The sequence below is a fragment of the Cnephaeus nilssonii genome (genome assembly GCF_951640355.1).
Source record: "Cnephaeus nilssonii genome assembly, chromosome: 9".
Taxonomy (NCBI): domain Eukaryota; kingdom Metazoa; phylum Chordata; class Mammalia; order Chiroptera; family Vespertilionidae; genus Cnephaeus; species Cnephaeus nilssonii.
In genome coordinates this window covers 93,946,651-94,050,535 of record NC_137080.1, presented here as the reverse complement: position 1 = coordinate 94,050,535, position 103,885 = coordinate 93,946,651, and the positions used below count along the sequence as shown (strand labels likewise).

Below are 103,885 nucleotides of genomic sequence, written 5' to 3'. Positions count from 1 at the left end.
AAAAGTGCACACACACAGCACCTAGATAGTTTTAGAGATGTGTTCCGCCAACTCTTAAAGAAACTTTATTTATATAAACTGTCCCAGACGCTGAAAGAAGAGGGCCAATCACACTTATAGGACTAATAATCCTAAATAAAATATTAGCAAACCGAATCCAGTGGAGTTTATGCAACTGAGTCTATATGTGTGTGTGTGTGTACATGTATATGTGTGACAAAGAAGGGTTTATTCCAGAAATGCAAGGATGGGCTACTTTAAAAATTCATTAATGAGCCCGCTGTTTGTGGCTCAGCGGTTGAGTGTAGACCTATGAACCAGGAGGTCACGGTTGGATTCCCGGTCAGAGCACATGCCCAGGTTCAGGCTCAATCCCCAGTGGGGGCGTGCAGGAGGCAGCCGATCAATAATTCTATCTCATCGTTGATGTTTCTATCTCTCTCTCCCTCTCCCTTCCTCTCTAAAATCAAATTTTTAAATATATTTTATTGATTTTTTTTACAGAGAGGAAGGGAGAGGGAGAGAGTTAGAAACATTGATGAGAGAGAAACATCGATCAGCTGCCTCCTGCACGCCCCCTACTGGGGATGTGCCCGCAACTGAGGTACATGCCCTTGACCAGAATCGAACCTGGGACCTTTGAGTCCACAGGCTGACGCTCTATCCACTGAGCCAAACCGATTACGGCTGAAATCAATTTTTAAAAATTAAATAAATAAAGTAAAGAAAGAAAGAAAAGAAAAGAAAAGGCAGGAGAAAATTAGCAAAAGCTATGCCAGGCAAGACACCAAAGAGGGCTAGGAATAGCAAACAGCTTCTGATGTCAATAGAAGGGTACACGTTTTTACTGTTTCTAGTCACCAAACGGCCAATAAACATTGAAAAGATTCTCAACATCACCGGGAATGTAGAAATGCATATAAAAACTACGAGATACTGCTTTACACAAATTGAATCAGCAACATAAGAATCACTCTGACGATGCCCTGGCTGGTTTGGCTCAATGGATAGAGCGTCGGCCTGCGGACTGAAGGGTCCCAGGTTCGATTCCGGTCAGGAGCATGTACCTTGGTTGCGGGCACATCCCCAGTGGGGGGTGTGCAGGAGGCAGCTGATCGATGTTTCTCTCTCATCAATGTTTCTAGCTCTCTATCCCTCTCCCTTCCACTCTGTAAAAAATCAATAAAATATATTTTAAAAAAAAAAGAATCACTCTGACGACACCAACAGGAACTTACAAGCTGTGTGGAGACAGGAACAGCTCTAGCGAATGAGAGTCGTTCAACGAGGCCCGAAGATGCAGGGCGCAAACCTACCACCCGGAGCCCTGCCTGCAGGGTTCCTCCGAGGGGGAGGCAGGGGAGAATGGAAACCAGCTCATCGGCCTTTAGATACAGGAACGGGTCAAGCATGGTGTCTTCTTCCGATGGGTGCTGCCGGCAGTTAAAGTAAATGGGTGACAGCGTATTTATCAATACAGTGAGTAAAAGAGTTTGCAAAAATGGATGTTGCATGATATCATTTATGTAAGGTTTTTTTTTTGGGGGGGGGGGCGGTTAATCCTCACCCGAGGATATTTGTCCATTGGTTTTATAGAGAGTGGAGGGAGGGAGGGGAGAGGGGGGCAGGGGAGAGAGAAACATCCATTCAAACCAAACCTGAACCAAACCTGCAACCAAGGTTTGTGTCCTGACCGGGAATTGAACCCACGACCCTTTGGTGCATGGGCCAATGCTCTACTCGCTGAGCCACACTGGCCAGGCATCATTCATGTTTCAAAACACACAAAGCAATGATACATGTTTAGGAAAACGAACATTTGTTCAAAGTACAAAATGTGCGCGAGGGTGGTCCCCCACACTTCAGAGTGGCAGCTGCCGCCGGGAGGAGCGCTGGGCGGGCTTTCGCCACTACGCAGTGCGTTGTTTTATTTCTAAAGAAAAAGACACAAAGCAAAGGAGGTGACTCAAAAGTGAGGGCTTGCTCCGTTGGGTTGCTGTGATGACTTCTCGGGCTGAGAGATCTGACGTCCCTACCTACTGCCGCCTCTCCGTGGAACCTCACTGTCCCGGGAGCACCTGTTCACCCCACTGTGCTCCTCTGTAAAAGGCATATATTAAACGTGCCTGGCCCTGGCCAGGTATCTCAGTGGTTAGAGCACCGGCACCTGGGACCAAAGGGTCACAGGTTCAATTCCCGGTCAAGGGCACGGACCTCGGTTGCAGGCCCAATCCCCAGCCCTGTCAGGGAGGCAACCAATCGATGTGTCTCTCTCACATTGAAATTTCTCCCTCTCTCCTGCCTTCATCCTCCCCTGCTCGCTCCCTAAAAAATCAATGGAAAACGTATCCCCACCCGAGGATAAGTGCCTCCCCTCACAGCATCGCCCGAGAGCTAAATCAGCGCCCCTGGGGGCCGCTGCTGTTGAGGGTGACGGTGCTCTCGTTCCGGTCGCAGGCATGGCTTCCAGCTGCGTGTACATTCTTTCCCACCTCAACTGTAAGCTCTCCTAGGAAAGCGCCAGTGACCGAGGGGACCCGACTGCCTTCAAGGACCTGCACCAAGGCTTCCCCAGAAGGCAGTACCCGCCGGCACGCTCCCCACCCGGAGGGGCAGCTCCTGGTCGGGACAGGAACTATCAATCTCTCCCTGTGTGAGTGTTGCAATTAATGAAGAAGAATAATGAAAGCACATTGTGAACCAAATGAAGTACTTGAGTGGGTGCCAGCTTTCGAGCCCTAAGATGGAGGCTGGCCCAGAGACAGACGCAAGAGCAGGTCTTGACAAGGGGCATCATGAGAGCGATAACACGGCGAGAACAGCAGGGGCGTGTGCTGGACTGAAGATGACAGCCAGTTCTCGGCCACTCCTCCCACCAAGGTGCACACTGTCGCCCTCCCCTTGTTCTGGCTGGCCCTGACCCGTTTTGAACAGAACTGGGCATGCGTGATTGTGTGACTGCCGAGGTTGGGGCGTATGAGATCTGCAGCTTCCACTTTTGCCACTTGGAACATGCCTCTTTGAACCCCAGCTGCCATGCTGTGAGGAAGCTCAGGCAGCCACGGGGAGACCTACACGGCGCAGAAGTGAGCCATGGACGACAGCAGTGCCCGGCTCCAGCCGGAAGCCGATATCGGCTGCTTGTCAGTGAGTGAGGCCATCTGGGAAGAGCCAGCCCCACAGAGCCCCAGCCAACAGTACATGAAGACCTGCGGGTCCACCTGCAGAACTGTCAGGAACCATCACTTCCTTGTGTTTTTTATTTTATTTTTTTAATATATTTTCTTGATTTTTTTACAGAGAGGAAGGGAGAGGGAGAGAGAGTTAGAAACATTGATGAGAGAGAAACACCGATCAGCTGCCTCCTGCACACCTCCTACTGAGGATGTGCCCGCAACCAAGGTACATGCCCTTGACCGGAATCGAACCCGGGACCTTTCAGTCCGCAGGCCGATGCTCTATCCACTGAGCCAAACCAGTTAGGGCTTCCTTGTGTTTTTTAAATATATTTTTTATTGATTTCAGAGAGGAAGGGAGAGGAAGAGAGAGAGAGAGAGAAACATCAATGATGAGAGAGAATCATGGATCGGCCTCCTCCTGCATGCCCCCTACAGGGGATTGAGCCCACAATCCGGTCATGTGCCCTTGGCTGGAATCAAACCGCGACCTTCTAGTTCATAGGTCGACACTCAACCACTGAGCAACTCTGGCCAGGCAATAACTTCTGTTTTAAGATACCAGATACTAGGGTGGCTTGTTGAGCAGCAATAGATAAAAAACAAGCAGCATTAGAAAAAAAGAGGCCTTACTCTACCCAGAAGATTTGAGATATCAACTAATTCTTTTTAAAGGTATATGTTGGCTGTGTGTTTTTTATTGATGTTTTTACAGAGAGAGGAAGGGAGATGGAGAGAAGGAGAGAGAAATATTAATGTGAGAGCACAACATGGATTGGCTGCCTCCTGCACGCCCGCTACCAGGGATCCAGCCACAACCGGGGCATGTGCCCTGACCAGGAATCAAACTGGCAACCTTTCAGTGCAGGGGACGAAGCCCAACCAATTGAGCCACACCGGCCAGGGCAAAGGCATATATGGGCTTTAAATTATTATTTTTTTTTTATGGAGGTGGGAGTGGATGGTGAGTAGTTAACTTCCAAATGGAGAGGAAAGCATGTGCACAGCATGGGTGATGAAAAGTATGCAATTGAGGGTCCCCAGGTAAGTCTGTTTTGCCAACTGGGGCCTAAAGCACCAAAATGGAAGGATGGGAGATAACCTCTCTGACTGTGTGCCAGGCATATGATAGATGCTTCACAGAATCATATAAATTCTCAGTCCTCACAACATTGCTCTCGTTAGTGCATGAGAAAGGTGTGGTCCAGAGAGGTTGGGTTACTGGCCAAATATCACACAGCCAACAAATGGCAGAGCTGCGATTTGAAGCTGCTCTATGAGCCTTTGCTGCTTCCACGACATCATGGAGGCGCTGCAGCCTGCCGTACGGAGGCAGCTCCTGCCGGGCTGTGAGCCAGGCCGGGACAGGAACTGGCCTGGAGGGGACAGCAGCCACCACGGAGCTGCGAGCGGGCAGGGAGGTGCTGGTTTTCACTTGGAAGCATCTCTCTGGCCGTTGCCAGAACCAGAAGCTGAAGTCAAGTAAGGAGGCGTTTCCGAAGGTCCAGGTGGGGGCCTGAGCCGCGCTGCACCCCCCTTCGTGGGGAATGGCCCAGGCCACCTGTGGCCGGCCACGTGGCTGAGACGGGGAGTCAGCTTCAGAGCAGAACCAAGATAAAGGTCCTTTCTGAGGCAAAATGAGCACTGAACGCTGTGTCCCCACCTGGCAGGGAAAACGGGGTTCGAAGCCTAAGTCCAAAGGTCCAGAGATGAGACTTAGGTTGGGGTCAGAGGGCCGAGAGGTAGGAGCTGGAAAGAGGCCAGATGGGGGAGCAGGCCAAGAAGCAGGAGAGGTCCCCCGAGCAAGGCCGCGGACTCCAGGGAGTGCTGTGAGTCACCTGTGAGGCGGGGAAAGGCCAGAGGCAGCCTGAGCTGGCCTAGAATCCAACGCTGGTCAGAGGCCCCGGGGGGAGCGAGGGTGGGGCCTGGGTCCCTTCCAGGCTTGGGCCGCTGGGTGGCTGGTGACTCGACTGAAGCCAAGAACAAAGGAAAAGGAGCCGGTTTGGGAGAACAGATGAATTCAAGTTTGGGAATATTCAATGCTGCTTGATACAGTTAGACTGAGACATTGAGCCCCTGTGAACGTGAGCCGGAGCGAGGCAGGAGGCACTCTCTGGCAGCGCAGGCCCAGAGGAAACCCGGCCAGAAACAGGCCTTGGGAGTCACCAGCACAGCAGTGGCCAAGAGAGTAGCCAAGACAAGGGTGCAGACAGGAGAGAACTAAATCTCCTGCAGCAAATGAAGCCTCGGAAAGTAGCCTGAGAAAATCAGCCAGGGCAGCAGGAGGAATGAAGGAAAACAGAGTATTTTCGCAAAAATGAACAAAGCACGCCAAAGGCCAGTCGGTAGGGTCGATGCCCCCGAGGAGAAAAGCAGATGAAGACGAAGAAGCCCCTTGGTTTGGTCATGAGACGTCCACTGAGGCCGCCGGAGCAGCAGGTGCAGCTGACAGACATGAGCTGAGGCGGTGCCGGCCTTACCCGCCCGCCGTGTGTCACACCGCCCCTCACCGCTCACGGCAGCAACACGCAGGCATAGCTCCCACGGGCGCCGAGGGTTAGTGTTTGGGGGGCACTCTGGGACCTCTTGTCTCTGTGCACAGTGTTGGGAGCTGAGCTGGAAGTGACTTGGTGACTGGGAGCTGGACCCTGGCTGAGGCCGTGGGCTGCTACCCCGAGTTCCCAGCGGGCCAGCCTCCGGAGGGGAAGAGAGAGCCCTGACATTGGAGGGGCCCCGACAAGAGGACAAATACCGATTACGAAGTGACAGGATTTACTCTGCCTGCTCGGGTTGTAGATTTGCTAAAACAAGACGGAAATGTATTACGTTCTACAACTTGAACAGGTCCGATAAAATCCATACAATTTCATATTCTTTAACAGACTTAATTACTGATCAAACAATGTGGCTCCCATTTGTACTCTTTTCCAGGTTTTTTAAACTTTAAGTAAATTACTTCCTTGAAGATATTCTATTTCTTTTTTTCAGCTTCATTTCTTTGAATTCCACATTCATAGTTTCTGCTTCTTTTTTTTTAAATATATTTTTATTGAGTTCAGAGAGGGAGAGAGAGATAGAAACATCAATGATAAGAGAGAACCATTGATCAGCTGTCTCTTTCTGGGGATTGAGCCTGCAACCCGGGCATGTGCCCTTGACCGGAATCGATCCCAAGACCCTTTAGTCCGCAGGCTGACGCTCTACCCACTGAACAGCACTGGCTAGGCCATAGCTCCTGTTTCTATCATGATTTCCATGTGTACTCATTCTCAACAATCAAGGACTAAAGAATAAAATATAATTGTAGCCAAAGTTTACAAAATTCAACTGTATTTCCACCAAAATATGTACATGTAAATGTAAAAACACAAAATTATTTAAATATGTTTACCAAGGTTATTTTCCTCTAACATATTCAAAGCTATCTGTTGAAAAATGCAAAATACAAATTATAATAGATAAATATTTATATTTAAAATCAAATGAAGTTAATAAAGCTGGGTATTTTGTTAACTTTAAAAGAAGTTTTACAAAATAGCTTTATGGAAATCAAACTGTTCATAATCTAACATTCAATGTCCATCCACTTGCCCATATAGAACTATCAACATCGTACTTCACAAAATGGATGTCTAGGCCTACATGCATACAAATTTAACAGTAGTTACAATTATTTAATGTTACAAAATGGCTGTCCTGTGCAACTACGTGGCCGTAGCACAACGTAAAGTGATACCCCAAAGCACAAAGAGAAGCGGGAAACGTGGACCCTCGGCATATGGGGACGTGATGCTTTATCATGCTGTTGGAGAGGTGATATTGACAAAAGCCGTTCGCTCCGTTGCATTTTCTCTTACCTAAGTGCTTCCGCTGCTTAAACCCTCCACACACTCCAAACAGCGTGTGCCTCGGAACCTGCGGACACAGGCCCGCTTTCCCAGGGCCTGGCTGCAGCCTTCCTCTGTCCCCAGGACGCGGCAAGAGACTGCAGAAGAATCTCTCCGGGCCGGAACGGTGGTAAAGCCAGAGCAGATGTTCGGGTTCAGGCTGTGCGTGCAGCGGGTCCCAGTGACAGGGGTGCCCAGGTGTCCTTTCACAAAGGTGGTGAGTGCGAGGTGGGGCCCCTCCAGGCTGTGGCCAGGGCAGGGCCCCTGTGCGCCAGGTCTGAGGATGATACTGTTTGTGGGGGGAGATCATGATCCAGTTTCCAACAGGCCTGGTTTGTGGTACATCTGAGACATTCAAGTAGGGACGCCAGGTAGGCAGTCAGATACACAAGGCTGGGGGCAGAGGAAAGACAGACACTTCAGAGAGACCGGCTGGTAGCCCTGAAGCCGTGGGTGAGGTGTAATCCCCGGGACAGGGAGGCAGGAGAAGGAGAGGAATTCCAGGGGGCTGGGCGGAGCAGGAGGAGCCCGGAGCAGCCGGGGGAAGAGGAAGAAACCCAGGAAGTGCTCAGTCCTGGAAGCGAGGAAACGAATTGGTCAACAACGTGGAAAACTGGTGGGAGTTCGAGCAGAGAACCCTAAAAAAGATGGATTTAATGACATGAAGGTTATTGCAAAGGCATGGAGCCCGGCCGGTGTGGCTCAGTGGTTGAGCGTCAACCCATGAACCAGAGTCGAGGTTGGATTCCCAGTCAGGGCACATGCCCGGGTTGCGGGCTCGAACCCCGTAGGGGACATGCAGGAGGCAGCCAATCAATGATTCTCTCTCATCGTTGATGTTTCTATCTCTCTCTCCCTTCCTCTCTGAAATCAATAAAAAAATATATTAAACACACACACACACACACACACACACACACACACACACACACACACAGGCATAGGAGAGGCGGACTCCAGCCTGAAGGAGGTGCGGAGTGAGTGGAAGTAAGGGAATAGAGAATTTTTCCCCAACTTTTTTTCTTTTCCCATTGATTTAGCTTCCCTCCCCCTCCCCTCCCCCAAAATGTCTTCTGTTGTCAGGATTCTATCTTGGACATTAGCGCACCAGCGTTTAAAGGACTGGAGAGATGCCTGAAACCCGACCCTACATGGAGAGTTCCCACTGCCCTCCTACATGATTCTTGGCCTGTGACTGCGCCCCAGCCACTCAGCAATGCCCTGGGCAGCGGCTGGAGCTGGGGCAGCCTCTGCCCGGCTGCGGAGGGGGAGCTGAGGCACACTGGCTGCGTGGCAGTGGAGAATGGCGAGTTGGTGGGAACACAGTGGTTCACAAAGATTCTGTTCCAAAATGACACATCTCTTCCACTCGGATCTCATTGGCCAAAGCCCTTCACGGGCAGGAAGCGTACTCTTCCAGCAGCATTGGATCCCCAGCGGCCCTCACGCGAAAGCAGCTACCAACTCCTCTCCCGGGCCTCCTAGGACAGCTTCCCTGGGTCTGAGCTCAATTCTCCATCTCCCTGCATCCAAGCTTGCCAACTTTTTATTATAAAAAGTTTCAAAAGTACAGAAAAGTTGAAACTATAGTACGATTATCATTTGTATATCCACCACTTTGCTTAGATTTAACAATGATTATTTATATATACACTAGAGGCCCGGTGCACAAATTCGTGCACCAGTGGGGTACCTTGGCCTGCCCTGGGGGATCAGGTCGAAACCAGCTCTCTGACATCCCCTGAGGGGTCCCGGATTGTGAGAGGGTGCATGCCAGGCCAAAGGACCCCACTGGTGCACAATCGAGGCCAGGGAGGGATGCGGGAGGTTGGCCAGCTGGGGAGGGACCAAGGGAGGGTTCCAGGATGTGTCCAGCCCATCTCGCTCAGTCCTGATCAGCCGTACTCCAGCAGCTAGCTAACCTACCAATTGGAGCATCTGCCCCCTGGTGGTCAGTGCATGTCATAGCGACTGGTCAACTGTCTGCCCCCTGGTGGTCAGTGCACGTCATAGCGAGCGGTTGAGCAGCCTTAGCATATCATTAGCATTTTACGCTTTGATTGGTTGAACACCTGACAGGACAAATGGGCACTTAGCATATTAGGCTTTTATTATATAGGCTACAAATATTTACATATTTATGCAGAGCTCTTTTTTTAAACAAATATTTTTAATTGATTTTAGAGAGAGAGGAAGGGAGAAGGAGAGAGAAACATGGATCTATTTCCTGCATGTCCCCAACTAGGGATTGAGCCAGCAACTGGGGGGTAGGGGGTGCCCTGACTGGGAATCTAACCAGCAACCAGTGCATGGGAGGATGCCAAACCAACTGAGCCGCACGGGCCAGGACTAGAGTTCTTGAACTAGGTGGAAATTTGGAAATCGTGCTGCTTCACATTTTAACATTTCAACATACATCTCCTAAACGTCAGGGCTCCTCCTACATGACCGCAGGGAAATAGCTAGTCCCAAATATTATCCACCTGCAGAACATACTCAGATCCCCCTGTTGACCCCCAATGTGTTATATGTCTTTTCAAAGGACCCCACACCAGGCTCATGTATGAGTATGTGAGAGAGAGGCTGGATGAGGCTCCTGACAGGTACAGGCAGCAGTCAGAGGGAGGAATGAGGCGGAGGAAGGGAGGTTTGGGGTTTGGTTTGTTTTGAGAGGAAGCAGTTACAGATTCAGGAGGGAAAATGAGTAATTGAGGAAATGGGGTGCAGAACACAGCTAGAGAGACTAGCCTTGGGCAGGAGGAGGGCAGCTCTTCTATTCCAGGGGTTCTCCAAGGGGGACCCCAGGCCAGCAGCATCAAGCACCTTTCCCCACCTCGACCTACTGAATCACAAGCATGGGTGCTTTTGTCTGTTTGTTTGTTTATTGATGTCAGAGAGGAAGGGAGAGGGAGAGATAGAAACATCAATGATGAGAGAATCTTTGATCAGCTGTCTCCTGCACGCCCCCTACTGGGGATCGAGCCTGCAGCCCAGGCATGTGCCCTTGACCTGAATGGAACCTGGGGCCCTTCAGTCCGAAGGCCGATGATCTATCCCCCGAGCCAAACCGGCCAGGGCTCACGCGCATGTTTTACACACCCTCCAGGCAGCTCTGAGGCACACATAATGGAGAGCCATCGCTCTACCCTAACCTGAGGGCAGGCACTGGGGCACAGTGCAGTGTGGATTTGACAACAGGTGGGTGAGGGAGCTCGCCTCTGGTGGCTTCCGTTTTCTCTGTGACATAAGGCGGAGACCATCAACTGAGTGTGAGGTGAGAGACAGCGAGGGCCGCACAGGGCCCGGGTCAGGGAGTTAAAGTAGCCGATGACCACATGGTGTGGTTGGGTCACTAAGCAAGGCGGGCTGATGACCCGGAATGAAGAGCGGTCCTGGCTGTGTGACTTCCTCCAACGCTTGTCGGCTCTCAGCGTGAAATCCTGAAGACAAACCTCTGGGCCCTCGGGCTGAGGATTAGGCCGACAGGTGCCCGGGAGGAAGATGGAGGGGGCCTGGAGTTTGCTTACTGTCAGGAGAGTTGTTGTGATGAAGGGATAAGGAGGGGCTACCGGGTTGGAGGAAGGGAGATAGCTTGGGTCTGGAAGCCACAGGAGACTGAACGTTTGTGAGAGAGTGGACAGACGGACGGGTGGGAGGATAGGAGAGGGGCCTAGGCAGGCTGCTTGAATGAGATCCCCGTGGAGCGCCTCAGATGACAAGCCGCCGGCGAGAACGGTGGCTGGTTTGGAGTGGAAAAGGTCCAGGGGATGCAGCCACCAAGTTGTTGAGAGGTCGGGGGGGGGGGGGGGGGGGCGTGTCCTCCAGTGGACACTGCGATGGGGAGAGGCAGACAGTCTGCAGGGCCCGTGTCCCTGAGGGAGGCGGGGGGGGGGGGGGGGGGGGAGGGGGCAGACAGTCTGCAGGGCCCGTGTCCCTGAGGGAGGGGGGGGGGAGGGGGCAGACAGTCTGCAGGGCCCTTGTCCCTGAGGGGGGTGGGAGGGGGCAGGTGGCAGGCAGCACCAAAGGGAAGGACAGGGCGGTGGAGCCCTGGCTGCGCCCGGGGCAGGGGTTATTCCAAACCAGACGGTGGGGGTGGAGGAGGCAGGCGGAGGCCGCCCTGGAGCCGGGGAGGCACCCTCTCCGCTAAGAAAAGAAACAGCTCTCCCCTCAGCAGCCGCACAGACAGGGGGACTTCCATTTCAGCTGAGGCGGGAGGAGGGGGGAGGCGGCACGGAGACCGGGATGTGAGGGGGTTTGCCTTCTACTCCAGGGCGTGGGGTCGCTTAGGGAGGGGCCCGCGGAGGGCGGCTCACCCCCAGGAGCCCAGCCGCCGGAGCGGGGAAGGCCCGTGGGGACTGAGCTGCAGGCGGGGCGGCCCGGAAGCTGTGCAGAGCGCGGTTAACCGTGTGGCCTCCAGAGCGGTCCGGCCTGGGTTCACATCCCAGCCCCGCCGCCTGCCAGCCTCTGTAACCTTGGCAAGGCGGTGGGTCTCCCGCTCTCCCCTGTGGAAGAGCCGATGGCACCTACCCACAGGGCTGCTCTGGTCACTCAGTGACGCAGTGTGTTCATGTTCACACAGAATCTGGGCTGTGGCTCAGCCAGGCTGGCTGTGGTGGCTCCCAGGCCCCGGCCCTGTGCCAGGTCGGAAACAGTGGCAACCACTGGGACGGGAAAGACGAGTTTGATGAGCAGTTGCAAATGCAAGAATTTTATGGAAACACCAAGGATGGCAAAGAAGGTCCCGGTGGAAAGTGGGTACTTTCAGGCAGCAGGCAGCCAACACCCCTCCATGTGGGATCTGGAGAAGGCGTGGATCCCCAAGACCATGGCCGTTTTCGTGGCCACACATCAGACCACTTATGGCTCCGCTAATGCTGGCATGTCTAGCTCTACAGCAAACGTACACGACGTCAACGCTGGGGTGCAGAGAACAACCCAAACCCGCGATCCCGAAAAGAGGGGAGGCAAAATAAAGGTGCATCGAGATGGTTTCACGCTGGAAAAGACAGGAGTACAGATGTGTTACACTTCTGATTTGCCGCCAGACATTCCAGTGGATGAATTTATTCAAATGTTGCATTATCGTGAGAGAGCCTCAGAAGAATTAAGTCAAGCTTTACAAAGAGATCTTAAAGGAGATGGGCTTTGTTGTTATTTGAAGAGGAAGTCTGTGGATCTTGCACTAACATTTTTATTTATTATTTATTTGTTATTCTTTTTCTTTATTAATTTTTTATTGCACTAACATTTTGTTATTTATTTGCTTATTTATATGCACTAACGTTTTTAGACTAAAATGAAATTAGAAGCTACAAATTACATGTCAAGGCGGCAAAGTTTGAATGGAAGGAGAAATACATGCCTCAAAAAAGAAGTGCAGGGACTCTTTCCCCCTCCCCACGTGGGAGTCTGTGCTGTGAGAGTCTTCCCCAGGCCCTGGTGGGAATCTGTACTTGTTCTTCAATAAATTTCCACCTTTGCTATAAAAGAAGAAGAAGAAGGAGAAGGAGAAGGAGGAGGAGGAGGAGGAGGAGGAGGAGGAGGAGGAGGAGGAGGAGGAGGAGGAGGAAGAGGAAGAGGAAGAAGAAGAGGGGCAAAGACTACAAGAAGTTGTCTGCACCAAAAGCAGACAGTGACCAAAAGCAGTTGGACCGGAGGCCCGAGAGGAGAGCTGGGCCACCGGAACGCACGCGAGTGAGTGCTCATGAGCAAAACCAGGCTCCGTCCTGTGGGTGCTGCGGCGGAGCCACAGGTGCTGAGCCGGCGGGGAGGCCTCTGGGTGGAGTGTCCACGTTCCGCACACCAGGCAGCTCCTCTGAGAGCTCGCAGCAGGTGTGGCTCTGTCCTTGAGGAAGGCAGAGGAGGCGGAGTTTTGTATTCAAATCCCCCGCTGAAACCCGGCGTCTTCCCCAGCCCTCCCTTCAGACCACTCTCCCAAGTCACAGCCGCTCCTCACATGCCGAGTCCAATGGCTGGGCTCATTGGCACCAACTCAGGCAGAGAACTGGAGTGGGGGTGTGGGCAGGGCCCGTTGGAGGCGTGCAGCAGCCTCACATCCTGTAGGTGGGGGTGTGGGGCCCTTGGAATAACTGCCCTGGTTGGTCACTACCTGTCCTCGCCCAGTTAGCCCATCAGATTTCAGTGTGGGTGCTGCTAGGAAGGGATTTCGCAGATATAACTGAGGTCTCAAATCAGTTCATCTTGAGTCAATCAAAAGGGAAGCTGTCCCCCCCAACATTGCAGGGGCCTGAATCCTAGCTCCTTCTGAGGGAGGTCTCCTGCCCCCATGGCTGCTTCGTGCTTCCCATGCCCAGCTCAGATCAGGACCCAGGTGACCGACAGAGACTTGGCCGACAGCAGCTGCCCTCTCACTGCAACAAGAATTGTTTGAGTTGTCTTGTACCCATGGTGTGGGGAAGTGGGTTTACGATATCTAAAGCCAGCCTACCACCAGGAATGCTCAGGACCTACTCAAGAAGGCAAATAATCCCTTCTACCAATATTTACAGGGTAAAATAAGATTATTGTTAGAGTAATAAATTTGACAGTAAAATAGTAGTCAAGTTTTCAGGCAAATTTAAATTGGCTAGTTGAAACAAGCGAATATTCTAGAAAAATTAATTGTACTGGACAAAAAGGTGTTCCTAAAGTGTCAAATTTTTACCAAAATTTTTATTGGTACTTCATCTCATGATAAAATTGTGCACCATATAATGAACCTAAAACAGTAATATTATAGTGCAAAAAATTAAAATTTAAAAGCCATCAAGACTACATTATAAAATTTTCAAAAGCCTCCTAACATTTGAATCAAAAAAGGAGGGGATAGTAGAGGAATATCATGTAAGGAAAAATATCCTGTAAGTAAATTACATCTAGAAAATTAATACTTTAGAAAATTAATTGTAAGGCTAAAAGCAAGACACCCATGAAAAACACACAAGGTGACAAAACAAGCCAGAGGAAAATCATTTGGGCAAAAAATGAAAAAGGATCCCCAGTCAAATTTATAGAAAATATTCCTTTATTAACTTTTGGTCGAGAATATGTTTGTATATTTTCAGAAAACAACTCCGAGACCATGTGGATTCCAGCAACAGAGAGGAATCGACAGGACTACTCCACTCATGAAGACAGAAGAGAAGCAGTCCAGAGATGGAAGACGCTGACGTGGCCTTCCCATACTAGCAGTTAGCAGCTGTGCATCACTGCAGGTTGCCCAGGACCAAACCAGACAGAGTCGGACCTGCATTACCACCATTTGTCCACCATCCAGAACTGAAATGTCAGTGCTGACATGTACACATAAGGAACTGTTCGACATTGAAATTGGGTCTCAAAAGAACTGTTGGCCCAGAAAGAAACTCACTACACACTGATTCATTTGCCTGTCACCATAACCATTATTGCTTGTCTCATTTTCGGTTCTTATAAGTGTATTTCTAATAGCACATGATCTCACTCATCTAGGGGAAATAATGAACAACATAGACTGATGAACAAGAACAGACCCAGAAACAAGGAGGCATGGATCAGACTGTCGGGCCTCAGGGGGAGGGTAGGGAAGGGTGGGGGTAGAGGGGGAGATCAACCAAAGGACTTGTGTGCAAGCATATGAGCCTAACCAGCGGTTAAGGACAACAGGGGGGTGGGGGCATGTGTCAGGAGGGGTGTGGGATGGGAATGGGGGGACAAGGAAAAATATGTGATACCTTAATCAATAAAGAAATTTTTTAAAAAAGGGAAGCTGTGTGGGATGGGGCCGACTCAGTCCCATCCATGCTTTTGACAGTGGCTGGAAATGAGAAGACATATCTCCACGCCCTGGGAGTTCCTTCTGCACCTCAGTCTTGCAGCTCAGCCAGCTGTCAGCTCTCTGCAGGCCCTGGATTAGGCCTGGTGGCTGCAGACCACACTCAGGATTAACAATGGAGACAGTGACACTTGCAGGTAAAACTATTGGAAGTCTTCAGAAAGTAGAGGATAAAGAAGTGGGGGCCAGAGGAAACTTTAGGCCGGTTAATTCAATCGTGGAGAGACCCGGAAATCCAGAGTTTTCTTGAAGAAGAGGGTGCAGCTGGAGTGAGGAACTGGAATCACGAGCTGTCAAAAGCAAAGCCAATGCCCAGGGCCCAAGCCCCAGGGCGTGAGGAAGAGCTGGCGACCATGCCTGCAGATGCTGTTGGTGGGACTTTTCAGGACTAGGAATGAGCCAACCAGAGGTCCAGGAGCAAGCCCTGGCCCTGTCCTTACAGGGAAGCCCCACAGGGGATCCTGAGATATAGATGGGAGGACACTGTCTTTCAGGCTTCCCTGTGCCAACTGGGGGACTGCACCTCCTGACTTCTAGCTCTCGGCCTGGCCTATCCGTGTCCCATCAAGGAGCTGCTGTCCCCCCCTCTCCCACACGTGGTCTATACTGAGGATCCGCAGCACAGCGGGTGAAGCCCTGGACCCTGAGCGCTTAGTCATCTCCATGGCTGTGTCCTGGGCTTCTCCCACCAGAGCCGCCTCCCCCCCATGCCCCCCCGCCCCCCATGGTGCTGACCTCCCCTGACTCTGATCCACATCTTGAACTAAAGGTACATTGAACCCTGATCCCAATTCCATTTGGGAGACAATAGGATATCGCAGTTCCATCATGACTCCTTCCCTTCCCCAAACCAAGGTAATATATAGCCAGAAACATACGTTAAAATATACAAAACAGCCCCAGCCGGTTTGGCTCAGTGGATAGAGCGTCAGCCTGCGACTGAAGGGTCCCGGGTTCGATTCCAGTCAAGGGCACATGCCCGGGTTGCAGGCTCGATCCCCAGTAGGGGGCGTACAGAAGGCAGCCAATCAATGCTTCTCTCTCATCATTGATGTTTCTCTCTCTCCCTCTCCCTTCCTCTCTGAAATCAATAAAAACATATTTAAAAATATATATACAAAACAATTTGACAAAATTAAATAAAAATAATTTAACAATCCACACTCATAGTGGAAGAGTTTTACATACCTTTTTCAACAACCAATAGAAAAACACACACACAAGGAAAGACCTCTAAGGTCACAGAACATCTGAGGAACACAGTTAACAGCATGGCCTATAGCAAAGGTAGAACATTTCCCCCCAAAGCAAAAGAAGCCACATATTTTGTATATCAAACTTTATGTACCCAGATTACTCCATGCCATGTTGCAGAGCAGGCTTCAAAACATCATCAAAGGATTAAACCATTCAGTGTATGTCTTTGGGAAGGCATAAATCAATAATAAAATAAGAAAGTATTAAACTGCTTAGATATCAAGTAATATATTTCTAAATATTCCTTGGATAAAGGAAAATACAGTAGAAATTGGAAAATCCTTTGAACTGAATAATGATAGAGATAAAACATATAAACACTTGTTAGATATAACTAACCAGTGTTCAGAGGGAAATTTATATAATGAAATCCTTATGTAGAAAAGAAAACAGAGCTAACACCCAGTGATTTGAGAGTCATCTTGAGACACTAGAAAACTCACACGGAGAATAGAAGTAAAAAAGAGATGACACCAATAAAATAGAAAAAGAAATGTTCAACGAAGAAATCCCGCTGAGGGACAAAAGGCAGCTCCCGGGAGGAGAAAGCAGCCACATGTGGCGCTTACCTGTCACTCCAGCAGGGTGGGCCCGGGCTCCTGTCACTCCAGCAGGGTGGGCCCGGGCTCACGGAGGGCGGGCGTAGCTCACCCTGCAGCAGGCCCCGCCCTGAGTGCAGGGAGCTGACTGGCGTGGGGGGTTGAGGAGGGGGAGAGAAGTCTCTAGGCTTCATGGGTGTCATGTGTGAACGGGACGTGGCTAAACTCCCGTGTGCCATGGCATAACAAGCTGGGTGGGGTGGGGGGGAGGAATATTGTGTTTAACATTATTGTAGAATTGCTGGTACATGGTAACAATAAAAAGTTGGGTTTAGTATTAATATAAAATTCCCTACAGACAACACACCCTCTTATTGCCTGTCGCAGGACTCCCTCCCTGCCCCCCCCCCCCCAAAGCTGCAGCGGGCGGGGCTATGAGCACAGCCCCACTCCTCTCCCAGCTGGGAGCCCCAGGGGAGCCCATGGCAACCGAGGATTGTTTTGAACCTGGTGGCATAGTTTTGTGCAGCAATGTTTCATACAAGAAAGGTGTTTCCTAAATACTGTATATGATGAGCGAATGAATAATTGAGTAATAATGGAGGCAAGAAAATACAGGCAGAAATTACATAAGCAGGCATTTAGTTCAAACATTAAGGAAACCTTCCCAATTACCATGGTTGTAAAAAAAATGCTAAACAGGAAACTACTGCCCTGGCCGATTTGCTAACTGGTTAGAGCATTCACCAGTGGATCACAGGGTTGCAGGTTCAATTCCCGGTCAGGTCGCATTCTTCAGGAGGCAACCAATGTGTCTCTCTCGAATCAATGTTTCTCTCTCTCTCCCCCCTTCCTCCCCACTTCCACTCTCTCTCTAAGATCAATGGGGAAAAAATATCCTTAGGTGAGGATTAAAAACAAACAAACAGGAAACTACCATTTCATCAGAGATCTAGGGGCTCTTACCCTTTTACACTTTGGACCCCTTTGGCAGTCTGGTGAAGTCTCAGAATATGTTTTCAACTATGAAATAAAATACACAGGATTACAAAAGAAAGCAATTATATTGAGGTGCAGTTATCAAATAAAAAACCAGCGTGTCGCCGAAACCGGTTTGGCTCAGTGGATAGAGAGTCGGCCTGCGGACTGAAAGGTCCCGGGTTCGATTCCGGTCAAGGGCATGTACCTTGGTTGCGGGCACATCCCCAGTAGGGGGTGTGCAAGAGGCAGCTGATCGATGTTTCTCTATCATCGATGTTTCTAACTCTCTATCCCTCTCTCTTCCTCTCTGTGAAAAAATCAATAAAATATATTTTAAAAAAAACCAGCACGTGATGACAAGATCTAGTGATGGTGCTAACCATAACCACAACTACAAAGCAATCATGAGCAATATGGCCTCCTTTCTGCAAGTGAAAGGTGACGTAAAGGCTGTGATTGCTCCTGGTGAGTCACAGGTACTGCTCATACTGCTGTGTTTTGTTGCCTCCATTTATCACGGAAGGAAATGCTGAATTTCGGTTTGAGGTTAGTGGAAGCAAAATGTGCCTTTCCGCAGCCACATGCCAGATCCTTTGGGGCCTGGGGAGCCGGTGAGAATGCTGCTTCCTGCCCATGAGCCTCTGACCCTTAGTCCCTGCTGTCTACATCTTGGAAGTGTCCTGGCTTCTGTCCTTTTCCAAAGCTTGCCTGTTCAGCTTTTCCTTCCGTCTGGAGTCGTGCCAGAAAGGGTGAATGTGGCACAGAAGGTCCAAGCCAGAGTGGCTGTGGGGTGTAGGGCTCACTACGACATAGCTCCTTACAGGGCCAGTGTGTGAATCGGTCAGATGAAGTATCTGCTCTCGAGATCAGAGGCCCCAGAACACAGAAAAGGGGACCCATCAATGTCTCGGTTTAATGAATACTGTGTCTGAGAACACTTTGTAAACTCTAAAATGCAACATGAATTGCTGCATCCATTATTCCCAGATGGAGAGCTGAGCTCTATTCTTCCCCTCAAAGTTTTGTCTTGGTCTTGCTTTCTCCTTCTTTCCTCCAACCTTTGCCCTAAATCTGTGTTGCAACCCAGTCAATTTGCCTGCTTCCCTGAAACCAGAAAAGCCACCCCTGTGAGTGGAGGGCGGGTGGGTCCATGTGCATAGGCCGGAAGAAGGATGTCCCTCCTTTGCTCTGTCCTTGGAGGACACCCACATTCAATAGCTATGAAATTGCCCCCGAGTCGGGCACCCTCATATTCCGCAGAAACGGAGCTGCCGAACTCCGAGGAAACGTTTCCCAGAGAGCCCAGTTAAAAATAATTCCGGGCACAGTCTTGGACAAAGGACCGAGATCCCAGAGAGTGTGGGGTTGCTGTTACAACCCATAAGGACCCCTCCTAGTCCTTCCTCTGACACTAGGCAAGAACAGGGCGCTCCTGCAGAAGCGCGGCTCTCAGTTTAGCAACGGGAAGGGGGACCCTGCGCAGCCTGTGGGGAGTGCTGCCCAGCACTTTGGGGTCCGAGGCCAGTGCGTCTGTCAGGAGCAAAAGGAAAGAAGTGGGGGAGAAAGTCGAGGGGCAGTGATGTTCGCCAGAAGTCACGAGTTTCAGCCTGCGGATCACAGGTCCAGCTCCGCCTCAGGACTGAGGGTCTCCGGCTGCAGGCAGAGTCCGCGGTGCTTTGGCTTCGGGAAGGGCCTGGGAGAAGCCCGCAGCCTTGCAGAGAAAGGCGGGCCGAGAACTCCATCCCCTGGTCGGTGCTGCCCCCTGGGCGTCGGCAGAGGCATCGCGGCTCCCTTTCACGCTATCCGTCTCCTTTCCTCCCACCAGAGGGATCCCCGGAGACTTCACTGTTCCCCAAACTGAGCTGCAGTAGAACTCGAATGCCTCCTGGTTTCAGAACCACAAGCCCCTCACACTCTAGCACCGCCCCTCAGGGAAGCCTACAAAACACCTCGCTTGTCAGTCAAGTCGGAACATTTGGGTTCGGGAGGGTCAGTAACTGCGGGAATCCAAGGTGCCCGCCCGCACCGGCCTTGGCCGTCTCCCATCCAGCCTCGCTGGCTTCCGGGGAGGCCGCCCGTCTCCCCCGCAGGGTGTCCGTGACCCTTCCTCTGGGAACCCGCTTTGGTCAAACAGTGCCCTCCCCCGTCCAAGTCCCACCCCTGGGCCCTCGGTGCTCCTCGCGCTGGGCTGGAGTCGGGGCAAATGTGAGGCCATCCGGATCCCCCAAGGTTGAAACCTCCAAGTGGGGGACGGGTGTTGGTGGGCGAGGAACGAGAAGCGGGGAGGTGGAGGGACCGAGACTGCGGGGCCGCCGACGGCACGAGCCCAGAACACACCGCCGAGCTGGGGGCAGGCCTGGGCGGAACCGCGCAGGGCACCCTGGAAGCCGTGGAGGAGGGAAAGCGGGGTAGCGCCCGGTGAGGTCAGTTAAGGACGCAGCCCTCACCCCGCCCTCGGCCTTGGGCGCCTCCCAGACGCTCCCAGCCGCGGGGCCGACGCTCGGAGTCCTGGTTTCCACAGCCGGCGGAGCGCGGCTCTCGGAGGTGGGGCGGAGCCCGGAAAAGGCGGGAGCGGAGAGGGCAGCTCTCCGCCACGCCCCTCCCCGCGGCAGCCAATCGAGAGAGCTCGCCAGCCACGACAGCCAATCGGGAGCCCGCCAACCGCGACCGCTCGAGCCCCGCCTCGGAACGCGCCAGCCTTCCCTCAGCTGCCAGCGGGAACACTCTCGCACACGGCGCTCAGACAGCTCCCCCGGCGCCCCACCCCCCACCCCTCCCCGCAAGCTGCGGCTTTCCTTGGCCCTGGGAGGGAATGACTGGGCCTTAGGGGAAGAGGAATCAAAGGAAACATCGCCAAATTTCCATTTTACCGACTGCCCTCACCTTCCCCACAGGGACTTAAAGGCGCCTCCTGTCTCTCCAGTCCAGAGTCTAATTCAAATCAGGTGTATAGGCGGAGGCAGCAGGAGACTCCAAGTCAAACACAGAAATGGTGAGGACACCCTGCAAACCCGGCTTACCCGTCCCAACAGTGTGGGTGCTACAGCCCTCTGCAGGGGGCCTAGGGCCGCAGCCAGAGCAGCCAGGGAGCTGACAAAGGAATGGCAATCCCATGGCCAGCTCAAGGGCGGATCCAAGGTAGCCTTGGGACAGTGCCTGAGGTTGCACAGCCTTGTGCCCAGCCCTTGCATCTGCCATTTTAACCAGGAGCCACTTCCTCCACCAGGTAGGTTACTCATGAAATAATCCCCATACTAAAACCAATGCAGCTGCTTTGGCCTAGAGGTTACAGGATACTGTGTGTCCCTACTTTTTCAACACCCACCAAAAGGGAGGTAAGCCCAACACCCATTCAGAGATGGAGGTAACCCTGGAGCACAGATGGGGCTACTTGAAGGCCCCAGGAGGGAGAAAGGACATGGGAGAAGAGTGTTATGTCATATTAAATATTTATTGTTCCCTGCAGACTGACCTTGAAGTACTTCTCAAGCCAGGAGGGGGACTGGTTAGTGTTCAAGTTGCTAGGATCTTAGGTCAAAAAGCTACAGAAATCACTTTGCATGAAAAAAAAAAAATCAATGACTTAGAGGCAGTCTCCCCTTGCCATCAATTCCAAGAGGTGAGGCTTCACACCTCAGGACATGGTGACAAGAGTTGAATGAACCAGAAATGGAGGCAAGTGAAGGTTTTACTAGAGGAAGAGAAAAGAGCCTTGGCTTTAGGTGTGTTTTTCAGGGGCGGGGGGGTTGTGACAAAGTTGGGAGAATGATAAAATCGTTTTGGAAGCCCAGGGAAAGGTGGTCCTGGGAAACCTGAGACACTGGGAGATTCAGAAAGCCAAGGGAATCCAGCTTACCCTGATGAGGCAGGGCCCTGGGGATGAAGGCAGGGTGAGGCAGGTCACAGACCTGGGAGGCAAGGAGGAACTGAAGGGGCAGGAAGGTGAAGAAAGGTACGGGGTGGGCTGTAGGAGTCCATGGAGAGGGCTGGTGAATCCCAGGATCCAGCACATCAGAAGTTAGGCTTGTGCTTCTTGAGCTCCACCATAAGGTGGTGAATGTTGATGAGCTCAGCCCGGGCAGGAAGAGCTCGGAGCTGGGGCTGAGACAACACCCGGTGGAAGCGATGATAGAGCTGGATTAGCTGGGTCAATGCTCCCTGGTCAGAGAAAGTCAAGGAGGGTAAGACTGTGAGATGATGATTAAGAATCAGGTTGGGGCTTATCCAGAACTTTGGGCACAGCTGGTAGTTGAAGATCAAGGATCACTTGGATGATGCTGAGCCCAAGGAAAAGAGGGGGGAACTTAGTGATGGGGTAGTGTGGGAGTGGGAGCTGGGAGTTGAAGGTCACCTGGATGATGCTAGTTCCATTTCTGAAGTTGGTGAAACTCCGCATTACATCCTGACTCAGAGACTCCACCGATGATTTCCAGGAACTACCAAAGCCACGGATCAGCTGAGTAACACGGGCTGATGGCAGGAGGAAAAAGACAGTATCAGATAGAGACTAGGCTACATGATCTTTGATCCCACTAAGTCCTCCCCAAAGCACAGCCATCCTCATCATCCAACCCCTCTCTTCTGGTGTTCTCCCAACCCATTCTTTCCTGATCCACCCACTCCCCATATAATCCACATCCTCTCATTTTTCATTTCTAGTCACCTTACCACTGACCCCTTTTCTACCACACCATCCTTATACCTTCTTCCCCTCGAAGTCGCTCAGCCTGTCCACGCTCAATCAGAGCCTCAGCCTCCTTCACAAATGCCACCAGACCCCCAAAAGGGGGAGAGAGCAACTCTTCAATGAATTCCTGGAGAAACACAGACACATACATACACATACAATTGAGTGTCCTGGTGTCAGCAGATTTTTTCCAATTCTGGCATCATGACCGACTAGATCCTTAGAACATTCCCATAGCAAAGGTCATACACTTTAAGAAACTGATGGTCTCACAAGAGGTAGGGGAAATCTTCAAGGCTTCCCCCTCCTTAAAACAACAACAACAAAAACCCCAGAAACTAAACTTAAATGGGAGCAGAGCAACAAGAAATTGGGGTTAGGGCTGGAAACAGGAGCAAGGCTACCAGAAGGTAAATAGCCATGGCAACTCTACTATCTGGAAACTGAGCCTGACGCCAGCCCCGAGTGGGAAAGCTGAGCCTCTCATGAGAGCTACAAAGAGAGACTCATAAGCAGCAAGAAAAAAGCAGTTAGTTATCTACAGGGGAGCTCCCATAAGTCTGTTAGCTGATTTCTCAATACAAACTTTGCAGGCCAAATGAAATTGGCATTGAATATAAAGTGATGAAAAGCAAGGACCTATAACCAAGATTATGCTACCCAGCAAAGATTTAGAATAGAAAGTCAGATAAAGAGCTTCCCAGATAAGAAAAAGTTAAAGGAGTTCATCACCACCAAACCAGTATTACAAGAAGTGATAAAGCATCTTCTTTAAGAAGATAAAAAAATCTATATATTAAAGGCTAAGTGTTGGTCCGACCGGTAGCTATGACATACACTGACCACCAGGGGGCAGACCCTCAACGCAGTAGCTGCCATGACACACACTGGCCATTTAAAGATAAACGGCACTAAGGACCTGGCACTGACAAACCAACACTCAGCTTCCCCCAAGTGGGAGATAAGCCCCACCACAGTGACAAATTGCAGCCAAGGCTGCCAAGACTCCACGGCACAAAATGCAGCCCACAGCCCAGCCCAGCTCTGAAACAGTAGCTGTGGGCACTGGGTAATGATGTCACATAGCAACATCCAGCTTCCTCTCCCTAGCAACTAGCCTCCTTGGAGTTTCTTCAGCCCAGGAACACAACTTGCTTTATAGCCAGGTGCAAACATTTTACACTTTAACCAAATGTGAAGCATTTTCACATGCCTCATCTTATTTGATCCTCACAGAAGTCCTGGAGTAGGTAGATAGGAGACTTGGTAGAATCGTATTTTCTTTTCATTAGCAGGAAAACGGAGATTTAGAAAGTTTAGAAACTTGACTCGACTGAAAAGAAGAAATAGTGGAACTTGAAAATGACTTCAGGTTTTCTCACTGCGCAGAATATAGTCAAACACTGCTGCGGTTAAATATATTACCCTTTGTTCTCCCTGTGAGATCTACAATAATAATCTGCTTCGTGTTGATATTTACTGCTGTGTTGCTGACAATTACCTGAAAGAGAAGTTGGGGTGCTTCACTGGGCTAGAAAAAGTTTAGCTAAATCAGAAAGCAGGTCTAATTAAGCAAGTTTATTCTATATTTATAAAAGGCTAAGTTGACTCGCACATGTGCAATACATATAAAGCTCTCGCTGGTGTCAATCACATGCATGTGTTTCAATCTGAATTGTCTATTGTGAATTTGGTTGACACTTCTATTATAGAGAAAGGGCAAATAGCAATATTAAAATATTTCTTCTAATTAATTTCCTCTCAATGTGCACGAATCCGTGTACAGGGACACTAGTATGAATAATAAAATGGCAACAAATACATATCTATCAATAATTACTTTAAATTAAAATTGATTAAATGCTTCAATCAAAAGACATATGGAGGCTGAGTGAATAACAAAACAAGACCCTCACATATCAGATTGAGAGACTGAAAGTAAAGGGATGGAAAAAGATATTTCATGAAAATGGAAACAAACAAACAAAAGCTGAGGTAGCAATACTTTACCAGACAAAATAAGACTTTAAAACAAAGGCTATATAACAAGAGACAAAGAAGGACCCAGTAATTACAGTTCTGGACATTTATCCAAAGAAACCCAAAACAATAATTCTAAAAACTACATGCATTCATATGTTCACTGCAGCATTATTTATAATAACTAAGAGATGGAAGAAATCTAAGTGTCTATCAATAGATGAATGGATAAAGATGTGCGGCATATATATAATGGAATATGACTCAGCCGTAAAAAAAAGTATGAAATCTTGCCATCTGCAACAACATGGATGGATGGACCTAAGGGGTATTGTGCTGAGTGAAATAAGTTAGAGAAAGATAAATGTCAAATGATTTCACTCATGTGTGGAATTTAAAAAACAAAATAAGAGAAGAACCAAGATGGTGGTATAGGTAAACACTGGTACTCGCTGCCTCCCACAATCACATCAAAATTACAACTAAAATACAGAACTACCATCATTCAGAACCACCTGAAATCTGACTGAATGGAAGTCCTATAACTAGAGAAGTAAAGAAGAAAGCACATTGAAACTGGTAGGAGGGGTGGAGGCACAGAACGGGGTTGATCTGACACCCATGTGTGGCATTTTGTTAATTGGGAGGGATATCTTGGCTGAGAAGGCCTCCCATGAGGAATAAGGGCTCCCAGTCTCACACCAGCCCCCCAGCCCAGGTTGCAGAGCTAGGAAGAGAAGTCCCTGTAACTTCAGGTTGTAAAAACCAGCGAGGATTGCGGCTGAGTGACATGGAGGCTGCTGGAGTCCCAGGCAATTCCTTTTAAAGGGCCGGTGCAATGACTTCCATGGATTTGTTCCCTCTGAGCTCCAGTACTGGGGTAGCAGCCTGGGGTGTATCCAGGGACTGCCTAGCATGGGGCAAAAACTTGGGGACAGCTTTCTCTAAGATAGGGGTACTCATGGGGTTCATTGTTCCTATGCTGGGACTTCCCCCATCGCAGAGCTGACTAGTAGCCACATCTGAGTCTCCATTAATCTGGCTCACACTGTTTGCTCCTCCCTGGTGATTCCCTGAGACCCAGCCCCATCCAAGCTGTTTGCAGTAGCTTTTCCATATGAATGGCCTGTCCTGGCTCAGGCTTCAGGCTTTCCTAAAATCTCTCAAACAAGCAGCAGGTGGCATCAGTGTGTCCCAAACCTATCAATAAGAGGCCCAAGACAAGGCATAAAATCAGCCTGCCTTGCTTCATAGCTTGGTCTTGCTTGGGCACTTCCAAGACCAACACAAGTAGCAGCCATCTGCAGATACACCCTGTAGCTTCTGCCAGGTGGCCCCAGGCAGAGGCCCTAGAGCCAGTGCACCTGATGGACAACTTCAGACCACATCAGATCACAACTCTACACATTTATAAGCAACACACTCAAGGAGCAGACTCATCGAGCACCAAAGCCCCACTGAAGCAAGTCCTGCTCCACAGGGGTGTCTCCTGCACAGCAAACTCTGCCACTGTAGTCACAGCTGTTCCTCACAGCCAGTTGGACTGGAGGTTAATTCCTCCCAGTGACTCCAACAGCAATCAAGACTCAACTACAACAAGACTGTACACATAACCCACACAGGGGTCCACGTAGAGTGCCCAGCTCAGATGACTGGAGAGGCTGAGCCACTGAGCCCTACAGGACACCTACTACACAAGGCCACTTTACCAATTTCAGGAGACATAGCAGCTCTACCTAATATATAGAAACAAACCAAGGGAAGCAGCCAAAATACAGACACAAAGAAATATGTCACAAATGAAAGAACAGAAGAAATCTCCAGAAAAAGAACTAAATGAAATGGAAGCAAACAAACTACTAGATACAGAGTTCAAAACAATGGTTATAAGGATGCTCAAGAATCTTGAGATCTTCAAGGGACTTAGTGAGAATTTCCAGGATCTTAGTGAGATTTTCCAAGACATGAAAAAGGACCAATCAGATATTAAGCATAAACTAACTGAAATAAAGAATAATTCGCAGGGATTCAACAGTAGAGTACAGGATGCCGAGAATCAAATCAGAGATTTGGAATATGAGGAAGCAAAAAACATCCAATCAGAAGTGCAAAAAGAATCCAAAAATATGAAGACAGTGTAAGAAGTGTCTGGGAGAACTTCAAACGTACCAACATTCACATAATGGGGGTGCCAGAAGGAGAAGACAAAGAGCAGGATATTGAAAACCTATTTGAAGAAATAATGACAAGAAAACTTTCTCTACCCAGTGAAAGAAGTAGACTTACAAGTCCAGGAAGTGCAGAGTTCCAAACAAGAGGAATCCCCATACCAAGACACATCATAATTAAAATGTCAAGGGTTAAAGACAAAGAGAATCTTAAAAGCAGCAAGAGAAAAGCAGTTAGTTACCTACAAGGGAGCATCCACACAACTGTCAGCTGATTTCTCAACAGAAACATTGCAGGCCAGGAGTGGCAAGAAATATTCAAAGTGATGAATAGCAAGGACCTAACCAAGATCAATCCACCCAGCAAAGCTATCATTTAGAACTGAAGGTCTAATAAAGAAGCTATCATTTAGAACTGAAGGTCTAATAAAGAGCTTCACAGACAAGAAAAAGCTAAAGGAGTTCATCACCACCAAACCAGTATTACATGAAATGTTGAAGGATGTTCTTTAAGAAGAGGAAGAAAGAGAGGAAGGAGGAGGAGGAGGAGGAGAAGAAAGAGAAGGATAAAAAGATTAAAAATATGAACAATAAAATGGCAATAAATACATATCAACAATTTAATCCTATATAATAAAAGGGTAATATGCAAATTGACCTTAATGGCAGAACGACCAGGAATGACCGGTTGCTATGATGCGCACTGACCACCAGGGGGCAGATGCTCAACACAGGATCTGCCCCCTGGTGGTCAGTGAGCTTCCACAGGGGGAGCCCCACTCAGCCAGAATCTGGCTCATGGCTGGCCAGCGCAGCGGCGGTGGCGGGAGCCTCTCCTGCCTCCACAGCAGCACTAAAGATGTCCGACTAACGGCTTAGGCCTGTTCCCCCAGGGAAGCGGGCCTAAGCCATTAGTTGGACATCCTCCGAGGGCTCTCAGGCTGCCAGAGGGATGTCTGACTGCCAGCTTTGGCCCAATACCCCCAGGAGCGGGCCTAAGCCGGCAGGTAGACACCCCCGAGGGCTCCGGGGCTGCCAGAGGGATGTCTGACTGACAGCTTAGGCCTGATCCCCCAGGGAGCGGGCCTACGCCAGCAGGTGGAAATCCCCCAAGGGGTTTCAGACGCAGGCCAGGCTGAGGGACCGCCCCCCCCCATGAGTGCACGAATTTTCGTGCACCGGGTCTCTAGTCTAAAAATAAAAATAAACAAACAAGAAATCTAATGAACAAAATAAACTGATGAATTAAATAGAACCAGAGGCATGGAAACATAGAACAGACTGATGAATCTCAGAGGGAAGGGTGGAGGGTGAGGGGGGAGTGGGAAGAGATTAACCAAACCATTTACTAGTATATGCATATATGCATTACCTATGGACACAGACAATATGGTGGTGAAGGCCTAGGGCCAGAGTGGGAACTGGGTGGAGGAGGGAAATGGGAAAAAGGAGAACATCTATAATATTCTCAGCAATAAAGGTGTTTTTTTTTTAAAAAAGAGATAAAATACATATGGAAAGTATCTGCAATCTATATAACCAACAAAAGATCAGTATGTAAAATATATAAAGAGCTCTTTTTAAAAAAAATGTTTTTATTGATTTTGAGATAAAATTTACCTACATAAAAAACTTATCTACATCTATGTCATCTATGTGCACTAAAAGACATAAGTGTTCAAAGTAAACAAACAAAATTGGAACAGACTCATAGATGCACAGAGCAAACTGGTGGCTGATAGAGGGAAGGGGGCTTGGGGCTGGGTGAAAAAGGTGAAGGGATTAATAAGTACAAACTGATAGTTATAGAAGTCATGGAGATGTAAACTACAGTATAGGGAATATACTCATTAATATTGTCAAAGGACTTATATGCATACTAGAGGCCTGGTGCACGAATTCATACACTGGTGGGGTCCTTTGGCCAGGCCTACGATTGGGGTCGATCAGGGCTGTCTCGCCCAGTCCTGATCGGGGCCGTCAGGGCTGGCCAGCCGGGAAGGGACCAAAGGAGGTTGGCCGGCTGGGGAGGGACCAAGGGAGGGCTCCAGGACACGTCCAGCCCTCTGGTCCAGTCCCGATCAGCCGGACACCAGTAGCAAGCTAACTTACCCAGTTGGAGCGTCTGGCCCCTGGTGGTCATTGCACGTCATAGCGACTGGTTGGTCAACCAATGGGTCGGACACTTAGCATATTACACTTTTATTAGATAGGATATGTATAGCCCATAGACACAGACAACAGTGCAGTGAAGGCCTGGGTGTGGGCAAAGGAGGGAAAATGGGGGACATCTATAATATTCTCAACAATAAAAGTAAATTAAAAATATAATAATAGTATTGTAATAACTATGCATGTTATCAATTCAGTACTGGAAATATTGGGGGTAACATTTTGTAAAATATCTGATTGTCTAACCACCATGCTGTTCACCTCAAACTAATGCAAAATAATACTGAAAGTAAACTGTAATTGAAAAAGTAAAATGGAAAAAAAAGACATAATAGTTCATAAAACAATGCTCACAGTAGCAAAAAACTGGAAGTAATCTAAATGTCCTCTTACAGGAACACATGTTATATTCACATAAGTAACATGATCCAACAGTGAAAAAGAGTGAACTACAGCCATGTGTAATAATGTGTGATCATATTAGAAAAATTATGCTTGAAAAAATCCTGTGATTCTGTTTTTATAACACTAAAAATATCTATAATAATAAAAGCCTATGCGGGCCTGACTGGTTTGGCTCGGTGGATGGAGCGTCGGCCTGCGGACTGAGGGGTCCCGGGTTCGATTCCGGTCAAGGGCATATACCTTGGTTGCGGGCACATCCCCAGTGGGGAGTGCGCAGGAGGCAGCTGATTGATGTTTCTCTCTCATCAATGTTTCTAACTCTCTCCCTCTCCCTTCCTCTCTGTAAAAAATCAATAAAATATATATTTTTTTAAAAAGCCTATGCGGTTCTGACACCCTCACGCAGTGACACCCTCACGCCGTAACGATCACCAGGAGGTTGCATGTGCAGCGGGCGCATGTGGGTGGGCGGGGCTGCATGCACAGCAAGGTGTGCGCGGCAAGGCATGCGTGGGTGGGCAGGGGCTTGATGCTGCACGTGTGATGCAGAGGCGGGTCCTGCGGCTACAGCCTACTTCTTTGGGGCAATCCATCGCAGGGCTCCCACACTGTAAGAGGGCACAGGCCAGGCCTCTAGTATATAAATTGTTTTGACATAGCTATATTTTTAATTGATTTTTTAGAGGGCAGAAGAGAGAAACAGTGATCTATTGTTCCACTTATATATTCATCGGTTGATTCTTTTTAAAAATATATATATTTTTTTATTGATTTCAGAGAGGAAGGGAGAGGGAGAGATAGAAACATCAATGATGAGAGAGAATCATTGATCGGCTGCCTCCTGCACACCTCACAATGGGGATCGAGCCTGCCACCTGGGGATGTGCTCTGACTAGGAATTTAACTGTGATCTCCTGGTTCATAGGTTGACACTCAACCACTGAGCCCCACTGACCCAGCCATTGGTTAATCCTCGTATGTGCCCTGACCAGGGATCGAACCTACAACTTTGGCATATCAGGATGATGTTCTAACCAACTGAGCTATCCAGCCACGGCTTAGCTATAGCTAAATTTTTAAAAGCAAGAGTATGATAAACACAGCAGGTAGGTCACCAGGTGCTTCTAATGTGAAAGGCAGGGAGATGGGATGAAGAGGAATTCACACTCTGAGATTCGTTATTGTTAAGGTGTATTGTAGGCTCACGGGTGTTTATAGCATTAAAAAAATACAAAATACCGGGCCTGCGAGACTCAGTGATTGAGCGTTGACCTATGAACCAGGATGTCATGGTTCCATTCCCGGTCAGGGCACGTACCCAGGTTGCGAGCTCGGTCACCAGTGTGGGGTGTGCAGGAGGCAGCCGATCCGGTGATTCTCTCTCATCATGGATGTTTCTCTCTCTCTTTCCCTCTCCCTTCCTCTCTGAAATCAAATATATTTTTTTAAAAATAGACCAATAATGACATGTTGTGAACCAGGAATTATTCCAATTCTGTGTAGATGGAGTCCAGTAACTGCCACTACACACACACACACACACACACACACACACACACACGGCTGTGCCTTTCCTTTTCCCCACATCCCTACCTGTGTCCGAGCATTGAGCAGCTGCTGGAAACCCTCGACCTCTTTGCTGTCATCCGCAGCCCGCTCCTAAGGGAAGACAAAGGGAAATATCAAGTTCAGGAGAGGCAGCCCTCACTGCAGGATATCCCCTTCCTCCCACATTTACTGCACTGGCCAGACTCCAGAATAAACCATGAACCAACAAAAACAAGCCCTCAGAGCTAGCACAACAATGGGGCACCCAATGCCCTGGGCGGGGAAGCGGGAAGCAGGGCGCCTACCATCAGCACGCCCAGCATCATGTCGTAGTTGTTGATCAGAAAGACAAGCTGCTCCTTCCTTGAGGAGAACTCCGCTGCCACTCGGAGGACGAAATTCTCCACTTCCACCTGGAGAAGCCCGGAGGAGACGGGAGGTGAGGGCACAGGCCCTCCTCACCCGCCACGGCTTCGGCTGGAGCTGCCCCTCACCTGGAGCTGCCCCAGCAGCTGCATCGTCCGCTCGTTGGGGATTGTCTGGTTGATGCTGACAAGGGCAGAGGAGAACTCTGCGTATCGCCGTGTGATCTGGGAGAAAGAAGGTGGGAAGAAAAATCACCCCAACCTCCTGACTCAGCCACAACCACCTCTCACTCCCCTGAGCTGGCCAACCCGTGTGTGACTCCCACCTCCAATCCTACCACCGGTGCCCAACCGCCCTGAATGTAACGCTCCTGGACTGCCCCTCACGCCGGTTAGCTACACATCCCGCCAGGCACAAAAGAAACGTGTAGCCAACCCCCCAAACTGAAGTTTAGCGCCCTGCCTTTCAGGAACCTCTGCTACCCTTGCCCTCCCTCACATAGTGGGGCCGAGTATCCAGTCCCCCAAGGCGCTGAGGGTCAGTGCTTCGGACACTCTGGACATTCATCTCCAGTATCAGCTCAAACCGTGGCCACAGCAAGGCAAGCACCTGTTCCCAGTACCTGTGGGCTTAACCAGAATCAGCGATCAGCTGGCCAGGAATGTCAGCGTCAGGTGGGGGTGGGCGAATGGTCGGGGAGGAGTGGTGTTTGTGTGAGGGTGAGGAAAGCCCATCCCATTCTGGGGCATCTTGCAGGTTAAGAGCTGGGGGCCGGTGCTGGTAGGACTGGGTATGAAACGTGAGTCAGACCAGCAGTGCTGCCTCCTGGCAGGTGAATGGGGTTAGGGTCACTGGTATCGAGTCAGTAGGAGCCTAAGGGAAGGGTTCTGTAAGGCCAAGAGCTCAAGGCCAGCAGGGCTTCAAGGACCAGAACTCAGTGACCTGTCCAGGGCGGGAACATCCCTCTTTGTTGCAATGTTGCGGAATCGGAGGACGATGTGGATACAGAGAAAAACAGCAATGGCATCATAGCAGTCAGCGAGATAGGACTCCAGGTGCTTCTGTGATTTAAGAACAGGCAGAGGACGGGAAGAGCGCGTTACTTTGTCCTTCCCAGTGGCCAGAGACAAATGCACGTGCGCCTATGGGGATGCAGCCCGGAGAGGGAGGAAGGGAGGGAGGGAAATGCCCCTTGCCCTGCTCTGTCCGCTGCCTTGCTCACAGGGTCTATGACCACGAGCCTAGTACAGAATTCAGGGCTGAGCACTGAGGTTTACGGGCCCCTAAACTACTGCCTGGGTGTGGGTCAGCAGTAGGGGTAGCCTTGGGGACCCCAAGCTTTAAGGGTTTTGTAGGGAGTCACGCTGTGAGTACAAGGCTTAGATGTTTCATTTTTATTTTGTTGTGCGTTTTTTTTAAATATGGAACACTTCACGAATTTGCATATCATCCTTGCGCAGGGGCCATGCTAATCTTCTCTGTATTATTCTAATTTTAGTATATGTGCTGCTGAAGTGAGCACTATTTCTATTTTTTAAAATATATTTTTATTGGTTTTAGAGAGGGAGAGAGAGATAGAAACATCAATGAGAGAGAATAATTGACTGGCTGCCTCCTGCACGCCCCCTACCGGCGATTGAGCCCACAACCCGGGGCATGTGCCCTGAGCGGGGATCGAACCGTGACCTCCTGGTTCAGAGGTCAATGCTCAATTATTGAGACACACCGGCTCGCAAGGCTTACATGTTTCAGTATGAGGGGTCCTGATTTCATTACCACCAGAGCCATGGCCCTCCAATGGTGCGGATAAGGACCGAGGACATGAGTCTGAGAGCACAGGAGCTAGGGCAGGGGTCTTACCAGGGTCATGCTGAGCGTGCGGCCCATGACAGCATGGAAGAGGTCGTGTGCAGCCGTGCCAGACACAACAAAGAATTCACAGATGAAAAGATATTCCCGGCAGGAATTGTCTAGGAGGGCGTAGTGCTGGCTGCGAAAGAGGGCCTCAAATGGATACTAGGATGGGAGGGTAAAGAAGAGAGAGAGGGATGAACCCCAACAATGACTCCCTGTAGATGTGGCTGGGAAATCAGTATACGAAACATCATCCTGAATAGGTAGGTACTGAAGGGGGGAAGGGGTACAAGAGAACAGCCCCCGCCTCACCTGCTGCGGCTACTCCTGCATATCCCTCCACAGCTGCCCCAGGACCTGTCTCTTCCCCCTGTGCCCTAAGTCCACGGTCCCAGCCTTCTGGGACTCACAGTACACTAGGGAGCCCCGAAGAGGCCACTCCTACATCCCAGGGGCTGACAGGAGCTCTGACCTTCCCACCCAGCCCCAGCCAGCCTCTCAGCACCCCCTCACGACTGAAGCTTGCTCTTCCTCCTACCCTCTGTTCTCCCCGCTGGGCAGTGTGGGGCACCAGGATGGGGGCCTCCAGCTCAGTGGGGGAGATGACAGAGCCACGGGTCCCCAGGGTGAAGATGGTGTTTCTGCTTCGCAGGGACGGCTTTGAAAAGAATCGTGAAGGGTCAGAGTCAGGGAAATAAGATCACAGCTGTGACAGAAAATCAGACTCAGCACCTCCGGGGCCTACAGCAGCCGACAGTCTAGAGGCCCCTCTTTTCCCAGAACCAGTGCCCACTTCACCTGACACCTGTGAGTGTGCTTCAGGAGGCCTCTACACCTCGACATGAGAGGCAAAACTAAGGATCAAAAGGACGTTCTCCTGGGAGGGATGGCCACAGCCTCCATCACATTCTCACAGGGTTAGGTCCCACAGAAAAAGGAAAGCAGCAGTGCCTTGGAGGCTAGTCAGAAGCCCCGGGCTCTCCAGGCCGAGCACAGGGTCAGCTCAGGATATCTTTCTTTGCTGTATCTTCCACGCCCATTAGGTCATCCTTCTCAGCGACTTCCTCGTACTGGAGAAAAAAGGAAAAGAACTGGTAACCATTTCTGCCCACAGAACCATAAAAAATTTGTTTTTACATTGTCCGCCCCCCGCCCAGCGGTGTCCTTCCCAGCCCAGGAGCCAGGAATCTTCCTCCCTCTTGGCCTCACCTGCACCTTCATGAGCCGCCCCAGGTAGGAGCGGTAGTAAGACAGGTAGATCTTGCTCAGCGTCTCCACATATTCGTCCCGGATCTCCTTCGCTGTTGCTCTTTCATTGCCCAGCAGGAACTGATAGAAGAACCTGCAGGGGCCAGGGACCGTCAGTGTCGCTGCCTGCCCAAGAAACCGGACACCACACGTGGCTGCCCAAGGCTCGAGGCCATCCTCCCATGGTGACCTGTACTTCAGCAGGGCCGTCTGGGGGATCTGATAGTTGGTCATCGGTTTTCTGAAGGAATAAATCTTCTGAAGGATGAACTCTCGGATCTTCGTCACGGCCTAGATATGGGGGACAAACAGGGCAGGAAGCTGCAACCGCCTTTCTGTTGGGAGCACTGAGGGAAGTGACAGGTGTTAGGAGGAGGAGGAAGGGTGGAGAAGAGCCGTTTTTTAAGGTCCTCAGGGGAACCCAGGGATGTGAGCATGAGCTCTGGCAGGGGAAGGCGGGGAAGGTATCGGGAGGCTGGTTCTAGTCTCTGGGCTATCCCCCCAGCCCTCACCTTGACCCGCAGCCGGTCGAGGACACCCCTGACGTCAGCACAGGCCGCTGTGCCTCTAGCCTCCTGCTCTCGGACTGCGGCTGCCTTGGCATCCAGTTCCTGCAGCTGTTCCAGGAATCTGGGTTCTGTCACTGGCGCCTCCAGAATTGCCCTAGGTAGCAGGAAGGGGTGGGACGGGTTGGGAGGGAGACTTAGCATCCCTAGACTCCGATTCGTATCCTTGACGTCCAACCTCTCTCCTTTCCCTCTTACTGTGTCGTAGTCAGGGTTTACGTACAGTTTTCTGTTCTTGGGCCCCTCACTACACCCCTGACCCTGGACGATTCCTAGTCTTTGATGCCTAAAGCATGCATCAAGGTTAGAAAGGGCTGTCGACCCAACCACCAACTTCTGGAAGGCACTTGGTGACCTGAAGCCAGGAATCCCATGTGGTAAGCAGGTTAGGTCAGCCCAGCCCACCTGCCTGCTATAAACACTGTGGCCCTTCAAACTAGTAACTCACGTGACCAGAGCAGTGGGCACTACCAGACCATCGACAAGCTCCCCAAGTTTCCCTCGAACTGCCTGGCGGTTTCGAAGCCGAATGTTCATGGCCCCTGACTGTTCCTGCAGCGTCCGGATCTCCGAGCTGATGGAGCTGAGGTCACTCTGAAAAGCTCCCAACATCTGCTCCATGCGCTGGGAAAAAGGCAGAAGATGTTGCTGGAGCGCCACAGGGCTGGCAGGGGACAAGTGGGCCACCCAAGTGCATTGGTGACGTCTCCCGTATCAATTAGCCCATGAGGGTAGCAGGTGATGAGGGAAGAGGTACCCCAAAGGCCACTGGCAAATAACATCAGTTATGGCAGTAACAACAAAAAAGGCTGCTGAGGTCATATTGCAAGTGGCTTTGTCCCCACCTGAGGTTGACGACCTAAAGAATGACACCCCCCTGGTTGGTTTGGCTCAGTGGATAGAGCGTTGGCCTGTGGACTGAAGGGTCCTGGTTCAATTCCGGTCAAGGGCACATACCTTGGTTGTACGTTCCCCGGCCCTGGTCGGGGTGCGTGCAGGAGGCAACCAATCGATGTGTCTCTCTCACATTGATGTTTCTCTCTGTCTCTCCCTCTCCCTTCCACTCTCTCTAAAAATCAATGGAAAAATATCCTTGGGTGAGGATTAACAAAGTAATAATAATAATAATAATAATAATAATAAGAAGAAGAAGAAGAAGAAGAAGGGCACCAAAGACCACGATCTGGTTCAAGGTTATTTGAGGGGTTCCAGGTCATGGCGACTAACCTCGAGGACAGCATCGCAGGCTGTGATCTGGTTGTGCAGTGATGCTATGTTCTCACTCTCCTGGATATCTGACCCACAGAAAGTCAAGGGGCCTCTCTGTGAGGATGGAGATCCTCAGACCTGCAGGACCTCTCCAGTTTCTCCCTGCGGTGCTAGAACCCTGAGAGAGAAGAGGTCACCCCAGCCAGGTTGTCTGCACCACGCTCCACAAACCCCCATTTTAATGACACCCCCCTTTCCTCTGCTGGAGGATACAATCCCGAATGGACTTCTGCTCAATCTGTTGTAGCTCCAGCTCCACCTGCTTTGAATAGTGACGGAGATCCACACCCTGGAGAACAGACATTGCAGTTCAAGAGGAGGTCACAGTGAGGGACACTGAGCAGAATGGACGCAGGACCAGTGGGTGAGACACCAGGATATAAGCACAAAAGACTGTTTCCATCTTTTTTCCTTCCAGGGGAGGGTAAGTGTGGGGGAGGGCAGGTTAGTATAGTAGAAAGTCTCACCGTTTTAAGAGCTTCCTTTACTAACTCATCCTCCAGATTTGCCTGAATGTGAACTGGAAATAAAAGTTTATTATAAAGGTGCAGTTCACAGCTTCCTCTCCCCACAATGAACATCTGCACACCAATCCCTGCCTTGTTACTTCCAGCCCCCATGCCTCTCAGAGTATAGGCACTCTGCATCCACCCTGGGCCATCACTTACCATCGACTTCATCCAGGATAAATTCATCAGAGGTGAGGTCCAACACTCCAAGCTGCAACGGCTCCTGCAGATCAGGACCACCCCCCTGGACAGGGATAAGTTAATGAGAAAGGATACAGGGGAAAAAGGGAAGACAAAATATAATGGAGCCCTAACCGGTTTGGCTCAGTGGATAGAGTGTCGGCCTGAGGACTGAAGGGTCCTGGGTTCAATTCGTCAATTCCATACCTCGCCTGGCTGGTGTGGCTGTGTTGAGTGCTCATCTATGAACCAGGAGGTCATGATTTGATTCCCAGTCTGGGATGCAGGTTAGTTACCCAGCAGTGGGTGTGCAGGAGGCAGGGGATCAATGATTCTCTCATCATGCATGTTTTTATTTCTCTCTCCCTCTCTCTGAAATATATAAAAACATATTTAAAAAAAATAAAGCACGTATCTCAATTACAGGCCCAATCCCCAGCCCCACTTGGGCACATATGGGAGGCAACCAATCAATGTGTCTCTCTCATATCAATGTTTTCTTTTTAAAATATATTTTTATTGATTTCAGAGAGGAATGGAGAGGGAGAGATAGAAACATCAATGATGAGAGAGAATCATTGATTGGCTCCTCCTGCAAGCCCCCTACTGGGGATCGAACCTGCAACCTTGTCGTGTGCCTTTGACCAGAATCAAACCTGGGACCCTTCAGACCGCTCTATCCACTGAGCCAAACAAGCTAGGGCTCATATCGATGTTTTCTGTCTCTCGCCCTCCCTTACACTCTAAGAATCAAAGGGAAAATATCCTCAGGTGAGGATTAACAAAACACACACCAAATAAATAAATACATACATATCTATATCTATCTATCTATCTATCTATAATGGAATAATCCCTAATCCTTCAAGGGGGAGGAACTGTAACTGGGCAGCCATAGGTAGTGCATGAAAAATTCCAAGAGTCTCACATTGTACCCACACTATGACTTGGGGCTGATGGGCAGGGAATATGACAAGGAACCAGGCCATCCACAGAGAATGGATGAGAAAAGTTAGGAGTTGCAGAACTTGCAGTTGAAGTTAGGAGCCCAGACTTCTACTATTCTATCACAATCCCTCTGGGGAGCTCCAGTCTTTCTAGAAACGTCAGCTAACAGTGTTTACCACTCACTGATCTAACCAACAACCTATATTGTAGTGTTTTAGGCCCTTCTCACCGACACCAGAGAGGTGTTACCAGAGAGGAGAGCCCCCTGAACTAGTGGGAGAGGGCTGTCCCCAACTTTGATCCTTGTCTTCTCATATAAATGAATTTATACGAGGGACCTTGACTGCGTTGTGAACAGCCAATTTATTAAAGCAATTAAAGCGTGCAACTTTATTGAGAAAGCAAAGCAAGCAAATCTATTTCATCTGGCTTGGAGCACAGATGGGCTTTTCCGGCTAATCCGGAAAAGTGAGTGTCTGGAGCAAGTTGGAGGAGTAATATGCCCCCCTGTCTGTAGGTTTCAAAAGATTCTTTTGCTGAATATCTTGGTACAGATTAAGTCTCAAGGTTTTCTTGTTGTGGTCTTCCCAGAATCCTGGCAACTTTATCTCGCCGAGCCCTGAGACTGCTGGCTTCTCTGCTTAGGGAGTAAAAGCGCCGTTTTTTCCTTTCGGCTTTCCGCCTCGCTTTCTGCATTCATTAGGGGAAGACAGTGGTTTTTCCATGGCTGGGGAAGACAGTGGTTTGTTATTTGCAGGCCAGTTGCAAATTACTCACACTGTTTGGCCTTGTCCTAATTTTTCTGCCTCAGTTTCCCCTATTCCTGCCCTGGAATCTTGCCTGTAACAGTATGTCTTATAATTTCCTTCACCTTGTAGGTATAGAAAGCGATGGCAGAGAGGTAGCTAACTTGCCCAAGGACACACAGCGTGAGTAGCAGAGCTGGAACTAAAACACAGGCAATCTGCCCCCAGAGGCCACGTTCTTAACCTTTAGACAGCACGGCTTCTCTATTCTGCCCCCAAATCTGGAGGTTAATTGAAATTGTGCCCCGGGAATTGGAGTCGACCGTTCTGGTCCCTGCTCAAGCTCGGGTCCGATTCCAGGGAGGGCTACGGAGCGCATCTCTGGCCGCCGCCGAGCTCCCACCCTAACCTAAACCCAGCCCGGGTCTTTTACACGCGAGGACGACCGAACGAGACTCCGGAGGAGAAAAAGCCCTGCGTTCTCACCAGCGGGCCCTCCTCCTCCTCCATGTCTGAGGCCCCGGCCCGCAACACCAGCTCCCGGGCAGCGGCCGCCATGGTGGCAGCGGCGGCCATTCGCGCAGCCTCACTTCCGGCAGCTGTCAGTCGCGCGAGTCCGTTCTCCCGAGAGGAACTACACGTCTAGAGTGCGTTGCACAGCGCGAAATCGTTCCCAGGTATTTGCGTTAAATGTTTCACTCCAGCCTCCCCTTTGAGCGCTAAGCACTTCACCCAGGTACAAACGGGAAGTGGAAGTCTCAGCACAATCTCCCCCGGAACCTTCGCGGCTCTCACACCCCAAAACGTTACGAGCGGTAAAAGAGACCACGCCGGAAGTTGTAGCAACTAATTCAGACCCTCTGAAGTCAAGTGGCACGCCGGCACAAGCCGTTTCCGGAAGCTACACCAACATCACCCCGCCCCTTCCGCCTGCTCGCTATATAAGACTATTACGTAACTTCCGCTGTCTTTTCCACTGGAGGCCTGCACGCCGCTGCCGCCATGGTAAGACTCGAATCCGTCCGGGGATCCGGCGACATCGAACCGGGCAGGGAAGGTCTGCTATCAGGGAGCCGAAATCGCCCTGCTTTAGGGGCCTGCAACTTTCTGTGTGGAACTTTGGATCGCGTCCTGGGAAGGAACGACTAAAGACTTCCGTTTCTGGGAGTGGGGCCAGAGGAAGAGTCGTTCCCCGGGCGCTCGAAAGCAGCGAAAGGCTTGGGCGTGCAGGGGGACCTCTGGCCTCCGCACTCTGAGTGTACTCTGGCGACAGGCAGGAGATTGGTCCTCTCCCAGAGGTTGCATTGCCCCCAAGCCCCAACATTTCAAGTTCCTGCTGTCTGCAGGACTAAGGAGTTTGCAGTTGGTGAAAACCTGAAGGGGGACCGATGCCCCCTGTGTGACGAGTTTAACGTCCTGCCTGAGGTTGTGATTTGATAGTTCACGGTGTCTGCTTTCTCCCCCAATCTCTATCAGTCTCTAGTGATTCCTGAGAAGTTCCAGCACATTTTGCGAGTACTCAACACCAATATCGATGGGCGGCGGAAAATAGCCTTTGCCATCACTGCAATTAAGGTAAAGGAGGGCAAGAAGGAGTGGAGAACATGAATCTTAGGTTGTTAAGACCTAAGCTATAAGTGAGGCAAGGTTGAGGGAACCAGATCACCTCAGCTGCTGGGTAACCCCCTGAACCCCTTTCCACATTTACCTGAAAGGTAAAGCCAGAGAATGGTCTCAGGTCAAGCCAGAATGTTTCACCTGGGGGGTGGGGAGTGGGTTTGTCTACATGAATTCGCTGGGATTTTCCTGGACCGTCAGCCATCATCTTGAGGTCATTCTGTGTTTGGTTTCTGCCTCCTTCCCTCAGTGCATCATAACAGCAACCCTTCCTGTGACATTTATATGCCCCATAAATTGGATAATTGTGCATCTTGGGTGGGTGGAAATGCCAACAGGTTCCAAGTGTGAAGGAGCATAGTTGGGAGGGATGTCACTACATCATGAGCAGGACATTTCCTCACATTTCCAGAGGTGAAAGTCATCCCTCTTTCCAGTTGAAGGGGGAACCAGTACTTGGCTCGTTGGGTGAAATAAGTTGGTGAATGCAAGCTTGGGTATCTCTTCACCAAACGAATGAACTCTTGGAGCCAAAGGGCGACATTCTATGTTTGTTCTCTGGAATACAAAAATTAGTCGTGGAGATGGCTGAATGACTTCTTTCCCACCGGGAGGTGCACCCTCCAGGGTGGGAGCTAGTCTGCCTCGCTCACAGTTCCCAGCTCGTGTGTGATAGGTGCTCAGGCAGTATTAGGGCGTGGGTGTTATCAGGGATGCTTTTGTCTGATTTCAAAGAATTTTAAAGGAAACTGGTGAGTTGTTTAAAACTAAAATCCTAGGTTCATCCAATTCTCTTGGTTCTTACTTCTGTACTGCAGGGATCACAACTTTTATCCTTTGTAAGAAGGCTGCTTCTGTTACGGGGAACTAGTAAGGCAGTGTCAAGTACAGAAGTTCCTTTTCGAAAGGTTGTAATGAGACAAATGAAATGGTAAAGGGTGACCATGGTTAATGGGGTGCTTCTGTTAAACTGCCTCTTCAAAATGAGTTGGTTTTGTATTTATTAGTTAAATATGTGTTACAACTTGTCAACTTAAAACAACCTTCCAGGTCAGGGCACATGCTAGATCCCCAGTAGGGGGCTGGGGGGGGTGCAGGAGGCAGCCGATTGATCGTTGATGTTTCTATCTCTCCCTCTCTGTCTCTGGAATAAATAAAAATATATTTACAAAGAACAACACCGAAGCAGTTTTAGGTACTGAATGAAGTCTCTAGGGATCCTGATGCCCGGCTTATTATTGGGAAAGTTATTTCTATAGATGAGGTTTTTGCTAATTTTGTCAAGAGCCAGCAAAGGCAGCTAGCTCTTCCTCTGGTAAGAGAACTAAAGCTTGGTCTTTTGTTAAATTAAGGATCTGGGGTGGGGGGAGGGGTTTCTCTAAAGTGGTCAGCACAGTTAATTGCGGGAAGGGTGAGGAATGGAATGGGAGATACCAAGAAGAGGTGTTGAGAGATCACCAAGATCATGCACGGTTTCTCTGCTGTGAACCCTTCCTGGTGGCTTTTATTTCCACTTGTGGATTTTTGCTATGGGTGTTCTTTAGGACTGCCTGGTCTTCTGCTCTTCCTCTAAATCGGGGGTAACTCATCTGTGGTTACTAATGACTGGTAGGTGTGAGGAACACTTGTCCTGCCAGAGTGCCAGTGGCCCTGTGAGCCGTCAGAGTGTTAGCTCTTCTGTAATGTGGTCCAGGCCCTGGACTGCAAACATGACTGTTGGTTCCCTGTAGTGTAGTCTGGATGGAAAAGGGGGCGTCTATGGATCTGGTTCACCTGTTTTTACTTATGTAGGAACGTTTGTGTAATTAAAATTAGGTATGAAACTTAAATTTCACAGAAGTTTTTTAGTTTTACTGGGATTTTAAATTTATACTTAATAGGTCTAGTAAGTGTGTGTGTTCAGCAGTCACCATGAGTAAACAAATGCACCGGCTGGGAAACATCCGGCCTGACACCAGTTAGAACTACTGCAGAGTCCTGGCTGGTGTGGCATGCCCAGGTGTGGGCTGGATCCCCAGTGGGGGGCAGGCAGGAAGTAGCCATCCTCATTTCTATCTCCCTCTATCTCTAAAATCAATAAAAACATTAAACTGCTGCATAAAGTCACACGACAATAGAACTAGTTATCTCACGATGCAGTGTGATTACATGCTAATCATTCCCTAAACATTGTTTACAAGGAGTGAAACTTGGACTTAAATATGTAGACTGTATTTGTAGCTATGTAATGTTTGTTGGTGAAATTACTAGTGTTTTTCCCACTGTATGGCCTATTTGCTACATTTTGTTAAAAATAACTGAATAACAACCTGTTGCTTTAATTATAGGCTGATATTGGTTATTAATAGGGTGTTCCTTTTCACATATGACATACTGACTGGAAATTTTGTCCATTAAATCTGAAGTCTATTAAATCAGGGTCCATAAAATCGAGGTGTTTACTGTATCATCTAGCTAAAAACTAGAAATCTTGTTTCATCTATGCCCTTTCCATGCATATTTTAAAGTAAATCTCAAACATATACTATTTCATCTGCACATATTAAGCCCTCGCCTTAGGGTTTATTTTATTATAAGAGAGGGAGAGAAACAAATTGGTTGCCTCCCATTCACACCTCTATTTGGGATGGAACCTGCAACCTGGGCATGTGCCCTAACAGGGAATGGAACCTGAGACCCTTTGGTGCACGGAATGGCTCCAACTGCGGTCATCCCCCATCCACACTGGCTAGGGCCCTAGGTCACTTGGTCTTACAGAGTAAATACCATCTCTCCTTGGGCTATTGTAACAGGTTACCACAGACTTGGGTTAAAACAACAGAAACCTGGTCTCAGTTCTGTAGACCAAATAGCCAAGATCAAGGTGTCCACAGGGCATGCTCCCTCTGTAGGCTCGAGGAATCCTATCCGCCTCTTCTACCCTCTTGTAGTCACCAGCAACCCTCAATATTCCTTTGTCTTGCAGCCACACCACTTCAACTTCTTGACTTAGTTATCACATGGCTTTCCCTCTTTGTCTACATGTTCTCTCCTTAAGACATGGATTTAGGGGGTAGCCCTAATGCAGTATAGCCTCATTCTGACCATATTTTCAGAGATTCCTAATAAGGTAACATTCTGAGATTCTGGATGGAAATACATTGGGTGGGGGACACTCTTGAACCCAGGCCACCATCCTTCACTGTCCAGATCTGTTTGGTTGGTGTTTATATGATGCCACCAGTAAGTTTGATTTGGGCAGTTAAGTTCCCTAGGGCCTGGTCAGCTTTGAGCACCGACAGAATCAAGTTTGTGATCTTTAAAAACTGATTGTGGTGGCCCTGGCCAGGTAGCTCAGTTGATCAGAATGTGTCCCAAATACACCAAGGTTGTGGGTTCAATCCCCCATCAGGATATATACAAGAATCGATTGTAAAGGCATAAATAAGCGCAACAACAAATGGATGTTTCTTCCTCTCTAAAGTCAATACATAAAACTGATCATGACTATGCAGTGGCTGGTCCAAAGACCTTTAGAGTTTCCAGGAGCTGACAGCCCTGCCCGTGATCAAGCCCCGGACCAAAAGACCTGCTGCTGTGGAGCTGGGTCCGCCTCAGGTGCCAGGCTCTGCCACCGCTTTGTCGGATGGCCAGCATTTATCCGGAAGTGCACATGCTGGGCAATACCAAAGGCGTTCCTGCTTTCCAGAGGTTATCTGCCCAAGTTCTTGGTCCAGCCCTGCGCCTGAACAAAACTTTTCCTCTGTTCTACTTGATCATTAGGCTTCTTATCTGGAAAAGTGGGTGAGGTGCAGGTCATGTGGGCAAGCACCAGGTTATTGCAGGCCCTACCTTTGTGCTTTTTTTTTTTTTAACAATTGGGGCGATAAAGGAAACCAAAAAATAACTCCAGCCCAATTCCCAAACCTCTCCTCAGGGTGTAGGGCGAAGATATGCTCACGTGGTGTTGAGGAAAGCAGACATTGACCTCACCAAGAGGGCAGGAGAGCTCACCGAGGACGAGGTGAGGACCCGCCAAGGGGGCCTGTGGGCTGGGCCACCTCGGAATGGTGCCATCGGGATCTGACCTGTGTCCTGCCTGCCAGGTGGAACGTGTGATCACCATTATGCAGAACCCACGCCAGTACAAGATTCCAGACTGGTTCTTGAACAGACAGAAGGATGTGAAAGACGGGAAATACAGCCAGGTGTGTATTGAGATGAAAGGTTGAAGAAAGGCAGGGCAACGGAGATGGGAGGGGGGAGGAATATAAGCATCCCTACCCTCTTCCGAACCCAGGTCCTGGCCAACGGTCTGGACAACAAGCTTCGTGAAGACCTGGAGCGGCTGAAGAAGATTCGGGCCCACAGAGGCCTGCGCCACTTCTGGGGGTGAGTCTGGGTGGAGGTCTCCTTTCCCTTCGTGCTGCCTTCTCTTCCCGGATGTTTTGTGTGATGTGTGTGACCTGTGATCCTTCTTTTCTCACCTCCAGTCTTCGTGTTCGAGGCCAGCACACCAAGACCACAGGCCGCCGGGGTCGCACTGTGGGTGTGTCCAAGAAGAAATGAGTCTAGCCTCGTCTGTTAATAAATAGTTTATACACCTATGGCTTCCCTTGTGGTTTTTCTTGCTTCTTCTGGGGACATTGATAGGGAATGCTAGCTATCCGGAGGACCCTTTTCCCAAGTCTCTTCGCTGGTTTCCCACCCAGCTACCCAAACAGTGTCCTTGGTTTTGGTTTAAGCCAGTGATGGGCAACCTTTTGAGCTTGGTGTGTCAAACTGAGCATAACTCGGGTAGTGTGTCACTTTGAGGAAAAAACATTATTTCGCAAATGTTTCATCCTCGGCATGCGGCCGCTGAGGCGGCCGCGTGTCATCAGAAATGGCTACGCGTGTCAGTGCTGACACGCGTGTCATAGGTTCGCCATCACTGGTTTAAGCAATGGTATCACTCCCCACCCTCTTAAGGTATGAGGCGTGGGAATAATCACAGCCTGTAGGGGGAGCCCAACCAGTTCTCCCCGGGCTGGAGTGGAGAGTGCAGGTAGTTTGAGCCTAGTCTTCTGCAGCTCCGGGTGAGTTTTTGCAGGTTTTGGCCACCCTAGGTTTCTACAACCCGGGAGCTGGGTGTTGGAAAGTGGGGGGCGGGGTGCAATTTCTTTGATATGGAACAGAGGGTCTGCACCGGGAGGTAACACGTGGTTGGGGAGGCAGATCTACGTCAACACGCGCTGGTCCAATTACTTTCCCCAGAAAGGCCCCCCTCCGCTATCGGCCACGCTGCAGGCGGGGTTCTGGGAACGCGCGGAGCCACACCCCTCCCGGGAAGGGGGCGGGGGGGGGGGCTGCCGCTCGGCGCCTGTGGGAGGCAGCTGGTGCGGCAGCTCCGCCAGCCATGGAGCTGAGCTTCGGGGTGGCGGGGCAGCGACCAGGTAACCTCCCCGCAGCTGCAGCCGTAGCCTCCTGTGTCCGCGTCTCCGCACCTTATGGCGCAGGTACCGCCCGCCATCTCCGCTCGCCCCATCCTAGGCGTGGTCGGTTAGGGACTCGGGCTGCCGAGAGCCGGCTCTGCGCCCTCCGACCGCCCTCTGTCTCCCGCTCCCAGGCTCCCTCTGACCGCGGCCCGCCATGCCCCTCAGCCTCTTTCGGCGCCTTCTCCTCGGCGCCCTGCTGCTGGTGATAGTCTGGGCCCTGTTCGGGCCCTCGGGCCTCGGGGAGGAGCTGCTGAGCCTCTCGCTAGCGTCCCTGCTCCCAGCACCGGCCTCGCCGGGGCCGCCCCTGGCCCTGCCGCGTCTCCTGATCCCCAACGAGGACGCCTGCGGTGGCCCCGGCGCCCCTCCCTTCCTGCTCATCCTGGTGAGCACGGCCCCCGAGAACCTCAACCAAAGAAACGCCATTCGGGCCTCGTGGGGCGGGCAGCGCGAGGCCCGAGGGCTTAGGGTGCAGACGCTCTTCCTTCTGGGAGAGCCTGGCGGGCGGCATCCCGCCTGGGGCTCCCGTGAGAACGACCTGGAGCGGGAGTCAGTGGCCCGCGGGGACATACTGCAGGCGGCCTTCCAGGACTCCTACCGCAACCTGACCCTCAAGACGCTCAGCGGGCTGAGCTGGGCGGACAAACACTGCCCCAGGGCCCGCTACATCCTCAAGACCGACGACGATGTGTTTGTCAACGTTCCCGAACTGGTATCAGAGCTGGTCCGGCGAGGGGGCCGTTGGGAGCAATGGGAGAAGGGCATGGAGCCCCAGAGAGAGGCCGAGGCTGGAGGGGGAGGGTGGAAAGGAGGCAGCCCCACCCCGGTGAGTCAGCCCATGCCTCTTCTGTACCTGGGCCGCGTGCACTGGCGGGTGCACCCCTCTCGGACTCCAGGGGGCAAGCACCAGATATCAGAGGAGCAGTGGCCCGCCACCTGGGGCCCTTTCCCACCCTACGCCTCGGGCACAGGATATGTGTTGTCAGCTTCCGCTGTGCAGCTCATCCTCCAGGTGGCCAGCCGGGCACCCCTTCTGCCACTGGAAGATGTCTTTGTGGGGGTAAGTGCCCGACGAGGAGGCCTCACCCCAACCCACTGTGTCAAGCTGGCTGGTGCCACCCACTATCCCTTGGACCGGTGCTGCTACGGGAAATTCCTGCTGACGTCCCACAGGCTGGACCCCTGGAAGATGCAGGAAGCCTGGAAGCTGGTGGGCGGCTCCGAGGGGGAAAGGACTGCGCCCTTCTGCTCCTGGCTCCAGGGCGTCCTGGGCATCCTGCGGTGTCGGGTAATAGCCTGGCTTCACAGCTGAGAGGACCGGGCCATTGGAGAGGAGTGAGGAGCGGAGGGTCCAGCCAGCTCCCCCACCTTCCTCCCGGGCCCGAGGCGTCTGGCTGCAACTGGACAGCTTCCTTTCACAAGATGCTCAGCCTGTCCCTGAAGCCTGAAGGATTCAGGGGAAACCCAGGGTCTGCCTGCCAGCCCCAAAGATGCTCCTCAGGAGAGGAAAACAATGCTGTGGTCATCCCCCATCCACGGCAGGAGGGGCAGGAGCCCCTCAATAAATTGGTCTTTCTACTTCTTCGAGTGCAGTGTGGTCCGCACCAGGAGTCCCGGCACACAGCCTGGGGGCCTGGGCCCTGCCAGCCCGCTGGTGGGAAGCACATCCCCAGGGACTCGGGAGAGCGCAGCCTCTCTGAGGAGAAGGGCCCCCAGCGAGCAAAGATAAGGCCACAGCAACCACAAGATACGGGGTGGGGGGAGCGGCGGGACACGTGACCACTTGGAGCCTAGAGCAGCCCCATGCTGGGCAAAGGAAGGGGACAGGTCCACAGGATGATCCAGACACATTATCCGAAAACGTCACTGCTTTAATACCTACCCCGGAGCCAGCTGTCTATTCCCAGCTGGGGAAGGGCACCTGCCCCTCCTCATTCCGGGGACAGGAATTCCCCCACAGGTGATCTTGGGAGAGTGCTGTTCCCAGGCCATCTTGGGGCCTGGCTCAGCGCACAAATCTGTCCAGGGCGGATGGCCGGGCCCCCACGGGCTTGGCTGCCTTCTCTTGCTTCTGTGGCTGCTGCTCCAGGCTCTGTCGGACTTTGTCCTGGGAAGACAGGGGGCAAAGTGAGAAGTGGCAGGCTGGCAAGGACAGGCACCGGCAGAAGGAGGGTACAGCCTGTGGGAGGCCTGGCCCAGCCCCAAATGCTCCTTTACCCTGTGTTGCTCGTCCATGACCTTCCTCTTCCTCTTCACCAGGCTTGCTGTCGAGCTGCGGCCCTTCAGCTTTGGCTTTGGCTGGAAGGGAGCCGTGGACTCTGGGTCGTAGCCCTGGGGAAGGGGCCAGGGGAGAAGTCTGTAACAGCCTCAGACAGGGAGCTGTGGCAGCACCCACTGCTGCACCACACTTCTGGGATGGGGTGGGTGAGGCTGCGCCTGGGACTCGGGTCTGCTCCCTACCAGCCTCTCTATCCGTTCCTTCTTTGCCTGCTCCAGAGAGATGACATCAACCTCTGCCAGGGCTCGTGGGTCCAGACAAATGAGCTCTGCAGGAACCTGGAGGCGTCACAGAGAGGGACAGGAATGGTGAGGAGGGTGACCCCAAAGGGGGACTGAAGCCAGGCAGGTTGCTGAATCCAACTCTCCAAGACCCCCAGTGTGAGCGCTTTCCTCAACCCCAACCCCAGTCCCCACGTCCTCACCTTCTCCAGCAGGGCCTTCACCTCCCACTCCTGCCTCTGCTTCCGGCTCCGGTAGGGATTACTCTCCAGGCCATCGAAGTTGGGCTCAGCAGCCCCTGGGGGAGGGGAGAGCGTGGGGCCATAAACAAGAATCCAGCTCAGCATTCCGGCCTGACCAGCCCCCTGCTCCCGGCTACCTCAGGCCCACCCCGTGGCCCACTTACCAGGGACCAGCATGCTGGTGATGCCCCCGCTGTGCCCCACCCCCAGCACGTCTTCGAAGGGGCAGAACTGAAGGCCGTGCACGTGGCCTGAGAGCCGGTGGGTGAGATAGGGCTTCTCCAGGGAGGGTGGGCTGGCCTTGCCCTGCCCTGCCCATATGTTGACCACATCGCCCATTCCCGCGGCCAGCAGTCCCCGCTGGGAGAAGGCCAGCTGCCCCGCTCCCTGGGGCAGGGTCCGCGCACTCAGAGGCTGGAACTTCCCTCGCAAGTCAAAGATCTTCAGCTGGTGGTCCAGGCCAGAGGTGGCCATGTGCCTGGGGGAGTAGGGAGGACCAATTACTTTGGAGTAAGGGGTCACTGAGCAGGCCTGTGGCCGAGTCCAGGCATCAAGTTTGGTTGGGAAAAAAGACTGATGGTAACCACAACCATCACACCGAACACTGCAAACAGCCTCCTGCCACACGTCACACAACTCTACTAGGCTGTATTTCCCTTTGACAAATGAGGACACAAGCTCAGAGAAAGGAAAGCAGGGCGAGAGGTAGATCTAGGATCCAAGGCAGGCCTATTTCTTTAGCATCTGCCCTCTAACCTACTCAAGACGTGAACCAAAGGGAGAGTGCCCATGACATGTGCCTAAATCATGTCCCACTGCACAGACGGCAGCACGCGGCTCAGCAAAGGGGAGGGCCAGGGAGGGTGGACTGCAGTGGTCTGGAGGCCTTCCTGGGGAGACCGGGATATGAGCCGTTCTCAGAATTCTCCAGAAAGCAGGAGCAGACACAGCGGGTACAAATGATGAGCAGGAGAGGGGAGGCGGAGGGGTGTTTCCAGGTCTGGCAGGAAACAGGCCAGGAGGGTCAGCAGGGGACAAGTTGCAGGGACTCTGTCAAGTCAGACTGGGACTCCAACGCCCCAGCCGTACCCTCTGGCCATCGCAAGCCACCACGGAAGATGGCATGGACCTGAGGAAACCTTAGCCAGTCATGCAGCCACGTGCTAGAGGGCCCGACTCGACCCCCTTCCCAGAGCAGGGCTGGGTCGCTGACCAGGTCCTCTCAAGGAACCGGGCACTGCACAGCTCCTTTATTTTCCCAGGCTGCCTTTCTGCCTGTGTTTAAGCTGCTCCTCAGCGAGGGAGGCTGCAGAGGAGCCAGCCAGGCCAGGAGACGCACGTTTGCAAAGGGCCATGGTTGCTCGCTCTCGCTGTGGCTGAGCCCAGGAGGAGGGGCCTGAAGAGTTCCTCGGATCAAAGGGCCCAGCTGGATACTTCTGACAAGACTCTCAGGGCCAGCTCCACCCAAGGGCTCCTGGCACAGGGCCACACCCGTCAGCGCACCAACTCCGGGCACATCCTGACTCCTCACCCACCGCTGGGAACCTCTGCAAATACCAGGTGGGCATGCCGGCCACGCTACCATGTGACTAAGCGTGGTAAACAGTCCAGCTTTAAGAACCCAATCCCAATTGGAATCCAGTTCCAAAAAGCCTCTTATGGAAGATGGCGATCCTCATCTCTGGAGCCCTGAGCCCTGCGGAGGACCTGGGGGCTGGACCTGCGGTCAGAGACGAGCCACTCAGCACTGGTGCTGAGCAAAGCTCAGTGAACGAGCTCATTAAGCCCCCGAAGAGGAGCAGCTGAACAGGCAGCCCGGAAGGCAAACTACAGAAGGCAGCGAGCCCGGCACGGGCCTCGCACTGGCCAGGCTGGCCCAGCTCTGGGGCCAAAGAGGCAGAACCAACTCACTTGGCACCAAAGATACAACTCTGGGAGTCTAAGGGGTCCGAGCCACTGGAGACTTTCATAAGGTGGGGCCACTTCGTTTTTCCTTTTCCTGATTTCCTTTCAAACAACTTAAAAATAAAGTTGCGTAGTTTCTATTTAACGTAGAGGGTTCTTGAGCAGCGGGTGAAAGGACAGCAGCCTGTGGGGAAGGTTGTTCAGACAACGCCCGGGGAGCAGGCAGGAGGGAGGCTTGAGGCTGGAAGCAGGCTGAGAGCACCGCACAGGCCACTGAGCCAGCAAGGGTGGAGAGAAACAGACGTGCAGGGACCTGGGAGGGACAGGCAGCCAGGACCTCACGGGCTCGTGAACAGCAGAGCTGGGCACCCAGACGGCGCTCGGCAAACAGTGCTTTTGAATTCTGCTCCTCCGGGTGGCTAAGGAACACGGGGCTGGGTAGCTAGCTAGTGGTGTCCAAGAAGTCAGATTGTGTGCAACAGGAAAATGTGGCAGAAAAGGAGCAGGCAAGGAGGAGCCTGGGAGTTGGGTGTCCGATCCAGTGATGGACACATCAAGTCTGGGGTGACAGAGACAACTGAGTAGCACCTGGATGCCCCACCTGGCCCATCAATCATCCCTGAAAACGACTGCCACCTGTTTTTGTGAAGGAAGTGTAACTGCAACACTGCAGCTAGGCAGGCTCATTCACCCTTATGCCCCAGAACCTCAGCAGAGCCCAGCGAAGGCCTGGTGAATGAAAGGAATTGGAAGAAAACACAGGAATCTGTGTGAAAAACTCTGCCAGATCCACACACACACACCAGACAGAACAGCTGTGAAATGCAAATACCCTCAGGAAGCACAGAAATTCCACGCAAACCCACCTCCCTGCCCTCACACCAGCCAGACCCAAAGGGAACGGTGTTCACGGACGGCGACGATGAAGGCAGTGCTCCCTGCTCACTGGCTCCATGCTAAGCTCCATGTGCCTGAACTCGCTTTACCGTCTACGACAGCTTTTTTTTTTTGCTATCTACATACTTTATTTATTTAAATTTCTTTATTGATTAAGGTATTACATATGTGTCCTTATCCCCCCATTGCCCCTCCCAACCCCCCACTCAAACCTCAGAGGGAGAGGGGGAGAGATCAACCGTCTACAACAGCTTTTTGAGCTCAGCCCAGGACTGGCAAACTGGCCAAACAAATCCGGCCCACCACCTACAGCTGAGAATGATTTGTACGTTAAGTGGTTGGGGAAAAAAAAATCAAATGAATATTTCAAGCCCAGTTAGTGTGGCTAAATGGTTGAGCATCAGGAGGTCACGGTTTGATTCCTGGTCAGGGCACATGCCTGGGTTGCGGGCACGATCCTGGTGTGGGGCACTGATTAATGAGTCTCTCTCATCATTGATGTTTCTATCTCTCTCCCTTCCTCTCTGAAATCAATCAAAATATACTAAAAAAATAAATAAACAAAAGGCCCTAACCAGTTTGGCTCAGTGGACAGAGCATTGGCCTGCGGACTGAAGGGTCCTAGGCTCGATTCCGGTCAAGGGCATGTATCTTGGTTGCAGGCACATTCCCAGTGGGGGGTGTGCAGGAGGCAGCTGATCGATATTTCTCTCTCATCGATGTTTCTAACTCTCTATCAGGGTGGGGGGCGTGGCCTGAAGTCCCCTGTCAAGCCCCACCTGATGGGGGGGCGCGGCCTGAGGTCCCCGGGCCTGGCGCTGGGATGTGGGGGAGCAGCCTGAGGTCCCCTAGCCCAGCACCAGGATGGGAAACGCACCTTGAGGTCCCCCATCAAGCCCCGCTGGGCGGGGGGCATGGCCTCAAGGTCCCCTGGCCTGGCGCCCGAGCAGGGGGCGAGGCCTGAGGTCCCTGTCAAGCCCTGCCGGGTGGGGGGTGTGGCCTGAGGTCCCCCCGGCCTGGTGCCAAGGCGGGAGGTGCGGCCTGAGGTCCCCCGGCCTGGTGCTGGGGTGGGGGACACAGCCTGAGTTCCCCCAACCCAGCACTGGGGGTGCACCTTTAGGTCCCCTGTCAAGCCCCACGGGGCTAGGGGAGGGTGTAGCCTCAGGTCCCTGCTGATTGCTCATTAAGGCTCCTTATGGGAACTTGGCTTCAGCTGTGTGTGCAGCCATCTTTGTGACGGAGTGATGGTCAATTAGCATATTCCCTCTTTATTAGATAGGATTATTAGATAGGACTGTGCTCACAAATGGTCTTACTGGAACACAACCACGTTCACTCTACTGCTTTCGCGCTACATTAGCACAGCAGAGTGGTCAAGACAGACACTGACATGGGATCACTTTCCGCTGCTGCTGGAGTCGCAGCCACACGGTCATAACCTGACAGCACTCCGAGCCCCTCCCAGCCACCTGCCCCATTACCTGCCTGTCTGCAAGACATTGTCAAGGATAAAATATGTAAAATCTCTCTACAGATCAGCATTAACAGATACACATTTGCAATCGAGTTTGATAACTTTGAACACTAACTCTGAATATCAATTAAGCAATATATCCTCAAAAAGAGGATTCTAGTTCTTCCCATTAGTAGACCTGTATTTGAAAAATATCGCATTCAATTATTACATTTTGAATTTCATTGCTTAAAAATTTGTGGTACTGTTTTTTTTCTTATTCAGATATCTACATAATACCCTCGATTTTGCCTCTTGGCCAGCAAAGCCTAAAACATTTACTATCTGGCTTTTATATATGTATATATATGTACATGTACATATATATATTGATTTCAGAGAGGAAAAGAGAAATATCTATGATGAGAGAGAATATCTATTGGCTACTGCCTGGTCCCCCCGTTGCCCCCACAGGGGATGGAGCCCACTACCAGGAGCCCTGACCAGGAATCAAACCGTGACGTCCTGCTTCATAAGTCGATGCTCAACCACTGAGCCATGCCAGCCGGGCCTACCAGGCTGTTTATAGAAAAAGTTTGCTGACCCTTGAGCTAGACACTCATGCCCCCACTCTCAGGGTGAGGAAAGTGTGGCTCACAGAGTTATGTACTGTGCCCACACCCACGTGGCTGGTCAGTGGTGGCACCAGGACGTAAACCCAGGCAGCTTGATGCAGAGTCTGTGCTCTTAAAGACACCCGGCCTTCCACACCTTTCTATCCAGCTGTGACCAGCACCTCATGCCCGAACAAGTGACTTACGTGCCTGTAGAATCTACTGCCACAGCCCGGACCCCACCACGGTGACAGAGAATCTTTGCCAGCGGCTCCTTCATGGCCGGACTCCATAAGGACACAGTACCTGGCGGTCAGAGGAGAAGAGCCAAAGTGGGCACCGAGGGGATTAAACGTGGAAAAGATGGGGACTCTAGACCAAGAGGAGTCCAGAGAGGAAGGTAAAAGGCAACTTTACGGGACTCGTGAAGCACAAACAGAGAAGAAAAGCAGGGTAGGATGGTCAGAGAGTCAAATCTCAGCCAGGGACCAACCATTGCTGTGTCCAAGGTGGATGACGGCGTTGTAAGGGTTCTGTGTCATGACGTCCAGTCGTCCAGCCCGGGCATTCAGAGCCGCCACAATCTTCCCCACGGACACGTCCAGGTAGGTCAGAAAGCCTGTCTCTGACTGTGAGAGAGAAATGAGTCCTGACTGCACTGTCCGCCCTCTACTGGGGTGCCAGAGGAGGCCTGGTCTTCTCAGGGGCTCCCACCCAGTCCCTGTGCTGACAGCCACTCACAGATGTGGCCAGGAGGAAGTGGAAAGGCAGGAACTCAAGCCGCGTGACACGGTCACAGCGGCGGATGCAGTGGAGTTCAATTCCCTGGTTGTCATAGATGTGAAGCCAGCGGTTCTGAGCGACAGCAAGCAGTGCCTCCGAATGCAGGAACCTGGGAGGAGAGGGCAGAGGGTAAGGGGTCACAGCTGTCATTCAATCAAGAAGGGCTGTCTCACCGCCATTGACCCCTGACGGACAGGCTACTGACCGGATGTCCCGCACCGCCTCCATGACGTTGATCTCACACATGAGCTTCTTTGTCACCCAGTCAAGGGCAGCCACGTGACCCCGGCGCCCTCCAAAAGCCAAGTGTCTGTTGGAGGTGGGGAACAAGCAGGGTGTCAATGCAGGGGAGCACCCTCAGACCATTTGAGGTCTTCATGCCAGCCCCTTCTTTCCAGGTGAGAGGAGAGATGTTATACGTGTTCACCCTCACATGCAAGCAAATCACAGGACACATCCCACATCACAGGACACATCCCACATCAACAACCCAAACATACACAGGTATGGCTGAGGTGGGCCTGGCTGAGGTGGTTAAGGAGACGTGCCCTCATTCCAGTTCCAGAGTCACTAGAATTCAACCTTACCTCCCAGTCTGAGAGTAATTCAGCCTGTAGGGTCCAAACTGTCGCAAGTTCAAGTCAAAGTGCTGGGAAAGGGAAGAGTTAAAAAAGAATCAAGAACTCAATGGCTCCCTTCAGTGACCCCCCTTCCTGCCCCCCTTCGTCTTGCCTGGCCCAGGCCCATCCCCAGGCTCACCTTGGCTGCACTGGCGATGTCCACAGCCTCCACGATGTCCGCCTGCCGAACCCTGGCTGTGTCCTCCCCCTCCTCCCCTTCCAGAAACCTGCAAGTGAGTGTTGGAGCTGCAGTAAAGCTTCCTACTGTGAAGTGAGTGCACAACATGAAAACGGGAAAGGACAGTCCCACAAAGCAGGGCTGGAGGGGCCCGGATCAGGGGCCACTCACCCAGGTTCCTCAGCAAGCAGCAGCTCAGAACGAGCAGCTTTGACACTTATTTCCTCTTCCTCCGCTTCAGCCACCTCAAGCCGGCTTCGGGTTTTGGACTTAGAATGTGGCAGCTACAACATCGTTGGTGGGGAAGATATGGGGGGAAAGACACTGTGTGAGGTCACAAGAGAGCCACCTGGTCCCATCTCCATCCATCTCATCCAGACACTCCCTGCCTGCAACCCCTCTCAGACTGTCCTCACCTTTTTGGATTTGTCAATGCGACGGAACTTCTGAGCAACCTCCACAGAGACCGGGGCGGGGCCTGGGAATGGGTCCTGGGCCTGCGGCAGGGAGGAGGCAATTCGCTGACAGGCTAGGATTGAACCCAACCTTCGCATCCTCAAAGCACAAGGCAACTTGCCTCGCTACCCTATCAGGTCCCATGCTCACCCCCGACACGCTCCGCGGAGGCTCCGCATTCCTCTGTTCTCGGGGTTTCTTTAAGCTCTGGGGCTTCTTGGAGATGCGAGACTTCTTTAGGGTGTGAGTGTTCTTTGGCTTCTGGGGGCGGAGCTCTCGATTCCTCTTCTTGTTAGGAGGGGGCTCTGGAGAGGCTGTAGCAGTGGTCGGACTGATCTCTTCCTCCCAGTATCGCCGCGGTTTCTTTTACATATATTATTATTATTATTTCAGAGAGGAAGGGAGAGAGAGAAACACCAATGACGAGACAATCATAGACGGCTGCCTCCTGCACGCCCCGCACTGGGGCTAGAGCCTACAACCCGAGCATGTGCCCCGACGGGGAATGGAACCATGACCTCCTGGTTCATAGGTCAACGCTCAACCACTGAATCAGGCCCGCTGGGCTCCTGGCGGTTTCCACGGGCAGATCAGAAGCCCTGGTGCTCCGCTGCCCCTGCCCCGCCCCTCCGACCCCGGGGTTGAAAACGTTCCTTCCGCCCCAGGAAGATCTCTACCTTTTTCTTGTTCTGAAGTTTATCTTTCTTGGGAGGGATATCCCTGCCCGGCTTGGGGGCAGTCTCCATCCTGCCCACCCAAAGGACGATCCACGTGCCAACTCCTCTCAGCTGTCCCACAGTCTCACAGGTATCTCCCGGAAGTCCTCCAGCCCTCATCCAATCAGCGCTGTACCAGGTGTGAAGCCTAAAGTCGCCATCTTGAATGAGGGCGGCTCGCCCTTAAAGGGCCAGGCGGACCTTGGTCCCGCTCCTCCGAGTGGCAGCTTATGCACGAGTAACGAAAGAAAGGCAAGCCCGGGACCAGGTCCCAAGAAGCGGTGCGGTTGATTTTTCCATCTTCGCTTCCCCATCTTTCCTGGAATCTTCAAAATTTGTATTTTTAGCAGAACGCCGCTTATTAAACGCGTCTGAACTACAATTCCCGGCAAGCATCAGATGGTAGCATTCCCAGCATTCTTTGTTTACTTCCGGGTTTATAATTACTGAAGGGAGAACGAGTGAGGCAGGGTTTCGGTTTGGGGTCTCGTTTCAACTGCCACCTCCTACGGCCTGGGCCGTGTGGATACGAACGGGAGAAGCTGCTGTGCCCCGAGAGGCCGCCGCTCCAGAGTGCTGACATCTCCGCAAGCCAGGCCTTACCGGGAGCTCGGGGCCTTCCAGAGTGTGAGACCCAGCGCCCCTCTCCCGCCGGCTCGTCGCCGCCATGGCTGAGCTGATCCAGAAGAAGCTACAGGGAGAAGTGGAGAAATACCAGCAGCTGCAGAAGGGTAAGGGAGAGGGTCGGCGCAGCTTCCCCGACCCCTGCACTCACTCCGAACCCAAAGCCAACTAAGGTCATGTTTTCTTACCCACCCCCCACCCCCCACCCCACCCCCGGACGCGCCGCCCCATCCTTGACTGCCTCCCCACCTCCATCTTCTTCTGACTGGGATTGTGGGGTCTGGTAGCACTTGTGTTTTCTCTAATAAAGTCTTTCCTGCCACCCACACTCCCCCACCCCCAGACTTGAGTAAATCCATGTCAGGGCGGCAGAAGCTTGAAGCACAACTAACAGAAAATAATATCGTGAAGGAGGTGAGATTGGGATTTGTGGGGCAAGGAGGGAGGGGGCTGTACTGGCAAGGATTCTGACGTTATGTGCCCCACGCCTCCACCAGGAACTGGCCTTGCTGGATGGGTCCAACGTGGTCTTTAAACTTCTGGGTCCCGTGCTGGTCAAACAGGAGCTGGGGGAGGCTCGGGCCACAGTAGGGAAGAGACTGGACTATATCACAGCTGAAATGTGAGTCTTTGTCCCCCACCCTGATGCGCCTGCCACCACCGGAGGAGAGGTGTTGGAACCACTGAGGAGGAGTTCTAGAGCAGCTCGATTGTCCACTTCCTCCAACCCCTTCCCCTTTAACCTCTTCCCCCCCCCCCTGCCCTAGATCTCAAGTTGTCCACTGATCTTTCTTGCCTTCAGCATCCTCAGTAAGTCTCCCTAACTGATTTGCTTGTCTCTCTTGCCTCTTCTCAGTAAGCGATACGAATCCCAGCTCCGGGACCTCGAGCAGCAGTCAGAGCAACAGAGGGAGACCCTTGCTCAGCTGCAGCAGGAGTTCCAGCGGGCCCAGGCGGCAAAGGCAGGGGCTCCTGGCAAGGCCTGACCCTATGGTTGGGGGGCAGGGGGAACCCAGGCAGCTCTAGGGTCTATACTGTAGCTAATAAAATGTGAAAACACCTGGCTGTTTGACCAGCCACTTGTCATAATTGTCTTCATCCATTATCACAGCCCCTTCCACCTAATGTATATACACCACCTGTTACGTCAAGTCCAAATTCTTGCAACTGGAATCTTTGTGAGTCACCCATCCTTTTTTGAGACTATCTCAAGCCTCATCTGTAGATAAAACACTTAGCTTGGTTGGCATGCCCCTTTAGGAAACATGAGGGCATTTACAATGCAACCGTTGTTGGGAAGATGAGTTTAATTCAGTCCTCTCATCTGAGACCCCAGGAAGAAAGGGGGACCTCAGTACTAGGATTTCTTATCCTCCCAAGTAGCCTCAGCATCTTAGTTCTTTTTAGTCTCTTAGAATTTGTTTGAATGTAGCTTGGACTGATTTAAATCCTAGCACATACTTTGTGATGTTCTAAGTCCTCCAAGTTTGTACATTGCCCACAAAGTTCTTCATGTCTTTGTCCTAAAATTGTTTCTTACAAATTTGCAGCCAGGGGAGGTCTTCATTCTGATCGCTTTAACTGGGTGGCTAGTACTTGACATGGATCTATGACAACTAAGGAGAAGAATTTAAGAGCAAATAAAGGGACCAGGGATGGAGAGGTTGCTAGGGAGGAATAAACCAGAATTCTGAGGACATGGTTTTCCGGCAGGACGCCACTTTCAGATCTTCATTGGGATAGAAAACGTTGGGTCCCTTCCTGTTCCATGGAATCTAAATTCCAACCAGCTCCCCACCCACTCCCAGCAGCTGGTTCATACACTGCCAGGACAGGGGAGTAGAATTCAGGTAGTGTTTGGTTTATTAGTGTTGTCACAGTGACAGGAACCCCCAGAACAGGAACCTACTTGCCATCCTCTCTTCCTGGGACTCAGAGCCTCTAGGTCTTTCTTCTCCCCTTTTAGGCCTTCTCTTGGCCCTTGGCATGCTATGGCATGGCCACGTGCTACATTCATGGAAAAGGGGGTTATACAGGTATCCAACTTCATTACCAGTTCCCACAGGGCGGGATCTCGGCTGTCTGACAAACCAGTGGCACTTCACTGCCCCAGGGTAGTTGGCCACCTTTCTGGGTTTCTTCCCAATGCAATGTAACTGCCACCATTCAGCATGGCTACCACATCTGGTGTGGTCACCAAGAGTTCTGTGAGCCAAGAGAGCTTCCTCCTCAGAACAGTGCCCGGGCTATCTTGCGTCCTGTGGCCTTGATCCTGGGAAAGGAACCCCCTCCTCCCTCACTTGGGGGAGTTCCTGAGGCAGAGGGGCCGCTGGCAAGGCCAGGTGTAGCAGTAGAGGACCTTCGCCGCTGCCGCAGGAGGAAATCGTGTGAAGCTCTGTCCATAGCATAGAAGACATTGGCGGAGGGTGGGATGGACAGCTCTGTAGGTTCAGAGAGGAGGTGTCAAGCTCAAACACAGTTGTTCCCCCAATAACCACCTGGATATAGACGCATTCCCACTGATGGCACCACTCTCCTCCCCGTCTCTGACCTCGCTCCCCTGGCAGCAGCTGCACTAGCTCATACTCCGAAGCCACTGCAGAATCACGATTGTTTTTCTTAAGGACACGACTGATGATACTTGGAGCCTTGTCCTGGCTTGTCACCTGGCAGGACAGGAAACCAAAAGAGCAATAAATTGGCCAGAATGACCTCTGCTTCCTGTCCTTCCAACCCCAGCCACTGATCCCCCAACCAAAAAAGGTTACCCGTGTCATATATATATATATATATATATATATATATATATATATTTTGAGAATGGAAGGGGAGAGAGAAACATCGATGTGAGAGAGACACATTGATTAGTTGCCTCCTGCACACACCCCAACTGGGTCTGGGGATCAAATCTGCAACCCAGGTACGTGCCCTTGACCAGGAATCGAATCCCTGACCCTTTGGTGCGATGACCAATCTTCTAACCCAGTGGTTCCCAACATGGGGCACACGCCCCACAGGGGGGCAATTCGAGAATGAGTTATTAACAGTGATTTTTTGCATTTCTTATGGTTCTAGGAGCCTCATATACAGTATATAAATATATAGTGACATTTATGCATTTCAGTTCTCTTATTACATGTTTTGAAACTGCCATTTTTTCATGTCACTTCATATTATTTTTTAACAATTTCTTAGTGATTACTTCCTCCCTCAGTACTTCAGCTGTCCTTTCGTTCTTTTTTCTCTTTCACGGATGCCATGCTCTTTGGAAGCTTGTTTAGACCAAGTTAATGGCCTTTTAGGCTTCCTCCACATGACTAGGAGTTCACTTTTTGAATAATAAGAATTCTGTGTCACGGGGGAGGGGGCATCAGGATTTAGAGATGCTTAGGTGGGGCATGGCCAAAAAAAGGTTGGGAACCCCTGCTCTAATCACAGCCACGCCAATACTTTAGAGTGAACAGGGAAACCCAATGTGGCGGCCCCCGCTCCTCCTCAGGCCAGCTCACGTGCCCAGTGATAGGGCTGCTTCCCTGTGGGGACAACTGCTGTTTGTTCTAAAAATCTAACAGGCCACCAAAAGTTCAGGTGCCGCACCTAACAATGCTTTAAAATAGAACGGTCAGAATTAAAACTACAATCACCCTCCCATTTGGGTTTAAACCTAAGACTATGTTCCCACTAAGCACCATCCGCACCCCCACCTCCCAGCCCACGGCCCCTCACCAAGATGCTCTTGTAGACACTGCCATCTTCCCCCAGCTCCATCTGGACTCGGATTATTCGACAATCAGAAGCCCCCGGCCCCGAGCCCCCTCCCCCGGATGCAGGCCCCCTGGAGGCCCCTTCTGCACCCCCACTGAGTGGGGAACCACAGGAAGCTGAACGGCGGTGACCTCGAGAAGGCCTAGGAGAGGATGCTGGGGGGGAGAGGTGGCTGGGGCCCGCCGGACTGTGAAGGGATGGAGTGCTTTCCAGGGCGGAGTCCAGAGATGACACAGATGGCCACTTCATGTGCTGGGGGCAAACAACATGGGGGACTGGTGTGAAGGCAGGGAGGTCAAGGAAGAAACATTCACAAGAGTCGGGGGGGGGGGGGTCAGTGTTGAGGTCAGAGGTCAGGAGCAGAGCTCACCTGGGCCAGGCGAGTCAACAGAGGAGCAGGGTTTCCAGACACCTCATCTCCCCCAACATTGGGCCGGTCCCAGGAGACAAGCGGGGTGGGACCCCCAACAGAGCCAAGAACCCTGGAGTGGCAGGGGATTGGGAGGGTCAGAGGAAGAAGGCAAGTCCCCAAGAGACTACCCCCCAGCCACGACTCCCTCACTCTGTCCACTGCGAGATGACCAGCGTAGGCCGAAGCACTCGAGGGGCAGGAGGGTCACCAGTACCAGGTGGCTCCACCTCGCAGGACACTCGATGGCTGGGGAAAGGGGCAATGGGCAGAGGTCAGGATGTGACACGTGATCCCCATACCCGGCCTGAGCCCTGAAGTCCCAACCTCACCCAGCAAGTCACCTCTGGGCCTCTGTCAGTGGCCGGAGCCCCTGTAACCACTGCTGGATGTCAGGGTCGGGTCGGAGGTCATAGCCACGACATTCATTCTGGAGCCGCCGCAGCTCAGAAAGGACAGCAAACTCCTAGGAAGGGACCCTCAGACTGTAGGAGCCAAAACTCAGGGATCCCGACTTTCCCCTCCTCCCTTCTCCCCTTCCTGGGACGTGGCTAGGGATATCTAGCACCCAGCCAAGCATCCCCTCACCTTTCTCCGCTTGTCAAAATTGATGTATCCATTCTGCAAGAATAAAGGGGTGGGGTGAGAGTCCAACCCTGTCAGACTACGCCCCTCCCAAATACAGGCACCTCTCTGACAACCCCCCCCCCATCTGTCATTTCCTAAGCACTCTTCCTTACCCTCTAAATTGAGTATCTCAGGTTAGAAATTGTGCACTTTACCGAAGAGAAAATTAGGGCTCAGAGAGGATTAGGAACTTGCCCAAAGTTCCAGTATTCAATCGTTTAACCAAGTCTGTGTATGCTTAAGTTTCAGGCACGTTCTACGCACTGGCCAAGGAGGAATGCGTTTAACCTCCCTAACAGACGTAGGCACTGTCACTGGTTTCCCATTCGCAGGTCACTCGGGCACAAGGCTACGCAGCTCCCCAAAGCGACAGAACCAGAACCCTGGCGCTCGGGCCCGAGCCCTGGTGCGGCCCCAGCGCTCATGCCTGAGCACCTCCCTGGAGGGCGGTCTGTTTGGCCCTGAGCCCCTGTTCTAGCATTCCACTGCACACACCACTGACCTCAAGCTCATCCTTGGAGGCTGCATCCAGCATCACCAGGTCCTTCAAGAAGGTGCCAAGGTATGGGACCACACCCTGAGGCCAGAGGTCAGTCAGGCACCCTTGCCCTGACCAGGGGGCTCCCGCCCTTGCACTTCCCCATCCCATGCCGCAGAGGACAAAGGGAATTGTCCTCACCCCGCTGTGCCTTTTCCCACCCCTCTGACTGCACCCCCAACACACTCTCCTTACTCCTCCTTCACAACCACCCCCAGGCACTCACCCCACCCCGGGAGCCAGACTTCGGGGCCTTCTTGGAATGTGGCTCCAGAGAGGGCTGCGCTTTCACCTCCTGGGGGTGACAGAACAAGGAGAAATGAGGGGGGGAGGCGCAGGGATGGCTGGGAAGGCCAGGGAACAGGGCCTCACCCGCAGGAGCAGCTCCCGGCTCTGGGAATAATTGTCCTCCTCGGAGAAAATCTGGCAGAGGCTGGAGAAGACCCTGAGGCTGTCCCTGGGGGTGGAGGGCAGCAGGTTGAGGACCAGCGCTCAGCACCCTCTCCAGCCCTCAGCCCAGCCCAGGGCCCCAGCCTCCCCACCTGGCTGCTTCCCCCCAGGCTGCCCGAAGCCTGTGGATGGGGCTGGACTGCAGGGCCGACACCACGGCATAAACGGAAGAGAAGTTTCTGAGTACACGACACTCCTGTGGGGTCACAGGGGGAGGCCACAGCTGTGGGATCTCTCTCCACACCACGGTCCCCAACAGGGCCGATCTCCTCTCTTACCTCTGCCACTCGGATCCACTTCTCCAGAAGCCGGGCCCGCTGGGGCGGCCGGAGTGGCCGTATGGTCACCTCCCCAGGCTCCTCTCCAGTTGAGACGGCCCCCAGGACAGAGCTGACCACTGCCCCGGCCACCTTGTTGAACTGTGTGACGGTAGCTCGCACAGATGGGCAGAGGTGAGAATGTCCCGGCCGGTCTCTGTGACCCCACAGGCCCCCCAGGCACTGAGAGGGAACCAGATTGAGAAACAGCTCCTGTGGGGAAGAGGTCAGAGGTTAAAGTTCATAGTCAAGAGAACCAGCCTTCCAATATTAGGGGTGTGAGGATCTCAGGTGGCCAAGGGACCCAAAGGGCACAGGATTTGAAGGGTAACAACCAAGGGGAAGCGGGGAAGGTCAACACTGGGTGGGCAGAGGAGGCTGGGAAGGGCTGGAAGCAAGGAAAGGATCCAGGGTCAGGGGAAGGTTAGTAAGGGGCATGGGCATGGGGTCACAGGTCAGGGTCTCACCGCATCGAGCAGGGTCAGCTGTTCGGCCAAGTGGTCAGCGAGGAACACCAGGACATCCGTGGGGTCAGCAGGGGGATCGCCGGGGAGGGCCAGGGGCTTAGGAAGGTCGGGGGTCTGGGGGTCCACCCGGGACCTGAGGTTTCGGATGAGGTCAGCGCTGTCCCCCCCAACACCCTCCCCTGCTGCATACCCTGTCCGAAGCAAGAAGCTCTCAAGCCGGTCAAGCTGACCCTTGACCTCAGAGCCAAAATCCTCAGGGTGAGAGGCCAGCCAGGTTGACAGCACAGAGATGGCTACCCTGGGAGAAGGGGGATCAGCCAGGGGTCAGATGTCAAGCTGCAGCTTGGGCAGAGGGGACTTGGAGGCTGAGAACTAGGGGTCACTCACCCTTTTGTCCTCTCTAGTTCATCAGCAGGATGAGACTCCAGGGCTTCCAGCCTGGGGGAGGAAGATCCCGTCTGGTTTCCCAGCCCCCAGTGGCTTTGACCATTTTGGTCGGATATTCTGGCTTTAGGAAGTCCAACACCTCTATGACCCTTGGTCCCTACCACCCTGACCTGTCAGCCATAAGCCCGAGCAGAGCAGGCGTGGAGGTGAAGGCCCGGTGGGTGGCCAGGAAGGTTGCCGTGAAGGTCACATCAGCCCCTGATGTCCGGACATCCAGCAGGTGTCTGACCAGAGCCTCCAGGGTGCCAGCTCGGAGCCTTCGGGAGGAACGCGGGGGAGGTGTCGGGGCCTGGGGGAGACAGAGGGCTCGTCACTGCCCCTTTCTTCAACTCTGCCCTAGGTTTCTGGGAAAAGCCCCGGACCTAGACGATAACCCAGGCTCAGATCCAGAGAGGGCAAAAGATTGACCAACGTCACACAGCAGAGTCCAGGTCTCCAGATCAACCCAGCACTCCCGCCAGAAAGTTGGCCCTTCTGGGGGTAATGGGTTCTCACCAAGGGATCAAGAGACCGATACTGGCGGCTTGTGACAGTAAAGGTGGCACCATCCTCCTCCTCATCCCGGACAGACACAGGGGCCTGCAGGAGTAAGGAAGGGAGTCAGACAGGCCCTCTCACCCACTGCCCCCAGCCCTCACCCTCCTCCCTCTTACCCCTCACCTGTGAGGGCGGGGGATAGTACCATCGAGTGCGAGGGGTTGGGGGTGCTGGTGACCCCAGGTCTCCCCCACTGGGGCCCAGACAGCCCCACCCAAACCGCCTCAGGGCCCGGTGGAGTCGAGGGGTTTGCGGTGGGGGAGCAGGTGGAATGCAGGAACCCTGATCACCGGAGCCCCTTCCCCCCAGAGCTGAACCCCAACCCAGCAGAGAAGCAGGGTGCAAAGCGTAGGAGGGGAACTGAGAGACAGAAAGCCAGAAGCGAGACCTTGAGAAGCTGCAAGCTCAGTCACAGGCACAGCCTCGCGCTCCGCCCTCCCCGAGGAACTGGCCCAGCCCTAAGTTAGTCTCTCCCCTCAGGCCCCTTCCTCTGGTCCCTAGAGACCCCCTCAAGGTGGCGGCTCTCATCCCAGCACAGGAAGGAGAAGGGGAAGTGGGGATGATGGGGGGCGGGGGGGACGGTAGACTCTTGAGTCACGTGGCTACAGCCCCTCCCCCAACCGATCCCGAAAAACCAGCCCTGCCAGTCACTCTGCCCTCGCCCAGCCCTGGACCCTGGAGTCCAGAGCCTCCGGGCCCCAAATCCAATGTCTGGCCCCTCGGAAGGCCCCCACCCCGCTCCCAGGCACCACTCAGCCCCGGGGGAGGGCAGGCGCTACCCGGCTCAGCCGGGGACCGTCCCTCCAAGATCCAAAAACCTTGGTTTCCCGCCGCCACCCAGCGCCCGGCGGGAGAGGGGGAGGGGTCACGAAATCGAAGGGCTCCCTCCCCAATCCCAGAGTCCGAGGAGCGGTTACCGTGGAAACAAACCCCTCCCTGCCAAACAAATACCAGGAGGGAGACAGGGACCAAAACTCGAGCCCGAAGAGGCCGACACACTCAGGCGGAGGCGGAGGGGCCCGGGACCCGGGGGCAGCCAGCCCGACGCTCCCGGCAGGACCGGGCAGGTTCCTGCGGGCGGCCCTGCGTCCTGCCACCGAGAACCCCAGAAACGCCGGACTCCCCGCAGCGGGGGGACGCGCAGATCGCAGAGGAGCGGAAACAACTGAGGCAGGGAGGAGGACAAACAGGGACAGACGGCGAGAGAAAGGTGGAGTCTCCGAAATACAGCCCCCCCAACCTCCCACCACCCGCACCTCACCTCGTCTTCTTCCTCCTCCTCTTCCTCCTGCCCCTCGCCCACGCCCCGGCCACTTGGTCCCCCACCCTCTTCGGGGTCTCGGCTCCGGAAGCTGCTCAGCACCACTCCCCCGGGGGGGCTCGTGTCCCAAAGCAGCCGCAGGGGCCGCGGGAGCATGGCCGAGGCGTCAGCAGGGTCGGGCCATGGGGGCGCCTGGGGAGACAGGAGCGGGCGGTGGTCAGGTGGGCGCCGGGGAGCGGGCAGGGACGCGGGGGGAGCCCAGGGGACCCGACGGAAGTCCGTAGGAGGCTGGGGAGGGGGCGATGAGGGCGCCCAGTGGCCGGGCCTGGCGCCCTGGGGGGTGAGGGGGTCACGGGTGCGGAAACAGGCAGGGCCACCGGGTGCCCTGGCTCTGACCTGCTCGGGACGGGTGGGGACAGCGCGGGTCCCGGGCCGCTGTTCCCGTCGGTCTCCGGTCCCCGGCCGAGTCCCCTCCCCGGCTTTTCCGCACCCCCCGGCTCCCCCGCCGGCTCCGGCCCCCCCGCCCTTTCCGCTCTCCCCTACGTCCGCCCGCTCCGAGCGCCGGAGCCAAAAAGGGAAGGAAGTGAGGACAGGAGCCAGGGCCGGGCTGGGGGAGCGCTGGGCGCCCGGCGGCCGGGACCGGGAGCCCGGCCCCAGCTCCGCGGCCCTCCGCGCCCCTCCCCAGCCCCGGCCCCGGGACGCTGGGGCCCCGTCGCCCTCACAGAATGGGGGTGGCTCCCAGCCTCCAGCCCGGGGACCCAGGAGCAGGCCGGGACGTCTCCCTTGCCCCACGAGACTGATTCCCGCGGGTGGGACCGTTATCTGCCCCGTGGGGCTGCACTCCCCACCCCGCCCACGCGTGTAGCGGCCGCAGTCCACTCCGGGGTTTCCCAAGAGCCCTCGGAGCCCGCCTTCCCGCCGGAAGCCGTCCCTCCGCTTCCAGGGGGCGCCGGACGCTTCCGGCGGGCGGGCGGCCGGGACCTCCGCCTGGGACCCGGGGACCCTGCCGCGCGGGGCGCCCGACCCCCGGGGGGCTGGGCGTCGTGAGGAGGTCGGAGTCATTGGGCAGGACCACAGGTGATTGGAAGGAACAACTTTATTCCACCCGATCAGACCCCCCGCCCAGCTTCCCAAGCCCAGCCGCCGCCGCCTGCAGGGAGGGTTGGCCCGGCGAGCCTTCGGATGTTCAGGGCGGAAAGAAAGCACTGATGTCCGAGCGCCCTCCGGTGGGCGCCGGGCGCAGGGCCAGCGGGGACACAGCAGCGGGCAGGAGCGGAGTCCGGGCGGGGACAGGCCGGTGAACCCGGTGAACGGCTTCTGGGGGAAGGGGTCTCCGGGGAGGACCAGGTGGACTGGTCTGGGTTCGCAGGGAAAGCGGGATGGAGCAGGCAGACGGAGCAGAGCTCTGGGGCCGAGAGGGGGGCGGATAGAAGGAAGGAACCGTCCTCCAATAGCTCAGGTCCTCCAAGTGTGGCCCTGTCCCCGAGGTCCCCGAGACTACACACAGGGTACCCGAAGTTAAAACTACGTTCACAATAATACTAAGATGTTATTTGCCTTTTCTACTCTTTCTCTAAAAATTGTACTGCGGAGCCTGGCCGGTTGCTCAGTGGTTAGAGCACTGGCCCGAGGACTGACTGAAGGGCCCAGTACCTCTGTTGGAGGGTCCATAGGTCCCAGGTCGGTGGGGGTGGGGGGTGTTCAGGAGGCAACCAATGATGTTTCTGTCTCTACTGCTCCCTTCTACTCTCTAAAAATCAATGGTAAAAAATATTATCTGGTGAGGATTAAAAGAAAGTACTGTGGAGTTTTCCAAAAACTGCATGATGTGTATTTAGATCGCCTTCAAACTTAATGGAATGTGCTTGTGTATTCTGGTTTTGTTTGTTTTTTTAAAAAAATATGGAACACTTCACAAATTTGCATGTCATCCTTGCTCAGGGCCATGCTAATCTCTGTATTGTTCCAATTTTAGTATATGTGCTGCCGAAGCAAGCACTATATTCTTCTGTTTTAAACTTTCCTCAGTTTTTAAAAAATATATTTTTATTGATTTCAGAGAGGGAGGAGAGAGACAAACATCAGTGATGATAATCATTGATCGGCTGCCTCCTGTACGCCCCACACTGGGGACTGAGCCCACAACCCAGGCATTTGCTCTGACCAGGAATGGAACCATGACCTCTAGGTTCATAGGTTGAAGCTCAACCACTGAGCCATACCAGCCGGGCTAAACTTGCCTCAGTTTTAAGTTCTGTTATGATAAATGTGTGCAGTTTGTAACCCACATAAGAAAAGCTCTTTAGAGTCCTTAATAATTTTTAAGAAGTCCTGAGACTAAAAATTGTGAGAAACCGCTGCCCTAGAGCTCTAAGAAGGTGAATGCCATGGATCTGTGTCTGTGGGGAAAACACACACACACACACACACACACACAAAAAAAAAAAAAACCCTTCCAGCCACGCAGTGGAGACAGAAAGCAGGAGCAGGTGACAGGTGCTGGTGGCTTCCCCAGATGGTGGTGAGTGCCCTCACTGTGATTTCTGGAAAAGAAGTAAAAATGAGGTGAGGAATTCGGGGTTTTAGAAATCCAGGTGAGGTGCTCAGGCATGACTCACCCAGAGATAAAGAAACCATCTTGGCAGAGGGTGGGCGGAAAATGGAGCTAACACTCCGTTTCCTGCCTGGCAGACCCTGTGCCCAGTGCTTTCGCTCCTGTCTTCAGGAGATGCGCGCTCTCCTCTAAGCTCCCAGCAGCCCCCGAAGGCTCCGCAGTCCAGTGCAGTAGCCACCACCACCACGTGTCTATTGAGCATTTGAAACATGGCGAGTCTGCAGTGAGATTTGCTGATGGTTTAAACACCTGTTTTTGAAGACTTAGGTCAGTAAAAATCTAGAATTTCTTAACCTGATTACATGTTGTAATAATAATACTTTGGATATACCAGATGGAATAAAGTATATTATCAACTTTATCTGTTTCTTTTTATCTTTCTGGATGAAAAATATGGAAAGTAGCCTCACAGGGTGATCTGATCATGAATTCCTAACTGGGCAGGTCACGGGGGGTAGTCACACCCCAGGCATGTAACTTCTTCAGAAAATGGCTGATCTTTGCCGTAAGCCAGCCCTCTCTGTTGCTTCTGTGCATCTATCCCAGGCGTCCTCAAACTACGGCCCGCAGGCCACATGCGGGTGTTTTTGCTGTTTTGTTTTTTTTACTTCAAAATAAGGTATGTGCAGTGTGCATAGGAATTCGTTCATAGTTTTTTTTAAACTATAGTCCGGCCCTCCAACGGTCTGAGGGACAGTGAACTGGCCCCCTGTTTAAAAAGTTTGAGGACCCCTGATCTAGGTCAACACACCTTCGAAATAGTAACCACCCTCAAGGAAGCACATAAGCTCCGTTCACCATGCTGTAATCCGGTCCCCACCTTGCGCTCTCCCACCTTCGTGGAATCTTCCTGTGTTCCCCCTTAATTCCAAATGCATAAGAGAAGCTGCACACTCATTCTGAGGAGCATTTGAGACCTGGCTTCCGGACAATTGGCAGTTTGGTTCAAATGAACTCTACAGCCCTGGTTGGTAGCTCAGTTGGTTAGCGCATCATCCCGATATGCCAAAGGTGCGGGTTCAGTTTCTGGTCAAGACACAAGAACCAACCAATGAATGCTTAAATAAATGGATCAACAAACTGATGCCTCTCCATCTCTCTCTACATCCAAATTTTTTTAAAAATTATTTTAAGATTAAAAAAATTCTCTACAGGTTTGAACATTTTTTAATGTCCACACCTTTATAATTTTTTTTTATTTTTAAGAAATATACATTTATTTTTATTTTTTTAAAATATATTTTTACTGATTTCAGAGAGGAAGGAAGAGGGAGACAGAGATAGAAACATCCATGATGATAGAGAATCATGGATCGGCTGCCTCCTGCAAGTCCCCCATTGGGGATTGAGCCCACACCCCGGGCATGTGCCCTTGACCAGAATTGAACCTGGGACCTTTCAGTTCACGGGCCGACGCTCTATCCACTGAGCCAAACAGGCTGGGGCATGTCAAAACCTTTTAATATGACTACTAGATTATTTAAATTTACATATGTGGCTTGCTTTATATTTCTATTGGACAGCATTGCCTGAATTATTATTTTTATCCCTACACCCAAGGAAACAGATAACTGAGATGCTGGTTAAGTAGTCTGTTCAAGATGGCAGCCTTTAACCCAGGCCTGTGAATTCCAAGGCCAGGTTCTGCCCACCATGCCAGCAGCCTCCCTCTGTGGGTGAGGAGTTGGGGGAAGGGAATGGATGAGAAGGGAAGAATTAGGCAAAGGTGGAGCGCTTTTACCTTCTCCTCTGACTTCTTGGAAGTAGACAGGTAGACAGCTGTGGAGAGATGGAGAAGGGGTGGGATGTAAGGATGGGTGTGCGGCTTCTGGGGATAAGCAGGGAATGACTTCCCGGCGCTCTCACTCACCTGCCCAGCACAGCACCTTGAGGAGCCCTAGGAGCAGAAAGGCGGACAGGAAGAGGCCGATGCCATCCTCCAGGGAGGGTCCAGAGCGACCTGGCAGGAGTGGTGAGCGTGAGCTCCAAGCATCTTCCCAGCACCCCACCCCTCAATCCCCTTGGCTCTTACCTGCCACCTCCAAAGTGACTTCAGCGCTGCGCCCCAGGGCGGGCAGGCTGGGGTGGCGGACACGGCAGGCGTAGCGGGCCCCATGCTGAGCGGAGGTGACCGGGGCCGGCTGCAGGTGGCCCGACAGGCTGACGGAGCCGTCCGAGTGGTGGTGCAGGGCCGAGAGCCACCGATGCCCCGTGGCCTCCTGAAAGCTGCCGTCGGGGCCCCGGAGTTCCCACTCCACCTTCAGGCCCTCAGCGGGGTAGAAGTGGGACACCAGGCAGAGCAGTTCTGGGGGTGCCTCCCCAGGGGCAGCCCATACCAGAGGTGCTGGCGTCAGGGACACTTTGGGGGGCTCTGGGATGAGAGCAGGAAGAGAGCATGGAGTGAAGCTACACGGTCCTCCCTCAGAAACCCTGTTTGCTCTCTGGCTTCCCTAAAACTAAGGGGCGGGCGTTTCTCCCAGGATGGTGACCCCACTCTTTCCCCTTTGGTGTGTCACCTGACTCCTCATGTCAAAGCCCCGGTTCTAAGGGATCCCAATTCCCTCAGAACCTTCACCCCAAATCCCCTCAGATTCCCAGGGACCCTCCACCCGTTGCCTTTCTGACTCCCAATGACCTCAATCTATTTCCCCCCACTCACCCTGCATTCTCTTCTGTTCCTCCCCTATCATGGTGTCCCCCCAATCCCAGTGCCCATGGGGACCCCAACTCACTCTGCACAGCAAGCTCCAGGGTGACCTGCCCTTGCAGGTATGACAGGTGCACGGTGGCCAGGTAGGCGCCCTCCTGGCGGGGCTGCACTGCGGGTAGCCTGAGCGTTCCATTTCCAGTCCATGGACCCCAGGGGTCACTATCATCCCAAGCGGCAAATGCCACTGCCCCATCTCGGGCGGCTGGTATTTGCCCATCTAGCCCAGGAGTTGCAGCCAGGAGCAGGTGCCCCTTACCCTGGTGCTGGCGTCGCCACTCCAGCCCAAAGGGAGGGGGACCTGGGGCCAGAGATGCAGTGGCCTCTGGGGTAGGGGGCATGTAGGCAAAGCTCAAGTCCAGCAGAGCATCCTGTCCCAGTCGGGTTCGAGTGGTAGGGGTGTGGGTGACGACAGTCAGCACGGCTGGGAAGATGGGCAGAGGAGGCAGATGGAGAGGCATGAGGGAAAGGAGGAAAAAACAGAAATGGAGTTAGAGGGATGACAACTCCAATTTACCTGTCCCTCAGAAGACACCTCCTTTTCTGAGACACACCGCCTCCCAGCCCTCCCTGCAAATCGCCTTTGCTCTGGGACCGGGGGGACCCAGTGTGGCCGAAGGAGAGCAGAGGTCTAGAGAGGAACATGGCAGGCTGTAAGGGTAGCCCTTGCAGGCTGCTCTGAGCACGGCCCACTTGACCGGCTTGTGGGGGGAGCAGAGGGATCTGAGTGCACATCTGACAGCCTGCGCCAGTCCAGCCGCCATGGACCACCCATAAAGACCCACAGGCCTCTCTTGATAAAGACAATGATGGGTCATGACTTGATTCTATGGTGCTTGCTGACTCTGGAAGGTTCTGGTTCTGGCCTAGACCTGAACACAGACCTCGATGCTCTACTGAAGCAGCTGTCCTGATCAAGTACCTAGAGCAGGGGTCCTCAAACGTTTTAAACAGGGGCCAGTTCACTGTCCCTCAGACCGTTGGAGGGCCGGACTATAGTTTAAAAAAAACTGTGATCAAATTCCTATGCACACTGCACATATCTTATTTTGAAGTAAAAAAACAAAACGGCAAAAACACCCGCATGTGGCCCGCGGGCCGGAGTTTGAGGACGCCTGACCTAGAGCCTGGCTGTCCCGTTAAGCCCAACTCTGAAGCTACCTGTGTGGCCTTGGGCCAGTTAAGTCATGTCCCCCTGGCTCTGCCTCCTAATCCCCTAGATAAAGGTAATGATGATGCTAGTACCGATTTCGTGGGGTTTGTACAGAGGCTTCAATTACGTAATCCCCTGGCTACCCATATTTATTCATTTCCTGGTCTGGATAACAAAGACAACTATATATGAAAGGCACTTAGCACAGTGCCTGGAACACAGTAAATCCACAGAAGCGTTTGCTATGCTTACCCTCAACCACCTGCCACTCAACAGGACCCAAAGCAGCATCTGCCACCTTCCCCACCCTGCTCCAATGCCCCTCTTCCCTGCCTTAATGAGTGATCAACACTTGCAGTCACAAGATTCCTTCCTCTCATTCATTCAACTAGTATTTATTGAGCAGCTAGGATATTCAAGGTAGAGGACAGACTGGTGAACAAGATGGGCAGCCCCTGCCCTCAAATTGCTTACAGCTTAATATGGGAGACAGATGAGCAAATCGCCAAATATATGCCATGTGCTGTCCCCACCAGGCCCTAGTTTTATCTCCCAAACAGATCTCACATCTCTAACTCAAGTTCACATCAACATACATTTGGACAATTACAATAGCCTCCTCTGGTCTCTATCCTCAGTCTTTCCTTCAATTCACCCTCTGCACTGGAGCCACAAGTCACTTGCCTGTTCAAAAGTCCCAGCTACCTTGGAAACCAACAACTAAAGGCATGGCTGGAGCGAGATGGCCCCAGTTGAGTTTCTAGCCCTGCTTCTTACAAGCGGTGTGTAAGTTCCCTAATTGCTCTGTCTCAGACTTCTTCTGTTACTGGGGATAACATCAGTGCGTAGTTCCTATGGCTGCTGAGAGGAGTAAGTGACCTTACATCTATGAAGTGCTTAGAACAGGGCCTGACATATAGAAAATGCTTGGTAAGCCGAAACGGGTTTGGCTCAGTGGATAGAGCGTCGGCCTACAGACTGAAGGGTCCCGGGTTCAATTCCGGTCAAGGGCATGTACCTTGGTTGCGGGCACATCCCCAGTAGGGGGTGTGCAGGAGGCAGCTGATCGATGTTTCTCTCATCGATGTTTCTGACTCTCTATCCCTCTCCCTTCCTCTCTGTAAAAAATCAATAAAATATAAAAAAGAAAAAAAAAAGAAAATGCTTGGTAAATGTTAGCTGTTACTATTTCCATTACTATCATGAACTGGGTATCGAGGGAAAATTGGCTAATCTATATTTTCTTCATTAGTCCAATGATCTGATCCTTGCCTACCTTTTGTAAGAATCAAGTAAAATTAACAGGCTTTTTGGGAAAATGGTGCGCATGCACACACACACAACCACTCCTGATGGTTCACTATCACCTATGAGGCCCAGCTTTCAGAGTACTTGATAATTCAACCCCCAACCTACCTTTCCCAGCTTCTCTTGCACCCTAAGAACCAACCACACAGCATCCCTTTAGAAACTCTAGCTAGTAGAAACTCTAATCATTGGGATTTTTTCTTGCTTTGGTCATAAGGATCCTTCTCCATTTCCTCCCAAACATCTAAATAACTCCATGTCCCGCAGGCCAGTTCACTGCTACTTCCTCCCAGAAATGTCTGGCTCCTCCAGGTAGAAGTAGTATTTTTTTCTCTTGTGATTATCTGTATGTGATTTTCAATTCTAGTTTCTGAGGCCTACACCGTTAAACTTCTCCTAACCTTATGGGATTGTTTTTGTTCAACAGAATACAAAAAGTAGACCATGTTACTTAGTTTATCAAAGTCCAGAAGCAGACTTTTGAACTGCTGAAAACAACCTACAGGATTAATAACAAAACCTGTCCTGACGTGGCTAGAGTGTAGTCCCCATATGCCAAGGTTGCAGGTTCAATCCCCAGTCAGGACACATACAAGAATCAACCAATGAGCACATGAATAAGTGGAACAACTAATCAATGTTTCTCTCTCTCTCCCTCCCTTCCTCTTTCTCTCTAAAATCAATAAAAATAAAATAAAATAAATAACAAAACCTAGAGGTTTCACAGTTTAACCCTTAATCTAACAGTGCTCTTTAGTAAGGGTTATCCTATATAATAAAAGCCAGAATGACTGGTCGCTATGATGCACACTGACCACCAGGGGGAAGATGGGAGGCAGGAGCCGCCCCTGGTGGTCAGTGCGCTCCTACAGGGGGAGCGCTGCTCAGCCAGAAGCCAGGCTCACAGCTGGTGAGCGCAGCAGTGGTGGCGGGAGCCTCTCCTGCCTCCGCTGCAGGTGGGTGGTAAGGAGCAAAGGGTCCTGGACTGCAAAAGCCCCAGACTGCGAGAGGGATGTCTGACTGCCGGCTTAGGCGGACATCCCCCGAGGGGTCCCGAACTGTGAGAGGGCATAGGCCAGGCTGAGAGACAGCCCTCCCCGCCACAGTGCATGAATATCATGCACCGGGCCTCTAGTTTAAGCAATATTAGCCCTGCGGCACACAAACTAGTCTCTGTAACAATGCAAGTGTAAATATAGCAGGGTCAGAACAGTAAGAAAATTTCTATTTTTGCAGCTTGTATAGGTTTTTGCTTTTCTGTATTTTTTCTTTCATCTTTTTCTTGCTTTTCTGTTTTATAAAAAGTAAATGGTAACAACTATTATAAAGTACTAGAGGCCTGGTGCACGGATTCGTGCACCGGTGGGGTCCCTCAGCCTGGCCTGTGCCCTCTCACAATCTGGGACCCTTGGGGGATGTCAGACTGCCGGTTTCGGCCTGATCCTTGGAGGTTGGGCCATAACTGGCAGTCCGACATCCCCTGAGGGATGTAGTAGTGCTCGAAGTGGCAGGTGGCTGGGGAGAAGCCCGGGGTGGGTGCCACACCGCTCCCGCTCACCCTGGCCCTGCTGTGCCTGGCCCCGCTGTGCCTGCCGCCGCACTCTGTAGTGTGTTGACATGGAGGCGGGAGAGGCTCATGCCACAGTAGCTGTGCTGGCCAGCCGTGAGCCCAGTGTCTGGCGCCCGTCAGTCGGCTGAGCAGTGCTCCCCCTGTGGGAGTGCACTGACCACCAGGGGGCAGCTCCTGCGTTGAGCGTCTGGCCCCTGGTGGTCAGTGCACATCATAGTGACTGGTCAAACAGTTGTTCGGTTGCTTAGGCTTTTATATATAGAGAATAGATTACTGAAAAACACTTAAACGCAAATCTAATTAAGCCTCTAGATCTAACTACAATTTATAGTAAATATGAAGAAAAAGGAACAAGGGAAATGAGCCAATGAGTAAATAATTGGCCAAATACAGAATGTGGGAAATTCTATAGAACTAAGCACAAATCAATAGCATTTAAAACTGGAGGGGAGGAGATCGGGCGTGTTCAGGGTGGTATGGCCATAGACTGAATTACTTATGAGTAAAATAATATAATGCCTGGGATCTTCTTTAAAACACTTCAAAAAGAGAGAAGAATGCCTGGCCGGCGTGGCTCAGTGGTTGAATGTTGACCCAGGAACCAAGAGGCCGTGGGTTCAATTCCTGATCAGGGCACATGCCCAGTGTGGGGTGTGCAGGAGGCAGCCAATCAATGATGTTTCTCTCATCAATGTTTCTCTCTCTGTCCCTCTCCTTTCCTCTCTCTCTCAAAATCAATTTTTTAAAAAAGAGAGAAAATTAGATGTGAGGATAGGTTTTGATAAAATGTAATATCTATACAAATAGCTGATGGGTATGTAGGGGTTCATTATACCATTCTCTGTACTGTTGTGTATCTTTGAGATTTTCCATAACAGTATTTTAAAAGAATGATGAGACTTAAATATCATACAACGTATGCTAATAAAGTACATTTGTCAACAAACATTTTAAAGTATTTGGTAAGATGTATAAATGTATATTAGCAAAATTATCAATGATCTGTGACTCTGGAAAGATTTTCGCTCTGGTGGGTAAGATTCCATGCCCTGCCCCCTCACACACACCCCGTTTGCTGGCTCCCCGGATCCCCCTGGTGGGGGTGGTGTGTGTGACAAGCCTGCCAAGAACCTTCCTGAGAACAGAATCTACATCATATCATCTTTGTAACCCTTACCCGCCATCCCAGAGCTTCTGATTTAATTTGCCTGGAGTGGGACTCAGTATATTTTATCTTTTTAAAAATTGATTTGAGGGGGGGGGGGGAGGAAGAGGGAGAGAGAGAGAGATATCTTGACCTGTTGCCTCTCATACTCTCCCAAAGCGGCCCGGGGAATTGAATCCCCAACCTAGGTATGTCCCCTGATGGGGGACTGAACCCGCCACCTCCAGGTGCACTGGACAATGACGCTCCAGCCAACTGGGCCCCGCAGGCCGGGGGTGGTTACAGTACTTTTCAGAAACTCCCAAGAGGACTCTTATTTGCAGCCTGTAGGAACTACTAGGCCCTAAATTTGTTCTTGGTGCTAATAAATATTTATAGAATCAGTGAATAAATTAACAAAGGGGCTCCCTTGATAGTCACAACAACGGAAAGGCAGATGGGAAACAGCGTACACATTTTATGGCTGAAAAAACAGACAGAGAAAGGGGCTTTCCCGCCCCAGTCCGGTGAAACCAGTAGCTCTGGGAGATACTCCCCCACACCGAGAGCCATTGTGCCCCCGGGCAGTTTGCTCCTGCCCCTGCCCAGAGGTGGGGTACGGGGAGCAAGAGTGGATGGAGTCGTGCTGAGTCCATTTCCCTGGCCCTGCGGGTGATTCTCGCTCAGTGCGGCTGGCGGAGGGGAAGGAAGGGGTTCTGGGAGGGAAGGTGCAGGGCTGGGTTGGGGCTGACCTGCTGGTCAAGGTGTATTGTTTACATAAGATCGCACAAAACTGAGGGAAGCGTGGGCCTCACATCCCCACTCCGCCGCCAGCGTGTGGAGCTCCCGTGTGTCCCGTCAGACCTTCCCTCTCCTTGCTTTACCCCCCCCTCCCCCTCCGAGCCCCAGCGAAGTGGTGGGCCGCTGGGCTTCACCCGAGTTGTCCGCTGCTTGCAGTGGGAACCGCCTGGTCCCCGCTGTCCCTTGCACCCCCTCGAGCACACCATCTGGTGACTCAAGAGCCTGCGCACCCCCAGGCGCCACAGGGAAGGGGCTGTCAGAAAGGTCAAGAGCCCGCACTTCGCCGATTGTTTGTGACACCGTGTGAACCGCCAAGGTGGGGGTGCCTAGCGAGATAGCGATCCGGGAGGAGAGGAAAGTGTCTGCTCCGAGGCCCTCGAAATCACGTGGCCTTACAACTTTCTCCAGGTCGGGTGCCTGGAAACCCCGCCTCCCTCCAGAGCCCCGCCCCAAACCTCAGGGGGTTTTGTGTGTGTTTTGTGTTTTCACTGGGCAGGGCTGGGACACAGCAGAGGTACTTTCCCTTTAGCCCACCCACTCGCTTTACAAATAAGGAAGCAACTCCTATTGGGGAACTGACTCGCTCAAGTCTACACAGCAGTCGCAGGCTGATCTGCACCCTTAGAATCCACCCACTGAGCCCACTTCCCTCCCCAGCTACCTGTTGCCATGGTGATGACCGCAGGCTCCGGCTGAGACTCAGACTGCGGTCGCAGGAGGCTGGAGAGGCTGACGACCGGGCTGGACATGCTGACCGTGTACCAAGTCCCGTCCAGGGCCCGCGGGCAGCTCTGCTCCGGGGCCAGGCCCCTGACCCACTTCGCCGGGGCGGGCAGCGGGACGTAGCGGCTCAACTCGCAGTGCGGCGCGGGGGCGCTCGCGGGGTACCGCCTGAAGGCCGACTGCAGGGCGCCCGCAGGGTCTGCGGAGGCGGGGGAGGGTGCAGAGTGGTCACAGCTTGGAAAGGGGTGGGGAGGGCAGTGTCCAGGGCACTTCAAATGCACAAACTGCCCGGTGGGGAGAGACTCATTTTACAGAGGAGGAGCCGGGCTCCAGGTCGCGCGAGCTGAGGCGGGAGGTGGAGGCGAGTCCGGGAAGACTCACCGTGCACTCGGAGGTAGAGCTCGGGGTCCAGGTCCGGCCGGGGCGGCGGTGCCCCCGGGCCCTGGCGCAGCAGCAGCGCGGCCGGTCTCTTGGCCAGGCGGCCCCCGCCCGCGTCCTCCACGAACCAGCACTCGATCACGGCCGGTCCCGCCGAGACCGCGCTCGCCAAGCCTGGGTGAGAGGGGCGCGCTGAGGGGCGGCTCAGGAGGCAGGTGACCCGATCTCTATGGACTTGCAGGGGCGCGTGGCGAGGTCACCTCCCTTCACCCCCTCCCCCGCCCCCCTTCGGTTCCAGGGCAAAGAGGCGCGGGGCTCGCTCACCCAAAGCCACAGCGAGGAGTAGGGACAGGGGCTTCATGGCGCCACGATCTCTTCAGCCCAAGCCTCCAGTTCCCCTTTCACTTTCTCTTTCCTCCAACTGCCGCTCAGAGGGCGGAGGCAATCCCCGCCCTGGGCGGGCGCGGGCGCGGGCGGCAGGTGCATCCTTCACTGGCGGGGAGCGACGCCTGGTCCGGGGTCCGCTGCCGCCCCCCGCCCCGCCCCCTGGGCCACAGCACCTCTGAGGCCGAGCCCAACCCAACCTTAGGCTCCGCCTCCCGTCTCCTCCCCCAGAATCCACTCCTTCGAGAACCATTAATGCGCCTTCCCCTACCGGTGCCAGGTCCCCAGCAAACACATAGGGGTCGTGGGAAGCCAAGTGAACCGACCAATAAATATTTTAATCACCGTTTAAAAAAAATAAGATTTAAAATAAAAACCTTGTATTCCTACGACTTCCTCCCTCCGTCTCCACTCTTTCCCCAAAGAGAGTGAGGGGCCCCGAGGAAAGGGAGGGATTAGGGTAGATTTAAGGAGCACATCCTTGGGGGAGGGGTCTAGGACAAGGATGGGGCTCCAAGGCCTGGTCCCCACAACACAGACTTAAGATAAAGACTACAACCACCTGACCCTTGACCCTGGGACTCCAGGATGCTCAACAGGCGCCCTCTCCCTCCCCCCACCATGTGCGCCCGATTCTGGAGCCGGGCTTCAGTGCACCCTGAGGGAAAAGAAGGGCTTAATTTCCGGATACTTTGAAGGGGAGGGGCTGAGGAGTGGAATGGGGTGGTGGTGGCGCCACGTGGTTCCCCTGCAGAATATATACAAGTCCGTAAGATAAGGAAGACAGTGACAGCAGTGGGAGAGCACCTGGGGCCACAGCGCCCTGGCTCTGCTCCGTGTCCTCTGACCTGAAAGCTACCCCCATAGCCCGCTCCTTTAGTTTGCTCCCCCACCGCCGCTGAAGCCCATCTCCGCTTTGTGAACGCCTGGCGGGGACCAGGCCCCACGGCCCAACGGGGGCGTGGCCCCACTCCCCTCGTCCATGTTGCCTGCGCCCACCCCAGGGGACTCTCTCTTGGGTGGCAAGGCTGGCCCTGTGGGTCCCGGTGCAGCCCCACCCCCACCCAGGCGGTGCCGGCGCTCACAATGTCCTCGGTGGCGCATGAAGCTGTCCCGCCACATGAACTTCTTGGCGCAGACGCTGCACTCATAGGGCTTGAGGCCTGTGTGTGTCTTCATGTGCTCGGTCAGGTGATGCTTCATCTTGAACTTTTTGTTGCACACGGGGCAGTCAAAGGGCCGCAGGTTGAGGTGCATGTTCACGTGACGATCTCGCATGCTCTTGTGGGAGAAGGCCTTTCCGCAGTGGCACAGAAAGATCTTATTCCCGTCCCCACTGGCTGTCCCTCCTGGGGTCCCACCAGCGCCACCCGGGACACCCAGGCTCCCTGCGGATGTGGCCCTCAGAGTCACAGCCCCGTGTTCAGCTTGGTTCCCTGGCGGATGGGCTGGAGCCTGTGAGGAGGAGGAGGAAGGCGATGGGAAGACTAGGATCTGGTTGCCCTGCACGTCTACAGGAAGCAGAGGCCGCGATGGGAGGGAGGGGGCATAGGAGGAAGGGGTGGGCCTCCCTGAATCATCAAGCTCTGCCCCAGGACCCCCACCCTCATAGGGGCCAAAGTCATTGGAGGATTCACAGAAATTGACCTGCTCCTCTCCCTTGCCTGGAGGCTCAGTCAGAGTCCGAACATCACTTATGCTAAGGGTGGCCTCGGGTGCTCCCCCAGCTGAAACCCCGGACCCTCCCCCTAGCTCCTCCTCTTCATCATCCTCACAGGTCAAAACCAGGTCTTCCTCCTCCTCCTCCTCTTCCAGATCTTGGTCTTGGGAAACCAGGGGCGCTGATGCTGGGCAGTTTCCACCCCGCTTTACATATATCCAATGCTTCTGTGGCATGATGCTGGGGGGCACATAGGTAGGCCGTCGGAGCCCCGCCCCAGGAACCATCGAACCCCTTCCGTCCCCACCATCATCGCACAGCTCATCTGCCTCCAGCAGCAGCTTCCCAGAGGTAGCGCTCCCGCTGCCAACCACAGGGACCGGGAATACAGGGCCACCGCCTCGGCGCTCCCCGCTGCCCGCTGCCGAAGCTGCAAACACCTCTTGGGAGGAAGATGAGAAATCAGTTGACTCTCGGGGGCTGAAGTAGTTGCTGCTGCTGGGGGACTGATTCTCACTGGCCCGACTGGAGGCGTGGGAGCGCACAGAGCCCATGGTGGCAGAGGCCACAGTGGCCCCACTCCCTGATGGGACCCCAGCACCAGGGACAGTGACTGAGGGGGCTGCAGCCGTGGTGATGGTGGTGGTGGCAGAGGCCCGGCCTTCGCGAAGGAGTTCAGTGCATTTATCCACAATGTGCCACATTTGGAGCACAGAGCCCACTGTGAGGAAGTTGACAATGTCCGCAGCGGCCATGCTGAGGCGACCAGTGTAAGCTGAAGCCAGGACAGTCTCGAAGGCGCCTGGGTCCATGACGCTAGGCAGTGAGATGGAGGTCATGCCCTTGAGGAGGACCTGGTCGTGGAAGTAAGGGGAGGAGGCAGCCAGGACAGCACGATGAGCTCTGAACTCGCGGCCCTGCACTCTGATGGACACATCGCAGAGCTGGCCCTGTAGTCTCTGCTGATTGAGGGACTCCAGGAGGGCACTGGTTACCTCCGGGAAGGACACGTGTACCACTGCAGCTGCAGGCAGGGGCAGTGGGGGCGGGGCCAGCGACAGAGGCAGAGGGAGAGCTGCCCCACTTGGAGACAAAGGAGATGGCTCCATGGTGTGGAGGGTGGAGGGAGGTGGTACCCCCCCAGCCACAGGAACAAGGGAAGGAGGAGGGCGGCCGGGGGGGTCTCTGGAAAGAAAAAAAGAATAACACAATGAAACAGCCCTTTACAGTTTAGAAATATGTTCACACCCAGTATTTGAGTAACTCCCCACACAACACTGTGAAGTAAGGTATTCCTCTCAACCCCACTTGATAGGTGAGGAAACTGCGGCTAAGAAATACCAAGAGATTATTCAGGGCCTCAGCCATCAAGTGGCAGCGCCAGCAAACTCAGTTGTCCTGACTCCAATTCAGTGCTTTCCTTGGAGGTTAGAGAAATAGGTACTCCATGGGAATGGGGTACCTCCCCTTGGAATTTCCCATTTGCCAGAGAGCCTCTTTCCAAAATTTACCTTTTTGATGTTTTGCACCCTTTTCTTGGGAGGGGGCAGGTCTGCTCCGTTACTGAAAACCACTCTCTCTGCAGTTCCCTTAGGCAATGCTCCAGGCTCTTCCGAGGGTCACGCCCCTTTGCCCCCCCCACGTCAAGACCCGCCCCCAAGCACATTCGGTCCCGCCCCCTTCAAGACCCACCCCTGTGGCCTTTTCGGTCCCGCCCATTGCCTACCCCCGCCCACGCCGGGCCCCGCCCCCCTCTGCTCCGCCCCAAGAGTTACTTTGATCTCCTCACCCACCCGGAAGGCGCCCCTAAACCCCGCGCGTCTCCGCTTACCGGGCCGCGCGCCCCGGGGCCCCCCCGCCCCTCACTCGGCCGCCAGAGCCACAGCTTGGGCCCCTCCCGCCGCCATCTTGCGCCGACTCCCTCCGCCCTCCGCCTCTGCTCCGCCTCCTGCCCGTCCGGCTTTAAAGGCACAGGCGGGCACCAAGCCCTTGTCGCTGGGCAATATTTGGCCGACTCAGTCACTTCTCCTTTAAACACAGTTACTTCATTACGTCTTAAAGGTACCAGGTCTCTTCAGCCGCTGAGGACTCAGGACTTTGTTTGGCCGAAGCACTCATTCTCCTTTAATTCTGTAAGCCTGCCTCTTCCCTTGGAGCTGTGGCCAGTAGCGTGTTTTCGGGATCTAAACGCCCTAGTATCCCTGAAGCCCCGCCCCCTTCCTCCGGGCCTGGATTGGCCATGTAACCTTGAGTGGGCCCCTGATTGGCCTTTTTACTCCTACCGCTCGAAGTGGGAAAGTAAAGAGCTCAAGCACATTTTTCCAGGTGAAACTCCAGCAGAGCGGGGCTAACGGTGGGCTAGCAAGGACAGATCCAAGGCTACCCCGGGGCCGGGGCCGGGGCCAACAAACTCTGAGCTAGAGAACAGCTGGTGCCAACTGGTGAGAGCAGAAAGACAAAGACAGGGATGCAGTAAGAAAAGAACTTTATTGTTTATTGTAAAACAAGAATTTTTTTTTTGGTTTTGTTTTTTTTTAAAGAAACACCACCAAAAGGGGATTAGCTCAGTCCATCCCTTCCTCAGTCATCTGCTTCCAAATCCTATCCTCAAACATTCTGGAGCCAGGGAACGGTGGGGAAGCAGCTAATCAGAGTCTGAGAGCACGATGATCTCCTCTGGGTCGCACTGTGTGGCCACACTCATCTGCAATCGAGTGAGACACAAGAGTCAGAGAGGTCTGGAATATAGGGGGAGGAGAAACATAAGGAAGGACTTATTAAAGATTAAAAACTGGGTTAGGAAAAAGGAAGACAGAGGATGTGGTGAGTGCAATATTCAGATGGTGCACCTAAAGTGAACAGACACTGAAAGAGAATGAAGTCAGGAAAAACAGCCTCGCCCTCTTACCTTGTAAGTGCTAGGCTGGGAGGGTTGTAACTGGGGGGTTAGGGACAACTGGGCTGGAGATGGGCTACAGAGGGAGCTGGTCACCAGGCCATGGCTGGGAGAGTCCACTCTTGTTGAGGAATCAGCAACTGGTGCCATGGAAGCCAAAGGGGAAGGTGGGCTGGGCAGGGTACATATCTTCTTCCCAGTCTTCTCATGTACTTCCCTTTGCCCTTCCACATAGCTAGGGACACAAACATAAGTGTAGGCAGTCTGGGACTGGAGGGAGAGTGTCAGTCTTCCCCAGCAGACTCAGTTCCTCAATACTCCTCTTAGAAAGTCCCCTGCAATCCCTCCTTCGATCCCCTCTTCTTCCTCCTGGTTGTTACCTGTTTCCTAAAGGTCCTGCTCCTGTTTGCCTCTCCTTCCGAAGTTTCTTGCAGGGGGGACTAGAATCTCCCCAGGCATGAGGAGAGACACCTCCATTGAAGGAAGTGGAGGTGACCATGGCTGCTCCATTCTCCACAACAGTGGTGAGGGGGTCCTCTGATTGCTTCCTGGAAGAGGAAATGTCCCCCTCCTCAGGGGAAGGGGTGGTATCCACAGTCAAGGCTTCAATCTCGAGCTCAAAGACCTGAGACACAGGGCTCTCTTTCTCCTCCTGACAGTCTTCACTGCTTCCTGCATCTGCACTGGAGAGCGCCAGGGGCTCTTCTGGCAGCGAAGGTGGTAACACTGTGAGTCCTCTGTTTTGCCGCTCCCCGGAAGACCTGCTGACCCCTTTGCTAGGTTCCAGGTCCTTTTCAGTGGAGATCTGTGGTGGGCCCATGGGGCTCTGGTCTCCATCCTTATCTGGAAAAAGGAAAAGAGGGGAGGGGTAGCATGAGAACTAGGGAAGAACACTGCCAAGAAGGGTCTCAAACAGGTGGTTCATGCCCAACACAAGGAATTGACACGTGAAAAGACTTTCCTTGACATACCTGCTTCTTCCTCCTCCTCCTGACCTTCCATTATTGGTTCCAGATCCCCCTCTTCTTCAGAATCTGTAGTCTCCTCTTCTTCCTCCTCCTCTTCTTCTTCTGCCTCCTCTTCCTCTTCCTCCTCCTCTTCCTCACTTTCCTCATCTTCTTCATCATCTGTCTCAGCCTTAGAAGAGGTAGGGTGTTCCTGGGATGCCATTCCACTAGGGCCCTGGGGGACAAAGGAGTTTCTCTAAGAAATCCCTTCCCTGACCAGTGTGTCTCAGTGGTTAGAATGTCCAGCTGACTCATTAAAGGGTCACAGGTTCGATTCCTGGTTAAGGGCACCAAGGGCACATACCTACTCTCCCCTTCACCCTTCCCTTCCCCCAGCAGGGGCGTGAGGTAGGCAACCAGTGGATATGTCTCTCACATCACTTTCTCTCTCTCCCCCTCCCTCCCTCTCCTCTACTCTCTGAAGAGCAATGGAAAAAATATCCTCGCCCTAGCTGGTTTGGCTCAATGGATAGAACGTTGGCCTTCGGACTGAAGGATCCCAGGTTCGATTCCGGCCAGGAGCACATGCCTGGGTTGCGGGCTCAATCCCCAGAGGGGGGCGTGCAGGAGGCAGCCGATCAATGATTCTCTCTCATCATTGATGTTTCTATCTCTCTCTCCCTCTCCCTTCCTCTCTAAAATCAATAAAATATATATTTTTTTTAAAAATAGCCCTAACTGGTTTGGCTCAGTGGATAGAGCATTGGCCTTCGGACTGAAAGGTCCCAGGTTCGATTCCGGTCAAGGGCATGTACTTTGGTTGCAGGCACATCCCCAGTGGGAGGTGTGCAGGAGGCAGCTGATTGATGTTTCTCTCTCATCGATGTTTCTAACTCTCTATCCCTCTCCCTTCCTCTCTGTAAAAAAATCAATAAAATATATTAAAAAAAAGAAAATATCCTCAGCCCAGCCAGTGTGGCTCAGTAACTGAACATCAACCTATGAACCAGGAGATCATGGTTTGACTCCCAGTCAGGGCACATGCCCGGGTTGGGGGCTTGACCCCCAGTAGGGGGCGTGCAGGAGGCAGCTGATCAATGTTTCTCTCTCATCATTGATGTTTTTATCTCTCTCTCCCTCTCCCTTTCTTTCTGAAATCAATAAAAATATCTTTAAAAAAAAAATCCTCAGATGAGAACTAACAACAACAAAAAAGAAATCCCTTGCCCCAGAGGGTCTGGGTCTGTGTTCCTTCTGCAAACTCCCCCATCAGTCACCCTAGACTCCTGCTGGCCAGTGCAGGGGAAGAACAAGGTTTCTCTAAAGGGTGTACCCCTTCCACACCTCACCAGAATCCAAGGAGGCTTTGGGGGGATCTGGAGAATGGGAAGAGGTGGTTTGGGGGAGCCGGGCTTTTCTCTTCTGTCTTTCGCCCTCCTCACTCTTGTCTTGCATCATCGCATATTTGGAGATTACTTCATCCAGTCGGCTCATAGCCAAGCTCCGGTTTTCCCTAAGGCGCCGGGCCAGGGCAGGGTCTGACAGAGCAGGGTCAATGCCTGTGTGGGAAGATATAAAGTCAGAGCATTCAGCCCAAACCCAATAGAAGGGACTAGAGAGATGCCCCCTCTACCACAGATCTGATATCTAAGGGTAATTGATGGGCATCTCACTAATCCCTACCTGGCCTATAATCATCGGTGAGGTGACAGCCAAAATTGTAGATGAGATCAAGGTGGCGTCGCTCCTGTAATCTGACGCCCACATCTCGAAAGGCATCTTGAGCCATGAGCTGGACCTGCTGTCGGGGGAGGCCAAGGCTGTGCCGAACAGCTGCCTTCTCCACGGCCCGCAGCACATCTCCATAGTCAGGGAAGGTATCAGGCCCTGGCTTGTTGATGAGCCGCTCAATGCGCCTGTTAACCTCCGGGTAGCGGGTGCCACGGTAGGGAATGCGCTGCTCTATGACTCGGCCTGTCAGTGAAGAGCAGTCTTTCAGCTCACACAGCCGCCCAAAGAGACGGATCAGCTTCCGCTTCAACCTTGCCTCCTGCATGTATGTGGAATCTGGATCATCCAATTCTTTGAGATCCAACTCCTTTTCCTGCAGCCGTCGAATCTCTGCCACATAGAGTGCTAACAGTTGCTCCAAGCGCTGGATCTGCCGCCGGGAACCACGGGTCCTTGGGGCCTCAGAGCCAGTGGTCTCGGCATTTGTGGGGTCTGAGGAGGGGTCTGCAGGAGGGTTACTCCCAGAGGGCTCACTAGAGGTGGTGGCAGCAGGGGCTATGTTCAGTTTTTTCTTGGCCGAGTGAGCCTTGAGAACAGTGCAGAGCTCATTAATGTACACATAGAGCTTAGCCGGTCGGCTCCGGGCCCGAGACAGGACCCGAGAGAGGATGTTGCAGAACTCCGCTGAGGCCAGAAACAGAGAGTGGGCACGCTGCTGCCGTTTACAGAGGAACGGGACCACATCAGGATGGTCCACTGTCTGCGCCTTACACAGTTCAAGGAACTGGAGGGTTCAGGGGAAGAAGGGAGGGGAAAGAGACAAGGGAGGGGTTGAGAGAAAGACGGCAGGTAGGGTTAGTGGGGAAGAAAGGACAGGAGAGCCAGGCGGCCACCCCTCTCCCCAGGATACGAATCTTCTCCCCCAAAGCTCACCTCTTCAAAAAGCTTCTCATTCTCCAACTTGTAGCATTTCTTGCCGCCAGAACTACTGTTCCCTCCAGCCCCATGGGGCTGAGAGGAGGCAGGGGCTTCTGGGGGGGGTGAGGCCGGATTGGGGGGTGGGTGGGAGGGCCCTGGCTGCACAGCGGCTTCGTCTTCATCATCATCGTCGTCCAGCACGATGATGCTGTTATCGGTGGCCATGGAGGATCAATTCCCCAGGAGGGAGGAAGTGTGGGGAATTTTGTAATTCCTGCTGGAAGGGGACGGGGCCTTAGAAAGAGCCTCCCCCAGCAGAGCCCCATCCCTTCATCTCACACATTTCCCCATCTTCTTGGGTTTCAGTAACGCCCAACATGTCCTTACTGCCTCTCCTCAGCAATGATTAGCACTATGTTTTGGGGCCCTGTGGTAGGGAGCCCCAATGCATCTGAAACCTCAAGTCCTCACCCCCAGCTCCGCCCCTCATATCACATCCGGTCTTTCAGTTGCGTTTCCCCAGTATTTCTCTTAGTTGCCAAGTTGATTTTTCCTCGCAACCCCTGGGCCACTTCCTGCACTGCGCTCCCGGCTTCACCGACGTCCTCTGGCACAGATCCGAAAACTGCCCCCCTGTCAGCACCGCCTCACGTGTTTCCCCGCCTCTGCTCTCAAACATGTCAAATTCACACCTTCGCCCCAACCTGAAGGATCACCCCAACTCATAGACTCTCTCAATCAAAGCAGATTCCCTCCCAACAACACATTCCCCTTTCCGAATTATCTCCATATTCCACCCCTGATGGGTCTCAAACCGGGGAGTCAGGTTGGTCGTATCTCACCTCAAGTCCCCTCCCTCTCACCCCACCCTAATCTTCCCCATTCTCTCTGCGACCGGTAACCGACTGTGAGCCCCTCACTGGGTTGTCCCGATTCCTCTCGGATCCCAACCCTAGGTCTGGCTCCTTCCCCCAGATGAGCTTCCCGCCAAGCCCCCTCCCCCAGTTCAGCCCCCGCCCGCCCTACTCCCCTTCAGGGGTAGGAGGGAGAGTACCACCGCTGGCCCCACAGACTTAGCGCCCGGGACTCCCCCAGTACCTCTCCCTCGACAGTACCGCTCCCGCCTTCGACCCCGCACCGTCCGGCCCGCACCTCAGAAACGGCCTCTCAGGGCGACCCTCAGCGCGGATATCAGAAGCTCGCATGGTTCCTTCCCCCTCCCACCGCAGGCCCTATTCTGGACCGGAAGTCGCAGTTTCCCCCTTCAGGCACCCGAGCGCGGCCATATTGTCGTACGGAACCCAGTGGCCGGAAGTGACGGTAAGCCGACCCACGAACGCCTCCAGTGTCGCCAGCACAGTGTGAGGCGTGTCTTCCGCTTGACCTTAGGGGCGGGCTTATTGCCGCCGCGCGTCCCTCAGCAACTGGGGGCCGCCATTTTGTCGTACGGCTTTGACTCGTCCCGACTCCAGAGCGCCGCCAGCGGAGCTCTCTTTACCCAGCGCCTCTGAGACTCGGCCAATCGGAAACTTCCTGCGGCGGACCAACCGCCAGCGAGTCGCGTGCCGGAAGGGCGGAGCCACCTTTCCAAGTAGGGGCGGGGCGGCGGGACGGGGCAGCTAGGGAATTGGGCCCCCAAGGCTGCGCCAGGTGCACCGGAGGCGGGGGTCTCCCAGGAGGGAAATAGACCTTTTCCTTCCGAGGGGCTATTGTGGAGCCCCCCCGGCCTGCTTTCCTCCCTGCCAGGTGCCTGCTCCCACGGGTGCATCGACGGCGCCTACCCTCCCCGTCCACGGGCTGCGCGCCCCCGGCTGCGTCTTCGTCTCCCAATCCCGAAAGCAACGCACGTGCACACAACCGTCACAACAGCGCGTTGCTGTTATTACTGTTGATTTGCTTTCCAAGCTCCACACAGGACGAATGAGCAGCCCAGTCAGCGGGACGCAGGTGTTCCTCCGCGCGTTTCCGGAGGGGTCTCTCAGGCGCGGGCGGTGAGGACCCGGCCGCCGCGCGTGGCGCAGGAGCTCCGGGGCCTGGGCCTGGCGACCCGGGCGGCGCTTCGAGGAGGATCTGGGCGAACTGCCGCCGGAGGCCGCGGACGAAAGGAGCCTCGGAAGGGACCTCGGGTCTCCGGCCTCGTCTCCTTTCCCTCGGAGAGCTGAGGACAGAACGAAGAGAGAAGCCAACAAGGATGCCCGCCTCACCGCATCCACCGCGCCCACTTTTAGGGAGGCGGCCGGGACTCGGGGGCAAGGTCGGGTGCAAAGGTGAGGGAGGTCCTGGGGCGACCGGAAAGGCTGGCGCGGCCCGGCGCTGCGGTGCCCGCCGCCGGCACTCCGGGAGGTGAGCATCCTGTCACTGCCCGCCGAGTTCCAGCCGTCCGAACCGCGGCCCGCCCTGCCACTGAAGGACTCCACGCCCTCCTCCCAGGCAGCTGAGCCTGCCGGCTTCGAATTGAGGAAAAGGAGCTCTCTCCAAACAGCTCGAGGACCTGGGAGACGGAAGGAATTTAATTTTCAGATCCTCAGCTTTCCCCAAATTAGTCTTCCTGAGTAAATGCCTGCAGTAGAGGCTCTTTTCCTTCCTTTTCCCTTTTACAATAGACTTTCTCGCTCTTAAAAAAAGTGCAGTTCTCAACCATGAAATCACTTGGAGATAATCTTACCTTGTCTTAAATAAACAGATACGTAGGCACCATAAACACCACCGCATCTACTCATTAAAAATGTATTTTAAAAATTTTAACAATGATAAAATTGTGTACAATCTTCATGCTATTTGATCAGTTCTGCTGTCATTACAGTTGTAATAGTAACCCTGAAGAAAATTTTTTTAAACTAGAATTTTGGTCACAAGAAAGAAAAATATTTTTCATCAGAGACTTTCAAGTATAAAAGCATAAAGTTGTCTCTGGAGAAGTGGAATGGTAGTAGGAGTTCAAGGAGAAAAAGAAGAAAAATAATGATTCCCAATTGTATAGAGCATACTTATTTTTTTTAAGTCATATGCTTTTTTGTTTTATTGATTTCAGAGAGGAAGGGAGAGGGAGAGAGAGATAGAAACATAAGTGATGAGAGAGAATCACTGATTGGCGGCCTCCTGCACACTCCACACTGGAGATCAAGCCCACAACATGTGTCCTGACTGGGAGGCAAACCTGGGACCCTTCAGTCCGCAGCCCAATGCTCTATCCACTGAGCCAAACCAGCTATGGCCTTATGTATTTTAATGTTTCAATTCTGATATTTCAATTCCTCTGGACATTCAAAAGGATGATTTAACTGTCTTATTTAAAAACTAGAGGCCCGGTGCACAAAATTCATGCACGGAGGGAGGGTGGGGGGGAAATCCCTCAGCCCCTCCTGCACCCTCTCGGGATCCCTATGGGATCGGGCCTAAAATGGCAGTGGGACATCCCTCTCGCAATTCAGGACCACTGGCTCCTAATTGCTCGCCTACCTGCCTGCCTGATCACCCCCTAACCGCCTCTGCCTGCCTGCCTGATCGCCCATAACTGCTCACCCGCCAGCCTGATCACCCCTAACTGCCTCTGCCTCAGCCCCCACACCCGGGACCCAGACTTGCCTCCTCTGGCTGGCCGAAGGCACCCAGGACCCTGGGCGACTTTGCCTGGGCCCTGGCTTTGTCAGGAGAAGGACGTACAGAATACGTCAGGTATATCTGGTCTAATTAGCATATTACCCTTTTATTAATATAGATGTGAATATTTTCTTTTTGTTGTTAATCCTCACCGGAGGATATTTTTCCCCCATTGATTTTTTTTTTTTAAATATATTTTATTGATTTTTTACAGAGAAGAAGGGAGAGGGATAGAGAGCTAGAAACATCGATGAGAGAGAAACATCGATCAGCTGCCTCCTGCACTCCCCCCACTGGGGATGTGCCCGCAACCAAGGTACATGCCCTTGACCGGAATCGAACCTGGGACCCTTCAGTCCGAAGGCCGACGCTCTATCCACTGAGCCAAACCGGTTTTGGCATCCCCCATTGATTTTTTAAGTGAGAGTAGAAAGGAGGGAAGGAGGGAGGGAGGTAGACAGAAAGAGAGAAACATCGATGTGAGAGAGACACATCGATTGGTTGCATCCCGCACATGCTCCATCCTGCAACCCAGGTATGTGCCCTTGACCAGAATGGAACCAGAGACCCTCAGTCTGAGGGCCAATGCTCTAACCACTGAGCAAAAATAGCTAAGGCTAAAATGTGAATATTTTCAATATGCCAGGAATTACATCCTTGAAATAATTTCAATTAATGATGAAAAAATTTAGATGCTTACTTAAAAATATGTGAAAAGTACAAACTTCTAAAAAATTGTTTCCTGGAGTATAGGTGCAGAAATTTTAGACAGCTGCTCTAAACTATCCAAGTGTCCCCTCCACAGTTCCCAACAGTCCCACCTCCCCCCATCTCCCCTCTCACCTCCTTGCCAGGGTAAGAGGATGTTTATAGAAAAGGTGGTCACAATTCCAGCTCTTCCTCCTTCTGAGGTGTTCCCAGAAGCCATTCCCCAAATGTTGCCCATGGCAGCGGCCACAGGAGCTTATAAAGAGCCTCCAGCATCAGTAGTGTCAGAAAGAGGGCCAGGAATATAAAGAAGGCCTTGTCCAAGGCCTGACGTAGGGGACCCCTGGGAGGAGAAGGTCCCTGGGCAAAAGCCAGGAACACATCCTCTTCACCCACATAACCCTCCTCCTCTGCCATCCCAACCTACAGCCTGACAGCTGGCTGGATCGGGGAGGCTGGGATGGACGCCTTGCTCAGCAAGGCCAGGATTAAGGGGCGTGGTGGCTCCAGGTCCTGCACCTGCCTGGCTTGACCTTAATTCGAGAGAGAGAGAGAGAGAGAGAGAGAGAGAGAGAGAGAACTGGGGACAGTGAAACAGGGAAGGGCTTAGGGTAGAAGAACAGAAGAAGCAGCAGGAGAGCCGGCCAGGCTGCTCTGGCTCTACAAATGTAGGAAAGAAATGAGCTGAGGCGGGCTGCTCTGACTCACTGGGAAGTCAGAGAAAGGGGGCCTTGGATACAGGTTCTAGGATGAGCTGCTCTGCCCATTGCTCCCCTGGTTGCAAGTCCTTTGGGGACCCTTAGAGTTTAGGAGATGCGCGCCTGTGGGGGAAGAAGAAGGGGAGGGCAAGGTGCAGGCATGCTCCTGGGGGGAGAGCACACCTGGGTGGGACTCCCTCTCTTTTAAAAAAAAATGTGTTTTTATTGATTTTTAGAGAGTGAGAGCAAGGGAGAGGGAGAGAGAGAGAAACATCTATGAGAGAGAGAGAAACATCTATGAGAGTGAGAAACATCAATCAGCTGCCTCCTGCATGCCCCCAACCGAGGTATGTGCCCTAACCCGGAATCAAACTGGTGACCTCTTGGTGCATGGGAGGATGCTCAACCAACTGAGCCACACCGGCCAGGCAGGGTGGGACTCTCTTACTGAGGCTGGTGGGAACAAGAGTTGCAGAAGCGCAAGGTGAGGTTTATAAATAAAAATAAATTAATTAATTAAAAATAACAAAAGGAGAAGAGGAAAGAAAGACCCTGATTGGTCAGCAGGGCGAGAGTGTATGATTGGGATTTAACCAGTTGGGGCAATAATAAGGAAGAGTGAGGTCCCGATCTGAGTTGCTGGTGGAAAATGTTCTTCAAGAGGTTGTCGTAGAGCAAGGGTGGAAGGCTTTTTCTGGACTCTGTTCCCCAGGCACTGACCTGAAGGTTCACGAGGGAACTGACGCCCCGGTGGAGACCTAGGGCTCCTGGATAAGTGGTGGTGGTGGGTGGGCAGCCAAGGAACAGGTGTGTGTGGTAGTGGACTTCGTACCTGGAGCCTTTAGGGTCTCTTAGCTAAACTTTATTTTGACCTTAATAGGAGGACCTTGTTAACTTGGGTAAATTTTGTTGACCCCAAATAATACAAAGGATGTAACAATTTTTTTTTAAATCCTCACTTGAAGATATTTTTCCTTTGATTTCTAGAGAGAATGGAAGGGAGGGAAAAGAGGGGAGAAACATCAGTGTGAGAGAGACACATCAATTGGCTGCCTCCCACATGTGCCCCTACAAGGAGGGGCTGGGGAACCTGTAACCAAAGTACATGCTCTTGACCAGGAATCAAACCCAAGCCCCTTTGATCCACAAGTCGATGCTCTAACTACTGAGCCAAGCCAGCCAGAACCAATTTTGTTTAGAGTCAACTCTTATTATCATCCCTACCGCCAAAGGAATTCACATTATAAGTCTAAAAAAGCTGGATCAGGGCCCAAACTAATAATTATTAGTTTTGTTAAATTAATTAAACAAAAAGGCCATTAAATTGAGATAGCTCTTATTTAAAAGAAACAGGTGCACCCAGCTGGTGTGGCTCAGTGGTTGGACATCAACCTATGAACCAGGAGGTCATGGTTCGATTCCCAGTCATGGCACATTTCTGGGTCGTGGGCTCGATCACCGGTGTGGGGTTTGCAGGAGGCAGCCGATCAATGATTCTCATCATTGATGTTTCTATCTCTCTCCCTTCCTCTCTGAGATCTATCTATCTATATCCTACCTAATAAAAGGGAAGTATGCAAATAACCATCACTCCGCTACGCACACGATTGGGCCGGCGGCGGCAGGCTGGGGGCGGGACTTGGGGTGGCCAATTGGGCCCCAACGGCCGGCACTGCGGGAGGACCAATGGAGCCGGTGGAAGGCGCAGGTGGCGGAACTCGGGGTGGCCAATTGCGTGGCTGCCAGCACCAGTTTTCTGCCAGCAGCAGTTTTCCTCTGGCCACCTGCCGATCGGAGCGCCTCCAGATCGGAGTTCCTCTCGGGGTGGCCAATCGTGCTGGCGGGAGGTGCTCCGATCGGCCGGTGGCCAGAGGAAAACTACTGCTGGCGGAAAACTGGTGCCGGCAGCCAGGTGAAGGAAGGTCTATTGCACGAAACTTCATGCAACGGGCTTCTAGTATATATATATATATATTTGTGGGGGAGTTTGAAAAAGGAAACTTTCTTCATTGCAAAATAACTCAATTGTGATACAGCACAGCTCTGAAAATAGGACAGATGCGAGGCAGTCCTGGGGTCAGGCGGCCCCTCTCCAGCTACAGCTCTGCTCTGCTCCTCAGTGGTCTGCTCTACTCCTTGCTGGTCTGCTCTGGGCTGTGCTGGTATGCTCTGTTTCAGCTCAGTCATAGACACACAATCTTTAAATAGGAATGGAAATCCTTTTATTACAGCAATGATACACACTTCTTTGAATTCCTTCTGAATTATATGCCAAAAAATCACATAATGATCCATCATTAAAATGATTTGTAATGATATTCAAGCTAACAAGTCAATTAGATTCTCTTTTAATTTTGTTTAGAGCAAAGAATTAGAAGCCTCTTGACTTGCTAAAAGATTCATTAGTCAATTATTAGAGGCAGCCGATCAATGATTCTCTCTCATCGTTGATGTTTCTATCTCTCCCTCTTCCTTCCTCTCTGAAATCAATAAAAAAAATTTAAATTGTTCTTTGGTTTGGCATCCCAGATGTTTTTACATTTCCCTACCTTGGGAGAATGACAAGTGGGCAATAGAAAAGTGTTAGATAGGACAAGGATCTCAAGGTCTGGACGTTCTTACTAAACACTCTTCTTGCTAAATGTTAAAATGTAGCACAGTATTTTGCAGACCGGCTGTAAACAGAATAACCTTGACAGGAACCCAGCCTGATAAGTATAGCCAATTGCAAAGAAGAAATCAACATGTAATTGACCAAATAGTGTATATAAGCTGTGACTAAGTCTCCTTTGTGGGAGGCAGAGCTTTGGATATGAATCCCCTGTCTCCTTTACTCCCAGCAATACATAAAACTACGTCTTGACAACCACGTCTCTTTTTATTTTTATCTTCTTTAAAAATTGATTTTAGAGAGGGAAGAAGTGGGGGTGAGAGAGAGAGATTAATTTGTTGTTCCACCTATTTATGCATTCATTGGTTGATTCTTGTATGTGCCCTGACCGGGGATTGAACCTGCAACCTTGCTGTATTTCAATGATACTCTAACCAATTGAGCCACCAGGCCAGGGCCTCTCATTTAATCCTATCTAATAAAAGAGTAATATGCAAATCATCACTCCACTACACTCACAAGCCACACCCACCAGCCAATCAGAAGCGATATGCAAATACACCCAACCAAGATGGCTGCAGCCTCGGAGAGCGGCCATGGTCTGAACTGGGCGATTGGAGCCGAAGATCAGAGGGGAAGATCGGAGCCAGCTGGGGGTCCCTGCCCAGGGCCCGAGCCTCAAACAGAGGCTTTCAGCCTTGGCAGGGGCAGAGCTGGAGATTGGAGGAGATAGGTGTGAACTACAGAGGAAACACCTTTTCTGACCGCTCATTGGCTAAGCTCCCTGTATGCCACTGGTAATATTCTTAGTAACTTGGGTATAAGAATCCAAAAAGGTGGTCTAGGCCTTTTCCACCACACTCCTGGGGAAAAAAAACTAAGGTCCGCTGCTGGAAGGCTAAGAAATGTCATAACTTGTCCTACACGGTTTGGCTCAATGGATAATGCCTAGGTTTGCCAACCGCAGAGTCCAGGTTAGATTCTGATCAAGGGCATGTACCTAAGTTGCAGGCTCCTCCCTGGCTGGGGTCCAGGCCAGGGCTCATGCAGGAGGCAACCAATCAAAGTGTTCCTCTCACTGATGTTTCTCTCTGTCTTTCCCAGGGCTCATGCAGGAGGCAACCAATCAAAGTGTTCCTCTCACTTTGATGTTTCTCTCTGTCTTTCCCTTTCTCTTCCACATTCTCTAAAAGTCAATGGAAACATATACTCAGGTGAGGATAAAAGAAAGAAAGAAAGAAAGAAAGAAAGAAAGAAAGAAAGAAAGAAAGAAAGAAAGAAAGAAAGAAAGAAAGAAAGAAATGTCATATCCTATGAAAGACACATCTTGAAAATGCCTAAAGAAAGTTGTCATTTTTTCTTGGTGAAGGGACTGGAGTCCGTGTTGATGAAAACACCTTGGTAGCTTCGGTGACTGGCAGTGGCTCCAGCAGCGGGGTGATGGGGCTGGTGCCTTTCCCTGATCAGCCCGGTTGTCTCCCACAAAGGGAGGCCAGACTACAGCTTAGGCCCGCTCCCTATGGGAGCCGTCAGTAGGACATCCCCTGAGGGCTCCCAGTATGTGAGAGGTGGCAGGCTGGGCTGAGGAGACCCCCCCCCCATGCACGAATTTCATGCACCGGGCCCCTAGTAAAAAATAAAATAAAATAATATATATATATGTGTGTGTATGTGTGTGTGTGTGTGTGTGTGTGTGTGTGTGTGTGTGTGTGTATTTCAGAGAGGAAGGGAGAGAGATATAGAAACATCAATGATGCAAGAGAATCATAGATTGGCTGCCCCCTGCTCGCCCAGACCAGGGGTTGAACATGAAATCTATGTATGTGCCCAGACTGGGAATCCTTTTGGTGCACGGGACCACACTGCAACCAACTGAGCCACCTGGCCAGGACTGGAGGACTTATTTTCTTTCTTAAACTAAATTTTGCTGTTACTGTTAATCCTCACCTGAGGATATTTTTTCCATTGATTTTTAGAGAGATAAGGAGGAAAGAAGGGAAAGAGGGAGGGAGGGAGGGAGGGAAGGAGAGAAAGGGAGAGAGAAACATGGATGAGAGACGCGTTGATTAGTTGCCTCCTGCATGCGCCTTAACTGGGCTGGGATGGAACCTGCAACCGGAGTATGTGCCCTTGACCAAGAATCGAACCCTTGACCCTCAGTGCGCAGGCTGACACTCTAACCAATAGCAACGCTGGCCAGGGCTAAAGTAAATACTTTCATTCTTTTCTGGAGGACTCTTTATACCAGAGATTGCTGATAACACTCTGAGACCTTCCTGCGGGCATGAGAGACAAGCAAAGAACTAGCCCATAGGCCGATTCAGGGGAAGGGGGGAAGGAGAAAGCTATTAGCCGATTACAATCTACAGGTCCATAGAGTCAATGTATTGCTTCAGACATAAAAAATGACCGATTGCAGTAAGTGATGTGGAACAGTGGGAGAGAGAAAGATACAAAGAGTAGGAAGACATTGAGCTAATTGGTAGAGTGGCTCGGAAAGGGTCCGGAGGCAGGAAAATGAACCAGTCCAGGCATCTCGGGCAGAGGGAGCAGCTAGGGGAAGCGCCAAGGCACAATTTTTCTCATTGTGTCCGTCTAGAGGTTTATTTATTTTAATGGTCTTTTTAAAGAACCTGCTCTTGGTTTCACTGGTTTTTCTCCACAGTTTTTGTTCTGAACTTCATAGTTTTCTGCTCTAATCTTTCTTATTTCCTTCCTTGTTTGCTTTGGATTTAATTTGTTCTTTTTTTCTGATTTCTTAAGGTTGAAGATGAGATTACTGATTTAAGTTTTTTCTTGTTTTCTAGTGTGGACGGACAGGCCACATGCTAACCTGTCAAGCTCAGGGAAGGCCTGCATGGCGGTCTTGCAAACTCAAAGACCTGAAGTAAAGGATGGTCTAAAATTAAACTTGAACTAAAAGCAGTTATGGTGGGTAGTCATGTCCTAGGCCGGTATCTTCCCTGACAAGGTCAATCTTTACCTTAACTGAGCTTATTGTCTATAATTGAAATGTCAGGGTAACTTCCCTTTTTTCAGGACCCCTCAGGGCACAGCCAAATGCCCTGGGTGCCAGGACAGATACCACAGATTCCTTCATTGTTATTGTTATCACGTTAATTGTTGACTGTTAACTAACCTGTACGCACCTATATAAAAGAGGCATGTATCTATCATTTTACTCCTTATCTAATCTCAGAGGTTTATGTTCCCCCCCCCTTTGCTTTCTCCCTCCTCTCTAATCTATCACCAATGGATTTCATGTAACCCACCTACGTCTCCTCCTTTGACTGCAACATATAAAAATAGAGGAAAACCCGCCATTCTCTGGAGCACTATCCCAAATCCTTTGAGATTCTGCTCCCGGTAATTGTCGACAGTTTGGTTCAAATAAACTCACAAAAATTCTTTACAGGTTTGAATGTTTTTATGTTAACACTAATTAAATGTTTAAATTTTCATTTAAGCACAGCTTTGTCTGTGTTCCACAATTTAAAAAAAAAAAAGATTTTTTTAGAAAATATGTTTTTATTGATTTTAGAGAGAGAGAAGGGGAGAGTTAGAAACATGGGTGAGAGAGAAACAGCAACTTTGCAGGGATCAACACTCAACCACTGAGCCACACCGGCTGGACTTCAAATATTTTTAAAATTGATTTTTAGAGAGAGAGGAAGGGAACGAGAAAAACATGGATGAGAGAGAAACATCTATGGACTGCCTCCTGCATGACCCCTGCCAGGGATACAGTCGTAACCCAGACATGTGCCTCGACCAAGAATAGAACCAGCAACCTTTCGGTGCACAGAACAATGCCCAGCCAACCAAGCCACAGCGGCCGGGGCTGCGTCCCACAAATTTTGATATGTGGTGTTTTTATTTTTATTCAATTAAAAGTATTTTCTAATTTCCCTTGTGACTTCCTCTTCAACCCTGTGTTATTTAGAAGTGTGTTGTTTAATTTGCAAATATTTGGGAGATATTTCAGATCTCGTTCTGTTATTGTTTTCTAATTATATTTAGTTGTGGCTAGAGAACACACTTTTGATGATTTCAATTATTTTAAATTTGTTGAGGCTTGTTTTATGGCCCAGAATATGATCTATCTTTTTTTTTTCCTAGTTCCATTTATTCCAGCTCTGCCACCTGATCTATCTTTTTTTAAAATATATTTTTATTAATAAAATAAAATAAAATATATATATATATATTTATTGATTTCAGAGAGGAACGGAAAGGAAGAGATAAACATCAATGATGAGAGAATCATTAATCGGCTGCCTCCTGCATGCCCCCTACTGGAAATGAGCCCACAACCAGGGCATGTTCCCCAACTGGAAATCGAACTGTGACCTTCTGGTTCATAGGTCGACACTCGACCACTGAGCCACACGGTCTGGTCTGATGAATGTTCCATATATCCTTGAAAAGAATGTTGGTCTCCTCTGGCCGGGTAGCCCAGTTGGTTAGAGTATCATCCCAATGCACAAATGTTGCAGGTTCGATCCTTGGTCAGGGCACATACAAGAAGCAATTAATGAATGCGTGAATAAGTGGAACAACACATTCCTCTCTCTCTCTCTCCCCCCACCCCCTCTCTCTTCCTCTCTAAAATTAATAAATTTTAAAAAAAAGGAATGTTGGTCTTCTGTTGTTGGGTGGAATGTTCTATAATGTCAATTAGGTCAAATTTGTTGACAGTGTGATCAAGTCTTTATATCTTTGTTGATTTTCTATACACTTGTTTTTATCAATTACTGGGACACGAATGTTGAGATCTCTAAATGATAATTGTGAATTTACCTATTTTGCCTTTTCGTTCTGTAAGTTTTGTTATATGTATTTTTGAACTGTGTTCGATGCAAGAATATTCAGGACTATTATACCTTCTTCCTGAGTTGATTTCTTCTGTTTGTTTTAATCCTCATCTGAGGATACTTTTCCATTGATTTTAGGTAGATTGGAAGAGAGAGGGAAAGACAGAGAGAAACATCAATGTGAGAGAAACACATCAATTGGTTGTCTCCTGCCCGCGCCCAGACCAAGGCCTGGGCAGGGGAGGAGCCTTCAACCAAGGTACATGGCCTTGATGGGAATCAAACCTGGGACCCCTGGGTCCGCAGGCCGACTCTCTATCCACTGAGCCAAACCGGCTAGGGCCATGAGTTGAGTTGATTCCTTTATCATTATGTCCCTCTTTATCCCTGGTAATATTCCTTATTGTCAAGTCTAATTTGTCAGATATTAACATAGCTCCTCTGCTTTCTTTTCTTTCTTTTTTTTTAAAAATAAATCGTTATTGTTCAGCTTATTATAGTTGTTCCTCTTTCCTCCCCTCCCCATAGCTCCCCTCCACCCGGTTCCCACCACACTCCCTGCCCTTACCCCCTACCACTGTCCTCGTCCATAGGTGTACGATTTTTGTCCAGTCTCTTCCTGCACCCCCCCACACCCCCTTCCCCTGGAGAATTGTCAGTCCACTCTCTTTCTATGTCCCTGATTCTATTATATTCACCAGTTTATTCTGTTCATTAGACTTTTTATTCACTTGATTTTTAGATTCACTTGTTGATAGATATGTATTTGTTGTCACTTTGTTGTTCATAATTTTTATCTTTACCTTTTTCTTCTTCTTTATCTTCTTAAAGAATACCCTTCAGCATTTCATATAATACTGGTTTGGTGGTGATGAACTCCTTTTGCTTTTTTTTATCTGTGAAGCTCTTTATCTGCCCTTCAATTCTGAATGATAGCTTTGCTGGGTAGAGTAATCTTGGTTGTAGGTTCTTGCTATTTATCACTTTGAATATTTCTTGCCACTCCTGTTTGGCCTGCATAGTTTCTGTTGAGAAATCAGCTGACAGTCATATGAGTACTCCCTTGTAGGTAACTAACTGTTTTTCTCTTGCTGCTTTTAATATTCTCTCTTTGTCTTTTGTTCTTGGCATTTTAATTATGATGTTTTCTTGGTGTGGTCCTCTTTGGATTCCTTTTGTTTGGGATTCTCCTCGCTTCCTGGACTTGTAAGTCTATTTCCTTCACCAGGTGGGGGAAGTTTTCTGTCATTATTTCTTCAAATAGGTTTTCAATATCTTGCTCTCTCTCTTCTTCTGGCACCCTTATAATTCGGATGTTGGTATGCTTGAAGTTGTCCCAGAGGCTCCTGGAACTATCTTCATATTTTTGGGTTCTTTTTTCTTTTTGCTTTTCCAGTTGGGTGTTTTTTGCTTCTTTGTATTTCAAATCTTTGACTTGGTTCTTGGGATCCTCTAGTCTGCTGTGGGATCTCTGTATATTATTCTTTATTTCAGTCAGTGTATGCTTAATTTCTAATTGGTCCTTTTTCATATCCTTGAAGGTATCACTATATTTCTTGGAGATTTCTAGAAGATTCTTGAGTAACCTTATAACCATGGTTTTGAACTCTATATCCAGTAGTTTGCTTTCCTCCATTTCTTTCGTTTGTGACCTGTTTCTTTGTCTCCGCATTTTGGCTGATTCCCTGTGTTGACAGAGTCGCCCTGTGTGCTAGGTGTCCTATAGGGCCCAGTGGCTCAGCCTCCCCAGTTACCTGAGGTGGACACTCTTGGTGCACCCCTTTGTGGGCTGTGTGCCCAGTATTGTAGTTAAGCCTTGATTGCTGTTGGTGTCACTGGGAGGAATTGACCTCCAGGCCAATTGGCTGTGAGGATCAGCTGTGTCTGTGATGGGAAAACTTCTGTGCTGGAGACACCCTTATGGGGCAGGACTTGCTTCAGTGGGGCTTTGGTGCTCACTGAGTCTGCCCCCTGAGTGTGTCTCTTATGGATGTGAAGAGTTGTAATCTGGATGGTCTCACTCTGACCATTGTGTACACTGGCTCTTGAATCTCCAAGGAGGTGCAAGGTCAGCCACTGCCTGAGGCCACCTAGCAGGAGCTACAGAAAGATCTGCAGATTCCTCCTCTTTATTTGGGGTTTGGAGGTACCCAGATGAGGCCCAGCTGTGAAGCAATGCAAGCTGCTGTGGAGCCTTGGATCTTCTTTTGGAACCTCTGGGGCTCTCTGACCCAGCTGCAGTTTGTTAGATTGCAAAAGGCCCGGCCATTCATATGCAAAAGCCTCTGCGCACAGCTTGGGTGGGGTTGTAAATTGGTGGGGCTGGGTCTCTGGGAATCACCAAGGTGGAGCAAACAGCAATGGCTGCTCGTCAGCTCCACTCCGAAGAGGCCTCTGGGTCTCTGTGTCGCAAGGCACCATGCAGGAACAATGATCACTGCAAGCACCTCTGTGAGAAAGCTGCCCTCATGTTCCGGCTCCATGCCAGACAGTCCAGTTTTTCTCCGTACGAGGTATGAGTCTGGGTCTCCAACGTCTTGCCCGGAACTGGAGTTCAGAGCAGTTGGGAGCTTGTATCTCTCTCCCGATTGAAAAAGACAACAGTGTACCCAGTTGTCAGCCCCTTTCGTGCGCGCCTCTGTACCTCCACACTTCCACACCTCCGCACCTCCTACTGGACTCAATGCGCTTTTCTGTTTCCTTCTAGTTGTAGAATTTCCACTCAGCCAGCCTTCCCGTGGTTCTGGATGATATTCATTTTGTCTTATAGTTGTAGTTTTTATGTGTTGTGCTCAGCAGCAAGTTCAGGTGTTTACCTATGCCATTATCTTGGTTCTCTCCTCTGCTTTCTTTTTATTAGTGTTCGCATAGTTTGTCTTCTTGCATCCTTTACTTTTAACTTAAACATGGCTTTTATATTTGATGTGTTTATTGTAGAGGGTGTATATTTTGATTCTTGCTTTTATCTGTGTAATATAGTTCAAAAGTAAAATAGGTAAACCATAGAGTGGGGGAAAATATTCACAAAATGTATAGACAACAAAAGACCAATATGAAAATAGGTAAATAATTTCTACAAATCAATTAAAGAAAGAAAACACAATGGAAAAATGAGCAAATGATTCTGTGAGACAGTTCATGAAAGATGATATTCAAATGGCCAATAAACCTATGAAAAAGTATTCAACTTCATTAGTCATCAGAAAAATTTTAATTAAAACCACAATGCAGCCCTAGCCAGTTTGGCTCAGTGGATAGAGCATTGGCCTGTGGAGTGAAGGGTCCTGATTCCAGTCAAGGGCACATGCCAGGGTTGTGGGCTCGGTCTCCAGTAGGGGGCGTGCAGGAGGCAGCCAATCAACGATTCTCTCTCATCATTGATGTTTTTATCTCCTCTCCCTTCTTCTCTGAAATCAATAAAAAAATATATTTTTTAAAAAAACCCAACGCAATAACACTGCATCTCTCCAAAATGACTGAAATGAAAAAGGTAACAAGAACAAAATTGTGGAAGAAACAGGAGTGCGGTGTGAACATGGGGAAGCAAAAGAAAAAAAAGGCAGTATGTCACCATGAAGTGAATGTTTAGTCTTAGAGATCAGAGGCTTAAAGAAAAGGATAGATTAAAACCTAAAGAGAAAGAAAAGAGAGATCCTAGTGCACTCAAAGAAAGAGAAGTCCCCCTCACCCCTCCTGCATATTCTTCCAATATCACACGGCACCTTACCACATCCTGCTGGATACCAACTTTGTCAGCTTTTCCAATAAGGCCAAACTGGACTTAGTGCAAGCAATGATGGATGTCTCTATGCTAGATGTATCCCTTGTATAACTGACTGTGTAATGGCTGAAATTGAGAAATTGGGGCAGAAGTATCGAGTGGCTCTAAGGATCACCAAGGATCCAAGATTTGAACTATTACCATGCGCACACAAAGGAACCTGTGCAGATGACTGCTTAGTACAGAGAGTACTCAGCACGAGTGTTCTATTGTGGCCACAGTTGACTGGGACCTTAAACAAAGAATCAGGAAGATCCCTGGAGTTCCCATCATGTCATGTCTAACCACAGGTGCAACACTGACTGGATGCAGATGTTTATGGAGCCCCTTGGTTCTAATACTTAAAAGAAAAAGTTTCTCTGCTTTTCTTCAACCAACTTTCTCTGTTGCACGTTTATTAAACATGCTACAACATGTGTTACTGCTCCCTCACGCACTTGCTGTTATTAGCTGAGAATGGTTAAATACACTCACTTATTGGTGTTTTGAAAATGATATTTTGTGTCATTTAAGATTTTGTTACATATTTTTATAAATCAGATGATTGCTCACAAAAAAATAGCAAAAGTTGACAAGAATGTGGATGAACTGGAGCTCTCATACATGGATGATGGGAATGGAAATTGGTACAACCACTTTGGACAATTTTCTGGCAGTACATAATTTTTTAAAATATATATTTTTATTGATTTCAGAGAGGAAGGGAGAGGGAGAGAAAGATAGAAACATCAATGATGAGAGAGAATCATCGATCGGCTGCCTCCTGCATGCCCCACACTGGGGATCGAGACTACAACCTGGGTATGTGCCCTTGACCAGGAATCAAACCATGACCTCCTAGTTCATTGGTCGACACTCAACCACTGAACCATGTCAGTCAGACTGACAATACATAAATTTGAGCCTACATTATCCTATGATCAAGCAATTCCAGTTTTAGGTATGTATATCCAATAAAAATCCTATATAATAAAGGCTAATATGCAAATTGACCACCAGGGGGCAGACATTCAATGCAGGAGCTGCCCCGCGGGGGTCAGTGTGCTCCCACAGGGGGAGCGCTGCTCAGCCAGAAGCTGGGCTCACAGCTGGCAAGCACAGTGGAGGTGGTGGGAGCCTCTCCTGCCTCCATGGCAGTTGGACATCCCCCAAGGACTCCTGGACTGCAAGAAGGTGATGCTGAGCTGAGGGACACCCCCTCCCCCCGTGCACGAATTTCATGCACTGGGCCTCTAGTATGTATGTAATGTCTACCAAAAAATTTACTAAAGTGTTCTTAGTAGCACTATTCATAGCAGCTCTAGACTGGAAACTACACAGATGCAATTAACAGTAGAATGGATAAATTGGGGTATATTCTCATAAAGAAATATTACAGAAATGAGAGTGGGTAAACTACAACAGCACACAACAACTGGATAATTCTCCTTGACACGGAAAAGTCAGACACAAAAGATGACATACAGTGTGAATCCATTTATATTAAATGCAAAATAATCAACCCTAATCTCTAATGTTAGAATTGGGAGGGAATTACCCTTGTGGGTAGTGATTGGGAAGGAGTA

General features: G+C 51.8%; 10 protein-coding genes and 1 pseudogene across 18 annotated transcripts; 4 read left to right on the top strand and 7 right to left on the bottom strand.

Annotated features, from left to right (window-relative positions):
* Positions 1-21,085: 21,085 nt before the first annotated feature.
* Positions 21,086-39,120, bottom strand: VPS52 (VPS52 subunit of GARP complex). 2 transcript variants are annotated; one of them, XM_079780095.1, is made up of 20 exons: positions 38,786-39,120; positions 36,585-36,669; positions 36,384-36,436; positions 36,130-36,205; positions 35,875-35,942; positions 35,096-35,271; positions 34,594-34,744; positions 34,272-34,372; positions 34,043-34,175; positions 33,846-33,903; positions 33,372-33,505; positions 32,840-32,995; positions 31,922-32,040; positions 31,478-31,601; positions 31,108-31,203; positions 30,919-31,026; positions 30,659-30,724; positions 22,356-22,467; positions 22,005-22,123; positions 21,086-21,811 (listed from the first exon to the last, which is right to left on the bottom strand). In XM_079780095.1, the coding sequence occupies exons 1-20, from the start codon at positions 38,873-38,875 to the stop codon at positions 21,665-21,667; spliced, it is 2,172 nt and encodes a 723-aa protein (XP_079636221.1). In that variant the 5' UTR covers positions 38,876-39,120; the 3' UTR covers positions 21,086-21,664. The 2 variants fall into 2 exon arrangements, with proteins under 2 accessions (XP_079636221.1, XP_079636222.1); XM_079780096.1 differs by lacking the exons at positions 36,384-36,436; positions 36,585-36,669; positions 38,786-39,120 and having other exon boundaries at positions 35,875-35,947; positions 36,130-36,193.
* A 148-nt stretch (positions 39,121-39,268) lies between these two features.
* On the top strand, positions 39,269-44,502 carry RPS18 (ribosomal protein S18). Its single transcript, XM_079780121.1, has 6 exons — positions 39,269-39,304; positions 39,776-39,874; positions 43,833-43,919; positions 44,002-44,103; positions 44,196-44,287; positions 44,389-44,502. The coding sequence occupies exons 1-6, from the start codon at positions 39,302-39,304 to the stop codon at positions 44,462-44,464; spliced, it is 459 nt and encodes a 152-aa protein (XP_079636247.1). The 5' UTR covers positions 39,269-39,301; the 3' UTR covers positions 44,465-44,502.
* A 264-nt stretch (positions 44,503-44,766) lies between these two features.
* On the top strand, positions 44,767-46,919 carry B3GALT4 (beta-1,3-galactosyltransferase 4). 2 transcript variants are annotated; one of them, XM_079780119.1, is made up of 2 exons: positions 44,767-44,973; positions 45,504-46,919. In XM_079780119.1, the coding sequence occupies exon 2, from the start codon at positions 45,527-45,529 to the stop codon at positions 46,679-46,681; it is 1,155 nt and encodes a 384-aa protein (XP_079636245.1). In that variant the 5' UTR covers positions 44,767-44,973; positions 45,504-45,526; the 3' UTR covers positions 46,682-46,919. The 2 variants fall into 2 exon arrangements, with proteins under 2 accessions (XP_079636245.1, XP_079636244.1); XM_079780118.1 differs by lacking the exon at positions 44,767-44,973 and adding an exon at positions 45,234-45,393.
* Positions 46,920-47,219: 300 nt separating this feature from the next.
* WDR46 (WD repeat domain 46) lies at positions 47,220-55,853 on the bottom strand. Its single transcript, XM_079780106.1, has 15 exons — positions 55,694-55,853; positions 55,167-55,379; positions 54,977-55,057; positions 54,732-54,844; positions 54,522-54,609; positions 54,350-54,411; positions 53,968-54,072; positions 53,721-53,871; positions 53,473-53,608; positions 53,186-53,285; positions 48,275-48,588; positions 48,072-48,166; positions 47,830-47,925; positions 47,587-47,700; positions 47,220-47,476 (listed from the first exon to the last, which is right to left on the bottom strand). Exons 1-15 carry the CDS (start codon positions 55,850-55,852, stop codon positions 47,375-47,377), a joined length of 1,929 nt encoding a protein of 642 aa, XP_079636232.1. The 5' UTR covers position 55,853; the 3' UTR covers positions 47,220-47,374.
* Positions 55,854-56,152: 299 nt separating this feature from the next.
* On the top strand, positions 56,153-57,425 carry PFDN6 (prefoldin subunit 6). The gene is made up of 4 exons (XM_079780122.1): positions 56,153-56,463; positions 56,700-56,770; positions 56,854-56,978; positions 57,213-57,425. Exons 1-4 carry the CDS (start codon positions 56,400-56,402, stop codon positions 57,340-57,342), a joined length of 390 nt encoding a protein of 129 aa, XP_079636248.1. The 5' UTR covers positions 56,153-56,399; the 3' UTR covers positions 57,343-57,425.
* A 212-nt stretch (positions 57,426-57,637) lies between these two features.
* On the bottom strand, positions 57,638-66,927 carry RGL2 (ral guanine nucleotide dissociation stimulator like 2). Of its 2 annotated transcripts, XM_079780083.1 has the most exons (19): positions 65,571-66,927; positions 65,175-65,366; positions 63,872-63,955; positions 63,487-63,665; positions 63,317-63,367; positions 63,120-63,227; positions 62,930-63,062; positions 62,424-62,675; positions 62,238-62,341; positions 62,068-62,152; positions 61,922-61,990; positions 61,660-61,734; positions 61,119-61,151; positions 60,875-60,996; positions 60,684-60,779; positions 60,492-60,603; positions 60,083-60,373; positions 58,908-59,022; positions 57,638-58,797 (listed from the first exon to the last, which is right to left on the bottom strand). In XM_079780083.1, the coding sequence occupies exons 1-19, from the start codon at positions 66,234-66,236 to the stop codon at positions 58,586-58,588; spliced, it is 2,979 nt and encodes a 992-aa protein (XP_079636209.1). In that variant the 5' UTR covers positions 66,237-66,927; the 3' UTR covers positions 57,638-58,585. The 2 variants fall into 2 exon arrangements, with proteins under 2 accessions (XP_079636209.1, XP_079636208.1); XM_079780082.1 differs by having other exon boundaries at positions 57,643-58,797; positions 62,930-63,227.
* Positions 66,928-67,073: 146 nt separating this feature from the next.
* Positions 67,074-78,086, bottom strand: TAPBP (TAP binding protein). The gene is made up of 8 exons (XM_079780116.1): positions 77,897-78,086; positions 77,576-77,746; positions 77,133-77,393; positions 70,521-70,919; positions 69,821-70,159; positions 69,659-69,748; positions 69,530-69,567; positions 67,074-67,717 (listed from the first exon to the last, which is right to left on the bottom strand). The coding sequence occupies exons 1-8, from the start codon at positions 77,931-77,933 to the stop codon at positions 67,706-67,708; spliced, it is 1,347 nt and encodes a 448-aa protein (XP_079636242.1). The 5' UTR covers positions 77,934-78,086; the 3' UTR covers positions 67,074-67,705.
* Positions 78,087-78,222: 136 nt separating this feature from the next.
* ZBTB22 (zinc finger and BTB domain containing 22) lies at positions 78,223-81,550 on the bottom strand. Of its 2 annotated transcripts, none has more exons than XM_079780107.1 (2): positions 81,448-81,550; positions 78,223-80,801 (listed from the first exon to the last, which is right to left on the bottom strand). In XM_079780107.1, exon 2 carries the CDS (start codon positions 80,723-80,725, stop codon positions 78,833-78,835), a length of 1,893 nt encoding a protein of 630 aa, XP_079636233.1. In that variant the 5' UTR covers positions 80,726-80,801; positions 81,448-81,550; the 3' UTR covers positions 78,223-78,832. The 2 variants fall into 2 exon arrangements, with proteins under 2 accessions (XP_079636233.1, XP_079636234.1); XM_079780108.1 differs by lacking the exon at positions 81,448-81,550 and adding an exon at positions 81,128-81,227.
* Positions 81,551-82,090: 540 nt separating this feature from the next.
* On the bottom strand, positions 82,091-87,407 carry DAXX (death domain associated protein). Of its 4 annotated transcripts, none has more exons than XM_079780091.1 (8): positions 87,261-87,407; positions 86,124-86,382; positions 85,143-85,974; positions 84,804-85,018; positions 83,484-83,694; positions 82,893-83,355; positions 82,525-82,747; positions 82,091-82,320 (listed from the first exon to the last, which is right to left on the bottom strand). In XM_079780091.1, the coding sequence occupies exons 2-8, from the start codon at positions 86,331-86,333 to the stop codon at positions 82,261-82,263; spliced, it is 2,214 nt and encodes a 737-aa protein (XP_079636217.1). In that variant the 5' UTR covers positions 86,334-86,382; positions 87,261-87,407; the 3' UTR covers positions 82,091-82,260. The 4 variants fall into 4 exon arrangements, with proteins under 4 accessions (XP_079636217.1, XP_079636218.1, XP_079636219.1 ...); XM_079780092.1 differs by having other exon boundaries at positions 87,207-87,398; XM_079780093.1 differs by having other exon boundaries at positions 86,124-86,385; positions 87,261-87,398.
* Positions 87,408-90,590: 3,183 nt separating this feature from the next.
* SMIM40 (small integral membrane protein 40) lies at positions 90,591-90,833 on the bottom strand (the record flags this gene model as incomplete). The annotated part of the gene is made up of 1 exon (XM_079780124.1): positions 90,591-90,833. The coding sequence occupies one exon, from the start codon at positions 90,831-90,833 to the stop codon at positions 90,591-90,593; it is 243 nt and encodes an 80-aa protein (XP_079636250.1).
* An 11,278-nt stretch (positions 90,834-102,111) lies between these two features.
* Positions 102,112-102,665, top strand: LOC307105765 (rRNA-processing protein FCF1 homolog; annotated as a pseudogene). Its single transcript has one exon. The product of its transcript is annotated as an rRNA-processing protein FCF1 homolog (transcript).
* The last annotated feature ends 1,220 nt before the right edge of the window (positions 102,666-103,885 follow it).

What these genes read in the sequence shown, in the direction of transcription:
- RGL2 (XM_079780082.1), bottom strand. Translation starts at nt 66,236, where the DNA reads ATGACTCCGACCTCCTCACGACGCCCAGCCCCCCGGGGGTCGGGCGCC. An exon ending in CTCGGGCTTATGGCTGACAG is followed by an intron (nt 63,368 to 63,486) that starts GTCAGGGTGGTA and finishes TTCCTCCCCCAG; the next exon opens with GCTGGAAGCCCTGGAGTCTC. An exon ending in TGTTGACTCGCCTGGCCCAG is followed by an intron (nt 60,374 to 60,491) that starts GTGAGCTCTGCT and finishes GTTTGCCCCCAG; the next exon opens with CACATGAAGTGGCCATCTGT.
- DAXX (XM_079780091.1), bottom strand. Translation starts at nt 86,333, where the DNA reads ATGGCCACCGATAACAGCATCATCGTGCTGGACGACGATGATGATGAA. An exon ending in ATGAGAAGCTTTTTGAAGAG is followed by an intron (nt 85,975 to 86,123) that starts GTGAGCTTTGGG and finishes TGAACCCTCCAG; the next exon opens with TTCCTTGAACTGTGTAAGGC. An exon ending in CCCAGCCTAGCACTTACAAG is followed by an intron (nt 82,321 to 82,524) that starts GTAAGAGGGCGA and finishes ACTCGATTGCAG; the next exon opens with ATGAGTGTGGCCACACAGTG.
- VPS52 (XM_079780095.1), bottom strand. Translation starts at nt 38,875, where the DNA reads ATGGCCGCCGCTGCCACCATGGCGGCCGCTGCCCGGGAGCTGGTGTTG. An exon ending in GCAGAAGTCCATTCGGGATT is followed by an intron (nt 35,943 to 36,129) that starts GTATCCTCCAGC and finishes TCTGTGGGTCAG; the next exon opens with ATATCCAGGAGAGTGAGAAC. An exon ending in ATGGAACTAGCATCATCCAG is followed by an intron (nt 21,812 to 22,004) that starts GTGACCTTCAAC and finishes TTCTCTGACCAG; the next exon opens with GGAGCATTGACCCAGCTAAT.
- TAPBP (XM_079780116.1), bottom strand. Translation starts at nt 77,933, where the DNA reads ATGAAGCCCCTGTCCCTACTCCTCGCTGTGGCTTTGG. An exon ending in GGTCATCACCATGGCAACAG is followed by an intron (nt 70,920 to 77,132) that starts GTAGCTGGGGAG and finishes CCATCTTCCCAG; the next exon opens with CCGTGCTGACTGTCGTCACC. An exon ending in CCTGGAGCTTGCTGTGCAGA is followed by an intron (nt 70,160 to 70,520) that starts GTGAGTTGGGGT and finishes CTCTCATCCCAG; the next exon opens with AGCCCCCCAAAGTGTCCCTG.
- PFDN6 (XM_079780122.1), top strand. Translation starts at nt 56,400, where the DNA reads ATGGCTGAGCTGATCCAGAAGAAGCTACAGGGAGAAGTGGAGAAATAC. An exon ending in ATACCAGCAGCTGCAGAAGG is followed by an intron (nt 56,464 to 56,699) that starts GTAAGGGAGAGG and finishes CCCCACCCCCAG; the next exon opens with ACTTGAGTAAATCCATGTCA. An exon ending in AAAATAATATCGTGAAGGAG is followed by an intron (nt 56,771 to 56,853) that starts GTGAGATTGGGA and finishes CGCCTCCACCAG; the next exon opens with GAACTGGCCTTGCTGGATGG.
- RPS18 (XM_079780121.1), top strand. An exon ending in TTGCCATCACTGCAATTAAG is followed by an intron (nt 39,875 to 43,832) that starts GTAAAGGAGGGC and finishes ACCTCTCCTCAG; the next exon opens with GGTGTAGGGCGAAGATATGC. An exon ending in AAGACGGGAAATACAGCCAG is followed by an intron (nt 44,104 to 44,195) that starts GTGTGTATTGAG and finishes TTCCGAACCCAG; the next exon opens with GTCCTGGCCAACGGTCTGGA.
- ZBTB22 (XM_079780107.1), bottom strand. Translation starts at nt 80,725, where the DNA reads ATGGAGCCATCTCCTTTGTCTCCAAGTGGGGCAGCTCTCCCTCTGCCT.
- WDR46 (XM_079780106.1), bottom strand. Translation starts at nt 55,852, where the DNA reads ATGAGGGCTGGAGGACTTCCGGGAGATACCTGTGAGACTGTGGGACAG. An exon ending in ACATCGCCAGTGCAGCCAAG is followed by an intron (nt 54,412 to 54,521) that starts GTGAGCCTGGGG and finishes TCCCTTTCCCAG; the next exon opens with CACTTTGACTTGAACTTGCG. An exon ending in GCAGTAGATTCTACAGGCAC is followed by an intron (nt 48,589 to 53,185) that starts GTAAGTCACTTG and finishes CTACTCCCCCAG; the next exon opens with GCACATGGCCACCTCTGGCC.
- B3GALT4 (XM_079780119.1), top strand. Translation starts at nt 45,527, where the DNA reads ATGCCCCTCAGCCTCTTTCGGCGCCTTCTCCTCGGCGCCCTGCTGCTG.